This window comes from Telmatherina bonti, assembly GCF_933228915.1.
Source record: "Telmatherina bonti genome assembly, chromosome: 13".
NCBI classification, from domain to species: domain Eukaryota; kingdom Metazoa; phylum Chordata; class Actinopteri; order Atheriniformes; family Telmatherinidae; genus Telmatherina; species Telmatherina bonti.
In genome coordinates, this window is record NC_136611.1 from 34,624,525 (window position 1) to 34,755,993 (window position 131,469).

The window sequence follows — 131,469 nt, forward strand, 5'->3', positions numbered from 1 at the left end:
ACGTTGCTGCTGCAGGAACAGAGGCCTCCCCCCATGCTGAAACCGTTTCACATCAAACCTGTTAAATAACGTCGGCCATGTTAATGGAAAATGGTGTCTTATGAAGATTCCTGCCATAGCTCCCAATATGCAAATCAAAACCCTAATTATTGACTATCTGAAGCTCGTGTCTTTTTGCCGCGAGGTGTACTTCTAGTGTCTTTCTTAGGAAACACTAATAGTTGACAGACTGGGCGTGTAACATGACAGCATAATTATTACCGGTGTGTTTGTACATGCAGCAAAGTCGATAGGGTGAAGGAATCCCTGTATGTCTTGGAGCTGCAACCTCAGGTGTCTTTTAATCCCATGCGGCTGCTCCACCGCCGAAGTGCTGTTCGTGACACACACGGCTTCCTGAAAACAACGAACACACAAGCACAAAGTGGCACTTCAGGACAAACGACAGCCTAAATACAACATAAGTTCTTCATTTAAGTTTGTAGAAATGAAGGATTCATTTAGATCAACCCACATGTTTGGAAATAGTTACTGAGTTCTGATTCTGTTCACACTGCAGTTTGATCCAGATCCGTCGCAGACAGGAAACTGGTCCCACCAGGTTTCCTCCAGACTTGTTGTTTTTAGACATGCGACGGCTGTTTGCGCAACATGTCTGCAGCCTCATAAAAGCTAAACGCCGGAGGAAAGAAATTCAGGAAGACTTTAAATAAAATTCATGAATATTTCCAAATAAAAAGTGGGACGTGTTTGTAAAAAGCTTTCAGCTTACAGGTGGAAAGTTGCACGCTAACACACGGAGAGATTTCTAAGCTACCAGAATTATCCTTCCATTTTCCTTCATGCGGCGAAGTATTGATAAATCCGCCCTCATCTGATTTTCTGAAGTAAGCTAGGTGGCTATCAAAGGAGGCGTTAAGGCCAGCATGTGCTAACTGGGCAAGTTTGACATATTTACTGGAAATATTTGAGATTTTTGAAGATAAAAAGACCAAATTCATATGAAAACAGCAGCATTCGAGCACAGACCATACGCTGTTTTGTTTGCTCTCAAGCTGACCTGATTCCCACATTTCTTCTGTCCGCTCTCCATGAAAGCTGGTGGGAATGTGATCTTTACTGTCGAGCAGAGAAGCAACAGAGACGCCAGATTTTCCTGCATCCCTGCTGCAGTGAATGCATCTTACAGATGTGGAGATGAAACAGCTGGATTATGGTTCTGTCACAGAAAGGTGTTATCATGACTCAACAACCTGAAAGAGTCACAATCAGCATCAGTTTTATAGCCGTTGTCAGCAAAAAGCATCACAAACTCGGAATCTTTCTTGGTGCAACATGGAACATAAACTAGTAATAGAATAAAATAAATGATAAAGACAAAAATGAAGACTGCAGTTATTGTAGTTCTTATTGCATAAAGACGAGACGAGACTGGCTTGCTGCTGAAGTGCACAGGTTCCAGAGAAAGTCTTCAAAACTCTATGTCCCTTTCTTCCTGTTCATTACTAACTTAGCTCCAGAAAACCCATTTGCATTGTGGGTAATGAAGTTCTCCTGTTGCTGTCTGCACGCATTAACCTGACTGGAACAGATTCTATCTACTGATTAATTACTCCAAACATTTTGACTCACACCAGGAGTCAACAAATGTTCATCATTTATGTCTGTCTTCTTTAAATAGGTCATAACACATAAATAATGTCACTAAAATAGAAAACACATAGGTCCTGGAGACGTATAGATCCTGGAGACATATCGGTCCTGGAGACGTATAGATCCTGGAGACATATAGGTCCTGGAGACATATAGATCCTGGAGACATATAGGTCCTGGAGACGTATAGATCCTGGAGACATATAGGTCCTGGAGACATATAGATCCTGGAGACATATAGGTCCTGGAGACGTATAGATCCTGGAGACATATAGATCCTGGAGACATATAGGTCCTGGAGACATATAGATCCAGGAGACATATAGGTCCTGGAGACATATAGGTCCTGGAAACATTTCAATCCAGGAGACATATAGGTCCTGGAGACATATAAGTCCTGGAGACATATAGATCCAGGAGACATATAGATCCTGGAGACATATAGGTCCTGGAGACATATAAGTCCTGGAGACATATAGATCCAGGAGACATATAGATCCTGGAGACATATAAGTCCTGGAGACATATAGATCCAGGAGACATATAGATCCTGGAGACATATAGATCCTGGAGACATATAGATCCAGGAGACATATAGATCCTGGAGACATATAGGTCCTGGAGACATATAAGTCCTGGAGACATATAGATCCAGGAGACATATAGATCCTGGAGACATATAAGTCCTGGAGACATATAGATCCAGTAGACATATAGATCCTGGAGACATATAGATCCAGGAGACATATAGGTCCTGGAGACATATAGATCCAGGAGACATATAGATCCTGGAGACATATAAGTCCTGGAGACATATAGATCCTGGAGACATATAGATCCAGGAGACATATAGGTCCTGGAGACATATAGATCCAGGAGACATATAGATCCTGGAGACGTATAGGTCCTGGAGACATATAGATCCAGGAGACATATAGGTCCTGGAGACATATAGGTCCTGGAAAATTTCAATCCAGGAGACATATAGATCCTGGAGACATATAGATCCTAGAGACATATAAGTCCTGGAGACATATAGATCCTGGAGACATATAGATCCTGGAGACATATAGATCCAGGAGACATATAGGTCCTGGAGACATATAAATCCAGGAGACATATTGATCCTGGAGACATATAGGTCCTGGAGACATATAAGTCCTGGAGACATATAGATCCAGGAGACATATAGGTCCTGGAGACATATAGATCCAGGAGACATATAAGTCCTGGAGACATATAGATCCAGGAGACATATAGATCCTGGAGACATATAGATCCAGGAGACATATAGATCCAGGAGACATATAGGTCCTGGAGACATATAGGTCCAGGAGACATGTAGATCCTGGAGACATATAGATCCTGGAGACATATAGATCCTGGAGACATATAGGTCCTGGAAGCATTTCAATCCAGGAGACATATAGATCCTGGAGACATATGGGTCCTGGATACATATAGATCCTGCAGACATATAGGTCATGGAGACATAAATCCTGGAGACATAAAGGTCATGGAGACATATAAATCCCGGAGACATATAGATCCTGCAGACATATAGATCCTAGAGACAGACAGGTCCTGGAGACATATAGATCCTGGAGACATATAGATCCTAGACACATATAGGTCTTGGAGACATGTAGATCCTGCAGACATATAGATCCTGGAGACATATAGATCCTGGAGACATGTAGATCCTAGAGACAGACAGGTCCTGGAGATATATAGATCCTAGACACATATAGGTCCTAGAGACATATAGATCCTAGACACATATAGGTCCTGGAGACATAAAGATCCTAGACACATATAGGTCCTGGAGACATATAGATCCTGGAGACATAAAGATCCTGCAGACATATAGTACCTGGAGACATATAGATCCTGGAGACATGTAGATGCTGGAGACAGACAGGTCCTGGAGACATATAGATCCTGCAGACATATAGATCCTGGAGACATATAGATGCTTGAGACAGACAGGTCCTGGAGACATATAGATCCTGCAGACATATAGATCCTGGAGACATATAGATGCTGGAGACAGACAGGTCCTGGAGACATATAGATCCTGGAGACATATAGATGCTGGAGACATATAGATCCTGGAGACATATAGATCCTGGAGACATATAGATGCTGGAGACATATAGGTCCTGGAGACATAAAGATCCTGCAGACATATAGATCCTGGAAACATATAGATCCTGGAGACATATAGATCCTAGACACATATAGGTCCTGGAGACATATAGATCCTAGACACATATAGGTCCTGGAGACATATAGATCCTGGAGACATATAGATCCCAGAGACAGACAGGTCCTGGAGACATATAGATGCTGGAGACATATAGGTCCTGGAGACAAAAAGATCCTGCAGACATATAGATCCTGGAGACATAGAGATGCTGGAGACAGACAGGTCCTGGAGACATATAGATCCTGGAGACATATAGATGCTGGAGACATATAGATCCTGGAGACATATAGATCCTGGAGACATATAGATGCTGGAAACATATAGATCCTGGAGACATATAGTTGCTGGAGACATATAGATCCTGGAGACATATAGATCCTAGAGACAGACAGGTCCTGGAGACATATAGATCCTAGACACATATAGGTCCTGGAGACATATAGATCCTAGACACATATAGGTCCTGGAGACATAAAGATCCTAGACACATATAGGTCCTGCAGACATAAAGATCCTGCAGACATATAATCCTGGAGACATATAGATGCTGGAGACAGACAGGTCCTGGAGACATATAGATCCTGCAGACATATAGATCCTGGAGACATATAGATCCTAGAGACAGACAGGTCCTGGAGACATATAGATGCTGGAGACATATAGATCCCAGAGACAGACAGGTCCTGGAGACATATAGATGCTGGAGACATATAGGTCCTGGAGACAAAAAGATCCTGCAGACATATAGATCCTGGAGACATAGAGATGCTGGAGACAGACAGGTCCTGGAGACATATAGATCCTGGAGACATATAGATGCTGGAGACATATAGATCCTGGAGACATATAGATCCTGGAGACATATAGATGCTGGAAACATATAGATCCTGGAGACATATAGATCCTAGAGACAGACAGGTCCTGGAGACATATAGATCCTAGACACATATAGGTCCTGGAGACATATAGATCCTAGACACATATAGGTCCTGGAGACATAAAGATCCTAGACACATATAGGTCCTGCAGACATAAAGATCCTGCAGACATATAATCCTGGAGACATATAGATGCTGGAGACAGACAGGTCCTGGAGACATATAGATCCTGCAGACATATAGATCCTGGAGACATATAGATCCTAGAGACAGACAGGTCCTGGAGACATATAGATGCTGGAGACATATAGGTCCTGGAGACATAAAGATCCTGCAGACATATAGATCCTGGAGACATATAGATGCTGGAGACAGACAGGTCCTGGAGACATATAGATCCTGCAGACATATAGATCCTGGAGACATATAGATGCTGGAGACAGACAGGTCCTGGAGACATATAGATCCTAGAGACATATAGATGCTGGAGACATATAGATCCTGGAGACATATAGATCCTGGAGACATATAGATGCTGGAGACATATAGATCCTGGAGACATATAGATCCTAGAGACAGACAGGTCCTGGAGACATATAGATGCTGGAGACATATAGGTCCTGGAGACATAAAGATCCTGCAGACATATAGATCCTGGAGACATAGAGATGCTGGAGACAGACAGGTCCTGGAGACATATAGATCCTGGAGACATATAGATGCTGGAGACATATAGATCCTGGAGACATATAGATGCTGGAAACATATAGATCCTGGAGACATATAGATGCTGGAGACATATAGATCCTGGAGACATATAGATCCTGGACACATATAGGTCCTGGAGACATATAGATCCTAGACACATATAGGTCCTGGAGACATAAAGATCCTGCGGACATATAATCCTGGAGACATATAGATGCTGGAGACAGACAGGTCCTGGAGACATATGGATCCTGCAGACATATAGATCCTGGAGACATATAGATCCTTGAGACAGACAGGTCCTGGAGACATATAGATCCTGCAGACATATAGATCCTGGAGACATATAGATGCTGGAGACATATAGATCCTGGAGACATATAGATCCTGGAGACATATAGATGCTGGAGACATATAGATCCTGGAGACATATAGATCCTAGAGACAGACAGGTCCTGGAGACATATAGATCCTGGAGACATATAGATCCTAGAGACAGACAGGTCCTGGAGACATATAGATGCTGGAGACATATAGGTCCTGGAGACATAAAGATCCTGCAGACATATAGATGCTGGAGACATATAGGTCCTGGAGACATAAAGATCCTGCAGACATATAGATCCTGGAGACAGACAGGTCCTGGAGACATATAGATCCTGGAGACATATAGATCCTAGAGACAGACAGGTCCTGGAGACATATAGATGCTGGAGACATATAGGTCCTGGAGACATAAAGATCCTGCAGACATATAGATGCTGGCGACATATAGGTCCTGGAGACATAAGATCCTGCAGACATATAGATCCTGGAGACATACAGGTCCTAGAGAGATGGGATCCTGCAGTCAGTCAGCTTCTCAGCAGCCAGCAAGGTTCAGAGTTTCAGAATTACCGCCATCTAGTGGTAAAGACGGGGACAGAAACTTCCAATCCAAGCCCAGGTTCAGGTGTTTTCCAGTCACGCTGCTTTTAAATTGTTTATTTGTGTCACAGAAACAACAAGCGATGTCATATTTGTTATTATTTACTCATACTATTGAAAACTATGCTTGTGAAATGGCAAACTGGTGTGAAGTATCTCCTGCCGCTCAGACGAGAAGCTGGAAGGTTTTTACCAGTATGGATGGCTGTGCCGTCAGCCACCTCCCTGCAGTCGCTCTGAAGTGCACGACGGGGCTCGCTGCTTGGCGATCATCCCTTAAATCCTCCTGAAACCTGAAGCGTGGGAGCGCGCACCGTGTTTGTTTGAGTTTTTGTGTTTGTGACGATGTAATTAATGTTTTGTTTCTCTCTTCATGTTCACCTTGGCTTGTGTTGTTGTGGAACTAGTTTATTCACCACAACGCGCTCCTGCTTGCTTTGTGGTTTTCTACATAATGAAGAAGAGTGTGGTGGAATTCAGGAGGAGCCCACGTGTTCGTGACCCTCCTCTGAGCTGATCAGAGCTTTTCTCACACATCAGAAACAGCCTGTTTGTGTTTTACTCTGTTTTAGCTGCACTGGGGGGAAGCTGCTGTAACAACTGAGAAAGCTGCACCTTTATGACGATAAATGACCTTGAAGACTTTACAAAACTATTTTCTTATGCTGCTGAAAGCAACACACATGCATCATTTTTCCATCTTTTAAATATCAATAACAACTTATTCAGCTTATTGAGTCTATCAGAAGCTTTTAACAGCTTGACTCTGCCATCACCAGCTTGTTCCTGCTGAGTTCCTACTCCAGATAACAGGATAGGAATGAAGCAGCTCTGGCTGGGTTTCCGCTAAAGACAGAAAATATAAAGCACCACCTACACGTTACCAAGAAGCAGCTAAATTATATGGTGACAGTCGTAAATTGCAGCCTTTGGAGTCTAAAATCCATGTAAAGATTTTAAAAGCTTCAACAGAGAACTGGGGCTGAAGTGGAAGAAGGAAGGTAAAGCGCGGGAAACGACTGACATTTTTTCTCCTATGCAAAGCAGTGAATGGGGGGATGTGCTCGGCAGGTCCCGTCCTGTTGAACAGTCTGTTGCTTAAACCTGTTGATGTATACAGCGCTAATGTTCTCGTGTTTGGGACAGTTTATTTTCCTCTTGCAGGAAAAGTTTGATCAGATGGTTGATGTGCTGCTGTCCTCTTTCATTGTGACGCTGAAGCTCTCGCAACATTTTCTGCTGCGCGCCTGAACCAGATCTGGGGGATTGGATTGAAGTCATAACTCGGTGCAATCAGTTGGTTTCTATTATAGGAAATGTATGAATTGGCTTGAAATTGTGTGTATGTTGAATTGTGTATGTAAATTGCCCTGTGACAACATTGTTGTGAAGTGGTGCTATACAAATAAAGTTGAATTGAACTGAATTGAACTGAATTGTGCTCCTGAAGGAGATCCGTGAAACACCGGTTACCTCTGACCAACCAGTGAGGTGTGAACCAAATGCACAGACAGAATGTTGCTTAAAAAGGTTGGTTTTATTACAAAAGGTTCAAAATAAAGTAGTTTAGACAAATGGGGAAATGTCCTTCAGTGCAGGTGTGCTATCTGGGGTAGAGTCAGTGGAGGAGGTTGAGTCTGTTACTCAGCCCCTGTTTGTGTGGCAAAGCCCCACAGCAGGCCAAACAGCACCCGAGCTGGAGCAAGTCCCATGTCTGACCGCCGTGGACCACCAGTTCAGACCTCTAATGATCCTCCTCCTGGGCTGAGCCTGTGGGTCTCCCTCCAAGCACACCTGGACACAGTTCACCGCGCCACACAACGTTGTGTGTCTGCCTCTTATATACAGCAGTTCTTCTCAAGCAGGTTGAAGGCACCCGGTTCACCACAACCACACACAGTTCCACAACAAGCCACACTAGAATAAAACAAGTGTTACGGCTGTTCCAGGTTATGTCTGTTCCTCCTGGAGACCTGGAGACCTGGAGTCCTGGAGACCTGGAGTCCTGCATCCGCGCATATTCCCAAAAATCACAGACACTGACCTTGTCACTTCTTTGTCAAGGGTTACCACAAAAAAAGCAGGGAAAAACATGAACAAACAAAAGAAATAAAAACAAAGTAAACAGGTCTTTGGTGAGGAAGATGGTTGGGGGGGAAACGGAGACTAAAGTCTGTTGGTATTGGTCGTTCCAGGAGGTCTAGTGAGGCACTGTGACAAAGCGGCCTCGTCACATTATATGCCGACAGACGTCTCTACAGCCAGCCACACACACACACTAAGGGGATGTAAACTTACCGCGTGTTGACCTGTTCCCTGCTAGCTGGGAGAACCCGAAGAAACGTACGGCTGCGCTTAACATGCGGACAGATGCTGCAATGCGTCAGTGACATCACCGTCACGTGACACTCTGAAAACGCTGCATCGCAGCGTATTGTGGGGTTTAATGTTGTTATAAAGGGTTAATCATTGTAATGTCAACAATGTTTAAATGTATTCAGTGTTGAATGTATCTGTTTAAATGTTTATGTACAGAACCAACAGGAATAGAAGAAAAAACATGGTAATTGAGAAGCTTCCTGTTACGGGAGGAGCATTAAGTTTCTATGGGATTCATTCAGAGCAAGAAAGGGTGGAGAGTAGGTTGGATGATCATTGGCAAACTGGCTTTGGAGAAATTTGTGTGGAAAAACCATGTAAATAGTGTAAATATTGTACATCTTGTACATATTTGGACAGGAGCACTGGATATACTGCTGCACTTGGGAATAAAAACTTCACAGAGTACCAACGGCGCCATCACAAGCACTCTTAGTTCGTTTTTCTCTCACACACAGTTGACAGGTGAAAGAAGCCCAGAACAATACCTTGGAAATGGTTCATCCACCTCTATCTAGAATTTGGTGTTTACATGGTTATTTGTCATCTGTTTGAAGTGGAATTAACTTTTATTTGCGATTAAAGAGGATTTGAAGCTTGACCGCGGTCATACTTAAAGGCTCCATATTGTTTTTTCTGACTGAATCAGCGGATGGCCATCGCTCCGGATTATGCTGGAGGGTCTCCTTCCTGTAAAAGAGTTTTAAATCAAACATTCATTTGCAACATTTACATGAGAGTTTTAATTCCTGTTTGACTCCGAATAAAAGTTAATTCCGTTTTAAACTGATGAAAAACCACCATGTAAACACTTAATTCCGAATGTTAATTTCTATTTGGAATCAAACTTAATTCCGATATAAGTGTCTGGTTTATTCGCATTTTAATTCCGAACTATTTAATTCCTCTGTCATGTAAACCATCATTCCGCTCTAAGTTAATTCTGGTCGTTCTGAGCATGCTCGTTACCTTGTCCTGTCCTGATGTTTTGTCCCCCGTGTTCGGTGGTCTATCTTTCTTCTCCTTCTCAGTTGCTGCAGAAACTGACGTAACGTATTTTTGCGACTGTAAGGCGCACTTAAGTCTTTTCTTTTCTTTTCTCCAAAATACACCCGCGCTGTAGATGTTGGGATCTGGAAGCAGCTTGAGCGCTTCTCCCACTCTGACATGCTCCTTTATTAAGTGTTGAGCACATTTTGTTTGCATCCAGAAGTTTAATTTTGACCTTTTTGAGTCTTTTTATTCTAAAAGCTGCTGCAGGCAGATTCCCGGCGTTGCTCCGGCCCGTTCCAGCTCTCTTACCGCTGCGATGCCGCCGTCACATTTAAGGAATATTCAAATGTTCTTCATCTGATATGTTATCTGTGTTCTATAGGCGAGACAACATGGGTCGATGGGATTTATTAATTATTGTTTTTAGTTTTTAGTTAAGTTTTACCCGGGGAACCAACTTTTAGTCCTTAGATGCCAGTTAGGTGCGACTGAACAAAAACGTAACTCCTTTCAAGCTGAAGCTGAATGTTCTAAATATTCCCAGGTGGCGCGAAAACCTCGTCACGTCCGTGTGATATGTGATGTTTTTTGGGTGTGTGGGGAACAGAAGCATGCATTAAATTGCAGGATCAGAGGTTTTATGGTGAGCTAATGAGGTCCATGTGCGTTTGAAGTCTTCTGCTCGTTTCTGTTAAATTCAGACCTCACTTTGGTTCACATGCTCGTACCTGCAGGCTGTCGCTGCGTTACACTGGAGAAAAGCCTTTTACAGCCTGTTTGGTGGCAACTTGGGATTCTTCTACCTTCACAAAAGCCTTGCTAAAAAGCATTTCAACCACATTAATTACCTATAATTATGAGAACGCAGACTAACCTATTCACCAGGTGATTATATGTCTAAAGAAAAACAAAACGGGAACATGCAACAAGAACAACTTGTGCTGTTAGCTGCCTGATGATGAGCTGGTGTCAGTCTCCTCCTACATGTGAGGAGGGACAAGTCAAGTTTGTCTCCATAAATACCAGCCTCCAGACGGAGGAGCAGAGACTCAACCAGACCTGAAACACCCTGAACCAGGTGAGCAGCGGAGATGTCTGCGAATAAAAAACCTTTATCATGAGAACAAAGATGATGCTCCTGATGTGCTGCTAGTTATTTCTAACTGTGTCTTCATTTCATTTCAGCCTCAGAAACTCAACCTAAACATGGCAGGTAAGGGTGCTCTGCATCCCAGCAGCTTTACAGCTCAACAAACCTGGAGCTGCTTCTTTACATTCAGTTCATCATGTTTGCAGATGAAAGCTTCATGAAGGAGTTCCTGGACACCCACAACACCTACAGGGCGATGCACAGCGCCCCCCCACTGGCCTATAGCAGCGAGCTGAATGCAGCGGCGCAGAAATGGGCCGACCACCTGCTGGGGAAGAGGTGCCTGGGACACAGCGCCACTAAGGATGGAGAGAACGTCTTCTTCATGTCTAGTTCCTCATCTGTCAATCCAACAGGTAGACCGTTATCTGCTGTGTGTGTGTGTGTGTGTGTTGATGCTTCTGTTCAGAATGATGTTTACACACATCTGTGTGTTTCAGGAAAAGAAGCTGTGGATTCATGGTACAGTGAGATCAAGGATTACGACTTCAGCCAGCCTGGATTCCAGAGCAACACTGGTAAAACTCCTGTTTTTCAGTCTGGATGAACAGATTCTTTCTTTCATCACCTGCTTCATGATGCCGCTGTGTTTTCCTGCAGGACATTTCACTCAGGTGGTGTGGAAGGACAGTAAAGAACTGGGAGTGGGCTTGGCCTCTGATGGTCAGAAAGTCTTTGTGGTTGGTCAGTACCGCCCCGCCGGAAACTTCACAAATCCCGGCTACTTTGAGAAAAATGTCAGCCCAAAAGGTAAGAGGAGTTTTTAATTTGTAGTTTAACTCTGTGATCATGAAAGATTCAGCAGAGCTGAGCAGGTTCTGCTTCTGGTTCAAGTCTTCATCTACAACATCTAAAAACCATGTTCAGATAAATATTCTTCTTGTGTGGTTTAAACTGGTGCCTGATCAGCGATAAGAGGTGTTTCTGCTCCTGCAGACACTATTTCATCAGATGGATTATCTGACATCGGAAATAATAGCTTCATCTAAACCATCCACCTGTATCTTAGACCCTCTCCCAACGAGCCTCTTTAAGGACATTTTCCCTTTAATTGATACATCACTACTAAATCTTATCAATATGTCTTTAGTGACAGGATATGTACCACAATCATTTAAAACTGCTGTAATCAAGCCTTTACTTAAAAAGCAATCTCTGGATCCAGAGGTGATAGCAAATTATAGACCTATATCTAACCTCCCGTTTATGTCCAAAATTCTGGAGAAAATAGTTTCCGCTCAGCTACATGCCCACCTGAGCAGAAATAATTTATGCGAGGAGTTTCAGTCAGGATTTAGAGCTCATCATAGCACTGAGACAGCATTGGTGAAAGTTACTAATGACCTTCTTATGGCCTCAGACAAAGGACTTATCTTGCTTGATCTTAGTGCTGCATTTGATACAGTCGATCATAACATTCTGTTACAGAGACTAGAACAGGTGATTGGAATTACAGGTACAGTGTTAAGCTGGTTTAAATCATATTTATCTGATAGACTTCAGTTTGTTCATGTAAATGACAAGTCCTCCTCCCAAACTACAGTAAGTCATGGAGTTCCTCAAGGTTCTGTACTTGGACCAGTACTCTTCACGCTATATATGCTCCCTTTAGGCAAAATTATTAGACAGCATGGAATAAACTTTCATTGTTATGCAGATGATACTCAGATATACTTATCCTTTAAACCAGATGAAACAAATCAGCTTGATAGGCTACAAAATTGTCTCATAGACATAAAGACTTGGATGTCTAGAAATTTTCTCCTCTTAAACTCAGATAAGACTGAAGTAATTCTCGTTGGATCTGAAAAACTCAAGAGCTAAATTTTCCGGTTTTGTAATGAACCTGGATGGCATTACTTTAGCTTCCAGTGCTACAGTGAGAAACCTTGGAGTAATATTTGACCCTGACCTGTCCTTTGGCCCACATATTAAGCAGGTTACTAAAACAGCCTTCTTTCATTTACGTAACATAGCCAAAATTAGGGACATTCTGTCTCGGAGTGATGCAGAAAAACTGATTCACGCTTTTGTTACTTCGAGACTAGATTACTGTAACTCTCTATTACTGGGCTGTCCTAAATATGCCCTGAAAAGCCTTCAGCTGATCCAGAATTCTGCAGCCAGAGTCCTGACCAGAACAAGCATGAGAGATCATATTTCTCCAGTTTTAGCCTCTCTTCATTGGCTGCCTGTTGAATCTAGAATAGAATTTAAAATCCTTCTCCTTACATATAAAGCCCTCCACAACCAGGCACCACTATATATCAAAGACCTCATAGTTCCTTATATACCAAGCAGAGTACTTCGTTCGCAGACTGCAGGCTTACTTGTGGTTCCTAGAGTCTCAAAGAGCCGAGCAGGAGGCAGAGCCTTTGGTTATCAGGCCCCTCTCTTATGGAATAAGCTCCCAGTTAGTGTTAGGGAAGCAGACACCCTCCCCACCTTTAAGACTAGGCTGAAGACTTATCTTTTTGATAAGTCCTAAGCTAGGGATGGTTAGCATCCCTTAGTTATGCTGCTATAGGTTTAGACTGCTGAGGGACATTTCCTGATACACTGAGCTTCTTTCTTTTTCTCTCTATCTCTTTCTTTTACCCCCCCCCCCCATAACAGTGTTGCATCATTAACATGTATGTCTCCTGTCTCAGCAGGTCTCCCTGGCCGGGAGTAGCAGTTCCTGTTGTCTGTTGTCTTTCTGTCCTCTTCCCCCCACACAGCAGAGGCAGATGGCTGCCTGTCCTGAGCCGGGTTCTGCCGGAGGTTTCCTTCCTGTTAAAAGGGAGTTTTTTCCTTCCCACTGTTGCCAGTGTGCTTGCTCAGGATGGGAGATTGAGTTGGACTCAACTCAATCTGTTGGTTTCCTTATATAGGCTGTTATGAATTGGCCTTCATTATGTTTTCCCCTCTGTCTGTAAAGCATCTTGAGATGGCATTGCCGTGATTTGACGCTATATAAATAAAGTTGAATTGAACTGAATTGAATTGAATAACGTTATCTTCACCTGAAATGAGGCTCCAACCACGTTTGCTACCTTAAGAACTGGATTAAACCTGCTTTGGTGATAATTTTACTGCTATTTTTCTGCAGCTTTATGAAACATGCAGGACTGGAGTTCGTTTATAAAGAGAATAAAGACTCATTGCTCTATATTTGCCTCATTTATCAGGGAGGAGGAAATTAGTTGACACTTTTCCAGTATTCTTGTGTTAAATAGCCAGACGGTGATGTTTGGGGGGAACCTGTCCAGCAGGTTGATTCATTCCCGCTGGCTGAGACTGTTTCAGGTGCCACCATGTTTCTGCTAATGTTTAACAAGCCCTGGAACTCCCTGAGAATGACATGCTCCTGTCTGGTGCAGCTTTAAAGATGTTCACACGTGTCCTGCTGCCTGCCTCACGCCTGCATACCTTGCATGTTAATGTCGCTTTCCAGAGTAAACGCTGTGCATTTTACAGCCAGCCGAGGGGTGGCTGCAGCAGACAGCAGCTCCGGCGGAGGGAAGGCGGTTAGCCCGGAGAGGAAGAAGAGAACCTGCACCCTGCTGTAGACGACAACAACCCTCCTTTATCACCACTTAACATTTAATTCACAAGCATGTACGGAACAAGTAAACAGTCTTTGTTACACACCTAACGTTTCAGATCTTTTTAATGTCCGATGGTTTTTCATTTATAAATAAAATCAGTGAATTAATAAAGATGTATTCTTATCATCTGTCTGCGTCTGGCTGTTCTGCATGACTGACGACGTCTAACGTTTGCTTTTTAAATTTTCCAGAAAAAAAGGAAAATTCTCTTTTTTCTCCAGAAAAAAGGAGAAACGCTGACCTTTAAGTCTTCCACGTCTCCCTGCATGGAGGCTGTCTTCTTCAAATCCGTTCAGAAAGCAACAAAGACGCTAAATTTAACACTTTAATATGAATGAAATTTGCCATTTCTTACATAGTTTTTCATCATGGCTGCTGTAATGAATGAACATCAGCTGATCTCTTCTGTACACTGATGTGTTTATATATATATATATATATATATATATATATATATATATATATATATATATGTATATATATATATATATGTATATATATATATATATATATATATATATATATATATATATATATATATATATATATATATATATATGCGACGACTTCAGTCCAACAGATTTACAACAAATAAAAACCCGGATGAGAGAATTTTCTAAAAATTAATTAATATTATTAGGGAACGGTTTGTGGTTACCAGTAAGTACTGGTTAAGTATCTATTAGTCTCTAATTGGTTCCTCCTTTCCCCTGAAACCAGTAGTTCACTAATAAGCCTGGTCTTTGTGATCACCAGAGAGTACTGATTAAGTTCCCATTGGTTCCTGATTCCCCACTAAGGTGTTCCCTGTGTCCAGCACTGTTACTGGTTTCAGAAACTAAACCAAACATGGCATGGTATTGTTACTGGTTTCACTATCTGCTGGACATTTTCCTTCGAGGATTTTTCCATTTTCCCATCATATGTGAGCAACAAAACCGCAGAGCCATTTTCCCTGACGTATCGACCGAGCAGTGTTCACTGAATCCACGTCTTGGAACCGTGGAGGATAATGGCTCCATCGTCCTGCTCAAGAGTTTGAGATGACGTTCACCACCTGACGTGGCGCAGCATCATCCAGGGACTGATGTTAAACTAGGTGATGCAGAATCAAGATTCCCCTTCTGCATCAGAAGCATCAGGAGAATCAGGAGTGGTGGGGATGGACGGGTTAGTCATGAGTGTGTGGTTTTCTGCTGTAGTAGCCCAGAAACATGAGCACAGAAGCACAGACACCAGTTTGTCTCTCACCACTATTTGTCCTTTAGATAAAGTCACATATTGAGCACTGATCCCTGTTGTAATGGTTAATGTGATATCCAGATGTGGGGATTTGTGCATTACTATTCTGCAGTTTGATTGGCTGAGAGGACAGTTTCAGAAAGCTGGACCACGATAACGTTTGCTGTGATTTTATTGGTGTAGATGTACAATGTAGATGAAAAGAATTCATGATGGTGTCACTGAATCATTTTAAAAAGCAACTCCAGGGGGAAACCTCACACTGAAGAAGAGTGTAAAAGAGTCACCATTCATCCATCCATCCATTCACCTACCCATCCATCCATCTATTCATCCATCTATCCATCCACCTACCCATCCATCCATCCATCCATCCACCTACCCATCCATCATCCATACATCCATCCATCCACCTACCCATCCATCCATCCATCCATCCGTCTGTCCATCCATCCATCCATCCATCCACCTACCCATCCATCCATTCATCCATCCATCAGTCCATCCATCCACCTATCATCCATCCATCCACCTACCCATCCATCCATCCATCCATCCACCTACCCATCCATCATCCATACATCCATCCATCCACCTACCCATCCATCCATCCACCTATCATCCATCCATCTATCCATCCACCTACCCATCCATCCATCCATCCATCCATCCACCTACCCATCCATCATCCATACATCCATCCATCCACCTACCCATCCATCCATCCATCCGTCTGTCCATCCATCCATCCATCCATCCACCTACCCATCCATCCATTCATCCATCCATCAGTCCATCCATCCACCTATCATCCATCCATCCATCCACCTACCCATCCATCCATCTATTCATCCATCTATCCATCCACCTACCCATCCATCCATCCACCTACCCATCCATCATCCATACATCCATCCATCCACCTACCCATCCATCCATCCATCCATCCGTCTGTCCATCCATCCATCCATCCATCCATCCATCCATCCACCTACCCATCCATCAGTCCATCCATCCACCTATCATCCATCCATCCATCCATCCACCTACCCATCCATCCATCTATCCATCCATCCATCCATCCATCTATCCATCCACCTACCCATCCATCCATCCATCCATCCGTCTGTCCATCCATCCATCCATCCATCCATCCATCCATCCATCCATCCACCTACCCATCCATCCATTCATCCATCCATCCATTCATCCATCCATCAATCCATCCATCCACCTATCATCCATCATCCATCCATCCACCTACCCATCCATCCCTTCATCCATCCATCCATCCACCTACCCATCCATCTATTCATCCATCTATCCATCCACCTACCCATCCATCCATCCATCCATCCATCCACCTACCCATCCATCCATCCATCCACCTACCCACCCATCCATCCATCCATCCATCCACCTACCCACCCATCCATCCATCCATCTATCCATCCATCAACCTATCCATCCATCCATCCGTACACCCATCCATCCACCTATCCATCCATCCATCCATCCACCTATCCATCCATCCATCAACCTATCCATCCATCCATCCGTACATCCATCCATCCGCCTATCCATCCATCCATACATACATCCATCCATCCATCCACCTATCCATCCATCCATTCATCTATCCACCTATCCATCCATCCATCGATCCACCCATCCATCTATCCACCTATCCATCCATCCATCGATCCACCCATCCATCTATCCATCCATCCATCCGTACAGAGACCCCCTCCCCCAATTAATAAAGGATATTATATTATTTGTTATTTAATTCAACATATTTTTAAATGCAAAAGTTGTTTTGGGTGATCAGACCACACATGAAAGGGCAAGGGCAATCTAAAACCAGACTTCTCTTACCTTCTTTGATGCAAAACTAAATCTGTTGCGCAATTGTATGATTGATGCTGATGATGGCAAGTCCTGAGAGGCACTCTTGTGACATACTGGACATACACTACTCACAAAAAGTTAGGGATATTTGGCTTTCAGGTGAAATTTATGGAAAATGCAATATGTTCATGCTACAGTGATACAATATCATAAAAGTAAGACATTTAAGTAGAAGGATGCACTACTGATTTCCTCATCTCAAAAAATTCATTCAACGCAAAAGGTAACAACAATGGTAGTTACACCACAACAAAAAAATTGAACGTCTCAATATCTCGTCATGTGCCCTTGAGCATCAATTACAGCTTGACAACGACGTCTCATGCTGTTCACAAGGCAACTTATTGCCTGCTGAGGCATGGCATCCCACTCTTCTTGAAGGGCAGCCCTCATGTCATTGAGGTTCCTGGGTGCAGGGTTTCGAGCCTCTACACGACGGCTCAGCTGATCCCACAGGTTTTCAATGGGATTCAGGTCTGGAGAGAGTGCAGGCCATTCCATTTGAGGTACACCAGACTCCAACAGCCGTTCCCTGATGATGCGGCCTCGATGAGCAGGAGCATTGTCGTCCATGAAGATGAAATTAGGCCTGTGCTGTTCATGTAGGGGCACAATCACTGGATTAATGATGTTATTCAGGTATTATGGGCTTGTCACTGTACCATTCACAAAGTGTAGGGCAGTTCTGTACCAAGTGGACACCCCTGCCCACACTGTAACACCGCCACCACCAAAAGCTGGCCTGGTGACAACAGTGGCTGATGCATAGCGCTCTCCCTGACGTCTCCAACATCGTTGCCGGCCATCATTTCTGCTCAGTGCTAATCGACTTTCATCAGAGAACAGCACTGAGGCCCACTGGTTCCTCGTCCAGCGTAAATGCTCCCTGGCCCATGCAAGACGATGATGCCTGTTCCTGGTGGTGTGGTCCGGTACCCGTGCAGGTCGTCTAGCACGCAGACCACGCTGATGGAAACGGTTTCGAATGGTCTGATGTGACACTTGGGTGCCTCTCACCTCTCTTAAACGTGCCTGGAGTTGAGTGGCATTCATCATCCGGTTTCTCAGGGCAGTGTTCACAATGTAGCGGTCATCAGCACGGGATGTGGCCAAAGGACGTCCACTTCTAGGCCTTTCTGTGACTCTTCCAGTCTCTGGATATCTCTGTTGCAACCTGCTGATGACACTCTGTGACACTCCAAGCTCAGTGGCCACTTCTGTCTGAGAACGTCCTGTTTGAAGCATCGCAATGGCAAGGGACTGTTGTTCCATTGTTAGGTGTCGTCTTGGTCTCATGATGTCAAAATGTGAACAGCATGATGAGGACAACTGTTTAAACACCAGCTCTAATTGAACCAGGACATTTATTGGTCAATTCAAGGATCACACACCTGCCGTGATTTTTGCCGTTAAGCTCCTTGTTAGAGAACAGCAACTTGTGCAAAATTTATTGAAACATTTAACAGTTGGACATGTGCATTTAAAAGCTTAGAGAAGATCACATTAAGTTCACCTGTACATGTTTGAATGCATTTTAGGCTTGTTGTGAAACTTCACCCAAAAGCTGAATATCCCTAACTTTTTGTGAGTAGTGTATTTGGCCAGTGGGAGCCCATGAAACTTCAAGTGCCCATGAATTTACAATTAAGATACAATATGTAAGTTAGATCCCATTGAACATGCATCAGTTACCTAATTAAAATAAACCTTAATAATGCACAATTTATCATTTGTTGACATCCTATCAACTCAGCATAATACAAATTATTAAAAAAGAATCACATGAAGCTATAAAGTCATGTCAATGTATATTGACATCACATGTATGTTATTTGAGGTATTTAAGTCATAGACCGACGTATAGCATTAAAAGTTCCACAGTCAGGATGAACGATTGTTACTAAATTCCCAGACTAACATGTGAATTTGCCTTGCGTTTTGTGTTGCAAACACAAACCAGCCTATTGGAAACTGACTGGAAACTGACTTTAATGCTGCAAATTTTAACAGTTGCTGCAGCAAAGCACAAAACCAAATACTTCTGTGGTGAAGTAGCAATATTGGCAAGATGATAATAAATAGTGTACAGGCTGCTGTTTCATTACATGTATAGTAACGTCACTCACAGAGACCTGCATACCTTCACCTTTGTAGCGTTTCTCCTCCATTTTTTTCCTTCATTTTCATCTTCATTTTCAGCCGCTTAGCCAGGGTTGGGTCACGGGGCAGCAGCCTAAGCAGGGAAGCCCACACTTCCCTCTCCCCAGCCACATTTGCCAACTCTGCGGGGGGGATCCCGAGGTGTTCCCAGGCCAGCTGAGAGATATAATCCCTCCAGCGTGTCCTGGGTCTTCCCCGGGGTCTCCTCCCAGAGGGACGTGCCTGGAACACCTCACCAGGGAGGTCCAGGAGGCATCCTGACCAGATGCCGCCTGTATACGAGATCTGGTTCTTTCGGTCACGACCCACAGCTCATGACAATAGGTGAGGGTAGGAACGTAGATTGACTGGTAAATCGAGAGCTTCGCCTTCTGGCTCAGCTCCTTCTTCACCACGACAGACCGGCGCAGAGTCCACATTACTGCAGACGCCGCACCAATCCGTCTGTTGATCTCGCGCTCCATCCTTCCCTCACTCGTGAACAAGACCCTGAGATATTTAAACTCCTCCACTTGAGGAAGGACCTCACTCCCGACCGGGAGAGGGCAATCCACCCTGTTCTGGCTGAGGACCATGGTCTTAGATTTGGAGGTGCTGATTCTCACACAGAGCTCGGTTCGCATTGCCAGTATTAAGTTGGATTCGTTTCCGGTGAGGATTGAACTCTGCCAAGGCTGCCCTTTATCACCGATTCTGTTCATAACTTATATGGACAGAATTTCTAGGCGCAGCTGAGGTTTTGAGGGGATCAGACTTGGTGGCCTCAGGATTGGGTCTCTGCTTTTTGCAGATGACGTGGTCCTGTTGGCTTCATCTGGTCGTGATCTCCAGCTCTCACTTGAGGGATTCGCGGCCGAGTGTGAAGCGGCCGGGATGAGAATCGGCACCTCCAAATCTGAAACCATGGTCCTCAGCCGGAATAGGGTGGATTGTCCTCTCTGGGTCGAGAGTGAGGACCTGCCTCAAGTGGAGGAGTTTAAATATCTCGGGGTCTTGTTCATGAGTGTGGGAAGGATGGAGCGTGAGATCGACAGACGGATCGGTGCGGCACCAGCAGTAATGCGGACTCTGCGCCGGTCTGTTGTGGTCGTTTATACGACAGTTGTATAAACGACAAAATACTGCTGCTGTAACGAGTGAATTTCTCCACTGTGAGATTAAATAAACTCTAAAATCTTAAATCTTGATCCAAGTTCATGCACGTCCCTTTTTAAGAGAACACTGTATCAGATTATTTAACTACAACTGTTTTTCACAAGTTTCTCATGACTTTCTCTTATTGGTTCCCAGTTATTCGTGTGAATGTGCTGCCCAATGCCGACTGAAACAAAACCATGAAATTATAACTTTTCACTCAGTATCATCTTCAAATGTTGCTTGTTAAACCAAAAGTTAAATAGCTGTCACCAACCTTTTAAAAGTCTGGAGGTCAGATCTTAAGATAGCATGACTGCATGAAACATTGTTTTATATGCAGCTGGAAATCAACTATTAACTGAAACAGAAACACTTGTATTAGAAGTACATTTGCTTACAGATAATGTGGTAAACAGAACAGTTTTGCAGAGTTTTCCAGAACAACTTCTCAGGAATGGTGGTGTGTAACTGTGTGGAGTAAGTTGTGATGAATATCTGATTTATTAGGTGACTTGTGGAGGTTTTCCAAGCATTTAAATCCCATCCAGTCACAGTTTGCTGTGTTTATTCAGAGACTCTACATGGTAAATCCACATTGAGTAAACCATAACAACACCATAATTCATCACAGTTTCTTCATAAAAATTAATATAAAAACAGATCTCAGTCACTGCTCTGCTGCTAAGAGACCTATTTGGGCCAAGAAATTAAGAAGTAACTCCCTTCAAACTTTTAACCAATAATATTACTTAAACTGATGGTAATGTCCAATCAGGAGCCGCAAAGATCAACAGTTGAGCTGAAAGGTCTTCCTTTTGTCTGTGGCTGGGACAAAATTAAGAAGATGTTTCTGATGTGTACTGCGGCTAAAACATGCTTGGATGATGTCTCATGTGCATACTTCATCCATGATGCCTGGCTGGACAACTGGCTGGACAACTGGCTGGACAACTGACTGGACAACTGGCTGGACAACTGGCTGGACAACTGCTAGGCAACTGATTGGACAACTGGCTGGACAACTGGCTGGACAACTGCTAGACAAATGGCTGGACAGCTGGCTGGACAACTGCTAGGCAACTGATTGGACAACTGGCTGAACAACTGGCCTGACAACTGGCCGGACAACTGGCTGGACAACTGCATAAATAACTGGTTGGAGTACTGCTGGACACCCTGCTGGACAACTGCTAGACAGCTGGCTGGACAACTGGCCGGTCAACTGCTAGACAACTGGCCGGACAGCTGGCCGGACAACTGGCTGGACAACTGGATATATAACTGGTTGGAGTACTGCTGGACACCCTGCTGGACAACTGGCCGGTCAACTGCTAGACAACTGGCTGGACAACTGGCCGGACAACTGCTAGACAACTGGCCGGACAACTGGCTGGACAACTGGATAAATAACTGGTTGGAGTACTGCTGGACACCCTGCTAGACAACTGGCTAGACGACTGGCCGGACAACTGGCCGGACAACTGGCTGGACAACTGGATAAATAACTGGTTGGAGTACTGCTGGACACCCTGCTAGACAACTGGCTAGACGACTGGCCGGACAACTGGCCGGACAACTGGCTGGACAACTGGATAAATAACTGGTTGGAGTACTGCTGGACACCCTGCTAGACAACTGGCTAGACGACTGGCCGGACAACTGGCCGGACAACTGACTGGACAACTGCTAGACAACTGACTAGACAACTGGCTAAATAACTGGTTGGAGTACTGGCTGGACAGCCTTCTGGACAGCCTGCTGGACAACTGACTGGACAACTGGCTAAATAACTGGCTGGACAACATTGTTTTATCCAGGTGAAAAATCTCCCACATCTGATTTTTTCAGCGACTCCCTCAGAGTTTCTCAGGAAACTTGTGGCATTTTGTTGAAGCTATGTGGAAGGGTATGTGTGTTGTGTTTCCATGGCGATACTTCCATGGAAAGCTATCTTCTGATTTTCTGTGGAATTTGTTGTGATATTGTCATTGTCTGGATGCTTTTGTTTGCCAACAGATGCAAGAGGGTATAAACATGTTTTTTACAGAGTTTATCTGTACGAGGGTTCAAAGACCAGACAAGTTTCAGGTTAAGGAATCCTTCTAAACCAGGAGCTTTCACATTTAATGCTTTTCTTTCATGCAACAACCCTGTATGGCATGAATAAAAATAATAATAATACACTCATACACACAAATATTCACGTTCACGTCAGGATAGTATCCTTATGTGCTGCCACCTGTGTTTTAGCCAAGCAGCAACCTCTGGCGGTTAAAAGTGAAGCCTATGCAGAAGTGCATAAAACAGCAGTTCCCCCTTCATCCACTAGGGACTGCAAAACAGAGCAAATCCCCATAGACTCCCATGTTAAAAAGACCAACTTCACAGCAGAAACATGTTTATAGCCTAGTTCAAAAATCCATTTTAGGTTTAATAGGTCAGGGGGAGTAAATTTTTTTCTAACTCACCCGTTTAAAAGTAATTTAATCTCGAAGTTCGGCATATTTAGGGGCGTGTCCTTTTGATTGACAGGTACCAATCTCTAGCTTCAAGTCAGAAGAACGTAGAACAACGTTTTAAGACAGTTAGCAACGTGACTTAGCTTTAGCCCGGTTACCTTGTTACCGGTTAGCTTGTTAGCTCCTGTTAGCTCCGAGTTAGCTCGGTTAGCTTTTATCTACAGAAAGCTCGGAGTTCGCTCGATGTCAATCATCCACCATGACGCTCACAGCCCCCCCTCTTAGCTCCACCTCTTTGCCCATATTTTGCTACCTTAAGAACTGGATTAAACCTGCTCATTGCTCTATATTTGCCTCATTTATCAGGGAGGAGGAAATTAGTTGACACTTTTCCAGTATTCTTGTGTTAAATAGCCAGACGGTGATGTTTGGGGGGAACCTGTCCAGCAGGTTGATTCATTCCCGCTGGCTGAGACTGTTTCAGGTGCCACCATGTTTCTGCTAATGTTTAACAAGCCCTGGAACTCCCTGAGAATGACATGCTCCTGTCTGGTGCAGCTTTAAAGATGTTCACACGTGTCCTGCTGCCTGCCTCACGCCTGCATACCTTGCATGTTAATGTCGCTTTCCAGAGTAAACGCTGTGCATTTTACAGCCAGCCGAGGGGTGGCTGCAGCAGACAGCAGCTCCGGCGGAGGGAAGGCGGTTTGCCCGGAGAGGAAGAAGAGAACCTGCACCCTGCTGTAGACGACAACAACCCTCCTTTATCACCACTTAACATTTAATTCACAAGCATGTACGGAACAAGTAAACAGTCTTTGTTACACACCTAACGTTTCAGATCTTTTTAATGTCCGATGGTTTTTCATTTATAAATAAAATCAGTGAATTAATAAAGATGTATTCTTATCATCTGTCTGCGTCTGGCTGTTCTGCATGACTGACGACGTCTAACGTTTGCTTTTTAAATTTTCCAGAAAAAAAGGAAAATTCTCTTTTTTCTCCAGAAAAAAGGAGAAACGCTGACCTTTAAGTCTTCCACGTCTCCCTGCATGGAGGCTGTCTTCTTCAAATCCGTTCAGAAAGCAACAAAGACGCTAAATTTAACACTTTAATATGAATGAAATTTGCCATTTCTTACATAGTTTTTCATCATGGCTGCTGTAATGAATGAACATCAGCTGATCTCTTCTGTACACTGATGTGTTTATATATATATATATATATATATATGTATATATATATATATATGTATATATATATATATATATATATATATATATATATATATATATATATGTATATATATATATATATATATATATATATATATATATATATATGCGACGACTTCAGTCCAACAGATTTACAACAAATAAAAACCCGGATGAGAGAATTTTCTAAAAATTAATTAATATTATTAGGGAACGGTTTGTGGTTACCAGTAAGTACTGGTTAAGTATCTATTAGTCTCTAATTGGTTCCTCCTTTCCCCTGAAACCAGTAGTTCACTAATAAGCCTGGTCTTTGTGATCACCAGAGAGTACTGATTAAGTTCCCATTGGTTCCTGATTCCCCACTAAGGTGTTCCCTGTGTCCAGCACTGTTACTGGTTTCAGAAACTAAACCAAACATGGCATGGTATTGTTACTGGTTTCACTATCTGCTGGACATTTTCCTTCGAGGATTTTTCCATTTTCCCATCATATGTGAGCAACAAAACCGCAGAGCCATTTTCCCTGACGTATCGACCGAGCAGTGTTCACTGAATCCACGTCTTGGAACCGTGGAGGATAATGGCTCCATCGTCCTGCTCAAGAGTTTGAGATGACGTTCACCACCTGACGTGGCGCAGCATCATCCAGGGACTGATGTTAAACTAGGTGATGCAGAATCAAGATTCCCCTTCTGCATCAGAAGCATCAGGAGAATCAGGAGTGGTGGGGATGGACGGGTTAGTCATGAGTGTGTGGTTTTCTGCTGTAGTAGCCCAGAAACATGAGCACAGAAGCACAGACACCAGTTTGTCTCTCACCACTATTTGTCCTTTAGATAAAGTCACATATTGAGCACTGATCCCTGTTGTAATGGTTAATGTGATATCCAGATGTGGGGATTTGTGCATTACTATTCTGCAGTTTGATTGGCTGAGAGGACAGTTTCAGAAAGCTGGACCACGATAACGTTTGCTGTGATTTTATTGGTGTAGATGTACAATGTAGATGAAAAGAATTCATGATGGTGTCACTGAATCATTTTAAAAAGCAACTCCAGGGGGAAACCTCACACTGAAGAAGAGTGTAAAAGAGTCACCATTCATCCATCCATCCATTCACCTACCCATCCATCCATCTATTCATCCATCTATCCATCCACCTACCCATCCATCCATCCATCCATCCACCTACCCATCCATCATCCATACATCCATCCATCCACCTACCCATCCATCCATCCGTCTGTCCATCCATCCATCCATCCATCCATCCATCCACCTACCCATCCATCATCCATACATCCATCCATCCACCTACCCATCCATCCATCCGTCTGTCCATCCATCCATCCATCCATCCACCTACCCATCCATCCATTCATCCATCCATCAGTCCATCCATCCACCTATCATCCATCCATCCATCCATCCACCTACCCATCCATCCATCCATCCATCCACCTACCCATCCATCATCCATACATCCATCCATCCACCTACCCATCCATCCATCCACCTATCATCCATCCATCTATCCATCCACCTACCCATCCATCCATCCACCTACCCATCCATCATCCATACATCCATCCATCCACCTACCCATCCATCCATCCATCCGTCTGTCCATCCATCCATCCATCCATCCATCCATCCACCTACCCATCCATTCATCCATCCATCAGTCCACCTACCCATCCATCCATCCATCCATCCACCTACCCATCCATCATCCATACATCCATCCATCCACCTACCCATCCATCCATCCATCCATCCGTCTGTCCATCCATCCATCCATCCATCCACCTACCCATCCATCCATTCATCCATCCATCAGTCCATCCATCCACCTATCATCCATCCATCCATCCATCCACCTACCCATCCATCCATCCATCCATCCATCCACCTACCCATCCATCATCCATACATCCATCCATCCACCTACCCATCCATCCATCCACCTATCATCCATCCATCTATCCATCCACCTACCCATCCATCCATCCATCCATCCATCCACCTACCCATCCATCATCCATACATCCATCCATCCACCTACCCATCCATCCATCCATCCGTCTGTCCATCCATCCATCCATCCATCCATCCATCCACCTACCCATCCATCCATTCATCCATCCATCAGTCCATCCATCCACCTATCATCCATCCATCCATCCACCTACCCATCCATCCATCTATCCATCCACCTACCCATCCATCCATCCATCCATCCACCTACCCATCCATCATCCATACATCCATCCATCCACCTACCCATCCATCCATCCATCCATCCGTCTGTCCATCCATCCATCCATCCATCCATCCATCCATCCACCTACCCATCCATCAGTCCATCCATCCACCTGTCATCCATCCACCCATCCATCCACCTACCCATCCATCCATCTATCCATCCATCCACCTACCCATCTATCCATCCACCTACCCATCCATCCATCCATCCATCCGTCTGTCCATCCATCCATCCATCCATCCATCCATCCATCCATCCATCCACCTACCCATCCATCCATTCATCCATCCATCCTACCCATCCATCCATTCATCCATCCATCAATCCATCCATCCACCTATCATCCATCATCCATCCATCCACCTACCCATCCATCCCTTCATCCATCCATCCATCCACCTACCCATCCATCTATTCATCCATCTATCCATCCACCTACCCATCCATCCATCCATCCATCCATCCATCCACCTACCCATCCATCCATCCATCCACCTACCCACCCATCCATCCATCCATCCATCCATCCACCTGCCCATCCATCCATCCATCCATCCACCTACCCACCCATCCATCCATCCATCTATCCATCCATCAACCTATCCATCCATCCATCCGTACACCCATCCATCCACCTATCCATCCATCCATCCATCCACCTATCCATCCATCCATCAACCTATCCATCCATCCATCCGTACATCCATCCATCCGCCTATCCATCCATCCATACATACATCCATCCATCCATCCACCTATCCATCCATCCATTCATCTATCCACCTATCCATCCATCCATCGATCCACCCATCCATCTATCCACCTATCCATCCATCCATCGATCCACCCATCCATCTATCCATCCATCCATCCGTACAGAGACCCCCTCCCCCAATTAATAAAGGATATTATATTATTTGTTATTTAATTCAACATATTTTTAAATGCAAAAGTTGTTTTGGGTGATCAGACCACACATGAAAGGGCAAGGGCAATCTAAAACCAGACTTCTCTTACCTTCTTTGATGCAAAACTAAATCTGTTGCGCAATTGTATGATTGATGCTGATGATGGCAAGTCCTGAGAGGCACTCTTGTGACATACTGGACATACACTACTCACAAAAAGTTAGGGATATTTGGCTTTCAGGTGAAATTTATGGAAAATGCAATATGTTCATGCTACAGTGATACAATATCATAAAAGTAAGACATTTAAGTAGAAGGATGCACTACTGATTTCCTCATCTCAAAAAATTCATTCAACGCAAAAGGTAACAACAATGGTAGTTACACCACAACAAAAAAATTGAACGTCTCAATATCTCGTCATGTGCCCTTGAGCATCAATTACAGCTTGACAACGACGTCTCATGCTGTTCACAAGGCAACTTATTGCCTGCTGAGGCATGGCATCCCACTCTTCTTGAAGGGCAGCCCTCAGGTCATTGAGGTTCCGGGGTGCAGGGTTTCGAGCCTCTACACGACGGCTCAGCTGATCCCACAGGTTTTCAATGGGATTCAGGTCTGGAGAGAGTGCAGGCCATTCCATTTGAGGTACACCAGACTCCAACAGCCGTTCCCTGATGATGCGGCCTCGATGAGCAGGAGCATTGTCGTCCATGAAGATGAAATTAGGCCTGTGCTGTTCATGTAGGGGCACAATCACTGGATTAATGATGTTATTCAGGTATTATGGGCTTGTCACTGTACCATTCACAAAGTGTAGGGCAGTTCTGTACCAAGTGGACACCCCTGCCCACACTGTAACACCGCCACCACCAAAAGCTGGCCTGGTGACAACAGTGGCTGATGCATAGCGCTCTCCCTGACGTCTCCAACATCGTTGCCGGCCATCATTTCTGCTCAGTGCTAATCGACTTTCATCAGAGAACAGCACTGAGGCCCACTGGTTCCTCGTCCAGCGTAAATGCTCCCTGGCCCATGCAAGACGATGATGCCTGTTCCTGGTGGTGTGGTCCGGTACCCGTGCAGGTCGTCTAGCACGCAGACCACGCTGATGGAAACGGTTTCGAATGGTCTGATGTGACACTTGGGTGCCTCTCACCTCTCTTAAACGTGCCTGGAGTTGAGTGGCATTCATCATCCGGTTTCTCAGGGCAGTGTTCACAATGTAGCGGTCATCAGCACGGGATGTGGCCAAAGGACGTCCACTTCTAGGCCTTTCTGTGACTCTTCCAGTCTCTGGATATCTCTGTTGCAACCTGCTGATGACACTCTGTGACACTCCAAGCTCAGTGGCCACTTCTGTCTGAGAACGTCCTGTTTGAAGCATCGCAATGGCAAGGGACTGTTGTTCCATTGTTAGGTGTCGTCTTGGTCTCATGATGTCAAAATGTGAACAGCATGATGAGGACAACTGTTTAAACACCAGCTCTAATTGAACCAGGACATTTATTGGTCAATTCAAGGATCACACACCTGCCGTGATTTTTGCCGTTAAGCTCCTTGTTAGAGAACAGCAACTTGTGCAAAATTTATTGAAACATTTAACAGTTGGACATGTGCATTTAAAAGCTTAGAGAAGATCACATTAAGTTCACCTGTACATGTTTGAATGCATTTTAGGCTTGTTGTGAAACTTCACCCAAAAGCTGAATATCCCTAACTTTTTGTGAGTAATGTATTTGGCCAGTGGGAGCCCATGAAACTTCAAGTGCCCATGAATTTACAATTAAGATACAATATGTAAGTTAGATCCCATTGAACATGCATCAGTTACCTAATTAAAATAAACCTTAATAATGCACAATTTATCATTTGTTGACATCCTATCAACTCAGCATAATACAAATTATTAAAAAAGAATCACATGAAGCTATAAAGTCATGTCAATGTATATTGACATCACATGTATGTTATTTGAGGTATTTAAGTCATAGACCGACGTATAGCATTAAAAGTTCCACAGTCAGGATGAACGATTGTTACTAAATTCCCAGACTAACATGTGAATTTGCCTTGCGTTTTGTGTTGCAAACACAAACCAGCCTATTGGAAACTGACTGGAAACTGACTTTAATGCTGCAAATTTTAACAGTTGCTGCAGCAAAGCACAAAACCAAATACTTCTGTGGTGAAGTAGCAATATTGGCAAGATGATAATAAATAGTGTACAGGCTGCTGTTTCATTACATGTATAGTAACGTCACTCACAGAGACCTGCATACCTTCACCTTTGTAGCGTTTCTCCTCCATTTTTTTTCTTCATTTTCATCTTCATTTTCAGCCGCTTAGCCAGGGTTGGGTCACGGGGCAGCAGCCTAAGCAGGGAAGCCCACACTTCCCTCTCCCCAGCCACATTTGCCAACTCTGCGGGGGGGATCCCGAGGTGTTCCCAGGCCAGCTGAGAGATATAATCCCTCCAGCGTGTCCTGGGTCTTCCCCGGGGTCTCCTCCCAGAGGGACGTGCCTGGAACACCTCACCAGGGAGGTCCAGGAGGCATCCTGACCAGATGCCGCCTGTATACGAGATCTGGTTCTTTCGGTCACGACCCACAGCTCATGACAATAGGTGAGGGTAGGAACGTAGATTGACTGGTAAATCGAGAGCTTCGCCTTCTGGCTCAGCTCCTTCTTCACCACGACAGACCGGCGCAGAGTCCACATTACTGCAGACGCCGCACCAATCCGTCTGTTGATCTCGCGCTCCATCCTTCCCTCACTCGTGAACAAGACCCTGAGATATTTAAACTCCTCCACTTGAGGAAGGACCTCACTCCCGACCGGGAGAGGGCAATCCACCCTGTTCTGGCTGAGGACCATGGTCTTAGATTTGGAGGTGCTGATTCTCACACAGAGCTCGGTTCGCATTGCCAGTATTAAGTTGGATTCGTTTCCGGTGAGGATTGAACTCTGCCAAGGCTGCCCTTTATCACCGATTCTGTTCATAACTTATATGGACAGAATTTCTAGGCGCAGCTGAGGTTTTGAGGGGATCAGACTTGGTGGCCTCAGGATTGGGTCTCTGCTTTTTGCAGATGACGTGGTCCTGTTGGCTTCATCTGGTCGTGATCTCCAGCTCTCACTTGAGGGATTCGCGGCCGAGTGTGAAGCGGCCGGGATGAGAATCGGCACCTCCAAATCTGAAACCATGGTCCTCAGCCGGAATAGGGTGGATTGTCCTCTCTGGGTCGAGAGTGAGGACCTGCCTCAAGTGGAGGAGTTTAAATATCTCGGGGTCTTGTTCACGAGTGTGGGAAGGATGGAGCGTGAGATCGACAGACGGATCGGTGCGGCACCAGCAGTAATGCGGACTCTGCGCCGGTCTGTTGTGGTCGTTTATACGACAGTTGTATAAACGACAAAATACTGCTGCTGTAACGAGTGAATTTCTCCACTGTGAGATTAAATAAACTCTAAAATCTTAAATCTTGATCCAAGTTCATGCACGTCCCTTTTTAAGAGAACACTGTATCAGATTATTTAACTACAACTGTTTTTCACAAGTTTCTCATGACTTTCTCTTATTGGTTCCCAGTTATTCGTGTGAATGTGCTGCCCAATGCCGACTGAAACAAAACCATGAAATTATAACTTTTCACTCAGTATCATCTTCAAATGTTGCTTGTTAAACCAAAAGTTAAATAGCTGTCACCAACCTTTTAAAAGTCTGGAGGTCAGATCTTAAGATAGCATGACTGCATGAAACATTGTTTTATATGCAGCTGGAAATCAACTATTAACTGAAACAGAAACACTTGTATTAGAAGTACATTTGCTTACAGATAATGTGGTAAACAGAACAGTTTTGCAGAGTTTTCCAGAACAACTTCTCAGGAATGGTGGTGTGTAACTGTGTGGAGTAAGTTGTGATGAATATCTGATTTATTAGGTGACTTGTGGAGGTTTTCCAAGCATTTAAATCCCATCCAGTCACAGTTTGCTGTGTTTATTCAGAGACTCTACATGGTAAATCCACATTGAGTAAACCATAACAACACCATAATTCATCACAGTTTCTTCATAAAAATTAATATAAAAACAGATCTCTGTCACTGCTCTGCTGCTAAGAGACCTATTTGGGCCAAGAAATTAAGAAGTAACTCCCTTCAAACTTTTAACCAATAATATTACTTAAACTGATGGTAATGTCCAATCAGGAGCCGCAAAGATCAACAGTTGAGCTGAAAGGTCTTCCTTTTGTCTGTGGCTGGGACAAAATTAGGAAGATGTTTCTGATGTGTACTGCGGCTAAAACATGCTTGGATGATGTCTCATGTGCATACTTCATCCATGATGCCTGGCTGGACAACTGGCTGGACAACTGGCTGGACAACTGACTGGACAACTGGCTGGACAACTGGCTGGACAACTGCTAGGCAACTGATTGGACAACTGGCTGGACAACTGGCTGGACAACTGCTAGACAAATGGCTGGACAGCTGGCTGGACAACTGCTAGGCAACTGATTGGACAACTGGCTGAACAACTGGCCTGACAACTGGCCGGACAACTGGCTGGACAACTGGCTGGACAACTGCTAGGCAACTGATTGGACAACTGGCTGGACAACTGCTAGACAAATGGCTGGACAGCTGGCTGGACAACTGCTAGGCAACTGATTGGACAACTGGCTGGACAACTGCTAGACAAATGGCTGGACAGCTGGCTGGACCACTGCTAGGCAACTGATTGGACAACTGGCTGGACAACTGCTAGACAAATGGCTGGACAGCTGGCTGGACAACTGCTAGGCAACTGATTGGACAACTGGCTGAACAACTGGCCTGACAACTGACTGGACAACTGGCTGGACAACTGGCTGGACAACTGCTAGGCAACTGATTGGACAACTGGCTGGACAACTGCTAGACAAATGGCTGGACAGCTGGCTGGACAACTGCTAGGCAACTGATTGGACAACTGGCTGAACAACTGGCCTGACAACTGGCCGGACAACTGGCTGGACAACTGCATAAATAACTGGTTGGAGTACTGCTGGACACCCTGCTGGACAACTGCTAGACAGCTGGCTGGACAACTGGCCGGTCAACTGCTAGACAACTGGCCGGACAGCTGGCCGGACAACTGGCTGGACAACTGGATATATAACTGGTTGGAGTACTGCTGGACACCCTGCTGGACAACTGGCCGGTCAACTGCTAGACAACTGGCTGGACAACTGGCCGGACAACTGCTAGACAACTGGCCGGACAACTGGCTGGACAACTGGATAAATAACTGGTTGGAGTACTGCTGGACACCCTGCTAGACAACTGGCTAGACGACTGGCCGGACAACTGGCCGGACAACTGGCTGGACAACTGGATAAATAACTGGTTGGAGTACTGCTGGACACCCTGCTAGACAACTGGCTAGACGACTGGCCGGACAACTGGCCGGACAACTGACTGGACAACTGCTAGACAACTGACTAGACAACTGGCTAAATAACTGGTTGGAGTACTGGCTGGACAGCCTGCTGGACAACTGGCTAAATAACTGGTTGGAGTACTGGCTGGACAGCCTGCTGGACAACTGGCTAAATAACTGGCTGGACAACATTGTTTTATCCAGGTGAAAAATCTCCCACATCTGATTTTTTCAGCGACTCCCTCAGAGTTTCTCAGGAAACTTGTGGCATTTTGTTGAAGCTATGTGGAAGGGTATGTGTGTTGTGTTTCCATGGCGATACTTCCATGGAAAGCTATCTTCTGATTTTCTGTGGAATTTGTTGTGATATTGTCATTGTCTGGATGCTTTTGTTTGCCAACAGATGCAAGAGGGTATAAACATGTTTTTTACAGAGTTTATCTGTACGAGGGTTCAAAGACCAGACAAGTTTCAGGTTAAGGAATCCTTCTAAACCAGGAGCTTTCACATTTAATGCTTTTCTTTCATGCAACAACCCCGTATGGCATGAATAAAAATAATAATAATACACTCATACACACAAATATTCACGTTCACGTCAGGATAGTATCCTTATGTGCTGCCACCTGTGTTTTAGCCAAGCAGCAACCTCTGGCGGTTAAAAGTGAAGCCTATGCAGAAGTGCATAAAACAGCAGTTCCCCCTTCATCCACTAGGGGCTGCAAAACAGAGCAAATCCCCATAGACTCCCATGTTAAAAAGACCAACTTCACAGCAGAAACATGTTTATAGCCTAGTTCAAAAATCCATTTTAGGTTTAATAGGTCAGGGGGAGTAAATTTTTTTCTAACTCACCCGTTTAAAAGTAATTTAATCTCGAAGTTCGGCATATTTAGGGGCGTGTCCTTTTGATTGACAGGTACCAATCTCTAGCTTCAAGTCAGAAGAACGTAGAACAACGTTTTAAGACAGTTAGCAACGTGACTTAGCTTTAGCCCGGTTACCTTGTTACCGGTTAGCTTGTTAGCTCCTGTTAGCTCCGAGTTAGCTCGGTTAGCTTTTATCTACAGAAAGCTCGGAGTTCGCTCGATGTCAATCATCCACCATGACGCTCACAGCCCCCCCTCTTAGCTCCACCTCTTTGCCCATATTTGTATTTTCCAGGAGAGACAACACGCATGACGCTGCCAAGATGTCATCCTCATTTGACATTGAGGCACTGAGCTTGTACATCAGTTTTGAGTATGGAACAGCAGACATTGCCACACTGGCAAAGAAGTACAAAGCCATTCTCCACCACACACATTCTGTGGAGGTCATGAACCAAGAATATGCAGAATTTATGTACATAATGAGGAAAAAACTAAAACACTGGTCAGTAAGCACGTTCTCCGATGTGGTGGTTGCAACACAGAAATGTGAGGAGCTAAAACACATCTCACAGCTTGTGGATATTTGTGCTACATTTCAAGTATCCAGTGGAGACTGTGAAAGAGGGTTTAGTTTAATGAATCCTATCAAAATATTATTCAAAAATCGTCTGGAAGTGGACCATTTGGACCAGCTGATGCGCATAAAGTCAAAGCTGCAAGCGGACAAGGCCATCAACCTCGACAACCACTGGAGACGAGAGGACAGATGGGTAAATTAAGGTAAAATATAAGTGCTTAACAAGTTTTGTACTTATTCCAGTTTCTTTTATTAAGATTTGTTTTTATCTGTAATGGGTAATAATCATGAAATATTTTTACCATGAGTAGCTGAAATGCTAATAACAGCTGTGTAGATTTTAAAAACTATTTATATTTTATTTTCAATTCTTCCAGAGCAGGAGCCCCTCCATGACCCCAGAGAGACGTTCTTCAGAAAGAAGCAGATGAGGGTTTTCAACTGGGACAAAGTGTGCAACCACTGGAAAAGTGAGAAGGACACACTTGAACCGTAAGGTGAAAATTGTCAGTCAGATTTCTGCTCATTCCTTCATCCATTATCCTAACCGCTTAGTCCAGTGAAGGGTCGCGGGGAGATTTCTGCTCATATAGCATGATTTATTTACAATTTTCATTTATGGATATCGATATTAAATACTGTCACTGTTTTATGAATAGAAATGTAAATAATCATGTCCTTATATGCTGTATTTTACAGATAAAGAGTTAAAGGACTCTCTGCCAGACCACAGTGGGACCCTCTTACTCAGTACACAGCAGGATCTTCACACACTGGCTCATACTGATACAAGTCAGAGCTTCATAATAAAAAATGTTAAGTGTATTTTTAAATATTTGTTTATAATCAGTTCTGTTTGGCTAGTGGTTTGTTTTTCAACAGTGAAAATTAAACATTTATATTTCCAATAATAAACTACAGAAGTCATAAAGAAGATTTTTGTCATTTTCATTGTAAGTCGAATAAAGTACTTAATTAAAAGTATTCTAACAGAAATGTAAATATTTTATTTGATTCTTTTAATAAACCATGTAACTTGAATGGATGTGATGCACACGTCTGATGTTGCTCACAGTGGTTCAAGGGACTGTTCAGGCAGTTTGTGTATTTGCACATACACATGAAACATTAGAGGGAACATTGCTCAGTAACCCCTGGTTGCAGCCTGAAGAATTGGGGGCGGGCTGGATATTTGGTGTGGTTGGATGTCAAATGGGCATGATTAGATGGACAATGGGTGTTAGGGGGTAGGTTTAGGGTTAGGGTTAGGGGGCCATGTAAAGGTACCTAGACTGCCAGCTGCATCTTCATCAGCCTGGAGATTCTGACAGTCGTGGACAAATGCACCGCAGCCAGCGATGAGGTGGTGCTGTGGGAATGGACACCAGCACCAGTCTGTGGAGACACAGCTTGAGAGCTTCATTTTCATGTTTCTTGTCTTAGCATGTCTTTTGCATGGTGCCCAAACCACCGTTTGGGAACTATGGAGGTGTCGAGGAGGTCTTACCTTTTTATTGGTTGAGACTGCGGCCTCAACCAAAGCCTGCGCTGTCTTGTCGGACCATAAGCCCCATAGCTCTGCCCAAAGCTGGATCACCTCCTTATGGGGCAAAGGGGCAGGTTTGCATCTGTGTTTTCTCCTCTGCTTCAATGGGCATGGATAGCATTCGTTTTGCTAGCATGGTAGTTTAGCTGTGGAGCTAGCATGCAATCCGCGATGACTGCATTTACCCTGGTGTGGCTTGGTAAAAGGAGCGTTCCTGCTTCTTGACAGGTAACCTGCACGGCGGTAGTATTGTCCACTAACAGTCACCCGAGAGGCTGAAGTTAGCCATGAGTAAGTATTACTACTTATGCTAGTTGGGGTTTTGCTATTCTGCATATTGCTACCCAAGTCAGCTAATGGCAAAGTGTGTTGCTACCCTTAGCAATGTAGCGACTCATACCACTGTTTTCCAACAGGAAACTTCAAGTGCCCATGAATTTACAATTAAGATACAATATGTAAGTTAGATCCCATTGAACATGCATCAGTTACCTAATTAAAATAAACCTTAATAATGCACAATTTATCATTTGTTGACATCCTATCAACTCAGCATAATACAAATTATTAAAAAAGAATCACATGAAGCTATAAAGTCATGTCAATGTATATTGACATCACATGTATGTTATTTGAGGTATTTAAGTCATAGACCGACGTATAGCATTAAAAGTTCCACAGTCAGGATGAACGATTGTTACTAAATTCCCAGACTAACATGTGAATTTGCCTTGCGTTTTGTGTTGCAAACACAAACCAGCCTATTGGAAACTGACTGGAAACTGACTTTAATGCTGCAAATTTTAACAGTTGCTGCAGCAAAGCACAAAACCAAATACTTCTGTGGTGAAGTAGCAATATTGGCAAGATGATAATAAATAGTGTACAGGCTGCTGTTTCATTACATGTATAGTAACGTCACTCACAGAGACCTGCATACCTTCACCTTTGTAGCGTTTCTCCTCCATTTTTTTTCTTCATTTTCATCTTCATTTTCAGCCGCTTAGCCAGGGTTGGGTCACGGGGCAGCAGCCTAAGCAGGGAAGCCCACACTTCCCTCTCCCCAGCCACATTTGCCAACTCTGCGGGGGGGATCCCGAGGTGTTCCCAGGCCAGCTGAGAGATATAATCCCTCCAGCGTGTCCTGGGTCTTCCCCGGGGTCTCCTCCCAGAGGGACGTGCCTGGAACACCTCACCAGGGAGGTCCAGGAGGCATCCTGACCAGATGCCGCCTGTATACGAGATCTGGTTCTTTCGGTCACGACCCACAGCTCATGACAATAGGTGAGGGTAGGAACGTAGATTGACTGGTAAATCGAGAGCTTCGCCTTCTGGCTCAGCTCCTTCTTCACCACGACAGACCGGCGCAGAGTCCACATTACTGCAGACGCCGCACCAATCCGTCTGTTGATCTCGCGCTCCATCCTTCCCTCACTCGTGAACAAGACCCTGAGATATTTAAACTCCTCCACTTGAGGAAGGACCTCACTCCTGACCCGGAGAGGGCAATCCACCCTGTTCTGGCTGAGGACCATGGTCTTAGATTTGGAGGTGCTGATTCTCACACAGAGCTCGGTTCGCATTGCCAGTATTAAGTTGGATTCGTTTCCGGTGAGGATTGAACTCTGCCAAGGCTGCCCTTTATCACCGATTCTGTTCATAACTTATATGGACAGAATTTCTAGGCGCAGCTGAGGTTTTGAGGGGATCAGACTTGGTGGCCTCAGGATTGGGTCTCTGCTTTTTGCAGATGACGTGGTCCTGTTGGCTTCATCTGGTCGTGATCTCCAGCTCTCGCTTGAGGGATTCGCGGCCGAGTGTGAAGCGGCCGGGATGAGAATCGGCACCTCCAAATCTGAAACCATGGTCCTCAGCCGGAATAGGGTGGATTGTCCTCTCTGGGTCGAGAGTGAGGACCTGCCTCAAGTGGAGGAGTTTAAATATCTCGGGGTCTTGTTCACGAGTGTGGGAAGGATGGAGCGTGAGATCGACAGACGGATCGGTGCGGCACCAGCAGTAATGCGGACTCTGCGCCGGTCTGTTGTGGTCGTTTATACGACAGTTGTATAAACGACAAAATACTGCTGCTGTAACGAGTGAATTTCTCCACTGTGAGATTAAATAAACTCTAAAATCTTAAATCTTGATCCAAGTTCATGCACGTCCCTTTTTAAGAGAACACTGTATCAGATTATTTAACTACAACTGTTTTTCACAAGTTTCTCATGACTTTCTCTTATTGGTTCCCAGTTATTCGTGTGAATGTGCTGCCCAATGCCGACTGAAACAAAACCATGAAATTATAACTTTTCACTCAGTATCATCTTCAAATGTTGCTTGTTAAACCAAAAGTTAAATAGCTGTCACCAACCTTTTAAAAGTCTGGAGGTCAGATCTTAAGATAGCATGACTGCATGAAACATTGTTTTATATGCAGCTGGAAATCAACTATTAACTGAAACAGAAACACTTGTATTAGAAGTACATTTGCTTACAGATAATGTGGTAAACAGAACAGTTTTGCAGAGTTTTCCAGAACAACTTCTCAGGAATGGTGGTGTGTAACTGTGTGGAGTAAGTTGTGATGAATATCTGATTTATTAGGTGACTTGTGGAGGTTTTCCAAGCATTTAAATCCCATCCAGTCACAGTTTGCTGTGTTTATTCAGAGACTCTACATGGTAAATCCACATTGAGTAAAACATAACAACACCATAATTCATCACAGTTTCTTCATAAAAATTAATATAAAAACAGATCTCAGTCACTGCTCTGCTGCTAAGAGACCTATTTGGGCCAAGAAATTAAGAAGTAACTCCCTTCAAACTTTTAACCAATAATATTACTTAAACTGATGGTAATGTCCAATCAGGAGCCGCAAAGATCAACAGTTGAGCTGAAAGGTCTTCCTTTTGTCTGTGGCTGGGACAAAATTAAGAAGATGTTTCTGATGTGTACTGCGGCTAAAACATGCTTGGATGATGTCTCATGTGCATACTTCATCCATGATGCCTGGCTGGACAACTGGCTGGACAACTGGCTGGACAACTGACTGGACAACTGGCTGGACAACTGGCTGGACAACTGCTAGGCAACTGATTGGACAACTGGCTGGACAACTGCTAGACAAATGGCTGGACAGCTGGCTGGACAACTGCTAGGCAACTGATTGGACAACTGGCTGAACAACTGGCCTGACAACTGGCCGGACAACTGGCTGGACAACTGCATAAATAACTGGTTGGAGTACTGCTGGACACCCTGCTGGACAACTGCTAGACAGCTGGCTGGACAACTGGCCGGTCAACTGCTAGACAACTGGCCGGACAGCTGGCCGGACAACTGGCTGGACAACTGGATATATAACTGGTTGGAGTACTGCTGGACACCCTGCTGGACAACTGGCCGGTCAACTGCTAGACAACTGGCTGGACAACTGGCCGGACAACTGCTAGACAACTGGCCGGACAACTGGCTGGACAACTGGATAAATAACTGGTTGGAGTACTGCTGGACACCCTGCTAGACAACTGGCTAGACGACTGGCCGGACAACTGGCCGGACAACTGGCTGGACAACTGGATAAATAACTGGTTGGAGTACTGCTGGACACCCTGCTAGACAACTGGCTAGACGACTGGCCGGACAACTGGCCGGACAACTGACTGGACAACTGCTAGACAACTGACTAGACAACTGGCTAAATAACTGGTTGGAGTACTGGCTGGACAGCCTGCTGGACAACTGGCTAAATAACTGGCTGGACAACATTGTTTTATCCAGGTGAAAAATCTCCCACATCTGATTTTTTCAGCGACTCCCTCAGAGTTTCTCAGGAAACTTGTGGCATTTTGTTGAAGCTATGTGGAAGGGTGTGTGTGTTGTGTTTCCATGGCGATACTTCCATGGAAAGCTATCTTCTGATTTTCTGTGGAATTTGTTGTGACATTGTCATTGTCTGGATACTTTTGTTTGCCAACAGATGCAAGAGGGTATAAACATGTTTTTTACAGAGTTTATCTGTACGAGGGTTCAAAGACCAGACAAGTTTCAGGTTAAGGAATCCTTCTAAACCAGGAGCTTTCACATTTAATGCTTTTCTTTCATGCAACAACCCTGTATGGCATGAATAAAAATAATAATAATACACTCATACACACAAATATTCACGTTCACGTCAGGATAGTATCCTTATGTGCTGCCACCTGTGTTTTAGCCAAGCAGCAACCTCTGGCGGTTAAAAGTGAAGCCTATGCAGAAGTGCATAAAACAGCAGTTCCCCCTTCATCCACTAGGGGCTGCAAAACAGAGCAAATCCCCATAGACTCCCATGTTAAAAAGACCAACTTCACAGCAGAAACATGTTTATAGCCTAGTTCAAAAATCCATTTTAGGTTTAATAGGTCAGGGGGAGTAAATTTTTTTCTAACTCACCCGTTTAAAAGTAATTTAATCTCGAAGTTCGGCATATTTAGGGGCGTGTCCTTTTGATTGACAGGTACCAATCTCTAGCTTCAAGTCAGAAGAACGTAGAACAACGTTTTAAGACAGTTAGCAACGTGACTTAGCTTTAGCCCGGTTACCTTGTTACCGGTTAGCTTGTTAGCTCCTGTTAGCTCCGAGTTAGCTCGGTTAGCTTTTATCTACAGAAAGCTCGGAGTTCGCTCGATGTCAATCATCCACCATGACGCTCACAGCCCCCCCTCTTAGCTCCACCTCTTTGCCCATATTTGTATTTTCCAGGAGAGACAACACGCATGACGCTGCCAAGATGTCATCCTCATTTGACATTGAGGCACTGAGCTTGTACATCAGTTTTGAGTATGGAACAGCAGACATTGCCACACTGGCAAAGAAGTACAAAGCCATTCTCCACCACACACATTCTGTGGAGGTCATGAACCAAGAATATGCAGAATTTATGTACATAATGAGGAAAAAACTAAAACACTGGTCAGTAAGCACGTTCTCCGATGTGGTGGTTGCATCACAGAAATGTGAGGAGCTAAAACACATCTCACAGCTTGTGGATATTTGTGCTACATTTCAAGTATCCAGTGGAGACTGTGAAAGAGGGTTTAGTTTAATGAATCCTATCAAAATATTATTCAAAAATCGTCTGGAAGTGGACCATTTGGACCAGCTGATGCGCATAAAGTCAAAGCTGCAAGCGGACAAGGCCATCAACCTCGACAACCACTGGAGACGAGAGGACAGATGGGTAAATTAAGGTAAAATATAAGTGCTTAACAAGTTTTGTACTTATTCCAGTTTCTTTTATTAAGATTTGTTTTTATCTGTAATGGGTAATAATCATGAAATATTTTTACCATGAGTAGCTGAAATGCTAATAACAGCTGTGTAGATTTTAAAAACTATTTATATTTTATTTTCAATTCTTCCAGAGCAGGAGCCCCTCCATGACCCCAGAGAGACGTTCTTCAGAAAGAAGCAGATGAGGGTTTTCAACTGGGACAAAGTGTGCAACCACTGGAAAAGTGAGAAGGACACACTTGAACCGTAAGGTGAAAATTGTCAGTCAGATTTCTGCTCATTCCTTCATCCATTATCCTAACCGCTTAGTCCAGTGAAGAGTCGCGGGGAGATTTCTGCTCATATAGCATGATTTATTTACAATTTTCATTTATGGATATCGATATTAAATACTGTCACTGTTTTATGAATAGAAATGTAAATAATCATGTCCTTATATGCTGTATTTTACAGATAAAGAGTTAAAGGACTCTCTGCCAGACCACAGTGGGACCCTCTTACTCAGTACACAGCAGGATCTTCACACACTGGCTCATACTGATACAAGTCAGAGCTTCATAATAAAAAATGTTAAGTGTATTTTTAAATATTTGTTTATAATCAGTTCTGTTTGGCTAGTGGTTTGTTTTTCAACAGTGAAAATTAAACATTTATATTTCCAATAATAAACTACAGAAGTCATAAAGAAGATTTTTGTCATTTTCATTGTAAGTCGAATAAAGTACTTAATTAAAAGTATTCTAACAGAAATGTAAATATTTTATTTGATTCTTTTAATAAACCATGTAACTTGAATGGATGTGATGCACACGTCTGATGTTGCTCACAGTGGTTCAAGGGACTGTTCAGGCAGTTTGTGTATTTGCACATACACATGAAACATTAGAGGGAACATTGCTCAGTAACCCCTGGTTGCAGCCTGAAGAATTGGGGGCGGGCTGGATATTTGGTGTGGTTGGATGTCAAATGGGCATGATTAGATGGACAATGGGTGTTAGGGGGTAGGTTTAGGGTTAGGGTTAGGGGGCCATGTAAAGGTACCTAGACTGCCAGCTGCATCTTCATCAGCCTGGAGATTCTGACAGTCGTGGACAAATGCACCGCAGCCAGCGATGAGGTGGTGCTGTGGGAATGGACACCAGCACCAGTCTGTGGAGACACAGCTTGAGAGCTTCATTTTCATGTTTCTTGTCTTAGCATGTCTTTTGCATGGTGCCCAAACCACCGTTTGGGAACTATGGAGGTGTCGAGGAGGTCTTACCTTTTTATTGGTTGAGACTGCGGCCTCAACCAAAGCCTGCGCTGTCTTGTCGGACCATAAGCCCCATAGCTCTGCCCAAAGCTGGATCACCTCCTTATGGGGCAAAGGGGCAGGTTTGCATCTGTGTTTTCTCCTCTGCTTCAATGGGTATGGATAGCATTCGTTTTGCTAGCATGGTAGTTTAGCTGTGGAGCTAGCATGCAATCCGCGATGACTGCATTTACCCTGGTGTGGCTTGGTAAAAGGAGCGTTCCTGCTTCTTGACAGGTAACCTGCACGGCGGTAGTATTGTCCACTAACAGTCACCCGAGAGGCTGAAGTTAGCCATGAGTAAGTATTACTACTTATGCTAGTTGGGGTTTTGCTATTCTGCATATTGCTACCCAAGTCAGCTAATGGCAAAGTGTGTTGCTACCCTTAGCAATGTAGCGACTCATACCACTGTTTTCCAACAGGCTATAAAAAAACAATGTTCTCTGCAAAACACTGCAAGAACCTAACAAGAAACACGTCTAGAAAACAAGTTTGCATCTATGGGCAGCTCTAAGTCCAGAGGGATGCAACTGGTGGAGAGAGAGAGATCAGATGTAACCTCTGCTTTTTATTACCTTCCTGCATAGTGCCGCTGTAGTCCTGCCTGGACGAGTGTGTAAACAGCCAGTGGATTGGTTTCAAGGCCAGAATACCAAGAGAAAATGTGCTGTAATCATGAGTAAACACCAAAATTTTACATCTACGCAAAGAAAATTTACTCAAATTTGCAAAAGACAGAGATTAAGATTTACTTATAGAAAAGAATAAAATACATTTGGGACAAAGTAAAAAAACAGGGGTAACTTACATGGAGAGTTAAAGCTACTGGCAACAGGAATTCAACGCCCGTGGCCCACAGAGTTGGAAACAACAAAAAAGAAAACAAACGAAACAAAACAATGAACGCCGTTTTCCAGCCAGACTGTGAAGAACCCGTATGAAAGGCTACAACAGCTGGAGTCCTACCAACATTTTAAAAATACGCACCAAACAAATCTGTCATCACAAACACACCAGAGGACACCTACCTCACATCTCACAGGCCATGCCCCACACACACACACACACACACACACACACACACACACACACGCGCAGCATTGTCACTCCTGGGCTGCCATAGCCCTAGCTGTAACGCTAACCAGTTACAAGTGTAAAAGGTCTGCTGATGAGGTCACGCTCAGAGCGTTCCCATAGCTTGAAGCAAATACTGGTTTAATTGTCACTTGGCTAATGGTGGTGTTGCACATTGGATTGGATTGTATCTTTCTTTCTCAATAGGTTAAATTGACCTGACCTGACCTGATGTAATTAATCTTCTCCATATCTTTTGGGGTTTTTTTTTCTTTCTGTGTTTTTACTGAGCGGGTGGTCACCGCTCCTGGTTCTGGTACTGCTGGATAATTTCTTCCCATCAAAAGGAAATGTTGAATTGAACAGAAGATTCACCATGATATTTCATGGCCATGTGACCTCTGGCTGGGATCCTCATCTATCATCTGCTAGATGGTTGTCCCTGCAGAGGACTGCCAGATACCATCCTTCATGGTGGCTGCAGGTCTTGTTTGGGACCCTCTCTGGTTGCTTTTGATCCTTGGTGTGACAAGGAGACTTTGTCACTTGCTACGCAGACCAAGTCATCACCTCCAGTCATACGCACACTTACTGGACTGCTGTTTCCCTGACGCCTGAGGAAATCCCATGACAACTCGTACCAGATGCATTCCCGTTCATAGCATTGTGGTCTGGACATTGTTTCAATTGGTAATTTGTATGGAATGCTTATTCCTTAATGACTGTTATGTAGACAAACAAATGCTGAGAGAAATTTATGTTAATTGATGCTAATTGGGGAAGCTTCCTGTAGTGGGACAGGTTTATAAGCAGCTCACTCAGAGCTAAGCATTTGTGGAGAGTAGGTTGGATGAATTTGGAAAAACTGGTATTGAGTTAATTTAGCGTGGATAACTGTAAATATTGTACATATTTTATGTATTGTACATATTTGGATTGATTCACTGTACATATTGCTGTACTTGGGGAATAAAGCCACCTCAACAGTACCAACATCGCCATCATCATCTTTAACAGCAAAGAACCCTGTGACACTTGTAGAGGGTGCAGTTGCATTAGCACAGTTACACCACTGCTGGTTAGATATATTTTCATATAATTGTCATTAGGTGCTCCTGATGATTATCTGTTTTATGATCCTGCAGAAGCCGTTGGATGTGATCATAAACAGTGTGACATCCTTTATAGCCATACAACTCCCCCTCCACAGCAGGCAGGCCACCATTCTGCTCTTCATAATGTTGGACAGGACAAGCTAATGAATGAATGGATAAGTTTATTTTTATTTAATATAATGTGGTACATTACAATTTATTATGTTTCCCACATCATGATTAGTACAATTAAAATAAAGAAATATTTCTCCTGTGATGGACTGGTGATCTGTCCAGGTATACCTGCCTTTCGTCCAATGATTGCTGGGATAGACTCCAGCTCCACCACGACCCTGAGTTGGACTAAACAGTTTGGAAAATGGACATATGGATGGACGGATGAACAGACGGATGGATGGATGGATGGATGGATGGATGGACAGACAGACGGATGGATGGATGTATGGATGGACAGACAGACGGATGGATGGACAGACAGATGGAAAGACGGACGGATGGACATGTTCTCACAGGCATTGGTAAAACTCTGACACACAACTTTCTCTTTATGTTTGATGCACAAAAGGCAGGAAACCAACTGCACTGCAAATGGCTTCACATTACTTTAACCATCAAAATACATTAATACCCTTAATTAATGAAAAAAAGTGATTGGGTTAGGAACACATCGATTTTCCCTCAAACTGATCTCGTATTGTTTAACCTGTGTTGGAAATCTTTCTCACTCTCTGTGCGAAAAGAAGAAAATGTAAAACTTTGGACTTCAGTTTAATCCCTTGAGAAACAGAAACAGAGATGTGAAGGATAGTTAAAGTAAGATGCATGACTGACAGAAACACTTCAGTTACAGGCAATATGTGAACTATTCAGCGTCACATTGATCATCCAGCACAGCTTCAGACTCTCTGGTTCACTAAGACGGAAAGTTCACAGAGGAACCTGCTTCCTGCACAAACAAAGCTCCCTGAGACACTTCAGAACAGATCCTTGTTCATATCAGTTAAACTTTGCAGCTTTCTTAGTAGAAATCTCAGATTTTTTTTTTAACTTTTCATCACAGGAGGTGTTGCTGAAAGCAACAAATTTCATGTTTTAATGCTGCAATGCATGAATCAAACAGGATAAGTGCATTTTCTCTGCATGGTGTCAGAAAGACTAAAACAGCTGCAGCTTCCTCCTGAGGAAGGATGTGGTTTTTCTGACTTGCAGGTCAGCATCAGCTTTATAAGACCTTAGTGAAGACAGCTGATATATGTTATTCCGATTTCATCTTATTTGCATGTTAAGAATAAACTATTTGTTGATAATGAAAATGGCAAAAAAAAATTAAATAAATAACTAAATATCCTGCGGTGTACCAATAAATTTAATTTAATTTCTTTATATTAATTTTAATTAATTTCTTAATCACATTAAGAGGAAAACAGGCTGATGTTGTGGCTATTCAGAGGGGCCTGAAGGTGAAGCTGTGGGGGGAGCGCCACAGGGTGTGGAGGAAGAAGGTTTCAGTCAAAAGATTCAAAAGACTTTTATTGTGAATTCACTGCATGTGTAGAACATCCAAATGTCTCTTGGTGCTTGATGAGGGTAAAAAATACAATAAATAACTTAGAATAAGATTTTTTAAAATTAAATTAAATTAAATTAAATTAAATTAAATTAAATTAAATTAAATTAAATTAAATTAAATATGTGCAAGGCTTTTGTTGTGGTCCAGTGTCGGGGGCAGGGGTTCAGGGTGTGGGCATCATTGGGAGGTAAGGTTTCAGCAGGGTTAGGGTGGTGGGGGTCCCAGGGGGGAGGTAGTGGATTGAGTTCGGCATCTTTAACACCTGATGGTGTAACCATCAGTTTGATAGCCTGGTAGAGCGGGCTCGGAGGCTTTGGAAACTTCTCCCTGAAGGCTGAGGTAGGGGTGTGTGGGGTGGGAGTCGATGCTGGTGGCTCTTCTGATGAGTGTGGTAGATGTCCATGAGGCAGAGCAAAGGGGTAGCGACGATCTTGCTGGCTGCGTTCACCATGCATTGCAGAGTCTTTCTGCAGGAGGAAGTGCAGTTTCATGTTAGGCTACTGAGATTCAGGAGCGTTTGAAGGCTAATTTGTGTTAAATGCAGCCTCATTTTGTTTGACGTGCTCCAACCAGGCTGTATGAGACGAGCCTGTGTATGCATGACTTACTGAAGATTACGAGATACTTGGAAGTGAAACTAAGCCATTCACCTGATGACTGCACGTGTCATGAACAGTAACAGGAACCAACTAAACAGGAACAAACAAGAAAAACTTGTGCTATCAGCTGCTTGATGATGAGCTGGTGTCAGTCTCCTCCTACATGTGAGGATGGACAAGTCGAGTTGTGTCCATAAATACCAGCCTCCAGACGGAGGAGCAGAGACCAGTCAGACCTGAAACACACTGAGCCAGGTGAGTATGCCTATGAATGTGTAGTGATGCTTATTATTTCTACAATGCTGATGATTATTTCTGACTTTGTCTTCACATTATTACAGCCTCTAACACCACGTCATTAATAAGATGGCAGGTAAGAACGTGTTTCTTCCCAACGATTCTTTCCTAGAACATTAAGAACTAATATGTTATGACTCATCAGATGTGCAGCCATAGCTTCTCATTCTGACTGCTTCTCTATTACACCTGTTTCCTCTGACTCAGAAAATACATTCAGTTTATCATGTTTGCTTTGCAGATCAAAGCTTCACGAAGGAGTTCCTGGACACCCACAACGCCTACAGGGCGATGCACAGCGCCCCCCCACTGACCTATAACAGCGAGCTGAATGCAGCGGCACAGAAATGGGCCGACCACCTGCTGATGAAGAGGTCCCTGGGACACAGCGACACTGAAGATGGAGAGAACGTCTACTACATGTTTAATTCTAGGGCTGTCAATCCAACAGGTAGACCGTCTGCTCTGTGTTCTACCTTCATGTTCATTTTCTAAAAACTATTTCACATCAGAGACTAGGCCATGTTTCAGTCTGTTTACTTTTCTGTCTCGTGTTTCAGGAAAAGAAGCTGTGGATGCATGGTACAGTGAGATCAAGGATTACGACTTCAGCCGGCCTGGATTCCAGAGCAAAACTGGTAAAACTCCACACACTGCATGACCTCTGTTCTGATGACGTAGAGACGAGAAAGTTTATTTCTGAACACGTTTCTTTCATCTCCTGCTTCATGATGCTGCTGTGTTTTCCTGCAGGACATTTCACTCAGGTGGTGTGGAAGGACAGTAAAGAACTGGGAGTGGGCTTGGCCACTGATGGTCATACAGTCTTTGTGGTTGGTCAGTACCGCCCCGCTGGAAACTTCACAAATAAAGGCTACTATGAGAAAAATGTTAGCCCAAAAGGTATAACATTACTACTGTTTACATATTTTATCCTGAGTAATACATAAGTTTAAGTTGTAAATACTGTTTTTTTACTAAGTAATCATAAAAGATGCTGCAGTCAAAGATCAGGTTCTGGTTTTATCTATCACAGGACAGAACAGCACAGACACAGACGGAGGTGCAGAGACTGAACCAGACCTGAAAAACCCTGATCCAGGTGAGCAGCGGAGATGTCCCCACTCACAGGAAGACATTTCTCTTTAATGCAGCAAAAATCACTTAAATTACTCTTGTGTCTAAGACCAACAATGATGCACATTCAGGTTATATTTTCAATCATGCAGATGATTATTTATTATTATTATTATTATTATTATTATTATTATTATTATTATTATTATGTCTTTATTTTATTTCATCTCCTGAAACCAAACCAAAGATGTCAGGTAAGGATGGTGTGTTTTCCAGCTGTTCTTATCTACAACATTAACACTAGACGCACCGCAGCCCAGCTATTTTCCTGTCTAACTTCCATACCCACAGGGCAGCCAAGTGTATGCATTAGTTTCCAGCTAACATCTCAACTCGGGTGTGAACACACACCATTGTTATGTAAGTGAGACAATTACACATGCAAAACTGAAAGGGAGCAAATGTTGCTCTGCTATTACCTGATGAATCAGTTTTGTATGTAAAGAGAGAACAGTCGTGGTTTAGAGCTACTGCATGATGTTTAGTCACATATTTGTTTTCCTGCGAGTCTGCAAGCAGCAGCAGCTTTACTGCATCCTAACACTTGTAGATGTTCACAGCATGGGAAATTGTTTGCATCGTGACTGGCAAGTGTGATTTCTAGCCTATGAAACAAGCATCCATACTAGACTATTGCTGTTATTACATATCATATTACATTACATGCAGAGCTCTGAACCTCCGTTGAAGCTATTTTCAGCTCATTATGCAACAACCGACCAATCGCCAAGCTGAATTTTTTCAATATATTTTTACAAAATGTTAAAAATCTCAAAAACTACAATGATTTAATATGACAAAAGTCAGAGCACACATCTCCTGAAGGAGCTGCAGGGTTTAAGATCTGAATGATTGAAGTGACTTGAACGGTGCAGGAGCTGTCACATGCCAAAATTGGGTGGAATCATAATAATAACTAGAAATTTTGTAAGAAGAGCAACTATGAATGCCCTTTCAGCTGCACCCTGGCAGAAGCATTGTAAAAAAAAAAATTTACCAGTGGAATAGGAATGCTTTTTTTGAAAGCTGCAGCAGTGTGTAATCAGCAGAAGAACTTAAAATTTAAATGGTTTCACAAATTATTTATTAACTTGCTTTTCTCAGCAGAAGCATTAGGAGATGAAGTACAACCATCTGACATGATTTATCAAGATCCGGCAGCTTGATTTGAATCCAATGGGCATTCACAGTAATAAAGAGAAACAGGAACATAATAGTGTGAATGCGAAGAATACAAAGAATCACAACTTTTCCACTACAGTTGAGCTTATTACGAAGGAGAAATTATTGGCCCATTCATTGGAAAGACAAGTGAAATGCCCATCCTAAAGACAAATAGAAACAAAACTGAAAACTTTATGGACAGATGTTGATTAAATCTTCAGGAAAGTGTTGTGCAATAACTTTGCATGAACAAGAGAGTGTGTTGTAGCATGATGCCAGAGACAGAGAAGTGTCTCCATGGTAGCCAGTTGAGCAGGTTATGTGTGGGTTTCCCTTCACATGTTCCGTTGGGCCTGTGCCCTGTACAGTATGCCGTCTAACCTGCAGACTATGTAGAACAGACAGGAGATGTCTGTTGACTGTTTAGCCGTTATTTTGTAAAATATAACTCGCCTTTGCTGTTTTCAACAATCGCACAATGTGGTGTCGCACAAAAAAAAGTTTTAAAATCACTTATCTGCTCCCACAAAAGTCACAAGGAGGTGATTTTCTCTCATCTGAAAGCAGGCTATTTGTACAATATTGCACAAGATGTTTAAACTCGAACCCTTTCACATGAGTGATGCTGAATAAAGAAGACATGAGAAATGGTCAAAGGCCTGTAGGACATTTGTGGTGACCAAAACAATACAGTGAGTCCTGAAAGCCCCTCCGGGTCTCAGGAGAAAAGTTCTCAGTAGACACTGAGGCTTCCAGGCTTCTTTAAGCATATTTCTCCCCTGGATCTGACACTCCGTCAAGCACTGGACACTAGTTGCGTCTGTGAATCACTAATCCTAAAGGTAATGGCTGCATTTAAAAACCAAAGCTGGCCAGTTGTTGGTCATTGTTCACTTCAAACCCCTTTTGGCTGTCCTCTGGGTGTGGCAACAGAAAGAAAACTTCTCTAATGGTACAATCAGTGGTGTGGTGGTCCCATAAGAAGTGGATGTACCTTCCATTTTTCATCCTTTTTTTTAAAAAACAGAAAAATAGTAGACCGGAAAAACGCTGTTTCAGAAAAAGTGACATGTAAGACTAAAAATCAAAAAAATCCAGCAGTATATTTGCAAATTGTCACATAATTTCTGCTCTTCGGTTTCAGGGAGTAGGAGTTATGAAATGACTAAACCAGTACTGGCACACAGACAAATGAGCTCATAGCAATATATACATATATCTTTATTATGTCTATGTTCAGACTAAAGTAAACACAGCTGACGGCTAACCAGTGTAGCATAGCTAACCTTAGCTGAGCTGCTGGGTGACTTAGATACATGTGTAGGGACGTTTGTCATTGTAAAAGCACCATCACAGGAGGTTTAGAAGTGGCTATTCTCCATATACCTGCATATATACTGGACTACACCACTGGTTAAGAACCAATATGTCTCATTCTGACTGCTTCTCTATTACACCTGTTTCCTCTGACTCAGAAAATACATTCAGTTTATCATGTTTGCTTTGCAGATCAAAGCTTCACGAAGGAGTTCCTGGACACCCACAACGCCTACAGGGCGATGCACAGCGCCCCCCCACTGACCTATAACAGCGAGCTGAATGCAGCGGCACAGAAATGGGCCGACCACCTGCTGATGAAGAGGTGCCTGGGACACAGCGACACTGAAGATGGAGAGAACGTCTACTACATGTTTAATTCTAGGGCTGTCAATCCAACAGGTAGACCGTCTGCTCTGTGTTCTACCTTCATGTTCATTTTCTAAAAATTATTTCACATCAGAGACTAGGCCATGTTTCAGTCTGTTTACTTTTCTGTCTCGTGTTTCAGGAAAAGAAGCTGTGGATGCATGGTACAGTGAGATCAAGGATTACGACTTCAGCCGGCCTGGATTCCAGAGCAAAACTGGTAAAACTCCACACACTGCATGACCTCTGTTCTATTCTATTCTATTCTATTCTATTCTATTCTATTCTATTCTATCCTCTATTATGACGTAGAAATAAATGTAGATGAGAAAGTTTATTTCTGAACACGTTTCTTTCATCTCCTGCTTCATGATGCTGCTGTGTTTTCCTGCAGGACATTTCACTCAGGTGGTGTGGAAGGACAGTAAAGAACTGGGAGTGGGCTTGGCCACTGATGGTCATACAGTCTTTGTGGTTGGTCAGTACCGCCCCGCTGGAAACTTCACAAATAAAGGCTACTATGAAAAAAATGTTAGTCCAAAAGGTATAACATTACTACTGTTTACATATTTTATCCTGAGTAATCCAGTCATATGTGTGTCAGGACTTGCTTTGTGTGTCACATGACCTGGAACTCCCTGAAAACACACACTGGTGCAACTCTAAAGATGTTGGCTTGTTTCCTGTTGTCTGTCTCACACTTGCATGCCTCTGCTGTGTTCATTGTCACATTGCAGAGTAAACTGTGTGCATATTCCAGCCAGAAGACAGGTGCTTGCAGCCTGGAAAGAAGAAGAGAACCTGCAACCTTCCTCCATCATCACATTTAACATGAAGACGTAAAATAGAACAAATGAAAAAAAACTTGATTAAACTCTCAATACTTGAAACGCAACCATGAAATTCTGCTGAACTTACTGAGGAGGTCTTCAACTTCCAGAGTTGATTTTTATTGTTTTGAGAGTTTCATTTAGAAAATAATTAAACATTCTGTGAATAAATAAAAATATTCCTTGGATGTGTGTTAGAGTTGCACTGATGTTTCTGTCTGTTAGCATCCAGCTGTTCTGCGTTCTGAGTTGGCGTGTTCGCACGCAGACGTGAGGGTCTGACAGCAGGTGTGACTCCGCTAGGAGGAAGTTTAATGTGCTTTGTTTCTCACCAGTATGTCAGACAACCAGTTTGACCAGTCTAACATTCCCTGCTGCTCCTTTAACACAACCAGCACCCAGTTACTAAAAGGAACAGTTTTCCACTTCTTGTATTAATCAAATCCAACTTTATTTATAAAGCACTTTTCTCACAAAAGCAGCTCAAATCGCTTTACATAATGAACACAAAAATAAAACTATCACACACCTGTAAAAAACAGCAACACACAGCTGATTATACTCTTTCTCACACACACACACACACACACACACACACACACTCACAGACACACACACACACAAGATTAACAGAAGCCTAAAAACTACAGGAACAAAAGAAAACGATAATATAAACATGAGAGGATGAGCACACATTAAAGTATAAAATAAGTAAATACCTTAAAATGAATAAACAAATAGACAAATAAAAAATACACTAAAAGATCAACCAAAATATCTAAATAAATCAAATAAATTCCATCTGTAAGGTTGATATTAAGCATCTTCTAAACACATCAACAGTCTCTGCATCCCTGAGATTCTCTGGCAAGCTTTTATTTATTTATTTGTTTTTCTATTGATTGTTCATTTGTTTGTTTGTTTATTTTTATTTATTCATTGTTTGTTTGTTTGCTTTTTATTCATTTATTTAAAGTGCAGCAAAGCGCTTTCTCTAGCTGCGCGTGATGACCCAGCAGACTCAACATGCCAGAGCTTATGAACAGCGCTCGGCAGGACGTCGATGTTTGTCGTGAAAATTTGTTCTGTGGTCAAATGAAAGAAAAAATTATCTCTGGAAACTGTGGAGTATGAGGAGGTTTAGCTGCAGTGGTGGGGAAGTCTGGTCCGCAATGTCCGTAGTTCTGAAAGTGCTCCATGTTTTCCTGCTCCAACACACTTGATTCAAATAAAATAGATCCAACATAGTATCAGGTTTTGCAGAGTGATTCATGCGAGAGGCCAAAGGTTGGGCCACCGCATCCAAGCAGCGCCTCCTCCCATCAAGACAACGTCTCTTTCAGGGAAGACCTTGCAGATTCCACCATGCTGGACCGCATCCTGCATCCATCACAGCAGCATGGTGGAACAGGAGAACTGGTCTGCTGCAGTCCAGACCTTTCACCAGTACAAAACATCTGAAGCATCCTGGAAGCAGAAACCCAGCAACAAGGTCAAAGACTGTCGCAACGAGAATGAGACAACATTCCTCTGCAGAGATTTATGGTTTTTAATGATTCTCCATCAGCCATTTCTGTGTTGATAAAGAGCGCCCCTCTTGTGACTGTTAGCTCCCATCACATTGGCTGCATCCTTGCACTGATTGGCTGATGTCCTGTTCAGCTTAAACCCCTGTTTTTATATGACGGTAGCAAATGTTTCAGCTTCTCTCCCAGAATGGCTGTAAAGAGGGACATATTTAACTCTTCATGCTCCAATAAGAAGCAAGGATGATTAAATACGTCCGCTAACATTTATTAGTTCAGCTCAGGATGTACATAAAAACAAAACTACATAGGTTTTTATTGGTACTAAACAGATTAGCATCACATTGCTATCTACATTAATTTAATTTTGAAGAACCTCCACAGCTGGTAGATGCAACAGGAAAACATCTTTGATCAAACCAGTTAGGTTTAACTAGTTAAGCTACAGTCTACAATTTAACATGAATTAGCTGAAACAGTCTGACTTATTAACTTAAAAAGCAACATATTACAACACTTTAATATGCAGGAAAGGATTAAAAAGAGAAAGCTACACAGTCTTCATTCAGTCACACTGGCATGTTCCTAAAGGCAACACGCTGCTCTGAAATCTCCACAAAGCTTTCTGCTCCAACACTGCCATCTCAGAAGGAATAAAGATTAGAAAGGTCACTGATACAACCCCACACCATCACCCGGCCTGGCTGAGCGCAAGCTGGGTGGTCCTACAGGTTTTTAACTGGGATCTGGGCTGGCCATTGGCTTTTGCCAGCACACCTCAGAGAAGTTATCTCTCCCTCTGGTCGACGCCAAGATAAACTTTCTCTTCTGCACAGAAGAGTTTGAAGTGATGTGTGGTTGTAATTCTGACGGATGTTTGCTGATGTCTCCGGACAGCTTGTCTCTTTTTGGAAATAAACTACAGTCCTCCAGTGATATTAGAAGGAAACATGTACATATCAACTGGTTTGTTCCTTTGACTCATTTTTGCAATTCAACACTACTTCACAACGTCATCTCAGGACACTTCAGACACATCAGTATGACCCAACTCATCAGTATGACCCAACTCATAATAAATAGCCTCACTGAGGAAACCCCCCCCCCCCCCCCCCCTTCCGGCAGAACCAGCTCAGGGAGGGCAGCCATCTCCCTGGATTGGTTAGACTGGAGAGAACTGGAAAGAGATGCCGTTCCCATGAAAACTGCTAGAGCATGCATTTTTCAGCCAAGTCTCGCAGTTCCTCCAGGCTGAAAACCTTTTTGATCCATATCAGTCTGTCTTTAGGCAAGGCCACTACACTGAAACTGCTCTCCTGTCTGTTACCGATTCCCTCGGGCTTGCCAGATCCACTGGTCACTCCTCAAGCCTGATACTGCTGGACCAGATCCACCGGTCACTCCTCAAGCCTGATACTGCTGGACCAGATCCACTGGTCACTCCTCAAGCCTGATACTGCTGGACCAGATCCACTGGTCACTCCTCAAGCCTGATACTGCTGGACCAGATCCACTGGTCAATCCTCAAGCCTGATACTGCTGGACCAGATCCGGTGGTCACTCCTTAAGCTTGATACTGCTGGACCAGATCCGGTGGTCACTCCTTAAGCTTGATACTGCTGGACCAGATCCACTGGTCAATCCTCTGTCCTGATACTGCTGGACCAGAACCACTGGTCAATCCTCAAGCCTGATACTGCTGGACCAGATCCACTGGTCAATCCTCAGTCCTGATACTGCTGGACCAGATCCACTGGTCAATCCTCAGTCCTGATACTGCTGGACCAGATCCACTGGTCAATCTTTAGTGCTGATACTGCTGGACCAGAGCCACTGGTCAATCCTCAAGCCTGATACTGCTGGACCAGATCCACTGGTCAAACCTTAGTCCTGATACTGCTGGACCAGATCCACTGGTCAAACCTTAGTCCTGATACTGCTGGACCAGATCCACTGGTCAATCCTTAGTCCTGATACTGCTGGACCAGATCCACTGGTCAATCCTCTGTCATAATACTGCTGGACCAGATCCACTGGTCAATCCTCTGTCCTGATACTGCTGGACCAGATCCACTGGTCAATCCTCAGTCCTGATACTGCTGGACCAGATCCACTGGTCAATCCTTAGTCCTGATACTGCTGGACCAGATCCACTGGTCAATCCTTAGTCCTGATACTGCTGGACCAGATCCACTGGTCAATCCTCTGTCCTGATACTGCCAAACCTGCTTTTGATACAGTCAACCATCAGATTCTCCTTGACACACTCTCTAAGCTTGGCGTCTCTAGATCTGTCTTCTCGTGGTTCTTGTCTACCTCTCAGGAAGATCCTTCAGAGTATTCTGGCGAGGAGAAGTGTCCAGCTCACGAGTTAAAAACAGGGGAGCCTCCAGGATCAGTGCTCGGCCCTCTTCTCTTCTCACTATACACCTCCTCACTTGGTGCAGTCATAAGCTCTCACAGCTTCTCCTACCACTGTTATGCTGATGACACTCAGCTTTTCCTCTCCTTTCCTCCAGATAACACAACTGTCTCAATGAGAATATCAGCTTGCCTTGCTGATATCTCGGCATGGATGAAGGATCACCACCTTCAGCTCAATGTGTCCAAGACAGAGCTCATTGTCTGCCCAGCCAATCCTTCCTTACATTTGCAATTAAGTGTGAAGCTTGACTCCGTCACACTTGTTCCTATGCCTGCTGCCCGGAATCTTGGGGTCATGGTGGATGACCAGATGACCTTTAAGGTCCATGTTGCCTGGGTTGCCCGTACTTGCCGATTTGCTCTCTAAAACATCAAGAGAATCAGACCGTACCTGACAGAACACGCGACTCAGCTGTGCATTCAGGCTCTGGTCATCTCACGCATCGATTACTGCAGTTCCCTACTGGCAGGTCTGCCTGCATGCTCTATTAAACCTCTGCAGATGATTGAGAACACCACAGCACGTCTGGTTGTCAACCAACTCAAACGAGCTCATGTCACTCCGCTGCTAATCGGATTTCACTGGCTTCCAGTCGCAGCACACATCAAATTTAAAGTTTTGCTTCTGGCTTACAAATCAACTCAAACGGCTTCCGTCTACCTTCACTCCCGAAATCCAGACCTACACTCACTCTCGACAGCTATGTTTCACCTGTTGTGCCACGATGGTGGAACGATCTCCCAAACTCTGTCCGATCTGCAGATTCCCTGTCTACTTTTAAGAGCAAGCTGAGGACTCAGCTCTTCAAGGAGCACTACCACACTTAATATAGCTATATTTGTTGGGAAAGTTTTAAACTGACAAAAAAAATGAGCATGTAAACACCTAATTCTGAATGAAAAAATCAATTCCGAAATAAACTTAATTCTGAAGTAAGTGTCTGGTTTCTTCACGCTTTAATTCCAAACTGTTTAGTTCCTTGATCATGTAAACCTATGTTGCACCCATTTAGATCATTCTGCATATGCTCCTTACCTTGTCTCATCTCGATGACATTCCACACATTTCCTGTGCTCGGTAGTCTTCCTTCTCAGCTGCTGAAAAGGTAGTAGTGGGTAGGTGAAGTAGTATGTTGTGTCGACCTTCTACTTCAAAATTAAAATCAAAATAACAGCAAAACTGGTACTTAGTATGTAAGGCAAGGCAGGTTTTTTTGTACAGCACCTTTCACATACAAGACAATTCAAAGTGCTTTACAAGAAACATGTAAATATTTCAGATGGTTTAAAAAAAAAGGCATAAAAGACAACACAAATTGCAAAAATCACAATAAAATCATACATTAAATTAAAATAATTAAGAGCAAGATTAATTAAAAGTTACTTTGTGGGATTCATGCACTGGTGCATGGATTTAAAAGTGGGTTAGGGTTAGGGGGTTACAAAACATTTGGTGAGAGTTTAATCTCCACTGCAGTTTTTTCCACTTGTTTGCAGCGTAGCAGCTAAATGTTGGTCTGGACTCTGGTCTGGTCTTTGACCTGGTCTCTTGTCTGGACTTTGGTCTGATCTCTGGTCTGGATTCTGGACTGGTCTCTGGTCTGGATTCTGATCTGGTCCCTGGTCTGGCCTCTAGTCTGGTCACTGGTCTGACCTCTGGTCTGGTCTCTGGTCTGGTCTCTTGTCTGGACTTTGGTCTGACCTTTGGTCTGATCTCTGGTCTGGATTCTGGACTGGTCTCTGGTCTGGATTCTGATCTGGTCTCTGGTCTGGCCTCTAGTCTGGTCACTGGTCTGACCTCTGGTCTGGTCTCTGGTCTGGTCTCTTGTCTGGACTTTGGTCTGACCTTTGGTCTGGTCTCTGGTCTGGATTCTGGACTGGTCTCTGGTCTGGACTCTGGTCTGGTCTTTGGTCTGGATTCTGGTCTGGTCTCTGGTCTGGACTAGTTGACCTGAGTTTCCTTGGTTTCGTATCACAGATGGATTCTGCTCCTGAACCGTTCTGGGATTCTGTAAACCATCAGCAGTTTTAAAATCCATCCAGTGACTGACTGGAAACCAGTGTAGAGATGTTAAAACTGGTGTGATGTGTTCAGACCTTATAGACCCAGTTAAAGCTCCAGCAGCATTCTGGATGAGCTGCAGATGTTTAATGCTCTTTTTAGGAAGTCCTGCTAAAAGGCCATTACAGTCTACTGGAGATGAATGGAGGAGTTTATACTGGTCTTACTGGGAGACTAAACTTGTGTGAGGAAGATTCACATAAGTCCCAAATATCTGGCATAAATATGAGTGGAAGCAGCCTGATGTGGTCCCTTTAATCCCAGTAACATGTTCCAGTAACATAACGCTGTGATCAGTGGAGAAAGCAGCTCTGAGATCCTGTAAGATCAGTCCAGACTGGAGATGTTTGTTTCTCACACTTTTCCACACAAACTGGAGATGCTCCATCAAAAACCTTCATAAGACTCTCTGAACTGTATCAGGAAGAAAGTAAAGGTATTAAAACCAAACACATCTTCTTATTCATAGTTTAATCTTCTAAAATTGACTTTTTACTGTAACTAAACCTAAAGTATGAACTGCTGGTCCCCCGGCGGCTCGTAGTTCTGGTTCTAGTTTCTCACAAGTCCACATCCAAGGCCGTCTGAAAGCCGAGTTGAGAGACTCACACACAGCTTGGATGAACCCCGTCTAAAGTTGATGAAATCCCGGAAAGACCAGAACTATGAGTCGCCAGTTCATAGTTCTGGTCTTTCTGGGATCAGAACTACGAGCCGCCAGTTCTTGTTCTGGTCTTTCTGGGATCAGAACTACGAGCCACCGGTTCTTGTTCTGGTCTTTCTGGGATCAGAACTACGAGCCGCCAGTTCTTGTTCTGGTCTTTCTGGGATCAGAACTACGAGCCGCCAGTTCTTGTTCTGGTCTTTCTGGGATCAGAACTACGAGCCGCCAGTTCTTGTTCTGGTCTTTCTGGGATCAGAACTACGAGCCGCCAGTTCTTGTTCTGGTCTTTCTGGGATCAGAACTACGAGCCGCCAGTTCTTGTTCTGGTCTTTCTGGGATCAGAACTACGAGCCGCCAGTTCTTGTTCTGGTCTTTCTGGGATCCGAACTACGAGCCACCGGTTCTTGTTCTGGTCTTTCCGGGATCCGAACTACGAGCCACCGGTTCTTGTTCTGGTCTTTCCGGGATCAGAACTACAAGCCCCCGGTTCTTATTCTGGTCTTTCTGGGATCAGAACTAAGCTGTGTCCCAGTTTCAACAACTTTAGACGGGGTTCATCCCAGCTGTGTGTGAGTCTCTCAACTCGGCGTTCAAACGGCGTTGGATGTGGACTTGTGAGAAACCCGCCAGTGTTCTGGAGGTTCTGAGGAGAACAACCTTGACAACGGGTCAGAAGGACAGCTCGCTGTTTTTCATACCAGCCCGTATCTGAGTCTGAGTCTCGGCATTCACACACTTTGAAGAGCAAAGCGTGTGTTCTTTGTTTAGTGTTTACGAATTCTTCTACGCCTTTCTCAGCAGACATCAGCAGGAAAGGCGGGCTACACCCTGGCCGAGCCGTCCGTCCAGCACAGGAACAACACAAACTTGTTCACTCTAAAGAAAACAGGGTTGTGTAAAGTCTTGCAGAAAGTATTCAGGGATAAAAACATCTCTTGCTTCCTTCTGCAGAGGTGTTTCTCTGCTCCATCAGCCTCTCTTCACTTCATCCTCCCATTTCCCTCCCCGATGGGTCTCATCTCCTCAAAGGACCTTTCCCTGCCTCTACCCCGTCCTCTGATCGTAAACACACAACTTACTGTTGTAGAAATAATATAATATTCCGGAAATAAATATTAAAAACCCCCGAACGTTACAAACAAGTGCATCCATCACAAACAAAACGCTTGAAGTAAAGCTACAAAGAACTCCTGATTAATTTTAATTGACTCGCTTTATGATACAAACAGCTAGAAAGTCTCATGTTTGTTTCAGCTCCTCCTCAGCAGCTGACAGGATCTGGAGCTCCCCCACTTTCGGTTTGAATCGCCGCTAAAAGCATCACGGCGTCTCATGAAAAATCTCATGTCAGGACAAACCAAACAATGTGATTAGGGATGGATTGATACCAATACCAGTATGTATCGGCTCAATACCAAGCGTGTGTACTCGTACTTGACATTGATAAAAGTGTACCGATACCACACCAGTCAAGCTAGCACAGATGTGTGTGATGATATGCTTCGGACGTGTTTTAAAAGAAATAAATACCTTGAATGTTAAAATGTGACTTTTTTTGCAACACTAAATGCAAGATCTTTGTTTCAAAATCACACATTTACAGTTGTATTTAGGTAAAATGTTCTAAATCAAAATAAGTTGAAATTGTTCGATATGTAATGTTATTATCTTTGTATTGGTGAGGTAACTTCAGAAAGGATGGGTCATTTATTTCAACCTAATGAAATCTGACACAGTTATAACAACAGTAATATTACATAGTCGCAATAATGTTCACATAAACAGATCTGGTATCTGTAAATATCGGTATCAGCAGATATTCTAGTTTCAGATATCAGTATCGGATCAGAACTCCCAAAAAGTGGATCGGTGCGTTCCTAAATGTAATCATGTCTGAATGTCCACCCTGTCTCCTACACGGTGCTCTACACCGTATAGGGGTCACGCCATTCTCCTGAGGTGTCCGAATGTCCAGAGAGAAAAAAAGAGTAGTGCACTCAAAATTACCCACAATGCATTTTGAAAAGTACTGAGCATCAATAGTCAATATAGACCACAATGCATTGCAGGCAGGAGCTCAAAATGGCGCAAAAATAATCCACTTGTTTCCCTATTTATTAAGTAAATATCAACAAGGCAAGAAAGTAAAATATTTTTACACGTTTAGATTTGGATTTGGAAGGATGTGTGGTGGTTGCCGCGGTAACAGCCGTTACGGAGACGTGATCGTGTCCGAACTGTCAACAGAGGGACTTCAGTGTGTAGTGTAGCCGTGTGTAGTAACGACGGGTTAGGGACTGGCGTGCAGACAGCTCATGTCAGGTTAGCTACATGCAGATGACGGACAGCGTTTATTCAGCATCTGAGCAGCTGCAGTTTCAGCTGGAAACACCGAGGTCTGATGGCAAAACGGTTAGTAAAACAGCAGACAGAAGTTTGTTAGATAAGCTGAAACAGGATGAAAAGCGCTGCTGCTTGTCAGTCATTCACTACGTTTACATGGGAGTTTTTAATCCTGTTTAATTCTGAATAAAAGTTAATTTCCGCTTTAAACTGATAAAAAACAACCATGTAAACATTTAATTCCTAATGTTAATTTCTATTCAGAATTAAACTTAATTCCTATGTAAGTGGCTGGTTTATTCACATTTTAATCCTGAACTATTTAATTCCTCTGTCATGTAAACCTTCATTCCTCTCTAAGTTAATTCCGGTCGTTCTGAGCATGCTCGTTACCTTGTCCTGTCCCGATGAGGCGCGTTATTTTACTTCCCGTGTTTGGTGGTCTATCTTTCTTCTTGTCAGTTGCTGCAGAAAGTGAAGCAGTATGCTGGTGTTCAGCTGCTACTTCACATTTATAATAAAAATAGCGGTGAAACTGGTACTTATTATGTAGTTTTTACAAGTTATGACTGAAAAGACGAGAAGCAGGGAGCCAACTTTGTTTATTTCCGGTATACGTCATACGTCACGTGCACCCTCTGTCCAATCAGAACCCTTCCCAACCCGCCGCTCTAAAGAGGAATTAAGTCAGGACGTGTTTCCATTATTACATTATTTCCATGTAAACTTGTAAGAGAATATGTTTATTCTGAATTATCTAATTACAGATTACAGATTAAAAACCATCATGCGACCGTAGCCAGTGTGAGACTTCGGCTATGACTCCAACACATGCAGAGAAAAATTATGAGAAAAGGAAATATAAACAGTTTTACCTCTGGTGTCACACAAAGAGCACAGGGTGTTGTAACACACTGTCTTATTGTTTATATCTAATAATATCTGATAAGGTTCATTCTCCTCATGGCAAACCCTTCTGGCTTGTTGTCACGCCGCAGTAAACTGCAATAAAAGAGAAAAGAAATGTGAAATCTCACTCTAAATATTAATATCTGCTCTGAAATACACTTTTGGTCTTGTTTTGTGTGTGTTTTATTTATTTTATGTGTTTTTTTAGTCCTTATAAGAATGAAAGAAAAGAAAAAATATTCCATTAAACCCCTTATAGGCAAATAAAGTAAAGCAATAAAAATGGAAATATCAAATGAAATAAAATAAAATCTTTGTGAGATACAGAGAGCTGGATGTTTTAAAGGCCAGGGATGGAAAGTTTTCATTCAGCCGGTTGGTTTTCTTCACTATGTAACTATTTTTTCAGAACTGATGAACATCAACACAAATACTGGATCACACGTGGATTAAATAAACAGTCTGGTTTCATGAAGTTCTGACTGGATTAAACTTGCCTTGATGACTTTGTCATGAATGTGAGAAACAGGGAGGGATCAGGGAGGAACCCCGTTCGCTGCCAAGTGTCTTCACACATCGCAGCCTTTATGTGGGGATTCCTGCCATAAAATAAAACTTTTGAAACATTAAAAGTCTGTGTTTGAAAATATGAAATAAAATTTAAGCAAGTCTGAAAATAAGTCTTAAAAACCTTGAAAAGTATTTTGAACATCTGAAAAAGCAAGTGTGAGTCTCTGCCAGCATAACTTTGTGGTTTGTATTTTCCATGAGTGCAACATGCGTGTTATGCCGTTTCATCCTCACATGCTCAGAGCTTCACACCTGTTGTTGCAGCATTTCACAGTTCCACACGCCGCATGTCCCAGTCTGCAGAAACCTGCTGAAGCCTTGTAACGAGATGACAAGAAAAATAAACACATGATGTTTGGAAATAATAAAGAAAAAGTTCTGAATGATGTTAAAATAACAACTGGAAGAGTTTACTGTTTAAAAGTCCTTATTATATTATATTATATTATATTGTATTGTATTGTATTGTATTGTATTATATTATATTATATTATATTATATTATATTATATTATATTATATTATATTATATTGTTTTGTATTATATTATATTATATTATATTATATTATATTATATTATATTATATTATATTATATTATATATTATATTATATTATATTATATTATATTATATTATATTATATTATATTATATTATATAAAGGTAAACTTTATAAATCTATGGGACATCTTTATGAGCCAGGGGAAGTTATAAATTATTATTATATATTATTTATTCTTGTCTTTTTAACCTTACCTGTCCTGCGGTGTGGACATGTGGGGCTCCGCCTCTAAAACATTAAACAATCCAATTATTATCCTACAGACAGAAATCATATTATTAATAATGCTGATTGTTTTGGGAAAACTCTGCTGTTTCTTCATTGTAACATGAAATTTAATGATTAACTTTATCATAAAACTGTGCAAATAATGCTTCATAACTTATAAGATTCTGTTCAGAATGTTTTCTCAATAAATCAGGAATGACATGTTTGCATGTTTACAGAAAATAAATGTATAAATAGAAGATGTGTTTCTGTTGTTAAAACTGTGGAATGATTTAGACACTAATATAAATATTTGTCATTTATTAGGGGTTTTGAAATACTGAGAAATCAGCAGGAATATTTTTTCTCTTTGGTTTATTTTGATCTTCTTTTCCTCAGTTTCAGTTTTACATGAAGTTGTTTTTACTTTGCATGCAGGTGACACGAGCATTTAGCTTCTGCTTCGGCCGGTTCAGTCAGTGAAACGTGGATTTATTCTTGTATTTATACGATAAAAGATGATTTCTGACTGAACTAACTCATCCTAACATGAGATGTGAATACTACTGTTTGCTAAAACGTTTCAAACCTTGAAACTTGAGTTTTGAAGCATTAAAATCTTCATTCTGTCTGTGAGCTCAAACTTTCAAGGTTTCAAAATGTATTTTTTATTCCAGATTAGGGTTGGATTTTAATCCCATATTTCTGCATATAAACACACTTTCTGCAACACAACCAAATCGCTGATAACTGTTGAAACCAGCCGGGTCCGTTGTGGCAACAACCTGTCGCATGATGACAGTCATTGGGTGAATCTCCAGCCGGGGTGCAGACGGGATGTCTGTCTCCTCCTACGTACAGCGATAAGCTTCTCTGCATAAATACCAGCTTCCAGGCAGCAGAAGAAGAAGCTGCATCTGCTCCTCCGGACCCGAAGTCTCCAGAACCAGGTGAGTTTTTTGGGATAGAAGAGGATGCCTGACTCATCCTGAGCACCAGGCAGACATTTCTACTGGCTGATCCCTCATTTTACTCTTGTTTTATGACTTTGTCCATTTTTCATTTCAGTCTGAAAAAAACCTCCAAACGATGGCAGGTATAGATCCAGTGTCTTTATGTGCATCATGGCTCCCCTTTCACATTAAATGTTCTCTTTAGGAGCTTCAGCTTCCTTTCATCCTGTCTGTTTTACAGATGAAAGCTTCCAGAAGGAGTTCCTAGATTCCCACAACGCCTACAGGGCGAAGCACAACGCACCGCCACTGACCTACAACAGCCAGCTGACGGCGGCGGCGCAGAAATGGGCCGACCACCTGCTGTGGAGGAACAGCCTGGGACACAGCAACACCGGCGACGGAGAGAACGTCTACTTCATGTCAAGCTGTGCGTCTGTCACGCCAAAAGGTACCCTACTCTTCATATGTCATGACAACAAAGTCTGATGCAGTACTTTGAGGAAAATGTGCAACAGAATGTAACAACCTCATAGAAGCACAGAACAGAAACATTTCAGATGCTGAAACGAGGATATCGGAGCTTATTTTGAATCTGATGGCAGCAACACATCTGGGAGAAGATGCAGACGTGTTTTTACTGAGCTGGGAGGTGATGAACATGATGGCTTTCTAGTCTGTACGTACAGGTACTCTCAGATCTGAGTGGTCTCGCTCCTGGTCACGGTTTTTACAACAACAGCGTTGTCTGTTCTGTATGAACGATGTGCGGAGGGATGATCCTGTACTGAATCCCTGATATAATCTCCCTGATCAATCAGGAAGACCAGGATGTTCTACAAAATAAAAGAGGAAAACAAATCAGAACCAGAAAACTTGAGCAATTTAAGCAACTGAAGACAGAAAAACAGAAGCAAAACGTCCTGACACAAAGGCTCTATTTGGTTTTCACAGGCTTTAAAACGTTCGTTTCCCAAATCCAAGCCAGCCAGAGGAGCATTTAAAAGCAAATTACTGGCAATAAAAGGAGCATTTCAGAGAGGCAGAGTCTCTCAGCAGGAACTTAGCTTCACCAGTCTGGGACAAAGGGACTGGAAATTGTGGGACAATCTCTGAAAACTATGGAGACTTTGTAGATCCACTGCCCTGCTTTGGGTCTGGAAATCATCTTTTGTAAAAATGAAATAAAGGAAAAAATCCACATTTGTTGTCTCAGAAATGATCTGAAGCTGCACCGTGTTCTTTCCCATCTCGTGTTTCAGGCAGAGATGCTGTCGATACGTGGTACAGTGAGATCAAGCATTACAACTTCTGCAGGCCTGGATTCCACAGCAACACTGGTAAAACTCCACACGCAGGACACACCTGTTCATCGGGACAATGTCCTCGCCGTTCAGAGGATTTATTCTGTCGGACAACGCTGGTCTCATGATGCTGCTGTGTGTCTCCTGCAGGACATTTCACTCAGGTGGTGTGGAAGGACAGCAAAGAGCTGGGAGTGGGCGTGGCCACTGACGGCAGGCGGGTCTTCGTGGTCGGGCAGTACCGCCCACCTGGCAACTTCACCAATCCAGGCTACTTTCAGAGGAACGTCAGCCCGGCGTCACAGTGAAGTTCCAACGTTAGCGTCATAGTAAGAAATTATAAAACAGTGTTATGAAACTATTAGCTACACCCTAAATCAACCTCAAGCTTCGTTAGGAGGAACAGCGAAGTTGGGACACTGGACAAGATGTAAACACACAAACCACAATGATTCACATAAACCTCCATTTAATTTTCAACACATCACACATTGAAACTGAGACATTTCACTATTTTCATGCTAAATATGCGCTCATTTAGTCATTAATGGTAGCAACATATCTGTAAAGCAGAACAGGATCGAATAAAGGCTGGAAGAGGGATCGACCCTTCGCTAAGTCCCACCGTTTTACCGCCACTGAACAGTCATACGTTAGCAATGATAACTAGGAGAGACGGGTCTGGTAAGCTTCCTCCTGCACAAAACGGCACTTAGGTTTCACCTTTGCAAAACGCCACCATACTCTGCTTTGTTAATTGTCTTTTCATATCTTATCCTGTATGAGTTAACAATGCTGCAAAACACTAATAAAGTCACATCACAATGATTTTCCAATTGTCATCATGCTTTATTCCAGACGGAACAGAAACACCACAGTACATGCTGGAACTGAGATATTTTTTTAATTTTATGTAAGAAATTAGCATATTTTGAACCTGGTGAAAGCAGAACATCTCTGCCAAAACAGCAGCAACAGACTTTTACTTAGATCTTTGACTGAATGTTAAAACTGAGTAACTGAATAACGTTTGCAGAGTTTGTCATCCCTGTTTACGCAGATCTGAGCTGGAAGAGTCACTTTCCCTCATTCTTCCGTCATTCAGTTTTAACATTTAGTCAAAGATGTAACTGAAAGTCTGTTGTTGCTGCTGTTCCGACAGAGATCGGTACATATATCTACCAACCGCCCTCCTTTGGGTGGCTTCATTATTAAATAAATACAATATTTATGTCACAGCACCTTTAGAGCTGCAGCATCTCTGCACTTTTCAGCTAAAGTGTTCCATTGTTAGCTTTGGAAATAATGGCAAAAAAAAAAAAAAAACCCAGAAAATGTCAGTTTAGTTTATGATTTCTGTCCTTGGTGTTTAATGTTTGGTACATAAAGTTTGTGGAACAGCAGCGCTTCATTGAGTCAGTGTGATGCTTGTCTCCTGCCCTCTGGTGGACACCTGTTGCATTACAACAACCCTGACATAAACTGCACATAAGAGTCTCGTCATAGAGGATATATATATATATATATATATATATACACATATATATATATATATATATATATATATATATATATATATATATATATATATATATATATATATATATATATATATATATATATATGTACAGAAGCACCAGCTGTAAATACTGAGAGGGTCAAATTAAACAAACTTCTGTCCAAATATTATGAAAAAACCAACACAAGAAGTTACAGCAGGCAAAACGACTCACGACTCAATGAAAACTTCACAATTTATAGTTTGATGTTGTGAAATCGTCCTGCGATGGACTGGCGAGCTGTCCAGGTGTACCCTGCCTTTCACCCAAAGACTTCTGGAATAGGCTCCACCTTCCCCGCGACCCTGAATTGGAATAAGCGGTTTGGAGAGTGAATGAACGAATGACTGAATGTCGTGAAATTACACTTTTTGGCCACCAGGTGTCACTGTGGAGATGTGTTCCTCACTAGATCGGTTCTTTCATCCAGAACAATCTTCCAAATCATTCGACCTCCCAAATGTTCCACTTGTGTCTGTCAGATGCCTGTGAGAGAGAAGAATTTGTGAAGTTTAATGGCAGATACTGTGTGTAAATGTGCAGAATGTGGTAAAATGGCCTTTTAGCTCACCTGGCTGGCGTCCTCTCCTGGGGGTTCATGCAGTTTGTTTCCCCGGGGGCCGGAGCTCTCTATGAAGGTTCCTGGAGAGGTCACGAGACAGAAGTAGGGCTTTGGTTAATGGCATTGGATATTGGGTTGGGGAAATGGTTCAAGGTTTAGCTTATGTGCATTTATATCATTATTTGGTGATTTTTATATGCTTCCAAAATCCATCTAGGGAGTTTGTTTTAGTTTGTAGTGTTTTTACGATAAGGGAACACCTCGGATAGGTGGAAAGTGGTTTAGCCCAATCAGCAGCAGAGGATATAAAATGAGGCCGGTTGGCTCATTTGGAGAGCTGCTGGTGGAGCTGCACCACAACAGATTGGTGGTGGTGTCTATCTTTAACAATGAAAGACTTTTGTACCAGAGTCTTTTGTGGGTTCACTGTTTTCCAGACACTCACACAGGTTAGCATTCTCACACCAGGAATTATTGTTATTTGTAGAAAACTACATGTAAGAAGAGGTCCACATGGTTGTTCTTCTGCTGGTGTTCCTGGGATCTGCTGGAGCTCCTCAGCTCTAATTACCTCCAGCACCTCTGCTGCCTTCATGTCCTACATCTTTCCAGCTTCCACCTCCAGCTGGTGGTACTTTTCCAGCTCCTCTTGTTCCTTCTTCTTGGTGTAGTTTCATTTCGCTTTGCTAAAATGTTATGATTTCATGTGGTTGAAAATGAGCTTCTCACTTCTGCAAAAGTGAATCACTGAGACAAGAAAGCAGAAGGATGTGAAGACCGACATGTCAGCATGTGAAATGTACAGAATAAAAGGTTGTAAACATCCCTTTTTCTCAATGTTTGCTCGCATGTGCAGAAATATTCAGTGATTACAGTTTTTCTCAGTCGCTTTGCTGCTTCTCTCACAGCAGAAATAACATTCTCATTACTATTAGTTCAAACTCCATTTCTGCACATCAGCAGCATTTCTCATCACATTCATCAGACTGCAAATTGTAACTTTTGTTTTCATGCAATTCTCTGTGCTTTAATTGTAATGTAATTTGCTTTGGTCGTATCAGTCAACATGAACTAAACTTGGAAATGCAGAATAATCAGTCACCATAAGACTGATAGTCCTCATTTCACAGCTAGAGTCATTAAAAGACTTAAATTACTCATCACACCATCTTGCAGAAGATGGATTCTTCACTGGAGGAGATACTTTCCTCTCTGCATTGAAATGTTTGGATCATATCAGATGTGATGTAGAGGAATCTGCCCAGACAGACAAGAAGCACCTCAATGCACAGGCATAAAATGAACCTGATTGATTGCTATATTGGGTGCCGATTTGATTTAAATTACAATTTTCACAATTCCTCAATGTTGCAGATAATTTTAGACTTACAAAAAAAACCAAAAGTACAAAACTTTTGGGGTTTTTTTTTACTAGACCTTGTTTATTTATTTCAATTAGGAAAAAACAACACAGCAGCCAGACCATCATTCTGCTGCTATAATGCCCAAGAAGACGAGTAAAAAGATCAATAACAACAATAAAAATGACAAAGCTATTTATTTGAAATTTGTGAAACAAAAAAACAGATTTTCAATTTTTCAATTTGATATATATATATATATATATATATATATATATATATATATATATATATATATACACAGTTGCCCTGTACAGTTGTGATACGTTGTACGTTGTTAGTTTGGTTTTTTTTTCTTTGGTTTTTTTTTGTTTTTTGTTTTTTGTTTTTTGTTTTTTGCATAATGAAGCTGTGAGTAAATGAACCGTATGAAATCAAATGTGTATAATTTTACTCTTTTAGCTGTTTTGTGCATTTTTGGGGTGTGTCTGCAACATGTGACAGTTTCATATTAAAATCACTTGCAGGTTAGACAGCCACGATGAAAACACGACGAAGCCATTTCAGTACCTCGTCAGGACTTTCCATCTTCATGCTCTCACAGTTTCATAGACATAAATTCTTGTTTTTGAGGAACAGACTATAGTATAAACTCTAGTGATGCTTCTGCAGGTTTTCCACCAGGTTCTGCTGTTTGAGAAACGATGTGTCTGGTGTAAACATGTTTATGATGTTGTGAGAAAAACACCACAGCATCTGAGAAAAACTCACGTTTGCATGATAAAACACGCCACTAGGTGGCAGCATAACACACTGCAGACATCTGCTCTGATCAAAACCAGTAATCTAACATACTGGTTTCAGATTCCTTTGCATTTTCATTTCATGTATTTCAGTATCTGATTTTAAAGGATTTAAGAGTTTTTCTCTCCTTTACACGTCAGACAGCAGGAACTCTGACAGCATTTATTTCCTGTTACAAAGTTATGAGAGGATGAAGCACAACGGAGGACACATCAGTGTGTTCTGCATCAGCCTGTTTTCAGCTTCAGCAGCTCAGTAACAAGAAGCTGGAACATGTAAGCACTTCCCTGCCTTGCCGACCGTGTCTCCCCTGCTGACAGAGTTCCTCCTGGTTGGTGGCCATTAGGCTTCTTTCTTTTTTTTTCTGTGAGTAATGACTCCACCTCATCCGGACCCAAAGGAAACCATGTTGCTTCATACTTCCTTTGTGCTTTTTCCACCACTGATCCACTCTTTGTAGCTTAATAAAGCAGTAAAGAAGAATAACCCGAGCCAATAAAGAGCAGATGGGTTTAACCCTGCTTGTTGTGGTTATAACTTTGTATGAGCAGCTGCACAGAAGTCCATTTATGCATAAATGCTAGCCAGCAGCCCTGTTCGAGACAATGCTGTCACTGTGGAGCACCCTTTGAGTTTCATCTTTAAAAAGCTGTGTTTCATGTTCTCTACAGACTTTGACAGATTTTTCAAAGACTCTTGCAGGTTTGTTTTGGATGAATGCCGAGATACGCTCAGATCTTCTCTCTTCCAGCTGTAACACCACACCATGTCGGCTGTAAATACAGCAGTCATTTCTGTCTATAGGTGAACTGATAAGGAAGAAAGGAAATGAACAAGGCTCAGTGGGGATTTATGACAGATAAGACAGAAACATTCATACAGCAGAACTGAGAAAAATTTATAACACACTTTAAAAACAACAAAGTTGACCAAAGTGCCACAATGTGCAGAGTTAAAATTAAAAACTGAATGAATAACATGTAACAGGACCATTTAAATGTAAAATAATTCAATTAAAAATAAAATATTTACAATCAACTAAAAGCAATCAAAATAAAATCAGATTAAAAATGACAACTTGTCATTTAAAACAAAAATTCAGCGTAAACAGATGAAGTCTTCAGCAGATTTAATAGCAGATGGAGAGGAGGCCTGTTGAATATGTGAAGGCTTCTCATTCCACAGTTTAGATGCTGCCACTGCAAAAGCGCGGTCCCCTCTGGGCTTCCGTTTAGGCCTGGTACAGTCAGGAGGAGCTGGTCGGCCGACCTGAGAGGGTGTGTAGGGATGGAGGAGATCAGAGAGGTACAGCAGCACCATTCAAACATTTTAAAACAAATAAAAGGAACTTAAAATGGATCCTAAAGATCACGGGCAGCCAGTGAAGAGACGATAAAAGCGGAGTGATGTGCTCATATTTACGTGTGCCAGTTAAAAGACGCGTAGCTGCATTTCGTACCAGCTGCAGTCAAGATATAGACGACTGACTCACACCAAAGTAGAGTCCATCACAGTAAACCAGCCGGGTGGTCGAGAAGGTATGGATTGCTGCTTCAAAGTGAAGACATGTTAAAAAGTTTTTAATATGTGCCTGCCTGCCTCAGATTAAAGAAACCTGACCGAAACTGACCGAATCTGGCTGTCGGGCTTTCATTCTGAATCCGTTTTGAAACCAAAGTTCACAATCTCTGGTTTGTAAAATAAATGAAAAAGATCCAGATCTGTAGGGGGTACATCAGCAGACCCAGGACCAAACACCACCATCTCTCTTTTGGAGACATTTAGATTAAGAAAATTCAGTGCTATCCAGGATTTAATGTCCTCAAGACTTGTTTGGAGAAAATTGACAGGAGGTCCATAGTTCTTTTTAAGGGGAAGATAAATCTGGCAGTCATCTGCATAACAAGGAAAGGAGATGCCATGTCTCCAAAGAACTGAACCTAAAGGCAGTGAATCCATCACAGGATGAATAATAAATAAATAAAATAAATTAATAAATAAAATAATAAATAACAGGAGGACTCAAAGTCCCCAAAACAAATTGAAAAGTTTTGGTCTTTTAGATGGGACCTGAACCATTAAGACACTGTCAGCCTTTTATGTCGACCCAAAGTTCCAAACGGGAGATTTAGGCCATGTTCCCATCAGCCTTTTTGATTCTAATCTGAGTGCGTTTGCTCAGAAAGTCCGCTTTGATTGGGGAAATGTGAACGCACCAAACTAATTCTGATTCGGATCAAATAAAGCAGACCCGGTCCGCCTACAAGTGCCTACAAAAGCTGAGCGGATAATATTGTAGGAGTATTATCCGTATCCTTACTGCAGCTACCTTGTCAATGAAAAACTGCAAAAACCTTTCACACAAAGTCAAGACTAAACACATACCAGTTGAGTCTAAAGAGGGTTTAATGTGGACCAGAGTGGGGAGCTACTGGCTCGCTGTCTTATAACTGAAATAACTTGAAAGTAAAGCTTGTGTGAGAGTCAGGTTAGCCTGCAGCCTTATCCCCAACACTATGTGTTGGTTTATGACACATGCATTTTTGTAACTTGATATCCTGTTTTAACAGGATGGTCAAAGGGACTTCCCCCCAGTAACATGCTGACCATGATGCCTGTGGCTGCATAGCCTGCTGGTGACTGTCAGGCAGTGTTAGCATCATATGGACCTCCTGACTCACCTCACTGGGGAGCAGTCAAACAGGAACAGCAGTCATAAAGACCCATTACACATGGGGGAAAAATGATAAAAGTGTGTGCTTGCAAAAGCTGGACGAGAGGCAGCGTACACCCTGGAAAAGATGGCCAGCCAAAAGAAATGTGAAGATAATGCATTCGTTTGAAAATATCCTCAATGTTATGTCTTATTTAGGTGATGATTCAAAGACTGAGTCCATTCACGCTTCTTTAGGCCACATCAGTTAACATCAGCCTGTTTGCTTCGAATCCGAGTTCTTTTCCTCAGAAAGTCCGCTTCGTTTGGGGAGATGTGAGTGCACCAAATGAGTTCTGATTCGGACCAAAGAAGCGGACTCAGTCTACATACAAACGCAGGTCTCGGCCCATTGCAAGTGGACCAAATACAGAAAGCGGACCACAAAACAAATTACTTCCTGCATGCAGCGTAGCATTGCATTGTGGGTAAATACATAGCGATGGCGTTAAGGGTCCTGTGCCTCGTCTGGTGTTCATACTGCGTCCATTGTTGCAGTGTATTTCTGCAGTATACTTACATAAAACTCAATAAAAACCCAAAACAGTCATAGTTTCATCTCCATGTTTAACTCACAGGTGGAGGAAACAGTTTTCTTCTTCACGTGGGTCTTGTCCTCTTTTGCTAAATACTAGTGCAGCGCCCCCTCTGGTGGGAATGGGGATATATTATTCTAATGGTTTGGCTGGTTTCACCAAAGTGCAGCGTGAACACGATCTCAGACCGCATGGATACACCCCCCTACAACTGAGCCGAGTCCCCAATCGGACCAAGACTAGCAGACTATCCTGATGTGAACACATCCTAAGTGAGCCAACAGTGACACACTTTACACTAAAAGTAAAAAAAAAAAAAAAAAAAGGTTATTTTGCCCACACGAACATATTTTGTGCCACACAACCTTGATCCTCACAAGGCAGACCTCGTTGTAAAGGTGCCTTATCACGCTTTCCTCCTCACAGTGTTTGTATGCAAAACACTTCTTCATGACTTCTTATCAGCTGATATTGCTGACATATTGCTAGCTCAATGAGTACAAACATGATTTTTGTCCTTCCGCAGGAAATCAACCTCAATTTGTCTAAATTCTCATTACTAACATTTTATTGTTGTGGTAAATGGAAGAAAAAAATCAATAAATTGCTTTTTTTTTTTTTAAAGCTCCTGTAGCTCCTCTGCTAGCTTTTAGCTAATTCTCTTTCACTCAACCAGTTTAAAGCTCTTTTCCTTTGGCTGTCCTTCACTTAGAGCCTTTCAGTCACATCATGGTTGGATTCAGTGTCTTAGATGCGTAGTTGGAATCATATCATCCACTGGAAGACGGGCCTATCAGCTGAGAGACACTCCACATCGCTGCACATCTGAGCTAGCAATGGCGGCATCAGCACAACAGACATCTAGCTCCACAGTGCAGGCATGCAGCTTGAATGTACACACTATGATGGCATAATACTACCTCTGTTTGGTATTTATGAATGGTTTTAACTGAGCCATGACTACATCACAAAGGGTTCCTCTTCACCAGCCTGCACACCAGAGAGTGGAGGTTTGTATAATTGCACCTCACTCTAAACACTGCTTCGGTAATCAACCACCAGTGGCCTAAATCCTAGTCTATACATCAGTTATTTATTGTGCCTTTTTCCCAGCAGAATCATTGTATTCCAAAATGTTGTACAAAGCTGCTCAGGGTGTAACCTGCAGACAAACAAACACAGCTTGTCTTCATACATTTACTGGGTCTGATGTCTTTGTGTAAGGTCTGAAAGGGCTGTGGGTGAGACTGGCTGAATTCTGCTGCTGCGGGGAGTGTGTAACTTAATATCAGAGTGAATCAGTCATTCTCTCAGCAGACATGAGGATAGCTGTTCTAATACCTGTCTATCCCAATAACCCACTTCCCACAACATCATGCAGAGTGTTGCCTAGAGTGCTTCAGTTCTGGCTCCAAAACGCATTAAAGTTGGATTTTTATGTACTTATGTAACCATACAGTGTTTAAACTGGAGAAGATACCGGAGTCAATACGCTGCAGGTAGAGGCCTCCGTCTTGTCAAGACCTGACTAATGTGTGCAGAAGTAGAAGGAGCTGGTGGTGGAGACATCATCATCACACACCTGAATGTGTGATCAAACACACTGATGTGGTTTCCTACCTGTAAGGACTGCTGCAGAAAACCTTGCACTCAAAAGTTGTAAATGTGCAGACTTGACACTGGAGGACATGCAGGAACATTGTCATTCATGTGAACACTACAGAAAAAAGGAGGTCAAAGTTGTTCATGGACCTCTGCAACTGTAGGATTGTTATTGCCTGTTACTATACCTGACAACTTGTTTTCCAGTTTGTGGCTTTTTCCAGGACAGAAAGAACAACATGCGAAACATCTGTCTGTGGATTCCAGAGTCTAGTCTAGTTGTGTTAAAACCAAAGAAACGAGACCAGAAGTGCTGGTATCAGAACTAAATGATAACCAACAGGACAGTGCTCACAAGAAACTCTTGTTTCTTCAGTGTTAATAATCAGATTAGAAGTTGTCACAAGTAATCTGTCTGAGAACCTCCACTGGTGGATCTGACTGACTGCATCTATTTAGTTTGTGCCACATTAATCTGGCTGCTGAAGGCTAAAAGTTGATTGCTGCAGGATGCTGAGATGCTGAATCATGAGAAGCACCGCCAGTTTAGTGGGATTTTACAGACTCTCCCTATACACACTATACACTGCCCTGTAAGTACTGCAAGGGCCTCATTATAGCTGGTATGTAAGTAAGGAACTATGTATGTCGATACTGAAACTCCTTTTAATACAAAATGATAGATAGATAGATAGATAGATAGATAGATAGATAGATAGATAGATAGATAGATAGATAGATAGATAGATAGATAGATAGATAGATACCAAGTGACAACCTCCAGCGGTTAAAAGTGAAGCCAATGCGGAAGTACCAAAAATTGAAGTTCTCCCTTTATCCACTAGGGGCTCCAAAACAGAGCAAATCCCCATAGACACCCATGATAAAAAAGACCAACTTCACAGCAGAAATAAACATGTTTACAGCAGGAATAAAAATGTTTACAGCCTGGTTCAAAAACATTTTAGGTTTAATAGGTCTGGTTTACCTTCATGACAACTGTGAGGAGAGTAATTTGTTGTCTGACTCATCTCTTTATCTGTAATTTAATCTCAAAATATGGCATAATTAGGGGTGTGTTTTGATTGACAGGTACCTGATATCCTTCTGCAAGAAGGTAGAATGTAGCACAACTGCAGCTTTTAGGCAGCTAATTGCGTGACTTCGCTTTAGCCTGCCTACTTCTGTTGGCTGGTTATCTGCAGGTTACCTCAGTTAGCTTATTAGCTACAGGCAAGTCAGAATTCACTAGATGTCAATCATCTACCCCCACCCTCACAGCCCCCCTCTCAGCTCTTCTTCTTTGGCCACTTTTGTATATTCTGGGAGAGACGGCATGTGTGATGCTGCCAAAAAGGCAACAGTGGGAACCGCCCAATGAGCTTCATTTCAGATTTTCATAAACCTATGGGTGACGTCACGGAGGCTCTGCCCATCTTTTATACAGTCTGTGATCATAACCTTTTTGAAAATGAGGTTGTGACTAATAACGATTATAACTCTATAGTTTAAAAAGATGTAATACAATTATTTATGGAGCAAGTTTTAAAGGATTCAACATTAAAAAAAAAACCATGTCTGGTAACGTCATTGCAAGTTGAAGGCTGCTTTCAACAGGAAAGGACATGTTTCAGCTTTAATTACTGTATTTCTAAAAGTATCATACAGAAAATGTCTCCTGCACTAAACCAGCAGACCTGATTCAAGCCATCCATGCAAACTCAGAGCCAACACTTCCTCCACTTCAAAACAAAAGCAACAAGGAATGAATAATTGAACAGTTACAGCACACAAGCAACAGACTGCAGGGAAACAAAAGTGTCTGAGATTAAAGAAAATGCCCAGTTACTCTTCTGCATTAAGGAAACATTCGCCGTCTTTACTCTGTTAAAATGTATAGCAGTCAATCTTATCAGGGCAGTGACACAAGGCCAGGTATACTTACAGCTCATGTCATACATAATGGTGTTTAAATCTGCAAGACACAAGATCTTATTATCAAGATTTCAATCCAAACGGGAAAAACACATCTGCTAACATTAGCATGCTAAAACAACATGAGTGAAAACTCTGACTGTAGAAGTAAGGCTCATCTTCATCACCTCCTAACTTCAGTAGTTTAATCAGACATAGTTTGACCTGAGGATGACATATAATCACAGAACGTTAACAGATATCCAAATGTTTTAGTAGTTTCAGTTCCTGGCAGGCTGCTTGGCCAATCAGCTGTTAGATAGATGTATCAATGGTCAAATCTGACAATCAGGAAAAAAAAACACACACACACTAGACATCAGCATAGAGGTCTTAAACCTAAAATAAATCAAATTTGGATTCCAAGAAACGAATTTTATCCATAACTGAGGTTGTACATAACATCTGCAGAACACCTTGTTGCAGCAGAAAGCACAGAGGACTTGAAAATCCCATTTCCTTTTCTCAGCTTGATTCACGCAAACAAACTGGACATCATTTCCTGAATGTATTCACTATAAGCAGTTAAACAGAATACGTAGAATGTGTCAAGGAGCCATGAAGCAAATGATGCAAGAACAGTCTGAAACGTAGCATTTAGGGCTCTGTGTTATGGTTCTTTCCTGTTCTATTTGATTAGGCCACATCAGGTGGAGCAACTTTGCAGCACCAAAGTGATCCCAGTGCAAGCTGCCAGAAAACTGAACAATTTAGGGTAGTACCACTAAAATTTCTCCCTGTTAAGTATAAGAGCTGAAAAATAACAAGAGGGCCAAGTGCAGATATAGCGAGTAGCAGTTCATTTGCTTGAATCCTGACTCATCATTTCTGAGATAGCTCTACTAGAGCAAACAGAGAAGGCCTTTGTGTGTCAGATTACAAAGCACACAGTAGAAATTATAAGCATGGCCTACATACTGCGTGGCATGACAGGCGGTGGTGTGCCAGGCCTAGGCTGAGAGTACAAACTCTGATTTAACGAGACTTTAGTCTGCATGAAAACTAATCTACATAAAAATGCATGGCATGTTATTTAGCTGTGCTAAAAGCTGCACAGAGATCCAAGCCCTGCCCTATTGCACTGCTGTCCACTCATGTCCAGTGGGAAAGCCTAATCACCATGGCAACAATAACCTGCTTACTGATATGGGTCTAGCAACTGTACCGTTCGAGTCACAGTCGCATTCTTGCCTGGCATTCAGATTAACTATTAATAAGCTCATCTGTCCCCATTCCACAGCTCAAGCGGGCAGAACAGTACAGACGTGACTGCACAAGCTCCTGGATTTGCATTTTCATGTTTGATCCTCCCTTTCAGACTTTCACTCTGTACAGAATCACCTTTCAGGCTCTGTAACGTTTCCCATGAGGAAAATATGTACATTTTCTGTTTTTGGGGGGATTAATCAGACTTGCTCTTAGCTATGAATCAGGCATTTACATCATCACACAGCAATGGGCAGGTTCAGTGTTTATGATGATATTGTTATCCATCTAACTCATAATTATGTAGGCCTTATCATATATTAAGATAACGGATTGCCATTGACAGTTGATACAGCCCAATAGGCCTATCGTAAATGAAAAAGGCAACTGAGGCTGGTGTTTATGGCAGGAGGGACTTCATCTGGCCATGACTGGCCAGTTCTGCTGCAACAATTTTCACCATGAAGCTTGGCCTGGATCACAGTTGATCTGATAACTGTGGTTCGCTTTCCTGATAACAAAGTAGATTAAATATCCCTGCAACGTTAAAATGTTCCTTTTTGACAGTACGAGCCAATACTAAGCTATAAAATACTGTGAGAAATCTGAACACGGTGTCGCATTTCAATTCCGCCATTTCGACAAGGAAGACCAACCTCTGCAGATTAGACGTTGTCAGGCGTTGACGATTATTTTGATTGGCAGGCGTCTTGGCCAATGGTGATCAAGTATGGCAACATTTGATTAGTCCAAATTTGTGTCAGTAAACATATCTGGGTGACATTAGCCAATCGGCACGCAAGTAACTCGGAAAGGGTGGGGCTTAGATTGTAGTATAAAGAAGTGTTGATGCGTCGATCACGCACACTTCTCGGAAAAATTAAGTCTGCGGAGCGGATCAGGTAAAATATCAGCAATCATGAGGGAAATTGTCCATCTTCAGGCTGGCCAGTGCGGTAACCAGATCGGTGCCAAGGTAAGTGCATATGAAGCTGTTTTTGGGTTTCTCAGCGATACATTTTGGCTTAGAAACGCCATGTTCATTCTCTACATGCCGGTGCTTTGTGCTCGTCGAGCTCCATAAACCACACCCTGCGGAGATCAACGTGCCCTACTTTAATATCTTTCTGTTTACGTTTTTTAATTAACATCTTTTTAGATAGATACAGCATAAAGTAAAGTTGGCATTATTAATAATGAAATGCCAAAAAAAAAAAGACAGAAATTGGCACTTTCTAAAAATTTTTAAGCCAGCTGTTAAATTTTCTTAAACGTTTGATACAATGTATTTAGAATACGTTTTAATACTCCTGGATCTGTCAAAAAATCGTCATTTAATTGATTATTTGCACTGTGGAGGGAATTCAGTGGTTCCCATAGACGCCTTAATTTTTCTTAAAGTTAAATCCTGTAGTTAACCATGATTAATGCAGTGTGGAGTTTCATAGCTTTTATTTAATCTTTATTTCTATTTTATTTTCTCCATTGATTATCCCGCTTTGTTGAGGCCTGTGCTGCAGTCTGGGCGGTTACTGACGTAGCGTGACACGTTCGAATTCATAACCCAGCCAATGGGGAGTGAGGGCGCATGCGCACAACGTCCTACGGCGGGAAAATACGTCAGCATTTAAGCGTTTTTGTTGTGGAGAATTTAATTTCCTTAAGATTTAGTATTCATCACATTTCTGGAGAGATTCTTGCATGTTATATTTTTAAATACTGATACATGTTTTATTGTTTTAAATTGCAGTTCTGGGAAGTAATCAGTGATGAACATGGTATTGACCCAACTGGTACCTACCATGGAGACAGTGACCTGCAGCTGGATAGGATCAATGTTTACTACAATGAAGCTTCAGGTATGCACTGACATGGGTATAAGATTTACTTTTTTTTCTTTTTTTTTTTTTAAAACCCCAAATCTGACCTTTTTGTGTATTGTGTTGTAGGTGGTAAATATGTTCCACGAGCTGTGCTTGTGGATCTGGAGCCCGGCACCATGGATTCTGTGAGGTCTGGGCCTTTTGGCCAGGTCTTTAGGCCTGACAACTTTGTTTTTGGTAAGTTACTAAGATGGGAAGCTATTGTACGCCACAAGGAAGTGCTCGGAAATAAAATCTCTCTCCCTTGTTTTGCAGGCCAGAGTGGTGCTGGTAACAACTGGGCCAAGGGTCATTACACAGAGGGTGCAGAGCTGGTGGACTCTGTCCTGGATGTGGTGAGAAAGGAGGCAGAAAGTTGTGACTGCCTGCAAGGCTTCCAGCTCACACATTCCCTTGGTGGCGGCACAGGCTCGGGCATGGGTACCCTGCTAATCAGTAAGATCCGTGAAGAGTACCCTGACCGCATCATGAACACCTTCAGCGTGGTGCCTTCCCCAAAAGTGTCCGACACAGTGGTGGAGCCTTACAACGCCACGTTATCAGTCCATCAGCTTGTTGAAAACACAGATGAAACATATTGCATTGATAACGAGGCGCTCTATGACATCTGCTTCCGCACACTCAAACTCACAACTCCCTCGTACGGAGACCTCAACCACTTGGTCTCTGCAACCATGAGCGGTGTCACCACCTGTCTCAGGTTCCCCGGACAGCTGAACGCTGATCTCCGCAAGCTGGCTGTCAACATGGTGCCATTCCCTCGTCTGCACTTCTTCATGCCAGGATTTGCTCCCCTCACAAGCAGAGGCAGCCAGCAGTACAGATCTCTCACAGTCCCAGAGCTCACCCAGCAGATGTTCGATGCCAAGAACATGATGGCTGCCTGCGACCCGCGTCACGGCCGCTACCTGACTGTAGCCGCCATCTTCCGTGGCCGCATGTCCATGAAGGAGGTGGATGAGCAAATGCTGAACGTGCAGAACAAGAACAGCAGCTACTTTGTTGAATGGATCCCCAACAACGTCAAGACCGCCGTCTGCGACATTCCTCCCCGAGGCCTCAAGATGGCCGCCACTTTCATCGGCAACAGCACCGCCATCCAGGAGCTCTTCAAGCGCATCTCTGAGCAGTTCACAGCCATGTTCAGGCGCAAGGCTTTCCTCCACTGGTACACAGGAGAGGGTATGGATGAGATGGAGTTTACAGAGGCTGAGAGCAACATGAATGACCTGGTGTCAGAGTACCAGCAGTACCAGGAGGCCACGGCTGAGGAGGAGGGAGAGTTTGAGGAGGAAGGCGAAGAGGACCTGGCTTAAGTTTACTGTTCCTTGCAAAACAATTCAGTGTTTTTCCATGTTCCTGCAAAACTTCTGTTTCCTGTCTTCTGAATTCCTAAATTACTGTCACTAAGATTTTCAAAATAAAGTCACTGCTTATAAGTCAATTTGTTTTTTTTGTTTTTTTTTAAATTAAATTTGTGCGCCACATGATTAAATTGTAGCTCTAGTGTAAACTAGAAAAGAACTCGGACATCCTTAAAAGATTCTTGGATCCAAGCAGTGATTCGGATCACCACCAAAATCGGTGCTTTTCACATTTCCAACAACTCCAAATCATGAAAATCAGTCTATAGCAATGTTAGTGACACTGAGCACAAATGCCAATAAAAATGACCTCCTTGGAGGTAATGACCTGCAACTGGAATCAGATGCTGCCTCTGAAGTTCTAAATGCCTCTTGGAAACGCAAACCTAATAAGTACTTTAAGGCCATTGAAGGTCACGATATTTAATATCAAGCAACATATAGATAGCTTTAAAATGCTGTGTTACAGTTCAATCAAACTGGAAATGTAATGGTTGAAGGAGTTGCTGCCACAAGGTGGCAGTGTTGGCTAAATTCTCTTCCAGATCAGGTAGATGAGAATGGATGGAGCCAGAACCAGCAGTGTCCAACAACACACTTTCTTCACAAGGCCCTCCAAGTCCTCCTTTTTCCCGAAGCGTGACACAAACCCGCTCTGTGGGGAGTAAAGATTGTAGATTAACTCAGGTGAACTAAACAGGTTTGTTTTGCAGACCGCAAACTTGATATGTGGTGATAAGAACCGGTTTGCTTGGGGAAGTGCAGGGCTGCCATTACCTACTGTTTGGTCCCTGGGCTGAGAAGTTCTGTAGGCCCAGTCCTGTCCTCAAAATGTACCAAGTCCAATTATAAAAAACTATCCAGATTTACACTGAGGTTTTCTTTATTTACTTGTATTAATATATTACCAGGTTAGCATTACAGTGGTTACAGTATTACAGTGGTTTGGTCAGTGGCCTTTCTGTGTGGAGTTTGCATGTTCTCCCCGTGTATGCGTGGGTTCTCTGCGAGGGTACTCTGGCTTCCTCCCATCATCCAAAGACATGCATGTTAGGTTAATTGGTTACTCTAAATTGCCCCTAGGAATGAGTGTGAGCGTGAGTGGTTGTTCGTCTCTGTGTGGCCCTGCGATGGACTGGCGAGCTGTCCAGGGTGTACCCTGCCTGTCACCCAAAGCCAGCTGGGATAGGCTCCAGCTTCCCCGTGACCCTGAATTGGATTAAGCAGTTCAGAAAATGAATGAATATATTACCATGATTTCAATGAACGGTATTGAGTACAACATTGAATAAATAAAAGCAGCAACAGATCAAACATCCCTGTGAAGCTTCCTAAACAAATATATCAACATGGCTTTTCAGACACTGCAGCCACAACATAGGAAAACCTGCAGATGCTTACATGAAACACTGCACTGTTTCGGGAAGCGCTTTCTACCTACAATGTTACCCAGTTCCCGCTGTTTGTGTGCTCCAACACAGATATTATTTTTTGACAAGTCAGCAGTCTAAGTCATCCCCCAGATGCCCATTCTAATTAAAATGAACATATGATTGACAAGTACCATAAACTGCATGTTTTAAGTGTCAAGATGGCAAGATAGAGTGGACTTGATTCAACACCATTCACAGACACTGTTGGTGTGTCCAACGTAATATTTAATATGGGGCGTTCATGGCCTATTCTGTGTGTTGGGAGGAGAAAATGTAAATATATCAATTTAACATCCGCGATTTGATCTATTAAACCGTGGAGCAATGTTGCTGATAGAAACTGCGTCTATATTTTGACATGTTTCTAAAGGACGTGCAGACAGTCTGTGTGTGTTATTGCGCACAGGACAAGAAGGAGACGCAGAAAAATGCAATCTTCCCTTAGATTTGTGGGACGAATGAGGAGACATCATCAGAACATTGTTTGTCCAGCATTTTGGAGCATTTTGGGGAAACTCAGGAGGAATGTGCTGTCCAAGTCCTAAATGTCATGTGTTGCCGGATGGTAACAGTTATTGGTTTCAACGTAGTCATTAACTAAAACCAAAACGTTTTTTTTTCCAGTAGCTTTTCTAGACTATTGTTCTTTTATTCACCTTTCAGTGTCTTTATTCTACCTTTTTCCTTCATCCCTTCTGCACATTTAACCGACAGCATTAACTTTTTCCTAAATTTGCTCCCACACAGCGTTTATTTGTGTGTCTATCAGATTTCTTTGCTGTAGGTCATCTTTTCCCTTGAAGCTGCCCATGCTGCAAACCCTTATTTGAACAGTCTGAAACATGTTGGCATCTGCCGCCCATTTATACGATCACGAAGTCCCCTACAAACTGTGGGTTGGCCCCACGGAAAATTCTAGATTGCACATGCACATGGAACATAAGAGATCCGGCTTTAGCTGTGCCCGTGTGACTACATGCACCATTGCGCGTCCATGTCAAAGTGCTGGGCTTTCCATTTTGAATTTGCACACACGGGGCAGGATTTGGCATGGTGGCAACAGGTTTATTAGGATCAATCAGCACTCTTAGATGTGCATAAGATGCTGATTGACAGCAGAACTTACAAGTACCATAACAATTAGACTTTTTAGGTAATTTTGTCCAAAAATTCATAGACCCCTAAACTTCGTGGGCCCCTGGGCTGAAGCCCAGGTAAGCCCGTGCATTGAGGTGGCCTTGGGGAAGTGGAAACGTATATGGTCCAGGATTAGGGGCCAAAAATGCACAGAATGCTGTCCCTGCATAAACTAGACTTTTCTAGTTTTGACTGAAGATATTAACTCACCCATCCTCCCTTATCTCGTATTTCGGAGCAGATGACCCTCTCCACGTAGGCTCCCACACATTCTTTTAGCTGGGGCAAGACCATCTCCATGCCCCTCTCGTTGCAGTGCAGAGCCATCTGTCCAGCCAGCACATAGACTGACAGCACGGCACTCCAAGCCAGGTCCCTGCGCCGCCCCCTTGGGACAGGGGGGAAGAAGTGCTCGTCCAGGATGCTAATTAGCATGGGGCATGCCGTGTTTACTGTCACATCCTGGAAGACCCGAGGCCAGCGCCTGAAGAAGATGGGGAAGCGAGTAAGGAGCTCATCTCCAGCATGTCGCAGGGCTGCGGTGCAGGCCGTAGGGGCAGGACCCATCGTCCCATCAGCCCCCCCTTTGGTAACATAGTCTATATAATCATAGGCCATGAGAAAAGCCTCTCTTACCAGTGGGTCAGGACTGCTCAGGCCCATTCTGGCTTCTGGCACCTCCGATTGACACATGATCAGTTCTGGCTGCCACTTCTCTACTCACCAAGGTGTTTTCTCATGACACAGCAGACAGACAGCGTTCATCTTGTCTGTCAGTCAAAGATCTGTCTGGAAATGTCGGGCTGAACAGAAAAGTTGGAATTTTAAAGAAGGAACTAACAAAGTTCTTGCAGTATCATCTGAGGAAATAAACTTTCCATAACGTACCTCAGTCATCAGGCAAACTGATGGTTAGCAGCCAGACAGCAGGGATGAGGAGTAATATGGTCCAGAGGAGTGTACTTTTGTATGTGTAGCCACAGACTGGGTCACCCAGTCCCCTTGCCTGCTAATTATAGAGCCCTTGTTGGAAACTGACACTGATCTCCAATCTCATATGCACGATCATGGCTGTCCCGACACGTATCCTCATTCCAACACATGCAGCACGGCTAATTTAAGAGTAGTGACGGCCTTCAGACTGAGAGGAAACAGATTAGCTTTAAAACATAAGAACAAACAGACGGACAATCCTGCTGATGTGGTGAAGATTAAAACATCACCAGCGCTTTGTCGATTAAAATAATATCAAAACCTGAGTTGAATATATTTAGGTTTGATGTTTTTCTTTCACATAAAACCATTATGAAGACCAGTGGTGAGCCAAGGTGGCAATGGCCACCTCTGAAATCTGACTGGACACCCCAGATGCCACCTCAGGCAATTGATAGGTCAGTGGAGGAGGACAGCAGCATCTTTCCAGAGATGCTTTATACAGAAATATGCTTTCTTTGGATCACCTGTATCACTACATGTTGAAAAAAAAACATCCCAACCAATAAAAATAGGAATGACAGACCAACATAATCTTGGTAGAGTAAATTTATCTTGCAAGGAGTTCACTTTCAGCACAAATACAGAAAACAAGAAGTTTTAAACTGAATATGAGCTTAGAGTGAACTGAAAAACAGTTGCTGAAAAGGAGTGTTAAAACTGAGTTATCTTCTTTAGCATGGTCATTTTCAGCTTTCCCGTAAGAAAACTCTGTAATGTATCCACTAAAAATACAGTTCCACACAGACGCAGGTACTATGTAATATTCAAAGTACAGGATGTTCACATCACAGAATATGATTCACATACTTTGCTTACAATGGTATTACGAACAAAACAGTTATCACAAAAAAAATCTCACTCATCAGAGCCAGGTATTGGGATACAGTTCTCAGGCACCAAGTCAGGTATCAGGATGCAGTTCTCTGTCGTTAGTGTCAGGTATCAGAATACAGTTTTTGGTTGTCAGAGCCAGGTATCAGGTATTCTCAGTCCATTGAGAACATTTTCTTGATAGCTGACTAATTTTTTTTTATTTTTTTTTTATGAAACCCAACTCTGATGAATGAGAAATTTATCCTGATACCTGAGAGCTTTCTCTCTATACCAAAATTACACTTGAATACTTTTGTCTCGATACCTGATGACTTTTATTTCTGACACTTGACACTATACTCTGACCACGACGATGTCCTAAAATGAACACTGTATTAATGCTAAAATATTAGCCCACAACAAATGCGCACAACTAGTCTCTCTCAATTGCATTTGGGAAGTCGCATATATACAACTGAACACCTGTTTTCAGAATTACCAGTTTTTGTTTCAACTGGTCAACTTATATGAGAAAGTGGGGATAAAATACCTTCATTTACAACTCTGATATGGGGAACAAACCCGTTCCCTAATGAAAAAAGGAAGCATATTTCTGTATAAAGTTCTTTCAAGAGTGCAGCAATTTCTGTATATCCATCTGATGGAAAGCTCACAATGTTCTGAATTTCCCCATAAACACCATCACTGAGCTTAGCAAAACAGTCCCTTCTTTTTTACTAAGGCTGTAGTTTTTGCTGGTGTACAACAGTACTTTATGCACCATCCTCTTGTGGACCACAACTTCATCAGGTGAATATATATGAGAAGAATCAAAGGTATGCTTTTAATCATGTGTTGTTTGAGTCACCTTGTTAGTATCTAGCCCAGTTGTATCCTGAAATTTAGTTACACTCCTAACTCTCGAGATATTTGTCAGTTCCTCACAAAACCCCTTCACTTATTCGCTGACTGCATATTTTGGTGAAGAATTGTATTGCTCTATGCAACAGAAATTTGTTGACAATCTGTAAAGCCACACACTTTGTTCCATGGAACAGTGTTAACAAACTACCATTTGCACTTTCAGAAAAATGCAGCGAGTGCCCACATCTTCACTGACTTTGAAAGATGAGTCAGTCAACATTGAATGTCATTGAAGTTTCGCCATACAGCATTTTAAAACCTTGCCACAAACTCAAACAGGATCTCATCTGCTATGTTGATGTCCTCAAAAGTGATTTTCTCTTTGAGAAGTAAGAATAGTGCAGAAACCAGTAGGCCCAGGTGCTTCAAATGCTATGGCAGCAGGACATCATTGAGGACAGGCCAACAGTAAAACAAGAGCCACGAACGCCACTCTGAGGCCTTCCAAAACTTCTAATCAGCAGGGGGTCTGGGCAGTCTTGTTAATGAGCGAGGTGGTTTAATGTCCCTGATCCTGTTCTCTACTACCATCATTGTGCTGTGACTCACAATTTAGTAATGCTGATCACTGTTGCTCAGGAGAAGTTTTGTGGGCAGTCTAATGACTCCAAGTAACACTGCATGCATAAACTGGGAACAAATCCTTGCACAATATCAAAATATGGCATGTTTATGAGTAGTGACGGACTTTTCACTCCTCTAACATTTCTACTTTGTGCTACAGCCTGCTTCATATCTGCCAAGACTTCTTTGGCTTTTCTTTCAGGGTATTCTAATGCAGTCACTGTGCATTTCACCTGTTTATCTACAAGAGTGCTAGGGTCTAAACAAAATGAGCAACCAAAGTATCCACTGAACTGTGTGGTGTTTTGTATTGCCTTTGAATCCACACAACAACAAAGTCCAACAATCTTACTGTTCACACTAGTTTAATTTTTTTCTTCATGATACACCATTGGATGCCAATGTTTTGGCCTGATCAACAAAGGGCCTGAGGAAAATCTACACAAGTGGCTCTTGAGCACCAAACCAAAGACCAGCAAGAAAAACATTTTTGAATCTCATTTTGGGGAGTTCATTCAGATGAAGTTGTATTGGCCAAATTGAAAGCCTGGAGAAGTGATAAATAGGCGACCCATCAGAATTGAAAGTGAATGATAAATTGTTAGGATGAGACAGAACTTCATCCGGTCTTGACGTGTTTTCATCAATTCCCCATCATACATGTCAGATATGACATGGTCACATTCTGCCCTTTGTTGTTTGTAGTTAATGTTGTTTTGAATTTCAGGGGTTTCGAGAAGTGTTTGAATTTGAGATTCAATGGGGATATTGACAAAGAAGTTTCCACTGTTCAACAAATTAGTTTTAATAGGAGTCTTACAGTTTACACACTGTGTGATGTCCTTTATGTCTTCCTCCATCCATCCATCCATCTTCTGCCGCTTATCCGGAGTCGGGTCGCGGGGGCAGCAGCCTAAGCAGGGAAGCCCAGACTTCCCTCTCCCCAGCCACATTTGCCAACTCTGCAGGGGGGATCCCGAGGCGTTCCCAGGCCAGCCGAGAGATATAATCCCTCCAGCGTGTCCTGGGTCTTCCCCGGGGTCTCCTCCCAGAGGGACGTGCCTGGAACACCTCACCAGGGAGGCGTCCAGGAGGCATCCTGACCAGATGCCCGAGCCACCTCAACTGGTTCCTCTCAATGCGGAGGAGCAGCGGCTCTACTCTGAGCCCCTCCCGGATGACCGAGCTCCTCACCCTATCTCTAAGGGTGAGCCCGGCCACCCTGCGGAGGAAACCCATTTCAGCCGCCTGTATACGAGATCTCGTTCTTTCGGTCACGACCCACAGCTCATAACCATAGGTGAGGGTAGGAACGTAGATCGACTGGTAAATCAAGAACTTCGCCTTCTGGCTCAGCTCCTTCTTCACCACGACAGACCGGCGCAGAGCCCGCATTACTGCAGACACCGCACCGATCCGTCTGTCGATCTCGCGCTCCATCCTTCCCTCACTCGTGAACAAGACCCCGAGATATTTAAACTCCTCCACTTGAGGCAGGACCTCACTCCCGACCCGGAGAGGGCAATCCACCCTATTCCGGCTTAGGACCATGGTCTCAGATTTGGAGGTGCTGATTGTCATCCCAGCCGCTTCACACTCGGCCGCGAATCGCTGAAGCGAGAGCTGGAGATCACGACCAGATGAAGCCAACAGGACCACGTCATCCGCAAAGAGCAGGGACCCAATCCTGAGGCCACCAATTCGGATCCCCTCAACACCTCGGCTGCGCCTAGAAATTCTGTCCATATAAGTTATGAACAGAATCGGTGATAAAGGGCAGCCTTGGCGGAGTCCAACCCTCACCGGAAACGAATCCGACTTACTACCGGCAATGCGGACCAAGCTCTGACTCCTGTCGTACAGGGACTGGACAGCCCTTACAAGGGGGTCCGGTACCCCATACTCCCGGAGTACCCCCCACAGCAGCCCTCGGGGGACACGGTCGAATGCCTTCTCCAGGTCCACAAAACACATGTAGACTGGTTGGGCAAACTCCCATGCCCCCTCCAGGACCCCAAAGAGGGTATAGAGCTGGTCCACTGTTCTGCGACCAGGACGAAAACCACACTGCTCCTCCTCAATCCGGGATTCAACTATCCGGCGGACCCTCCTCTCCAGGACCCCTGAATAGACCTTACCAGGGAGGCTGAGGAGTGTGATTCCCCTGTAATTGGAACACACCCTCCGGTCCCCCTTCTTAAAAAGGGGGACCACCACCCCAGTCTGCCAATCCAGCGGTACTGCCCCTGATGTCCACGCAATGCTGCAGAGGCGTGTCAGCCAGGACAGCCCCACAGCATCCAGAGCCTTAAGGAACTCCAGGCGGATCTCATCCACCCCCGGGGCCTTGCCGCCAAGGAGCTTTTTGACCACCTCAGCGACTTCAGCCCCAGAGATAGGAGAGTCCACCCCTGAGTCCGCCAGCTCTGCTTCCTCATCGGAAGACGTGTTGGTAGGATTGAGGAGGTCTTCGAAGTATTCCTTCCACCGACCCACTACGTCCCGAGTTGAGGTCAGCAGCTCCCCATCTCCACTGTACACAGTATTGATGGAGCACTGCTTCCCCCTCCTGAGCCGCCGGATGGTGGACCAGAATCTCCTCAAAGCCGTCCGGAAGTCTTTCTCCATGGCCTCGCCGAACTCCTCCCATGCCCGAGTTTTTGCCTCGGCAACAGCCGAAGCTGCATGCCGCTTAGCCCGCCGGTACCCATCAGCTGCCTCCAGAGTCCCACAGGCCAAGAAGGCCCGATAGGACTCCTTCTTCAGCTTGACGGCATCCCTCACTGTTGGTGTCCACCAACGAGTCCTGGGATTACCGCCACGACAGGCACCAACGACCTTACAGCCCCAGCTCCGGCCGGCCGCCTCAGCAATAGAGGCACGGAACACAGCCCATTCGGACTCAATGTCCCCCGCCTCACTCGGGACATGTTCGAAGCTCTGCTGAAGGTGGGAGTTGAAGCTCGCTCTGACGGGGGACTCAGCCAGGCGTTCCCAGCAGACCCTCACAACACGTTTGGGTCTGCCAGATCTGACCGGCCTCCTCCCCCACCACCTGAGCCAACTCACCACCAGGTGGTGATCAGTTGACAGCTCCGCCCCCCTCTTCACCCTAGTGTCCAAGGCATGTGGCCGCAGGTCCGACGATACGACTACAAAATCGATCAGCGAACTGCGGCCCAGGGAATCCTGATGCCAGGTGTACATATGGACACTCTTATGTTGGAACATGGTGTTCGTTATGGACAATCCATGACGAGCACAGAAGTCCAATAACAAAACACCATTTGGGTTCAGAGGAGGGGGACCATGCCTCCCAATCACTCCCCTCCAGGTCTCACTGTCATTGCCCACGTGAGCATTGAAGTCCCCCAGCAGAACAATGGAGTCCCCAGAAGGAGCACCCTCCAGTACTCCCTCCAAGGACTCCAGAAAGGGTGGGTACTCTGAACTGCTGTTCGGTGCATAAGCACAGACAACAGTCAGGACCCGTCCCCCCACTCGGAGGCGGAGGGAAACTACCCTTTCATCCACCGGGGTAAACCCCAACGTGCAGGCACCAAGCTGGGGGCTGATGAGAATGCCCACACCTGCTTGGCGCCTCCCACCACGAGCAACTCCAGAGTGGAAGAAAGTCCAGCCCCTTTCGAGGGTACTGGTTCCAGAGCCCAAGCCATGCGTCGAGGTGAGTCCAACTATATCTAGCCAGAACCGCTCAACCTCGCGCACAAGCTCAAGCTCCTTCCCCACCAGAGAGGTGACGTTCCACGTCCCTAGAGCCAGCTTCTGCAGCCGGGGATCGGACCGCCAGGGTCCCCGCCCCTTGCTGCCGCCCAGCTCACACTGCACCCGACCCCTACAGCTCCTCCCGCAGATGGTGAGTCCACGGGAGGTTTTATGTCCTCCTGTGCACCAATATATAGTTTAACAAAAATTAACAATGTTAATGTTTAACAAAAATTTTAAAAAACAATTCTGACATTGTAGAGTCCCAGTTTTACTACAAAACATGCAAGCTATATATTGGTATTTATGTCCTCCTGTGCACCAATATATAGCTTGCATGTTTTGTAGTAAAACTGGGACTCTACAATGTCAGAATTGTTTTTAAAATTTTTGTTAAACATGTATTTGGATCTGGGTAACACCTCTTTGCCAAACAGAGAATTTATGAGTTGTAACATGTCATCCAGTTGTGTCCCTGTAATATTATGTCATACTGGATAACTCATTACCCTCAGCCTCAGTCCTTGTTGTTCCAGCTGATATTGTTACCGAGTTCATGTCTGTGTCAAAGCCATTCAGTTGGAAAGGGTTGTTTTCAGGATGGTCTTCAGTTTCTGACTCGACTTCAAAAATGCTGTCTTCAGACAATTCAGTAGCAGTCCATTCATAGTCACCAGGTGAAGACATGAGTTGGAAAATGACAACAAAAAAAAAAGCTAAGCAAATAAACATATGAGGACATGATGAGGACATTACAGCATTCATATGCTATCACAGTTGACACTTTTTCTGAAAAACACTTGTTATATTGAACAAATCATGTACATTTATGCTTGGTGCTGAAGTCACCACTCCAAAAAGCTCAGTGGCTTTGACAAGCAAGATGCGTGGGTGAACCCAGAAACAAGAAAAGCACCTAAACAAGACTGAGCCCATTTACCATTTATAGAATAGAAAAAAATAAACACTTGATGACATGAGCCTGTTGTGGTGACATACAGGAGCAATGAAGGTGCTGAGGTGTATTGCCTTCTGAAAAAAGTCAGACCTCATAATCACTTGACATTATTTTTCTCCTTTTATATCACTGCACATCTGTTGAGAGCTGTGCAGCGATGGCTGCAAGCGATGGAGTAAATGTAAATGTTAGTAAACCAAAGATATGCAGGTGTAATGTATAACACACTGCTCAAAAAGAATAAAGGGAACACTAGAGTAACAAGTTGCAGATCCGAATAAATGAAATATTTTTCTTAAATACTTTGTATTTTCCATAGTTGAATGTGCTGAAACGAAATCACACAGAAATTATCAATGAAAACAAAAGTATCAACCCATGGAGGTCTGGATTCGGAGTTATACTCAAAATTACTCCAGTCCAAAAATATAGACAACACAGAAATACAGGCACGGTGTGGTAAGGCTGGACGCTGGACAGAAAAAATAATGGATATTAACAAACAAAAAAACCTTAATTTAATATGATCTTATTCTTGAAACGTTCTAATTTAATTAATAAATTGTTCGAATCTGTTATATCAATATTTTTTTATAGTACTGCATTGTAAGTATTTTAGTTTTTCACTCAAGACAAACTATTCTGAAATCTTTAAATTGTGTTTTCTATTTGAATATTTTAATTTCTAGTATAGTATGAGAAGCTGGTTATGCTGGACCAGCACCCATCATAAGCAGTGTGAGATGCTGGTGACCAGCATCAAACCCAACATAACCAGCATACACCATGGTGGTTTTGCTGGTGACCAGCCATGGTGGTCTATGCTGCTTTTCCTAACAGGGCTGACATCCAGGACTTCTCTAAACCTAGGCATGTTTCATGAGTTTCATTAGTTTATTTTTCAAATAACTCTGTTGAAGCATGGTTGGAGTGCAATGTCTGACTTTCATGGGACAAATTTCATGGAATTTTTATTTAATATTACTTTAGTAAGTCATTTCTGTGATCATTGTGAGTTTTTCTTCTATTGGCCAAAGGGAACCAACAAGTTTTTCCACTTCTGTATGTTTGTTATTAAACTGATTTACCGATGGAGCAGACATAATCAGTTTAGCAGCTCTGTGCATATTGTAAATGTGGATGGGAGAGAAGATAATGAGGATAATCATGCAGAAACAACCTCAGCCAACCTCTTGCACACACACACACACACACACAGAGACATCACACTTACACAACATTTCAGATGTGTTATCAGAGGGAGTGTTGTTTCTCATTGCTGAGCCAGGAACTGAGGAAGTGACATGGTTGATAGGAGCCCCTATCAGCCAGGAGAATCTTCCTGTCTCCTATAGAGAAGATTTTGCTCTGTCTGCAAGGCTGCGTTGGAGAGGACGGTGTGAGACTATGGTCCACTCTGTAAACAATACCCTGTTACCATGCTACGCTAAAATGCTGATGTCTAGCAGCAAATTTATCGACATTCGTCGTGTGTGTGTGTAGCCTGTTAGCAAGATCTTTCTTTTTGACAGTACGAGCCAATACGAAGCTATGAATTACTGTGTGAAATCTGAACACGGTGTTGTATTTCAATTCCGCCATTTCGACAAGGAAGACGAAAATCTGTGGATTAGACGTTGTCAGGTGTCGATGATTAACTTGATTGGCAGGCGTCTTGGGCCAATAGTGAGCAAGTATGGCAACATTTGATTGCTCCAAATTTATGTCAGTAATAATAGCTGGGTAACATTAGCCAATCGCCACGCAAGTTACTCGGAAAGGGTGGGGCATAGATTGTAGTATAAAGAAGTGCAGATGCGTCGACCACGCACTTCCAGGAACACGTAAATCTTTGAGAAACGTCAAATATCAGCAATCATGAGGGAAATTGTCCATCTTCAGGCTGGCCAGTGCGGTAACCAGATCGGTGCCAAGGTAAGTGCATATGAAGCTGTTTTTGGGTATCTCAGCGATACATTTCGGCTTAGAAACGCCATGTTCATTCTCTACATGCCGGTGCTTTGTGCTCGTCGGGCTCCATAAACCACACCCTGCGGGGGATCAACGTGCCCTATTTTCCCATCTTTCTGTTTACAATTTTAATTAAAATAACGTTAGACTCATCTCAAACTATGAAATACAAACGTCTCGGTCGGGCAGTTTTTGAATATTTTAAGCTAGCTGTTAAATTCTCAAGCGTCTGTTACGTCTGTAAAATCAACTCGTTTTAATGTCTGGATCCATAAAGATCGTCATTTAATTTATGGTTCGCAGTGGGGAGGGGATTCACTTGTCCCCATAGACGCCTTAATGCTTTTCTAAGTTTAATCCCTTACCTAATCGCGATTAATGTAGTGTGGAGTCACGGCATTTATTTAATCTTTATTTCTATTTTATTTTCTCCATTGATTATCCCGCTTTGTTGAGGCCTGTGCTGCAGTCTGGGCGGTTAGTGACGTAACATGACACGTTCGAATTCATAAACCAGCCAATGGGGAGTGAGGGCGCATGCGCACAACGTCCTACGGCGGGAAAATACGTCAGCGTTTAAGCGTTTTGGTTGTGGAGAATCTATTTTCTGTAGTTATTTTCATTTCTGGAGAGATTCTTGCATGTTTGTTATATTTTTAAATACTGATACATGTTTTATTGTTTTAATTGCAGTTCTGGGAAGTAATCAGTGATGAACATGGTATTGACCCAACTGGTACCTACCATGGAGACAGTGACCTGCAGCTGGATAGGATCAATGTTTACTACAATGAAGCTTCAGGTATGCACTGACATGGGTATAAGATTTACTTTTTTTTTCTTTCTTTTTTTTTTTTTTTTTTTAAAACCCCAAATCTGACCTTTTTGTGTATTGTGTTGTAGGTGGTAAATATGTTCCACGAGCTGTGCTTGTGGATCTGGAGCCCGGCACCATGGATTCTGTGAGGTCTGGGCCTTTTGGCCAGGTCTTTAGGCCTGACAACTTTGTTTTTGGTAAGTTACTAAGATGGGAAGCTATTGTACGCCACAAGGAAGTGCTCGGAAATAAAATCCCTCTCCCTTGTTTTGCAGGCCAGAGTGGTGCTGGTAACAACTGGGCCAAGGGTCATTACACAGAGGGTGCAGAGCTGGTGGACTCTGTCCTGGATGTGGTGAGAAAGGAGGCAGAAAGTTGTGACTGCCTGCAAGGCTTCCAGCTCACACATTCCCTTGGTGGCGGCACAGGCTCGGGCATGGGTACCCTGCTAATCAGTAAGATCCGTGAAGAGTACCCTGACCGCATCATGAACACCTTCAGCGTGGTGCCTTCCCCAAAAGTGTCCGACACAGTGGTGGAGCCTTACAACGCCACGTTATCAGTCCATCAGCTTGTTGAAAACACAGATGAAACATATTGCATTGATAACGAGGCGCTCTATGACATCTGCTTCCGCACACTCAAACTCACAACTCCCTCGTACGGAGACCTCAACCACTTGGTCTCTGCAACCATGAGCGGTGTCACCACCTGTCTCAGGTTCCCCGGACAGCTGAACGCTGATCTCCGCAAGCTGGCTGTCAACATGGTGCCATTCCCTCGTCTGCACTTCTTCATGCCAGGATTTGCTCCCCTCACAAGCAGAAGCAGCCAGCAGTACAGATCTCTCACAGTCCCAGAGCTCACCCAGCAGATGTTCGATGCCAAGAACATGATGGCTGCCTGCGACCCGCGTCACGGCCGCTACCTGACTGTAGCCGCCATCTTCCGTGGCCGCATGTCCATGAAGGAGGTGGATGAGCAAATGCTGAACGTGCAGAACAAGAACAGCAGCTACTTTGTTGAATGGATCCCCAACAACGTCAAGACCGCCGTCTGCGACATTCCTCCCCGAGGCCTCAAGATGGCCGCCACTTTCATCGGCAACAGCACCGCCATCCAGGAGCTCTTCAAGCGCATCTCTGAGCAGTTCACAGCCATGTTCAGGCGCAAGGCTTTCCTCCACTGGTACACAGGAGAGGGTATGGATGAGATGGAGTTTACAGAGGCTGAGAGCAACATGAATGACCTGGTGTCAGAGTACCAGCAGTACCAGGAGGCCACGGCTGAGGAGGAGGGAGAGTTTGAGGAGGAAGGCGAAGAGGACCTGGCTTAAGTTTACTGTTCCTTGCAAAACAATTCAGTGTTTTTCCATGTTCCTGCAAAACTTCTGTTTCCTGTCTGTCTTCTGAATTCCTAAATTACTGTCACTTAAGATTTTCAAAATAAAGTCACTGCTTATAAGTCAATTTGGTTTTTTTGTTTTTTTTTTTTTTAAATTAAATTTGTGCGCCACATGATTAAATTGTAGCTCTAGTGTAAACTAGAAAAGAACTCGGACATCCTTAAAAGATTCTTGGATCCAAGCAGTGATTCGGATCACCACCAAAATCGGTGCTTTTCACCTTTCCAACAACTCCAAATCATGAAAATCAGTCTATAGCAATGTTAGTGACACTGAGCACAAATGCCAATAAAAATGACCTCCTTGGAGGTAATGACCTGCAACTGGAATCAGATGCTGCCTCTGAAGTTCTAAATGCCTCTTGGAAACGCAAACCCAATAAGTACTTTAAGGCCATTGAAGGTCACGATATTTAATATCAAGCAACATATAGATAGCTTTAAAATGCTGTGTTACAGTTCAATCAAACTGGAAATGTAATGGTTGAAGGAGTTGCTGCCACAAGGTGGCAGTGTTGGCTAAATTTTCTTCCAGATCAGGTAGATGAGACTGGATGGAGCCAGAACCAGCAGTGTCCAACAACACACTTTCTTCACACGACCCTCCAAGTCCTCCTTTTTCCCGAAGCGTGACACAAACCCGCTCTGTGGGGAGTAAAGATTGTAGATTAACTCCGGTGAACTAAACAGGTTTGTTGTTCAGGCAGCAACCTTGAACCATGGGGATCAGGGGCCTCATTTCTAAAACTGCGTAGCAACGATGACTACAGGTGGCATACGTACAGAAAAAAGGAAATGCGCAAAAAACCTGATTCAGAAAGCAGTGCGCATGCACATCCCACGCCAGTTTTGCTTTATAAATTTGGATAGCTTGTCACGCCCACATGTTAGCTATTAAGTCAGATGAACACCCCTGATAAATATTAATCCATCTCATTTCCATGACGGTTCTGCAGGGAAAAACAAAAATAGGGATTTTCTGGAATATGAGATAGAAATTCTAATAAGGTTGTAAAATGTAAAAATATTTTTTCTGGTGGAAGTGGGATGGACATCACCACCAGAAAGGCAGAGGAGCCTCAGCAGATGACAAATGCTGTGAACGTCTCATCAGCGACTAGAATTATCCAGAAAATAAAAGTCGCCAGACAATTGAATTTAGGGAAAGAGCGCGTCTTTGTCCACAGGAGGAGTATGTTTGCCAGGGAGGTAGAGGGGGGCTGCCGCCCACTCCAACAGATTAGAAGCTGGTGAGGAAAATGAACAAGTAGCCACACAGATACTGTGTGGCGGGTAGTGCCAGAGACCTCGGATGATGCTGCAGGTGGTTTATTCCTTTGTTTCACTTTATAAAATAAACACATAAATGAGACGTCTATGTACACCTGGCATCAGGACTCCCTGGGCCTCAGTTTGATTTTGTAGTTGTATCATCGGACCTGCGGCCACATGCCTTGGACACTCGCGTAAAGAGGGGGGCGGAGCTGTCAACTGATCACCACCTCGTGGTGAGTAGGCTCAGATGGTGGGGGAGGAAGCCGGTCAGATCTGGCCGGACCAAACGTGCTGTGAGGGTCTGCTGGGAATGTCTGGCAGAGTCCCTCGTCAGAGCGAGCTTCAACTCCCACCTTCAGCAGAGCTTCAACCATGTCCCGAGTGAGGCAGTGGACATTGAGTCCGAATGGGCTGTGTTCTGTGGTTCTATTGTTGAGGAAGCCAGCCGAAACTGTTGCCGTAAGGTCGTTGGTGCCTGTCGTGGCGGTAATTCCAGGACTAGTTGGTGGACACCAGCAGTGCGGGATACCTTCATTTAAAGAAAGATTCTTATCAGGCCTTCTTGGGCAGAGGCAGCTGCTAGGTACCGACAGGCAAAGCGGCATGCGGCTTCGGCACATGGGAGGAGTTCGGCAAGGCCATGGAGAAAGACTTCTGGACGGCTTCAAGCTGATTCTGGTCCACCATCCGGTGGCTCAGGAGGAGGAAGCAGTGCTCCGTCAACACTGTGTACAGTGGAGATGGGGAGCTGCTGACCTCCACTCGGTGGAGGGAATACTTCGAAGACCTCCTCAATCCTACCAACACGTCTTCTGATGAGGAAGCAGAGCTGGGGGACTCAGGGGTGGACTTTCCTAGCTCCGGGGCTGAAGTCGCTGAGGTGGTTAAAAAGCTCCTTGGTGGCAGGGCCCCGGGGGTGGATGAAATCTGCCTTAAGGCTCTGAATGCTGTGGGGCTGTCCTGGCTGACACGCCTCTGCAGTATCGCATGGACATTGGGGACAGTGCCGCTGGATTGGCAGACTGGGGTGGTGATCCCCCTTTTTAAGAAGGAGGACCGGAGGGTGTGTTCCAATTACAGGGGAATCACATGCCTCAGCCTCCCTGGTAGGGCTATTCAGGGGTTCTGAATCGAGGGTCCACCAGATAGTCGAATCTCGGATTGAAGAGGGGCAGTATGGTTTTTGTCCTGGTCGCAGAACAGTGGACCAGCTCTATACCCTCTTTGGGGTCCTGGATGGGGCATGGGAGTTTACCCAACCAGTCTACATATGCTTTGTGGACCTGGAGAAAGTGTTTGACCGTGACACCTAGGGGCTCCTGTAGGGGGTACTCTTGGAGTATGATGTACCGGACCCCCTTGTAAGAGTTGTCCGGTCCCTGTATGACAGGTGTCAGAGCTTGATCCGCATTGTTGGCAGTAGGTTGGATTAGTGTCCAGTGAGGGTTGGACTCTGCCAAGGCTTTATCACCGATTCTGTTAATTTATTATATGGACAGAATTTTTAGGCACAGCCGAGGTGTTGAGGGTATCCGGCTGGGTGGCCTCAGAATTATGTCTCTGCTTTTTTAAGATGATGTGGTCCTGTTGGCTCCATCTGGTCGTGATCTCCAGCTCTCACTTGAGCGATTCGCAGCCAAGTGTGAAGCGGCTGGGATGAGAATCAGTCGTCGGGTCGTGACCGAAAGAACGAGATCTCGTGTACAGCCGGCTAAAATGAGTTTCCTCCACAGGGTGGCCGGGCTCTCCCTTAGAAATTAGGTAAGGAGCTCAGCCATCCAGGAGGGGCTCAGAGTAGAGCCGCTGCTCCTCCGTATTGAGAGGAACAAGTTGAGGTGGCATGGGCATCTGGTCAGGATGTCTCCTAGTTGCCTCCCTGGTAAGGTGTTCCAGGCCTCTGGTAGGAGACCCCGGGGAAGACCCAGGACACGCTGGAAGAATTAAATCTCTCAGCTGGCCTGGGAAAGCATCAGGATGCCTCCTGCAGAGTTGGCACATGTGGCTGGGGAGAGGGAAGTCTGGGCTTCCCTGCTTAGGCTGTTGGCCCCGCGACCCGAACCCGGATAAGTGGCAGAGGATGGATGAATGGAAATGAGACGTCTCTGACTCCAGTTTATTTACTGGTAATATACTGGTGTTCCTGTGTGTCCCAGCTGGGTTGCAGCGCTGCAGCTGTGGTTGGAGAGGAGGAGGCCAGTGATTCCACCTTGTGCCCCCCAGCAGGCGTGTCCTTGCAGAGGAGCCAATAATTGCCATCAAAGAGGTGGTGCAGGGGATGGGGAGAAATAAAGATCATCCTGACAGAAATTACACTAAAGGATAAACTTGTGAATAAATCAGAATTCTCCACCTCTTGTGTTGCATCCATAGACCGTATATGAAACCTCCGGCGGTGAAAAGTGAAGCCTATGTGGAAGAGCATAAAACTGCAGTACTCCCTTCATCCACTAGGGCTACAGAACAGATCAAATACGCATAGTTAAAAAGACCAACTTCACAGCAGAAATAAACATGTTTATAGCAGAAATAAACATGTTTACAGCAGAAATAAACGTGTTTACAGCCTGGTTCAAAAAACCCTTTTCTGTTGAATAGGTCAGGTTTACCTTCATGACAACTGTGGGGGGGAGTGAATTTTTTTTTAACTCGCCCGTTCAAAAGTAATTTGATCTCAAGATATATTTAAGCTTGTTACATACTCCACAAGAAGCAAGAACTGAGTTCTTGTTCTCGAGGCTGCATTAAGCAGGTCTGCAGTGGGGAGGTATCACTGCGGGGGGCGATATCTGCTTTTATGTGCAATGAACTCGGTTGTTACCTCAGCCAGGTTATGTTTTTCCCGGCTTCTTTTTGCTCAAGATAACTTAAAAGGTTACAGAGGGATTTTTATCAAAATTCTTATAAAGAGTTCTTGGAAATGTAAAAATGAAAAACTAATTAAATTTTGGTGGTGATCCGGATCACAATTTGGATCCAGGAATTTTTAAAAAGGATTCTTTAACATTGTGCTTGGCGGAGGTTTCCGCTTTCCGAGTGCTTTTTTCGTTTCATATTTAATGAGCAACTTTGTTGCGGCAGGGCGGGTTGTGCATGCGGCTGGGTCCGAGTGTTTTCATGCCATATGTAAAAATGTTCATACTTTCTCACCGCCTCAATCAGCTGTTTTATCAAATCAGTCGATTTTACTTGCAAAAGCAAAAACGTGGAAGCTGCAACTCCGCTTCATGCTTTTCCGTGTTAACAACGCCCACCTCAAATGTCCAATGACCAGTCACACGATACTTCTCGTAGCCCCGCACGAAAAAAGTTCTGCCAGCCTGGTGAGTCAAGAACTGTTTTCAAACGCGTCCGTTAGAACAAAATTAAGTCATTTTCTTCTCGGAGCCTCGAGAACAAGTAAAAACGTTCTTGTTTCTCGTGGAGTATGTAACAAGCTTTAGGGCATGTCCTTTTGATGACAGGTACCCAATCTCCCGCTTCAAGTCATAGACATAGAACAACTGCGGTTTTTAGCTGGTTAACAACATGACTTAGCTTTAGCCCTCTTACCTCTGTTAGCTGGTTAGCTCCTGTTATCTCCGGGTTAGCTCGGATAGCTCTTAGCTACAGAAAGCTTGGAGTTCTCTTGATGTCAATCATCCACCATGACACTCACAGCCCCTCTCTCAGCTCTACCTCTTTGCCTATATTTGTATTTTCCGGGCGAGACGACATGCCCCTGCCAAGATGGAGATGGTGGGAACCGCCCACTGAGCTTCAATTCAACTTCAGAAACCTATGGGTGATGTCATGGAGGCTACGTCCATCTTTTTATATACAGTCTATGATTGCATTACTTCTAGACGTAAAGCACCAGTTACATTCCAACATGAGGGTTGGCGATTGCGAACAACAGCGCTTGTCGCAGCTGAAAATGACATTTCCATTTAGTACCATGTTATGTAGCGTATCCACTATCTGCACACATTTGCAGCTGTACAACAGGTTTCCTCTTGTGCATTCAGGCATCTCCGTCTGGACTTCATCCCGATGGCCACTACACCACGGCGTCTGGTTATGGCGCACACAGTTCCATTATTCTGCTCTCTGGGTTTGGAAAAGGCGTGAGCAGCCTGAACCTGTCAATCACTTCCCTTTGGAAGATGCTGGCTCAACTCCAGAGTCTTCATGCGCCATGTTCACCAGCAGGGACAGATAAGCCACTGTGCGCCTTTCCGTATTCGTGTGCATTTTGCATTCAACCACCACTTCATGTTCATTACATCTGCAGGTGGAGGAAACACCCTGATTAGCCTAATGATGGGAGACCACGTCATTTTAAATACAATTACTCATTTAGACCTTCTGGCAGCTTCTGTATGACTTATTGTGTGATGTGGCTTTTATAACAAGTAGAACTGCTTCGTTTCAGAACAGATTTTGGTGGTTGATGTTTTATGTGGTGGAGGAACAATATCAAATGTGCATTTTCTTATCTTTTTGCAAATGCTGTTAACATTCTGTGTGAAATTTTATATTTAATTTTGAAGAAATGTCTCAAATTTCACACCATTTCTTTCATTTCCTATTTCTCCACGTGTTGTGCATACAGTAGGTCAGAGTTGACGTGGTGGTAGGGACATTTTACCGGCAAGTTGCGTTTTTGTTACAGCTTTATAAATGAGGCCCCAGAACTGGTTTGCTCTGGGAAGTGGAAACGTATATGGTCCAGGATTAGGGGCCAAAAATGCACAGAATGATGTCCCTGCATAAACTAGACTTTTCTAGTTTTGACTGAAGATATTAACTCACCCATCCTCCCTTATCTCGTATTTCGGAGCAGATGACCCTCTCCACGTAGGCTCCCACACATTCTTTTAGCTGGGGCAAGACCATCTCCATGCCCCTCTCGTTGCAGTGCAGAGCCATCTGTCCAGCCAGCACATAGACTGACAGCACGGCACTCCAAGCCAGGTCCCTGCGCCGCCCCCTTGGGACAGGGGGGAAGAAGTGCTCGTCCAGGATGCTAATTAGCATGGGGCATGCCGTGTTTGCTGTCACATCCTGGAAGACCCGAGGCCAGCGCCTGAAGAAGATGGGGAAGCGAGTAAGGAGCTCATCTCCAGCATGTCGCAGGGCTGCGGTGCAGGCCGTAGGGGCAGGACCCATCGTCCCATCAGCCCCCCCTTTGGTAACATAGTCTATATAATCATAGGCCATGAGAAAAGCCTCTCTTACCAGTGGGTCAGGACTGCTCAGGCCCATTCTGGCTTCTGGCACCTCCGATTGACACAAGATCAGTTCTGGCTGCCACTTCTCTACTCACCAAGGTGTTTTCTCATGACACAGCAGACAGACAGCGTTCATTTTGTCTGTCAGTCAAAGATCTGCCTGGAAATGTCGGGCTGAACAGAAAAGTTGGAATTTTAAAGAAGGAACTAACAAAGTTCTTGCAGTATCATCTGAGGAAATAAACTTTCCATAACGTACCTCAGTCATCAGGCAAACCGATGGTTAGCAGCCAGACAGCAGGGATGAGGAGTAATATGGTCCAGAGGAGTGTACTTTTGTATGTGTAGCCACAGACTGGGTCACCCAGTCCCCTTGCCTGCTAATTATAGAGCTCTTGTTGGAAAGTGACACTGATCTCCAATCTCATATGCACAATCATGGCTGTCTCAACACGCATCCTCATTCCAACACATGCAGCACGGCTAATTTAAGAGCAGTGACGGCCTTCAGACTGAGAGGAAACAGATTAGCTTTAAAACACAAGAACAAACAGGCGGACAATCCTGCTGATGTGGTGAAGATTAAGACATCACCAGCGCTTTGTCGTTTGATGTTTTTCTTTTACATAAAACCATTATGAAGACCAGTGGCGAGCCAAGGTGGCAATGGCCACCTCTGAAATCTGACTGGACACCCGAGATGTCAACTCAGGTAAATGATAGGACAGTGGAGGAGGACAGCAGCATCTTTCCAGACAGGTATGGATCACCTGTTTCACTACACCAATATGAAGTGAATTATGAAACAGTGGTTTCAGTGAGTCTTTCTAGGGACCACACGTTGACTCCGTTTCACAAGCTGATACTACTAAAGATGCTCAAAGATTACCTGAGTGTCTGGGCTACTGAGTGCTGACTAAGGTAGCAGTTTACAGTTTAAATAAGATACAGTTTAAATAAAGCTTGTTCCATACTCCATGAGAAGCAAGAACTGAGTTCTTGTTCTCGAGGCTGCAAGAACAAGAAAAAAACGTCTTGTTCGTCAGGTCCATACATACTCCACAAGAAGCACGTCTGCAGCGGGGAGGGATCACTGCGGGGGGCGATGTCTGCTTTATGTGCAATGAAGCTGGTTGTTACCTCTACGGAGGAGGTTATGTTTTTACCGGCGTCTTTTTGCTTAAGATAACTTAAAAGGTTACGGAGGGATTTTTATAAAAAATTCAAGAGTTGTTGGAAATGTAAAAATGAAAAACTAAAAGCATTGTTTAATATTTTGCTTGGCGGAGGTTTCCGCTCTCCGAGTGCTTTGCTAGATTCATATTTAACGGGCAACTTCCGCGGCAGGGCGGGTTGTGCACGCGGCTGGGTCAAAGTGTTTTAATGTCACATGTAAAAATGTTTGTACTTTCTCACCACCTTGATCAGCTGTTGTATTTAAAAAACAATCCGTTTTACTTGCAACAGCAAAAATGCGGAAGCAGCAACTGTGTTAACAACGCCCGCCTCAAATGTCCGACGAATCATACGATACTTCTCGGAGCCCCGCAAGAAAAAAGTTCTGCCAGCCTGATGTGTCGAGAACTGTTTTCAAAGGCATCCGCGAGAACAAAATGACATCATTTTCTTCTCAGAGAACAAGAAAAAAGTTCTCGCTTCTCATGGAATATGTAACAAGCTTTAAACTGGATACTCGGAAGACTGCAAATTTTTTTTTTTTTTTACAAACTTTATTTATAAATTTACATTGGAAAAATTCATTACATTCTTTCTGTATGATATGGCAAAACCCAACCACCCCAACCCTGGCTTTTAGAAGAAAAAAAAAAAGGAAAAGCCGACAGGGTATATCAGTTCACACACTTCTATTGCACACTTTTTCAGATATCAAAGGGAAATGTGCCCTGCGATGGACTGGCAAGCTGTCCAGGGTGTACCCTGCCTGTCGCCCAAAGCCGGCTGGGATAGGCTCCAGCTTCCCCGCGACCCTGAATTGGAATAAGTGGTTCGGAAAATGAATGAATGAATGAAAGGGAAATGTTTTTATGAAGTCGACAAAAAGATTCCAGGTTACAAAAAATTTCTGTTGCCACAACATCACTCTGTACCTAAGATTTTCAAAGGTAAGAAAGAAAGCCCCTCCTTCAACCACTGCGAGAACGATGGTACCTTATCTGATTTCCAGTGAAAAAGTATAAGCTTACGTGCAAGTAAAGAGGCAAATGCAATAGCATTTGACTGAAAACTGTTCACTTTGTAAGTTGGTGCTACAATGCCAAAAATGCCAGTCCAACAATCAGGGGTTAAGTCACCAATATGAGACAGTAACTCAAAAATATGTCCCAATAGTTATCAAGATCAGGGCAGCTCCACATCATGTGACCCACTGTAGCTGAACTATGGGCATGTTATGTTTATACACTTACATAACCCTTTTTAAGAAGCACAGACTCACGATGAAGTTCAACTGCTTCTTTACTGAACGAGTCAGATCAACCATGTCTTTTTTAAATTGCTCCGCTGAAACACCATACAGCTTTAACAGATGCACATCAGCACAACATAAAGTAGTGCTTACGACACTGAACTCTATGCAGGACTTAGAGCAGGAATACAACTTTCATCCAAATACATAACAATTCCTCCCTTTCAGCTTTGATGCACCCATAACTCCAACAAAAATTATGGTGGCAGTGTGTCTCTTAAAATGCAATCAACACTTTTCAATTTAAGAAGCATCACAGCATTTACACCATTTTTACAACAAGAATAGGCCTTTTTATTTATTTATTTAAAAAACACATTTCTTTTGTTTTTCTCTCTCTCTCTCTTTTTTTTTTTTTCTTTTTTACATCATAAATCAAGTCTGTCCGGTGGTTTACGAACCCTCTCAGGATATCTGTGTCCAGGAAGATCAGGCAGATTTGGCATAAGTTCGGGTATGTTCATCATCTCTGGTTTGGTTATGTTTTCCACAGTTGTAATGTCCAGTTTTTGAGAACTGTCCTCAAGGTTTTGTGGAAAAGCAGGTGTTACGTTTCGGTTAGTGGCATTTCCAGGCGAAGCATCCAAAAGTTGGTCAACATGTCTGCGCCAGATGACATTAGGCTCAACACTCACAGTATATGAAAGAGGTCCAGTTTGTGACAGGATCTCTGCTTTTTGCCACTTGTCACCTTGGTTCCGATAGTCTCTTGTCAGTACTTTTTGTCCAACATCAAAAGATTTTAGCTTTCACTGTTGTTGAGTGGGTGAACATTGTTTGTTTGAGACATGGCTTCGAATTTCCGGTTTCAAATGATCCAAGCGACATCTTAAGTTCCTTCCCACGCACAACATTGCAGGTGACTGTCCAGTAGTAGCATGTGGAGTGTTTCATTGTTTCATTAACTGTTTAAAGGTTTGAACGAAACGTTCAGCTAGTCCATTAGTTGCTGGGTAGTGAGGAACAGAGGTTATGTGCTTTATGCCATGGCGTTTCAGGAAGATTTGAAACTCCTCACTAGTAAACTGGGTACCATTGTCACTCACAAGCTGAAGTGGGTATCCTGTGCGAGAAAAAAGCATTTCAAGTTGTAACTGTTGTAGTTGATTTCTTTACAGTGAAGATTTCTGGTCACTTTGAATGAGCATCAACTACAATAAGGACCATGTGTTCCATTACAGGTCCAGCATAGTCGATGTGAATGTGTTGCCATGGAGCGACAGGCCACTCCCAGGTGTGGACAGGAGCGATCTGAGGTTGGCGTTGAGTCTGGTGGCAACCTGTGCATGTCTTGACCAGTGTTTCAATTTGGTGGCCAGGCCACCACACATAACTTCTAGCAAGACTTTAAATTTTAACTACACCCATGTGTCCCTTGTGTAGTGAGCTTAATACTTTGGGTCGTAGTTTAGGAGGTACAATGACACGCGACTACCACCTAACACATTCTTGGCACACAGTGAATTGGTCTTTTCTGGTGAAATAGTCAGAAAGCTTAGTATCTGTGAGTTTTGCCCAACCATTTACCGTTAAGTCATACACTCTGGATAGCAGCGAGTCATTTTTTGTTTCTCTGCTTATCTTTGCACTAGTCACAGGAAGTGGTTCTACCTGTAGCATATGAAGGGATAGAGCGGGATCAGTAACCTTCTCTGATATTGGCTGAGGAAGATGAGACAATCCATCTGCATTTCCATGAAGTTTTGTTCCTTTGTATTCAATGGTATAGGTGTGTCCTCCAAAGAAAAGAGCCCAGTGACAGCCATTGTAGGAACACCTTTCTGTGGACTGAAAATGGAAAACTAGTGGTTGGTGATCTGTTATTAGGGTGAAATATTTGCCATACAGGTATTGGTTAAACTTCTTCACACCCCACACAAAACTTAAAGCTTCTCTGTCTATTTGTGCATAATTTCGCTTCGCTGGTGACAAAGAGCGTGATGCAAAGGTTACAGGGCGTTTGGTGCCATCTGTCATTTTGTGTGACAAAACGGCGCCTATAATATAGGGCGAAGCGTCACAGGCTAGGCGGAGGGGTAACTCTGGGTTGTAGTGTGTCAACACTTTGTCTGAGATGATGAGTTTCTTTGCCTTTTTAAATGCCTGTTCACAGTCTTTGGTCCAATCCCACTTGGTGTTTTGATGCAGCAGTGGGTGCAGCACGGCTGAAACGTTTGGCAGAAACTTGTGATAATAGTTAACAAGGCCAAGAAATGAGCGGAGCTGACTCACATTTTCTGGTTGTGGAGAATTCACAATGGCCTGAATTTTGTCCTGAGTTTTGTGAAGTCCATGTTTGTCTATTTTGTGTCCACAATATTCAATTGACTCCTTGAAAAACTCACATTTCTTCCTATTTGCTTTAAGTCCATATTCTTCCAGTCAGGTCAGAACTGCATCCAAGTTGGCCAAGTGTGAGTTTTTATCTGAGCCTGTAACAATAATGTCATCTATATAACATTGTGTACCTGGGACACCTTGTATTACTTGGTCCATTGCACGTTGCCAGATTACTGGAGCACTTGTGATGCCAAACACGAGCCGGTTGCATTGGAGTCCTTTGTGGGTGTTTACGGTGAGACACTTGCATGAACCTTCGTCCATCTCCATCTGTAGGTAGGCTTGAGCAAGATCAATCTTTGTGAAGTGCTCACCATTTGCCAGAGATGCAAATATGTCATCGATGTGTGGAAGTGGATATTGGTCTGCATGCATAATGGGGTTAAAAGTTACTTTAAAATCACCACAAATGCGTACCTTGTCTGAAGACTTTTTAGCCACAGGCACGATTGGTGTGAGTTGGCTCAGATGTTGGGGGAGGAAGCTGGTCAGATCTGGCAGGACCAAACATGCTGTGAGGGTCTGCTGGGAACGTCTGGCAGAGTCCCTCGTCAGAGCGAGCTTCAACTCCCACCTTCAGCAGAGCTTCAATCATGTCCCGAGTGAGGCGGGGGACATTGAGTCCGAATGGGCTGTGTTACGTGCCTCTATTGTTGAGACGGCCAGCTGGAGCTGTGGCTGTAAGGTCGTTGGTGCCTGTCGTGGCAGTAATCCCAGGACTCGTTGGTAGACAGCAGTGAGGGATGCCGTCAAACTGAAGGAGTCCTATCGGGCCTTCTTGGCCTGTGGGACTCTGGAGGCAGCTGAAGGGTACCGATAGGCTAAGCGGCATGCGGCTTCGGCTGTTGCCAAGGCAAAAACTTGGGCATGGGAGGAGTTTGGCAAGGCCATGGAGAAAGGCTTCAAGGCGATTCTGGCCCACCATCCAGCGGCTCAGGAGGGGGAAGCAGTGCTCCGTCAACACTGTGTACAGTGGAGATGGGGAGCTGCTGACCTCAACTCAGGATGTTGTGGGTCGGTGTAGGGAATACTTCGAAGACCTCCTCAATCCTACCAACACGTCTTCCCATGAGGAAGCAGAGCTGGGGGACTCAGGGGTGGACTCTCCTATCTCTGGGGCTGAAGTCACTGAGGTGGTCAAAAAGCTCCTTGTCGGCAAGGCCCCGGGAGTGGATGAGATCCACCCGGAGTTCCTTAAGGCTCTGGATGCTGTTGGGCTGTCCTGGCTGACACGCCTCTGCAGCATCGCGTGGACATCGGGGACAGTGCTGCTGGATTGGCAGACTGGGGTGGTCATCCCCCTTTTTAAGAAAGGGGACTGGAGGGTGTGTTCCAACCACACTCCTCAGCCTCCCTGGTAAGGTCTATTCAGGGGTCCTGGAGAGGAGGGTCTGCTGGATAGTTGAATCTCGGATTTTTGTCCTCGTTGCAGAACAGTGGACCAGCTCTATACCCTCTTTGGGGTCCTGAAGGGGGCATAGGAGAATCAGCACCTCCAAATCTGAGACCATGGTCCTCAGCCGGAAAAGGGTGGGTTGCCCTCTCCAGGTCGGGAGTGAGGTCCTGCCTGAAGTGGAGGAGTTTGGAAAAAGTGGAGGTCTGTTGTGGTGAAGGAGCTGAGCCAGAAGGCAAAGCTCTTGATTTACCAGTCGATCTACGTTCCTACCCTCACCTATGGTTATGAGCTGTGGGTCGTGACCGAAAGAACGAGATCTCGTATACAGGCGGCTGAAATGAGATTCCTTCGCAGGGTGGCCGGGCTCTGCCTGAGAAATAGTGTGAGGAGTTCGGTCATCCGGGAGGGGCTCAGAGTAGAGCTGCTGCTCCTCCGCATCAAGAGGAACCAGTTGAGATGGCTCGGGCATCTGGTCAGGATGCCTCCTGGACGCTTCCCTGGTGAGGTGTTCCAGGCATGTCCCTCTGGGAGGAGACCCCGGGGAAGATTCAGGACACGCTGTAGGGATTATATCTCTCGGCTGGACTGGGAGCGCCTCGGGATCCCCCCCGCAGAGTTGGCAAATGTGGCTGGGGAGAGGGAAGTCTGGGCTTCCCTACTTAGGCTGCTGCTCCCGCGACCCGACCCTGGATAAGCAGCATGAAGATGAAGACGATTGGTGTTGCCCAATCAGACCAGTCTACTTTGGAGAGTATCCCTTGATCCATGAGGTGTTGCAGCTCAGCTTCGACTTTAGAGCGAAGAACGTATGGGACAGGGCTAGCTTTCTGAAACTTGGGTTTAGCCTCTTCTCGCAGTTCCAGATGTGCTTTAATGTGCTTCATGGTGCCAATGCCCTCGCTGAACACAGGTGCATGCTTCTCAAGTATTTCTGATAACCGTTGTGTGGAAGCAATACGCATGGTCCTTATTTCATGCCAGTTAAGTTTAATCTGTTTTTAGCAATCTTCGACTAAACGAAGGCACACCACCATCTTTCAGAACAAACTACTCGAGATGACATGTTTGGTTTTTCTATTTCATTTTCACTTTGAGTTTTCCCCAAGGTGCAACTTTTTCACCCGTGTACATTTTCAGCTTTATACTTGTACGTGACAGTTTTGTGTCTGGGAACTTTTTCTTGTAGTCTTTGAAGGATCTGATGGACAGTGCTGATCCTGTGTCCAGTTCCATCTTCAATGGCACTCCGTTGACTTTTGGTGTCAACCATATCACATCGTTGTCATCCTCTTATGTAGCATGTAATCCTAAACAGGCCAGATCTTGGTCATTTGAGCTGTCAGAGTCTGTTTGTGCTACTTCATGAAGCCTTTGTCCCCTTTTTGCATTTAACTGGTCTTTTGGTTTGCTGTACTTGGATTTACACATTTTCTGTGTGTCCTCTTTTGTAACATTGTCGACAATCTTCATCTTTGAACCAACACTTTGCAGGGTCATGTGACTGTTTACCACATCTGAAACAGGGCTTTGCCTTTGAATTGCGCTGCTTGGTGTGTAGTTTGTACACAGAGCATGTAGCTGAGCTTTTACCTTGGAGTTCTCTGGCATCCTTTGCGGCTGTCTCCACTGAAACAGCTATTTCCACTTCTCGCTGCAAGGTGAGATTGTCCTCCGTCAAAAGCCATTCTTGAATGCTCTCATTGTGCAGCCCACACACAAACTGGTCCCTCAATGCGTCAGCTAGTCCATCCCCAAACTGACAATGTTCAGCCAGTTTCCTCAGCTCAGCCATGTATTCTGACTCCAACTGTCTTTGACTGGTTCCTCTTGTGAAACCTAAAATGTTCGGTGATCACTAATGGTGCTGGATTCAGGTGAATTTTTCGTATTTGCGTTATCTCCACAAACATTTTGTCCACCGGTTTAGCCGGCGTAACCAGACTGCGCAGTAGATTATATGTTTTCACGCCTATGACACTCAGTAGTACTGCTACTTTTCGTGCGTCTTCAATCTCATTTGCTGAGCAGTACTGTTAAATTCTTTCCACATAAATTGTCCAGTCTTCCACCGAACTATCAAAACTGTCCATGTGTCCCAATATCCCGGACATGGTTCGAATACTGGTAGCTTTGACAGTTGCACATCAACACAACATAAAGTAGTGCTTACGACACTGAACTCTATATAGAACTTAGAGCAGGAATATAACTTTCATCTAAATACATAACAGGCCACGTCTGGGGAGAGCCGAATTTAGACCAGGAAAAATCTTCATCAGCCTGTCTCTTGAGTAGTGAAGACAGTGGAGCACCTTGAACTGAATTAGACCATGTCGAATGCATAGAGAGGAATTATGTATACGAGTTAAACAAGATTCTTCGTCAGATGGGTCAATACGGATATCTTTTTCCCAAGCACTTTTTTGTCTTTTTCCATTTAACAGGCTTTATTTGTTGCATCAGATTGTATGTTGCTTAAATACATCTATTGCCAAATGGGTCCAGCTCCAGAATAAATTCTAACTGGTCTTTCGGTGGCAGAAAGAGAGATGAAGGAAGTATTTTTTTTGTAAAGCTACATATCTGTAGGTATCTAAACATATGTGAACGAGGTATATAGTGATCCCCAATCAAAGTTTCAAATGTGTTAAATGCATCACTTGTAAACAGTTCATGGAGGAACTTTAGACCTTTATTGTGCCAAGTTTGGAAGGCCTTATCTGAAACAGATGGTAAAAAAAATAGTTAGAAATAGGAAAAATCTGCTGGCCTGTCAAAGGGGGAAATGTTTCCTGAACTGCAGCCATATCCTAAGTGAGGTTTCCACAACTAGGTTTACAATAGGTTCTTTATGGTCATGTGGTGATGGACACATTAAAAGAGGCACTGGACAGCAATTCCATTTATGCCCATAACTTGCCCTCCTCCTTTTCATATGTATATCTCCAATGTAGTAACATAACAATGTTTGCTGCCAAGTAATAAAAAGTCAAACTGGGCAGGCCTAGTCCGCTTGCCTCCTTTGGCACCTCCAAAAATGTTTTTTTCATTCTGTGATTTGAATTATTCAAAATGAATGTTGCTATCGATTTGTCCAGAGTTTTGAAAATTGACTTCATTATAAAAATAGGGATCATTTGAAAAATGTGGAGGAATCTTGGTGATACTGCTACTTTAATTCTATTTATACGCCCTGCTAATGAAATTGGTAAGACTGCCCATTTTTTAAAGTCTTGTGATGTTTGTTCCATCAGTGTGTCAAGATTATGAGTATGTAACCCCACCATAGAACGACAAATATTTATTCCTAAATACATTCTTCTCTAATTTAAAAGGGAAGCTGGTAAAATCACCATCAATATGATTGACTGGAAATAGGACACTCTTTGTATAATTCAATCTTTATCCTGACAGTTGGCCAAATTCCTCCATTACATGGAGCAGTCTAGGCACGGATTCAGTCGGATTAGATATATATAACAGGAGATTGTCCTTGTAAAGTGACACTTTATGTGTCCTACCACCTCGGGAGAGCCCCCTTATCCCATCGTCCATCTTAAGGGCGATTGCGAGTGGTTCGATTGCTAAATCGAACTAATAGGGGGATAGGCTACAGCCCTGTCTACATCCCCCGCTTAGCCTAAAAAAATCTGAAATTACATTATTTGTCCGCACTGCAGCAACACGGGGGTGGTACAGTATCTGAATCCATTTTTGAAACAAAGGGCCAAAGTCGAATTTCTGTAGGACTGCAAGCAGGTATTGCCAGGTATTATCGCCAGGTGTACCTAGGTCTAGGGCATTCAGGGAAACAAATATCCAGTTGTACTGGGCTATGATCTGAGATGACAATACTGTTGTATTGGCAACCTATAACATGGAGGACAAACTTACTGTCTATAAGAAAAAAAATCTATTCATGAATATGATTGGTGTACTGGGGGGAAAAGAAAGAAAATTGTTTAGTAGTTGGATGAGTGCATCTCCAAGGTTCAACAAGCCCATAAGACTCCATGAAGCCAGGAATGACCGTACCAGCTTTCGAAATCCTACTATTCGGCCCTGGATTTGATATATCCAGATGTGAGTGGAGCACACAGCTTAAATCTCCCAATACCAACTGATATTCCGGAAGATCAGGTAAGGCTTCTGTAAAAGATGAGTAGAAATTGGGGTCATCCCAGTTTGGCCCATAAACATTAGCTAGGGCACTGTTTTTGCCTTTCAATCTGCCTGTAACAATTACATACCTCCCCTTATTATCAGCAATAGTTGACTGTGGAATGAAAGGAATTCCCCTACTTATAAGAATGGCTGTGCCCTGTGTTCTGTTGTCATTTTTGGACCAAAATATGTGCTCTATCCATGGTTTCTCAAGTTTTGACTGTTCGGTTGATCGGAGGTGTGTTTCCTGCAAATACATTACATCTGACTTTAATGATTTTAAATGATTAAAAACCCTGGTACATTTTATTGGGTTATGCATCCCCCTTATATTCCAACTTAGAAAGCGAAGTTGACAGCTATTCTGAATGTCTCCCATTCATGAGTACCTTATAAAAGTTTTGCAAGGCTTGTTCCTGTCATAGAACCAAAAACAAAAGAAAACAGAGCCTCAAATTCCCATCTGCAAATCCCCCAGAGATGGCATCCCTTACTGCCAGTATACTGTGAAAACAATTCCCATCTGCAAATCCCCCAGAGATGGCATCCCTTACTGCCAGTATACTGTGAAAACAAATCATACTACTAACTATATAACAGTCCCCAACAGGGCGAAAATTAGGGAATATATATTTTCACTCCAAAAGTACTACATTTTGACATCATACTCCTCCATTGAGGGCACCATCCCCTCCGAGTATATAGTAAAGGGATATTAAAACTGAAAAACTTAAATTCCTGGTATAAAACCTGCCCCCCAAAATAATTAATTCATCCAAACATAAACAAGACAAGCAGAGAACTTGGATTCTGCCTGCGTGATCAACAAGGTTATAAAAACAATAATGACACTGATAATAGATAAGTAGGCAGGCCAAATTGCTTACTTTTAGGTTACAGTCAATGGTTGGCAGCTCAAAAGCAAAATGTAAAGTTAAATTTAACTCACAACTTAGAACTTCACAATTTGTTTAAATTGTTTATAATACCTTTCTTAAGAGTAGATATCAGGACATTGGCATCACCAACATATATGAGCGCTCCTCAGGCTTCTTTAGCAAATTCCCCGTTGTCACACCAAAGCACCGGGTTGGTTTAATCTCACCCTGCATGTCCGTGTCTCCAAGGTTGCAGAGTTTTCTTAATATAGTCCACTGCCTCCAATGGATCTGTAAATCGCTTTTCTTGACCAGCTGCTGAGGTAATGCGACAAACCGCAGGGAATAGAAGCCCAGATTTGACTCCGATGCAGCCCCGGAGTAGACGTTTGGCTTCCGCGAACACTGCTCACCTCCTAGCCACTTCGGTGGTGAAGTCTGGAAATATGCTTATTTTCTTACCCTCCAGTAACAGAGGAGCCGAACTGGCAACCTTACGGAAAACCTCCTCCTTTTCTTGATAGTAATGAAATTTTATCACCATAACTCTCGGGAGTTCTCCATTCTTTGGCAGTATCTGGAGGCTGTGGTGGGCTCAGTCCAATGTCGCTGCATAGTTGAGGCACAGTAGTTCCTTTAGCATGGTGGCACGACATCTGTAGGCTCCCCGTTGTTCTCAAAACCTTCTTTAATTCCAACAATATCAGCATTTCGTCTGCGCTGGCATCCCTCCAGATCATCTAGCTTTTGGGTTAGCTTAGCAACTTCAAATTTTAGCTGGCTAACGCCGCTCTCCATGGTCCACGGAGTATTCATTTAGGTCAAATTCTATATCTTTCAGGCAGGTCTCTTGTCCTCTACTATTGAGTCTATTTTTACATTCAGGTCCTTAGTGCACAAGTTTCCTTCATTATGCCTGACACACCCGTAGGGTCTTCCTGAGGCTTTCGTGGCCTTGTCCTTTCCTGATCTGCCTTTGCTCATATCTGTGGACAGAGCACTCTCAAAAGTGGCTAAATTGGAGTGCAAGCAATTTATTAACATGTTGTTTCAACTTTAAAGTATACTGTGTTTATTTGAAGAGGTCAAATTGATCAAAAACTCCCTCCCTGTTGGGGAGCCCCGCAAAAACATGTCTTTGTGATGAGGTTATGTTTTGCTGTGTCCTTTGTTCCTGGTTTCCTGTTTTTATTTTGTAGGTTGTTCCTGTTTTGCTTTTGTCTGTGTTCAGTAGTTCACCTGGGTTCATTCAGTTAATTTGTTTCACCTGTGTCTTGTTGTGTTCTGTGTATTTATACCCCTCAGTTTTTGTCTTGAGTTGCTGGATCATTGTATCAGTCCCCAGTGTTTGTCTGTTCATATTAAATCAGTCTTAAATCTGCGTCCCATTTTTCTCATGTCTGATGTTTGGGTCCACACCTTCACTGCTACCGTGACAGTCTTCACATGTCAACACTCACCAGTGCCCCCCGCAAGTTGGTTTTAAAGTAGCTGCAGCATGAAAATGTGGAGAAATGTATCCTTCAACTGGTCAGATTTTGTAGGATGATATAAGAATGAAAAGATAGGGGAATATTTTATAAATAGACTGTTTTATGGACATTTAAGACAGTGGAGAGAGAAATGGCTGTCTCTCATGTGACCAGTCAGTAGTGTGTGTTAGAGAGGAACACAATTTCCTTGCTTTCTATCAGACTATGCGGGGGGATTATATAACTTCCTTGATGTTTATTTGAATTACTTTGCATTTTACTGTTGAAATGTAAACAAAATATGACGAGGTATTAAAATACATTTGTTACGGACTGACAGACTTTATTGTGTGGGAAGCAGATGGAATTATCTCGACCATGATCAGCTACACCTCTGAGACTCTGCTTAATTCTGCACATGCAATTAACAGATCTGAACGTGTACTTGTGAGTGTATATTTAAGTTCGGATGTCAGCAGTGAAAGCACTTTGTTTTTATCATGAGTGACAAGCATAAAAAATACGTAAGGGAAGAATAACCCCCCCAAATAAAAGAAAAAGCAAAAAGTAAGACAAGTAATTGAGTTTATATCTGTCCTGCTTAGTTTTAGGCCTTTACAGGACAGTATCCTGGTCAAACATCGAATAGTTTTTTAAGATGTAGCCATTAGCCATTAGCCAACTGCTAATGAATCTTTTTTACAACCCTCAGTAGAAACAAGACACAAAGCTATTGATGTTTCTAGTTTTTTAATCATATTCAACTCTCTTTTCTTTCACACTTGAATGAAACAGAAACAACAAAGTTAAATATAAATAAAACAATGTAAAAATTTCTAAACTTCATCAATCCATATTTTGTCCCCAGCACAACAAAAGCAACATGTCAGATGCTGAAACTGGGACAATTTACCATTTAATGAAAATATGAGCTGATTATGCAGCAACACATCTGCAACACATCTGTAAAAAGTAGTTCCAGGATGATGTTTAGCATCATTAGCAGCTGTTAGCATGTGTAAAAAGTAGTTCCAGGATGATGCTTAGCAACATTAGCAGCTGTTAGCATGTGTAAAAAGCAGTTCCAGGATGATGTTTAGCAACATTAGCAGCTGTTAGCATGTGTAAAAAGTAGTTCCAGGATGATGTTTAGCATCATTAGCAGCTGTTAGCATGTGTAAAAAGTAGTTCCAGGATAATGCTTAGCAACATTAGCAGCTGTTAGCATGTGTAAAAAGCAGTTCCAGGATGATGTTTAGCAACATTAGCAGCTGTTAGCATGTGTAAAAAGTAGTTCCAGGATGATGTTTAGCATCATTAGCAGCTGTTAGCATGTGTAAAAAGTAGTTCCAGGATGATGCTTAGCAACATTAGCAGCTGTTAGCATGTGTAAAAAGCAGTTCCAGGATGGTAAGACTTGGACAGGATTATATGTTCTAAGTGGATAATTCAATATTATTTACAATTCTGAGTAGTAAACAAAACTGTCTATAATGTTCAGCAGCTCAATGTTCAATGTTCATTCAACAGCAACCAGTCATCACAAAGACTATCAAAATCTGGTCTGCTGAAGCTGAAGATGCTCTTAGAGGAGGCTTTGAGACTACAGACTGGAACGTCCTCTGTGAACCTCATGGAGACAATGTCAACGCCATGACTGAGTGTGTGACAGATTACATAAACTTCTGTGTGGACAGCATCGTCCCAACAAGAACAGTGAGGTGCTTCCCCAATAACAAACCCTGGATCACCAGTGACCTGAAAAAGCTGCTGAACATCAAAAAGAAAGCCTTCAGGGATGGAGACAGGGAGTTATTGAGGGCAACACAAAAACTACTTAAAACCCAAACTAAGAAGTGCAAGGAGGACTACAGGAAGAAGTTAGAAAGTCAGCTCCAGCAGAATAACCTGAGGGATGTGTGGTCTGGAATGAAGAAGATCACCGGCTTCAAGTTAAAGGGGGACCAGCCTGATGGAGGTCTGGACAGAGCTAATGAGCTGAACATATTCTTCAACAGGTTCAGTTCACCCCCTACCTCCAGCCCAACAGACCACACACCCTCCATAAGCCCACTGCTTTCCTGTCACGCCTCCAATCTGTCACCCTGCAGCTCAGTCATGGACCAGAACACAGCTTCATCTCCCTCCACATCAGGACATCCTGAGACCTCCACCTTGTTTGTCTCCTGCAATCAGGTTAAGAAGCAACTTGAGAAACTGAACCAGAACAAGGCTGCAGGTCCAGATGGTGTCAGTCCCAGAGTTCTCAAGACCTGCTCAGAACAACTTTGTCCGATTCTCCAGCACCTTTTCAACACCAGTCTGAGACAAAATAGAGTCCCAGTGCTGTGGAAAACCTCCTGCCTTGTTCCAGTGCCTAAAAAAACACAACCAGCTGAACCAAGTGACTACAGACCAGTTGCCCTGACATCTCACATCATGAAAGTCCTGGAGAGACTCTTACTGGCTCACCTCAACAAGCAAGTAAACACCTTTCAGGACCCATTCCAGTTTGCATATCGTAATGGACTTGGGGTTGAAGATGCCATCATATACCTGCTCCAGAGAGCACACTCTCATCTGGACCATTCAGGCAGCACTCTGAGGGTCATGTTCTTTCATTTCTCAGTGCTTTTAATACCATTCAGCCTGCTTTGTTATGTGAGAAGCTCCATAAATTCCAGGTGGATACCTCCACAACCACCTGGATCTATGACTACCTCACAAACAGACCCCAGTTTGTGAGACTGAAAGGTTGTGTGTCTGAGATGGAGGTCAGCAGCACTGGTGCACCACAAGGAACTGTACTCTGGCCATTCCTCTTCACTCTGTACACCTCAGACTTCCAGTACAACTCTGAGTCCTGTCATCTGCAGAAATACTCTGATGACTCTGCAGTTGTGGGGTGTATCAGGGATGGACAAGAAGCAGAGTACAGAGAACTGGTCAGTCAGTTTGTTAAATGGTGCGGTGACAATCATCTCATATTAAATAGCAGCAAAACAAAAGAGATGATTGTTGACTTCAGGAGGAAGAAGAATAAACAAAGCACTGTTTCCATCCTGGGAGAGGAGGTGGAGGTGGTGGAGGAATACAAGTATCTTGGAGTTCAGCTGGACAACAAACTGGACTGGAAATGCAACACTGACTACATCTACAAGAAAGGTCAGAGCAGACTGTACTTCTTAAGGAAGCTGAGATGGTTTAACGTCTGCACCAAGATGTTGCATATCTTCTAGAAGTCTGTTGTGGAGAGTGCAGTCAGCTTTGCAGCATCTGCTGGGGTAGTAGCATCAGAACCAGAGACTTGAAGAGAATCAACAAACTGATCCAGAAAGCTGCTTCTGTGCTTGGAGTAACTCTGGAGCTGATTGTCCAAAGAAGAATGCTGCACAAGCTGATGAAGATGATGGAGGATTCTTCACACCCTCTCCACAACACAGTGATGAAACAACAAAGTGTGTTCAGTGAGAGGCTTCTTCAGGTCCGATGCAAGACTGAAAGATACAGAAGATCATTCCTGCCAGCCGCCATCAGCCTCCGGAACAAGCCCTCCTCTAGTTAATTATTATTATATACTACAATACTGAATTTCCCTTTGGGGATTAATAAAGTATTTTTCATTTCATTTCATTTCATTTCATGTTAGTGTGGAGGCAGGATAATGTGTTTCTGGCTTCATCCTGTAAAAACATGCAGCCAGGTCTGCTTTTCACCACACGGGAGCACTAATGTATTTCTGGAGACACGCTGCCTCTCATTACCCACACTGTGTTCATACATGCATGTAGCTGGCTCGCTGAGAATCTGGAAGTTTTCATAACCTTTTCTGACAATAACTCCAGGTTACAGTGACCTCCCAAACAAAGAGGTTTTGAGCGTTGAATCATAAAATGCCAATTAGCCCTTCTTGCACCTCCATCAGCACACTTACTTAATCATAATTTAAGAAGACTGTCCATGTTAAGGCAAGCATGAGGAGCCATTTTAATTAGGTGAATTTTAAAAATGTGTATGATTCCCCGTGAGATCTCCTCTACAGGATAACACATATACTCCTGTCTAAACTCCTGTTTCTCATCACATGAAACGGCTTTATGTGCCACATGGGGATCAATTGAATTCTCTCTGAATGGCATTATGTTTGTTAATATACTGATTTAGCAAAGGAGCAGGCGTGATCGGGTACCTTTAGCGGCTCTGTGTTCTCAGACCATCTGGTTCAGCATATATTGTAAATGTGCATGGGAGAGAAGATAACACTAATCATCCAGAAACAACCTCAACCAACCTCCTGCACACACACACACACACACACACACCAGGCTCACACACTACTTCAGATGTGTTATCTGAGGGAGTGTAAAAGGCTTCATAGTTGTTCCTCATTGCTGAGCCAGGAACTGAGGAAGTGACATGGTTGATAGAAGCTCCTATCAGGCCTCTCATGTGGCAATATCTATAGGCAGGGGACATTTCCTGTCTCCTATAGAGACGTTTTTTGTCTTTCTGCAAGGCTGCGTAGGAGAGGACGCAGCCTACACAGTTTAGCATGCTAACATGATACGCTAAAATGCTGATGTGTAGCAGCGAATTTATCGACATTCGTCATGTTTGTGTAGCCTGTTAGCATAATATTTGCTACTGAGTACTAAACCCAGATGAGGCTTATGACTATGCCATGACCGTTGCTCAGAGGGACGTCTGTATCCACTACTTGTTTGGATAATCGCTGAAAGTGTAACTTATAGGGAAAGGTTGTCTGAGTCAGCCAGTCCTTCTCTGATCCTTTCTCTTCACACACATCTATGAATGTTCCGCCCTTTCTGACACTGGGACAGTCTGAGACTCTTCACTCTGCTGTCCAACAAAGGAAAAGTACACCACACACTTACCAGACACATGGGAGCCTGATCCGAGCTGCTTATGACCCAGATAAAAGCGTGTTATGTGAGCCACATGTGGTCCAGATGTCAGCTTCCGGTCTGGATGTGAGTTACAGGAAGTGTTCGGGCCAAAATTGGTCCAGACATGAGAAGCCGACTTGGACGTGGATGAGAGCTATGTCCAGTCGGGCCACATGCAGTGGGATGGTGGTTGAGTGTGGGAAGCTACGCTCACATGGAGTCAACACTGCGACTGGGCCAAACTACACTTCTGATGCAACACCAAACATGTCTAACTGTCGGGGACAGACACTCTGAAGCTGGAAAAGGACAAAATGTGTCTTCCTGAAATATTAACGTCACTTTTGAAGAAAAATCGGACCGAGTTTATGGTTTAACTCACGCAGTACAGTGTTGTTCAATTGGAATAGCTGAACAAAACTATGGCTGCTACCTGCGATGGACTGGCGAGCTGTTGGGGGTGCACCCTGCCTTTCTCCCGCATACTGTTGGGATAGGCTCACGCTCTCCCTGACCCTGAATCGGACTAAGCGGTTAGGATAATGAACGAATGAATGAACTATGGTTGCTACCTGCTGTTGGGGACATTTTACCAGCATGTTTTAGCTTTTGGCTAAATCTGACTGATAAACACAGAAACATAATCGGCCATGAATGTGTCTGATGTGCTCATCATCATTAGGACTGGATTAACTAACATGTCACTGATTTACCTGTCATCTAAAAAGCAACCTGGACCTCAATGTTTGGTTTACATGATATTTATATTAAAGATGAAGCTGTGTTAGTTCACCTGACATCTAAAAGATATGTTATATCTTTAATTAGAAATGTAATTTACGTAATATTCAATAAGCCTTCGTCTTAGATTAAACCATTTTCTGTTACATTCAACATTACAAGTGAAAGGCCTTTCCAAAGAGTTTATACTTAAAACAAAATTAAATGAGATTTGTGTTAAATTCTCTATTCTTAAGGTCATCAATCAAATCAAAACAATGATTTAATTTACTAATAATATAATATAATATAATATAATATAATATAATATAATATAATATAATATAATATAATATAATATAATATAATATTATTAACAATCAAAATAGTAAAAGTAATACATTTTACATGGAATATAAAACATAATAAATCTGATTTACAATATTAAATTAAATTAAATTATTAATAACTTTCTGCAGGAGGTTACATGCAACTTTGACATCTTCTACACTTTTTCTGACACAAGACTGAATGACTAAATAATAATCAAAATAATCACAAAACGTCTATAGTATGGTTTTCAGAGCACAATTTTAAATTCACCCAAGAGAAAAATACCAGAATTTATGACATTATCGATAATAAATTAGCAGCATTCTCATACTGATACCAGCATCAGGTCAGATGACGCCCAACAGGCTTCTATGGTATTATGGACATTATCAACATCACTGTACATCAGCTGCTCCATCTTATCAAGGTTTTTCTTTCAGTACCTCTATGCTCCAGGACACCTTCTAACACACACACACACACACACACACAACCTGTCTGCTATATTTCAGTGTAAAACATGACACCCCCCCGTCTCTGCTAGAGGAAGCCAATGCAAACAGCAGACCTGCAGACGAGTATTGAGCTGAAGGCAGCAGCGATCGGAGAAGCACTTTGCTAAGCAGCAACAACATAGCTGCTGAATGGAACAATGATCTGCATGTGTGTGTGTGTTCATGTGTGTGAGTGCATAAGTTTGCTTGTTATCTGTAAGCAGCACAAGAGTATCTCTTGCTCTCAGGAAGTGGCTTATCTACATCTACACAGAAGTTGAAATGCACTTTGAAGTTTCTACCCAGCGCAGAGAAAAAAAGAGAAAAGGCTCCAATAAAAGCTGCAAGGTGACAGAGGAAGGTTGAACAAAGCAGACGGAAGAAAAGCGACCTCCTCCTGCTCCTCCCCACCAGCCCACAGTCAAACAATTGCGTTCTCCACGCCTCTTTGTTCGGGACTCCCATCAGTCTCGCAGTGGGGGGTGTGGTCAGAAAGGAGAGGAAATTGTTCTGAATTTGTGGGTAATTGAAAACACCTCTATCCCCCTGTGTCTCCATCTCTACCTGCTTTAAAAACCTCCACACCCATTCTTCCTCTCCGGCGCCCACCTTCTATACCAATACTCTCTTAATGGCACCCCATCCCCGTCCTGTCCTCCATCTCCCACTGGACTGAATTGATGCAAACGATTGCGTGTCCATTTGCCGTCTGAAGGAGAGGTGACCTGCTTGTGTGGTTTGCCCGCTGTCTCCTGCCCTTCCTTCCCCAATTGCAGGTATTGATGCCCCACCATTGTTTCCCCCCTGCCCAGGGGGTGGAGTGTTTTGTGGGAAAATTGGGGGACCCCTCAGGTGTTTGATGGTTTTTATCGATTCACACCAGACTCTCCATCTCCCATTTACCCTCTGCTATGCTGTTCAAGCTTTTCAGACAGCAGCAGAGCTGCGGCGCCTGCTATTGTTAAGTGGTTTTATGCTGTTTGACTGGAGCATAAGAACACTTTTCTCTTGTTGATTAGCATCTTAGTGCGTCTGCATCTCATACCAGGCTGTTTTCCTTTCAAATCTCTGGGTTTAATTGTGGCATCTGTTATCTGGTAACCAGAATCTGTCCCTCATAGCACTCTTCAAGCTGTAACAACCACATGACAGAACCCAAGTCGTGACCTCTGCACTCTGCATATGATCGCCGAAGTTACAGCAGCGTCATTTTAATCCTGTTTGTAAAGCTGTGCGGAAAATTAAAGGGATTTTTTTTCCCCCCTCTTATTTAAAGTCTTGAGTTCTACAAGCACGGCTAAAAATAACCAGTTTGCCTTTCAAGCTGAAAATAAAAGTGCAATAAGAAGCCATTTGTTTGCTGCTCACCCATCAGAGCACAAAGTAACTCAGTAGAGAGAAATCAAGACCCAAAAATCAACAAACATCTTGGCAGCGAATCGACGGATACAAAACAAGGAATCATTTCTACAACAGCTGATAGAGGCAGCATCTGCATTTATTAATTCCAGGTAGAAACACTCACCAGCCTCTTTATTAGGTCCACCTTGTACCAGAGATGTATGAAGCGTCACAAAGCTGCTACACATCCATGATGACCACATCCCAAAGCTGCTCTGTTGCAGCGGTGTCCAACCTGAGGTCCCCAAAGAGCACCAGGGGTATTACACTGAAGGCCTTATCCACAGAGAAAGAATCTGCCTAAATGTTTTTGTTTTATAATTATCATTTTTAGGGTGTTTCATTCTCATGGAATTGGTATTTTGGAGCCTGAAAGCACAAACTGTTTAATCCTGGTGGGACTGAACATGGACCCTTTGTCAGAATAAAAGAGCTTCTTAACAGGCCAGACCCTGTGCGTCCAACCAGTTTAGTCCATGTAGCTGTGGTATCTGGGTAGTTCATGTCTACTCTGGGTTTTTCCTGGGGTTTATGGCTTTTTGGTAGTTGCACAGAAGGCGGTCTTTAAGGAACAAAGGATGTGAAGCACTGCTCTGCTGGACGGAGATCTGGTGACTGTGAAGGCCGTTGGAGGACAGTGAACTCATCGTCATGGTGGAGATGATGTGAGCTTTGTGACATGGTGCATCATCCTGCTGGAAGTTTCCATCAGAAGATGCTACACTGTGCTCAGAAAGGGATGGACATGGTCAGCAGCAGGACTCAGGTAGGCTGTGGAGGTTAAACCATGTCATACTGGTACTAAGGGGACCAAACTGGGACCAGAAAACCTCCCCCCACCGTTCCACCAGCAGCAGCCTGAAGCGTTGATCCTGACGGCAGGATGGATCCATGTTGTCATGATGTTTCCAGCAGATTCTGATCCTACCATGTGAATGTGGAGCTGAACTGGAGACTCATCAGACCAGCAACGTTTCTCCATCTTCTATTGTCCAGTTCTGGTGAGTCTGTGTGAATTGTAGCCTCAGTTTCCTGTTCTTACTGACAGGAGGGAACCCGCTGTGGTCTTCTGCTGCTGGAGACCATCTGCTTCCAGGCTGGACGGGTTGTGTGATCAGAGATGATGATCTGCACGCTGTGGTTGGAGTCGTTCTGACATGAACTGGACATAGAAACCTGAGATGTGTGAAAATCACAGTAGAGCAGCAGTTTCTGAAACACTCAGACCAATAACCATGTCATTTAATCTCCTTTCTTCCTTGTTCTAATGGTCAGTTTGAACAGAAGGATCAAATCATGAGGTCAGTGAGGGTAAATCAAGCTTAAGATCCTCTTGCAATAAAAGAAAAGTCAGAGGCCTGAGACATGGTTTGTGTATTCTTTGTCATTAATACTGGTGGTGTTTCTACAGAAGAGCGTACCGGGCATATGTGATGTCTAAGAGTTGACAGAAGTAAAAGGAAAGAGTCCTGTGAGTCTTTGCAGAGCTGATAACAAAGATGAGAATGGATTAGATTTATAACATGTTGGGAAAATTTACAACCTGATCATTTCCACATACATTTATCTTGATATTGATACAAAGGACTTGTTCCATATAAGAAGAGTGAACTAACACAGATCAGGCTCATATGCTGTGTTTGTGAAGACTCTGTAGAACCCAGTCTGGTTTCAGGTGGAGGTTAGTTTCAGCCATAGCGGGACTCCAGCTGCAGTCTGGTTGAGCTCACACCCCATCCACACACTCAACAGCGGCAGGGATTGGCTGAGGAGGGTGTATGCAAGGCCTTGAGTAGAGTAAAACCCTCTTGGAGGAAGACTGAGTTATAAAGCAGTGTCTACAGACTCTACTGAACTTGGTTCTCCTCCTGCAGCTGATAAATGCCACGAAGATGACTGGACCTTTGTGGATTTATGTCTTATCTGCAGCTTTATGAAGAATCTCCACTAGAAAGTACGATGCATTGTTCATTCACTCCACAATCACATTGTTGGTGGTAACAGCATGTGTGGTCACAGCTGACCTGGGTGGAAATGTACCTGTCAATCACCAAACACTCATTTATACCCAAATATTCTTGAAGGCAAGGTGGAAACACCTGCTAACTAGGAGTGTGTCGTAATCTGCTGTTCCTCATAATACTGGTGGCTTTGTAGAAAGTAATAAAACACATTTCCAGCACAATGATATCATTTAACTGCATCTTAACACACCCAGGATGGGAAACATGGCACAGCGAGGCTGCGCTGCGGTTTTACCACCGGACTTGGTTCCCAACTTGAGCCACTACTGTTGTCGGAAAGGGCATCGAGAAAGGGATTGGATCAGTCCTAGTTTACGGGTTTAACATCTGTAGTTCTGCTGTAAACATTAAACTAACCTGCTTGCATCAGAAACTGGTCCAGAACGGACTGCAGGATACAGTATAATGTCATCACTTCATGCCCTGGGAGGTAGTTGTAGTTAGCAGATATAATTTCATTACTGTGTCCTTGGTAGCCTTCAGTGTGCTGCGGGTCAGCGTGCTATGAGTGGCAGTGGGAAAGGATTTAATTGGCTTCCTCAGTTGGAGCCATTCATTAGTGCTGCTGCAACCCGAGTTAGAAGGGAAAGCAAACTGTCTGGTGCTGTTTTTGCTCTCAAACGCAACAGTCCAACCATTATTCTGAAGATGAAACACTAAGTAGAGGGTTGGAAAACATGACAGGCTCGTGTAGGAGAGGAGCCGAGGTACATGCGGTCTTTCAGAAAGGAGAAAGCGGGCGAAAGGTGGTGTGCAGGATGTGGTTGGACCATCCCAGGAAGGCCTGTTTTTACCGTTTTTGGGGTTTTAAAACAAAGAACAGATTTATGGTTTTCTTGTTTTGGTTTTCTAATGAACTACAGCTCTTCACCCTCAGACTCCATCTTTCTGCAGTCTGAAACGCCAACTAGCATGAGCAACAATAGCCACACAGCTGAAGACAGAAACCGTGCCACTTAGAGAAACTCTGACTTCAGAAACCCCCCGAAAAAAAAGACGTGTGACTACAAGACTCGCTGATTGATCTCTGGGAAGTGAGCAAAAACTGCAGTAATGAGCGCTTAGCACCAAACATGTAGACAAACTAAAGATGGAGAATAACAAGGAACTTGCAGATTACCACTTTAACAGCCGATTGAAATGTGGAACAATCAGCGGCAGCAGGATCCAGTCGGAGCATACAGAAATAGAGCTTTAGAGGCTGTTGTGCTCAGCGTTGTGAAGGAGAAGCAAGCTGAGGATCGGCTTTGGTGCAGAGAGCAGGCTCTCCATGCCAATAACCACCTCTTCATCAGCACCCCTTTGACACCAGTATTCACCCACTGGAAAATATATCACTGCCTGCTCTCCAGCTATTTCATTTTCAACTTGAGGTGTGCTTCTTGTTTATATAACAAAAGCTTCCACTCAATTAGAGCACCCGAGGGTGGGAGGAAGCGAGGGTGCATATCTGTGCCCCTCTTGCTCCCCCTCCCCTCAAACACACAGATTTATGAACAGTCACACATTCAGCTGCTCTGTTTCGCTCCCTCTCTCCACCTGCATGGCTGTTTCAGAGATAATGAGATTAAGAACCTACTTTTGTCAGTCTGGAAGTTACGTATCAGTGGGAACGTTCCGCTTTCATTACCAAAATAAACACGAACAAACGAGCTTTTCTCATTCTTGCTCTTTAATGCCTGACACGCTTTGTTTTAACTTACTTGCCTGGTCCTCTTTTTTTTTTTATTTCTTCCTACATTAATTGAACATTGGCTTTGTCCTCCGGCTCTTGCAGGGAGTGCTATCCACGGCTAAACTATGCAAGTGAGAAGAATAGTAACACAGCAGTGATGAAAAGTTAAGTATGTTAGCTAAAGCCAGGTATGAAGAGAGCAGAGCAGCTGAGGTAAACGTTGTAGTCCTCATCTGGCAGCTTTTCTACATGAGATGGTCATATAGTAAACTGCTGCTAATAACGATTGCTAGGCTACTTCTTCTGTAGCGGAGCTTGGGTGGGGGCAGAGGGAGCGGGCGCCCCAGACAAGTTCAGAGATTTCCACCAAATCGCATCGCTGGTGCAGCCAAAACAAAGATTCTCACTGATTCTATGCTGGCGATGTGGCATCCACCAGTCACAAGTCCACTGGCGTGCACTGGCAGAGTTACAAGATGGCCAGTTGTCCAAGTGGCCAGGGGTCCAGAATGGCTTGCGGTCCAGGCTGCCAGTGGTCCAAGTGACCAAGGAACCAGGCGGTCGGTGGTCCAGGTGGACAAGGATCCAGGATGGCCGGTGGTCCAGGCGGTCGGTGGTCCAGGTGGCCAAGGATCCAGGATGGCTGGTGGTCCAGGCGGTCGGTGGTCCAGGTGGACAAGGATCCAGGATTGCCGGTGGTCCAAGTGTTCGGTGGTCCAGGTGGCCAAGGATCCAGGATGGCCGGTGGTCCAAGTGTTCGGTGGTCCAGGTGGCCAAGGATCCAGGATGGCTGGTGGTCCAGGCGGTCGGTGGTCCAGGTGGACAAGGATCCAGGATGGCTGGTGGTCCAGGTGGTCCGTGGTCCAGGTGGCCAAGGATACAGGACGGCTGGGGGTCCAGGCGGTCGGTGGTCCAGGTTGGCGGGGATACAGGACGGCTGGGGGTCCAGGCGGTCGGTGGTCCAGGTTGGCGGGGATACAGGACGGCTGGGGGTCCAGGTGGTCGGTGGTCCAGGTTGGCGGGGATACAGGACGGCTGGGGGTCCAGGTGGTCGGTGGTCCAGGTTGGCGGGGATACAGGACGGCTGGGGGTCCAGGCGGTCGGTGGTCCAGGTTGGCGGGGATACAGGACGGCTGGGGGTCCAGGCGGTTGATGGTCCAGGCAATCGGTGGTCCAGGTTGCCAGGGGTCCAGGACGGCCTGTGGCCGCCTGCCACATGAGGGTAGAACTGCTTCTTACCCAGATAATCGACTGCTTCAGGCGGAACCAGGAAACTTTAAACAGTAGAACTCTGGGCTGAAGTTTGCCGCAGATCATCAACGCCTCATCAAGAGTTCTCATGTAAACACGGATCTTTTCAGGCTTTCCTGGAAAAGCCATGTGGCAGGTCTCTACTGCGCTGGCTGGACCTCTACATAGTTGTAGACTCACAGTGTAAACTGTCATGATATTATCAATATTACTGCTTTCTTTCCACTTGTTTCACAAAGGACAACACCTGATAGTAGTTTGACAAGACTGCAGTAAGAACATTTCTGGTTCTTTTCCCTTCTTTAACTCAGCTGGACGCTCTGCTGCAGAAGCTGTTTGGGTTTCAGACACTTTTTCCTGGAAGGTTCTGTAGCAGTAGCTGTTATTGGCTCTCTGGGTGGTTCCTTTGCATATTTCCAGTGCTGTTCTGCTCTGCACCGTGAGTTAAACATATAAGTAAAATATGAAATATTCCCTCATCAACATTAATTACCTCTGTAATGGTATACATAAGCTCAAAAACAGCATGAGGTAGTCAGATTATTCACAATGAAATAAAAGTAGCAGTAGTGGGATTAGTAATAAATTAGAATATAATTTCTAAAGCAGTTACCCAACATGCTGCTTACATGCTCTGGAAAGCTTATCAGCTCCTCCACTGGTTTAACTTCCTGGTGATGAATTGGGTACTACTAGAAAGGGTTTCTCTTCAGCCACATTTGTGTAGAAAATGCATCAGTCGGATGAAGAGCAGGGTATGTGAGTTGTGCCCATGAAAAACTTACCAAACCTGCTCTGACAAAAAGCGGATTCTCTGAACAAACTAGGACCGTCCTAATGATACAATGACTGGAGGATGCAAAAGTCCTGTAGCATGACAGCTTAACTCTTTATGGATGAGCTGTATCTCCACAAGCATGAACCGCTGTTGCCTGTTATATTTTAATTCACAGTGAGACATGCCTGTTTCCAGAGCCACACTGGCCTGATTGTTGCAACTCTCAAACATTTCAAAGTGAACTACTTGACAGCGTATTCATAAAATTACTGATGTTGTGTTTATGCATCTGCAGCAGGTGGGAAAATCTCAACAAGCTGTGTTAGCATTAGCATTAGCACACATGGTCTGCGGCAGAGTCTGGATTCAGTGCATGATGGTTAAATCCTACCACAGCGTCCAGCTTCTGTCACCACATGACAGACTTGTAGAGTTCAGTGAATGAGAGACGCGCATTCTTTTCTCACAACTAGCAGATGTTGGCTTCCTGCCTGCTGATGATAAAGTTTGGCTACATTAGAACCTGCTGCTAGTGAAGTCCACGGTTTGAAAACAGCTGCAGTCTTGGCCGACTTCGCCAATATTTGTACAGGCTGAACAATGTTTCTACCTTCTTTTGAACCTGTAAATGGAACACAAACTAGCCATTAATGTGGGAAAAGTTGACTCAGTTTAATTAAATTTATGACAAATTACACTGAAATTTCAATAACCTGTCATGATATAAAACATATAAAACAGTCCCATGTTTCTATATCTGCTTTCATGCTAAACTGAGTTTCTTTGATGGAATTAAATGTAAAAATTGAGATGTTTTGCCCTCACAGACATGCTGTACATATAAATACATATACATATAAAAATCCTGAAAGATAATATTGTTTCTGCAATTTGCATGAAGTGACCCTTTATTTGACATTTATGACTGATGCACCGTTTGCATATAAATCTGGGAGACTGTCTTTCATCAATAACGACTTAGTCAATGATTTGTAAATTATTCTGAACTCAAAAGTACAAAGAAACATAACCAAGTATTCAAACTTTTTAACTTTTTAAAAAGTTTGGTCTGGTTTTGAGGGGATCCGGCTTGGTGGCCTCAGGATTGGGTCCCTGCTTTTTGCAGATGACGTGGTCCTGTTGGCTTCATCTGGTCGTGATCTCCAGCTCTCACTTGAGCGATTCGCAGCCGAGTGTGAAGCGGCCGGGATGAGAATCAGCACCTCCAAATCTGAGACCATGGTCCTCAGCTGGAATAGGGTGGATTGCCCTCTCCGGGTCGGGGGTCAGGTCCTGCCTCAAGTGGAGGAGTTTAAATATCTCGGGGTCTTGTTCACGAGTGTGGGAGAAAGAAGGAGATCTTGTATACAGGCGGCTGAAATGGGTTTCCTCCGCAGGGTGGCCGGGCTCTCCCTTAGAGATAGGGTGAGGAGCTCGGTCATCCGGGAGGAGATCAGAGTAGAGCCGCTGCTCCTCCACATCGAGAGGAACCAGTTGAGGTTGCTCGGGCATCTGGTCAGGATGCCTCCTGGACGCCTCCCTGGTGAGGTGTTCCAGGCACGTCCCTCTGGGAGGAGACCCCGGGGAAGACCCAGGACACGCTGGAGGGATTATATCTCTCGGCTGGCCTGGGAACGCCTCGGGATCCCCCCGCAGAGTTGGCAAATGTGGCTGGGGAGAGGGAAGTCTGGACTTCCCTGCTTAGGCTGCTGCCCCCGCGACCCGACCCCGGATAAGCGGCAGAAAATGGATAGATAGATTTTTCATAAGAAAAAATTGGAACCAGCAAACAAATTCAACATAGTTGAAAACAGAAAAAGCTACAACAAGTTTGTAAGTACAGGAGCATTCCTGGGATGCAAAGAAGAAGAAAATGTGGATCATCTGGTCAAATCTTATGGGATTAAATGATTTATTGTTCTGCCCAGTGTGTTACTGGTCTGTAGGACAGGTCTCATTAGCCACTAGGTCTGATGCCATTGCTCATTTTAAAGTTATTCCAAACAGAAAACCTCATCGTACCATCATCTACAATGCTGTCAGATATTCCAAACTAAAAATTGTCATGGGAATATGGTTTATTATCAATTTTAAAGGAATTATTCTCACACAAATTCAGATGTTTTCACTAAAAGGATCACAAAGCTTACGTCGATGGAGCAGCCAGAAACTGTACATGTTGTGTGAAGTCTGGAGGAAACAGCGCATTAATGGGGTCTAAGCAGCTCACATATGCCCCGGAGGGATCATTTGCAAGTCAAATAGCCGTGCAGAACGGACTGATATCATTACAACCCAAATAAGCTTTAGAGTGCTGGCGGCGCGACAGTTTCAGAAACACCACCATACTGTACGTGTCCGGCTTCGGCCACCCAGGCAGTTTACATATCAGACTGGTAAATGAGGGACCCGCCTCGGACCCAGTCCTGAGCATCACTGATCCTGCAGGTTCACCTGTGTGATGATCCAGCTGCATCCAATTCCCGTTATGACAGATTGCAGCAGTTTGTTCTGCTTTGAGGTAATGTATTGTATTAGTATGAGCACTGGGAGGCAAGCTGTGCAAACAGAGCCGACGGGATGTGCTG

At 43.7% G+C, this 131,469-nt stretch overlaps 6 protein-coding genes across 7 annotated transcripts; 4 read left to right on the forward strand and 2 right to left on the reverse strand.

The window, feature by feature from the left end:
• Positions 1-10,953: 10,953 nt before the first annotated feature.
• LOC306764561 (Golgi-associated plant pathogenesis-related protein 1) lies at positions 10,954-41,732 on the forward strand (the record flags this gene model as incomplete). Its single annotated transcript, XM_079251735.1, has 6 exons — positions 10,954-10,960; positions 11,044-11,253; positions 11,338-11,415; positions 11,498-11,647; positions 35,040-35,132; positions 41,614-41,732. The coding sequence occupies 6 exons, from the start codon at positions 10,954-10,956 to the stop codon at positions 41,730-41,732; spliced, it is 657 nt and encodes a 218-aa protein (XP_079107861.1).
• Positions 41,733-47,500: 5,768 nt separating this feature from the next.
• glipr2 (GLI pathogenesis-related 2) lies at positions 47,501-66,079 on the forward strand (the record flags this gene model as incomplete). The annotated part of the gene is made up of 11 exons (XM_079251736.1): positions 47,501-47,507; positions 47,673-47,882; positions 47,992-48,069; positions 48,185-48,334; positions 51,242-51,451; positions 51,561-51,638; positions 51,813-51,962; positions 64,336-64,464; positions 64,709-64,918; positions 65,730-65,807; positions 65,922-66,079. 11 exons carry the CDS (start codon positions 47,501-47,503, stop codon positions 66,077-66,079), a joined length of 1,458 nt encoding a protein of 485 aa, XP_079107862.1.
• Positions 66,080-71,007: 4,928 nt separating this feature from the next.
• Positions 71,008-84,894, reverse strand: LOC306764316 (bcl-2-like protein 2). Of its 2 annotated transcripts, none has more exons than XM_079251427.1 (3): positions 84,794-84,894; positions 84,116-84,708; positions 71,008-71,326 (listed from the first exon to the last, which is right to left on the reverse strand). In XM_079251427.1, exons 2-3 carry the CDS (start codon positions 84,596-84,598, stop codon positions 71,156-71,158), a joined length of 654 nt encoding a protein of 217 aa, XP_079107553.1. In that variant the 5' UTR covers positions 84,599-84,708; positions 84,794-84,894; the 3' UTR covers positions 71,008-71,155. The 2 variants fall into 2 exon arrangements, with proteins under 2 accessions (XP_079107553.1, XP_079107554.1); XM_079251428.1 differs by lacking the exon at positions 71,008-71,326 and adding an exon at positions 81,566-81,990.
• On the forward strand, positions 78,949-81,358 carry LOC306764315 (tubulin beta-1 chain). Its single transcript, XM_079251426.1, has 4 exons — positions 78,949-79,064; positions 79,839-79,947; positions 80,038-80,148; positions 80,227-81,358. Exons 1-4 carry the CDS (start codon positions 79,008-79,010, stop codon positions 81,285-81,287), a joined length of 1,338 nt encoding a protein of 445 aa, XP_079107552.1. The 5' UTR covers positions 78,949-79,007; the 3' UTR covers positions 81,288-81,358.
• An 8,758-nt stretch (positions 84,895-93,652) lies between the features above and the next one.
• On the forward strand, positions 93,653-96,178 carry LOC306763999 (tubulin beta-1 chain-like). The gene is made up of 4 exons (XM_079250982.1): positions 93,653-93,821; positions 94,551-94,659; positions 94,761-94,871; positions 94,950-96,178. The coding sequence occupies exons 1-4, from the start codon at positions 93,765-93,767 to the stop codon at positions 96,008-96,010; spliced, it is 1,338 nt and encodes a 445-aa protein (XP_079107108.1). The 5' UTR covers positions 93,653-93,764; the 3' UTR covers positions 96,011-96,178.
• Positions 96,179-96,481: 303 nt separating this feature from the next.
• On the reverse strand, positions 96,482-102,946 carry bcl2l16 (BCL2 like 16). Its single transcript, XM_079250969.1, has 3 exons — positions 102,823-102,946; positions 102,145-102,737; positions 96,482-96,723 (listed from the first exon to the last, which is right to left on the reverse strand). Exons 2-3 carry the CDS (start codon positions 102,595-102,597, stop codon positions 96,598-96,600), a joined length of 579 nt encoding a protein of 192 aa, XP_079107095.1. The 5' UTR covers positions 102,598-102,737; positions 102,823-102,946; the 3' UTR covers positions 96,482-96,597.
• Between the last annotated feature and the right edge of the window lie 28,523 nt (positions 102,947-131,469).

Bases quoted from the DNA above. Each gene is read 5' to 3' on its own strand.
- LOC306764315 (XM_079251426.1), top strand. From the start codon at position 79,008: ATGAGGGAAATTGTCCATCTTCAGGCTGGCCAGTGCGGTAACCAGATC. The intron at 79,065-79,838 runs GTAAGTGCATAT...TTTAAATTGCAG, and splicing joins GTAACCAGATCGGTGCCAAG to TTCTGGGAAGTAATCAGTGA. The intron at 80,149-80,226 runs GTAAGTTACTAA...CTTGTTTTGCAG, and splicing joins GCCTGACAACTTTGTTTTTG to GCCAGAGTGGTGCTGGTAAC.
- LOC306763999 (XM_079250982.1), top strand. From the start codon at position 93,765: ATGAGGGAAATTGTCCATCTTCAGGCTGGCCAGTGCGGTAACCAGATC. The intron at 93,822-94,550 runs GTAAGTGCATAT...TTTTAATTGCAG, and splicing joins GTAACCAGATCGGTGCCAAG to TTCTGGGAAGTAATCAGTGA. The intron at 94,872-94,949 runs GTAAGTTACTAA...CTTGTTTTGCAG, and splicing joins GCCTGACAACTTTGTTTTTG to GCCAGAGTGGTGCTGGTAAC.
- LOC306764316 (XM_079251427.1), bottom strand. From the start codon at position 84,598: ATGTGTCAATCGGAGGTGCCAGAAGCCAGAATGGGCCTGAGCAGTCCT. The intron at 71,327-84,115 runs GTGAGTTAATAT...ACACCCTCTCAG, and splicing joins TACGAGATAAGGGAGGATGG to GTCGGCCGACCAGCTCCTCC.
- bcl2l16 (XM_079250969.1), bottom strand. From the start codon at position 102,597: ATGGGCCTGAGCAGTCCTGACCCACTGGTAAGAGAGGCTTTTCTCATG. The intron at 96,724-102,144 runs GTGAGTTAATAT...TACTCCCCACAG, and splicing joins TACGAGATAAGGGAGGATGG to AGCGGGTTTGTGTCACGCTT.